Source organism: Bos mutus, chromosome 4 (genome assembly GCF_027580195.1).
Source record: "Bos mutus isolate GX-2022 chromosome 4, NWIPB_WYAK_1.1, whole genome shotgun sequence".
Classification (NCBI taxonomy): domain Eukaryota; kingdom Metazoa; phylum Chordata; class Mammalia; order Artiodactyla; family Bovidae; genus Bos; species Bos mutus.
The window spans coordinates 49,411,373-49,519,953 of record NC_091620.1 but is presented as its reverse complement, the minus strand read 5'-3'; the positions used below and the strand labels follow the sequence as shown (position 1 = coordinate 49,519,953).

Sequence of the window (108,581 nt, the reverse complement as noted above, 5' to 3'; positions counted from 1 at the left end):
GCACTGGAACAAAATTGAATGTATTTCAACATCATCTTTGTGAATCATAGACCATTAAAGCCGAAATCAGCCCCAGAATCAGCTCTCTCATTTGATAAGTGAAGAAAGAACTTAAAGAATTTTCTGGAAGTTTCCAGGCTAATTAGTGGTAGTGTGAGATCTCATTATCTTGTTTTCTGGTTGACTGGTCTTTACACCGCATAATACTATTAATGATTAACATTAGTTAGTTAGTGTTAGTCGCTCAGTCGTGCCGACTCTTTGCGACCCCATGGACTGCAGCCCATCAGGCTCCTTTGTCCATGAGATTTTCCAAGCAAGGATACTGGAGTGGGTTGCCATTTCCTTCTCCAGGGGATCTTCCCAACCCAGGGATCGAACCTGGGTCTCCTGCACTGCAGGCAGATTCTTTACCGACTGAGCTACAAGGGAAGCCCCCTTAACATTAAGGACAGAGCTAAGTTTAACCAGGTTATCAAGTCAGATTCTTTAATGTGGAGTTGGTGGTGCCCACTCAGTCATGTTCCTGCAGGGGGCAGGGTTTCCATTCTATCCTCAGGGGCAGAGAGCTTATCCTGTAACCTCCAGCCCATCATACCCAGAGAGCCCACCTAGCACTATGTATACCGTCAAGCCCCACTCACAGATACCTAAGATCTCCTCAGACCCCTGTTTTGTTACATGTCCTAGCAGCCCAGGAAAAACCAGGGTACGAGGAACGTGCTTGATAAGGTGCTTCTCTCTTCCATGCTTGTTTTTTAGTTAGTGAGGAGAAGGGGGAAAGGAAGAATGCAATTGATAGTGTATTTCTTGCCATCTCCTCGCCATCACACTGAATTTAGAGCCAAATTTTAAGATTAGAATCTGACAGCTCAATCATATAAGTAGGTTTTTTGTTCTCAAATGCTAGTTGAATTTTCCCCCTTAAATAATTATCTGGATTTAGAAATCCCAGGGTCTGTATTTTTTCAATATGAAATTATTCCATTTGCTTCATTTATTTAAATCCACAACTCATCTGTTCAATTCATACACTTAAAAACAGGAGGAAGGAAAATGTACTCTAACTCTCTAATATTTTTTTAACTAAAGCACAACTAAGAAAATGAAGCCTCTTCATTCCCCTCTTCCTCCACCTTCTCTTCCTCCTCTTCTTCCTCTTTGACCAACAACTGCTATAATCCACACTAATGAGGTAGACTGTGCTAAGAATTTTCTTCACTTAACATTTCTCATTATTAATAAATTTTACACTGACAACTATAAAGTGAACACTTAGGATTTATGCACCTAACCTAATTACATATGCTGCATGTATGCATTTCATTATTTACTTGACAGATTCATTCCTTGATATCATAAATAATTAAACAAGAATCAAATATTAACAATCAGATACATATTAATTCTCCTCAAATCTGTAGAAACAAACTATATTTTTATCTTCAGTTCAACAAGCACTGATTAAAATGTCTTCATTAGGCAAATTTCATAAGCAAAGTTCTTGGTCTACATTTCTAACCTTCTCTAAAAATTAAACCTGGGCCAAATTATTCCAGAATTACTTCATGGAAAAAATAAATACAGCAGTATTTCTAACAAGTCATTGTATTCATAATCTTTCTCAAGCACTGTTGCATCTTATATGTGGAACATTAATCTTTGTGTTTGTTGGGAATTTTCAAATATAGTTTTTATTATAAACTAGGAACCAGCACCATCTTGGTTCTTAGTAGCATATTACCAGAGCTGCTTGTCTTATGAGTTGATGGGTTTAACCAAACAATAATTATATAACTTGTTTAAAGAATAATTTCTAGGCATTGTGGATAATGGTAAGAACTACATTTATTGGGGCTGAAATTTTACCCTGAGATTAAAATGTGTGGCTGTTACTTTTTCTGCTTTTAATGAGCTAGGTTTAAAATTTTTTATTCGTGTATATCAACATCTTCATTGATCAATCTTTTCTCACATATTATCAAATTTGCTTTGGTAGAGCATACCATACAATTTCATCATTTAAAAAATGTTAAAGATTCATGGATAGCCACATTATTCATAATAGAAGATTAATGCCAGGCTGACAGGTTTTTGTAAAGATCTAACTCTTTTTTTCTAAGTGCATATACCATATCTATGTGAAACATACCTCTGATGTTGCATATTGATTACTCTCTTCTCTTCTCTTCTAAAGCTAAAGAGAGAATATTATGGAATGATTGTCAGGGTTAGTGTGTCTCTGACCTACACATGTACTATTAATAATTTATGAGCTGACTTGAAATACAGCATCAAGAAACCAACTGAGGACCACTGCCACTGCCTGGAATGACATATACTGGGGGCTGACAGCATGTGCACCCAGATTTTGAGGTCCTGTTGTTAAAATATGTAGAGAGACACAAACGTTCTAAGTGCCAGAGCTAACTGAATGGAAAGAAGCCACGCTTCTTTGTTACAAATCTCTAGTAGCTATATTTATGTCTTTTCATCCTATCCTTTCCATGCCATGAAATTTTCTTATTAAATTATTTAATCAGCTTGCCAAGTGAACTCATGGTGTCTATAAACATTAGAGAGTCTCCACTCAAGAAATATGGAGGTATAGTAAGCAGAAGCTCGGGTCTTCTTATTTCCCACATTCCTTCACACTCAGAGGTTGTCTGAGTGGATCCTTCCAGACTGTGTTCTGTGCTCACACAAAGATGGTGGGGGTGGGGAGAGAGAGTCCCCCCTACCCTCAAAAATGGTATCACACTCTACACACGGTGCTGCAATTTGTTTTTTTCACACAACATATCGAATACATTTCCCAGATCAGCACATATGTTTGTAGTTCTTTTTTTTTTTCCACTTTTTTTCTCATTTGTTTTTTAATTGGAGGAAAATTGCTTTACAATGTTGTATTGGTTTCTGCTGAACAATAATGCAAATCAGCTATAATTATACATATATCCCCTCCCTCTTGAGCCTCCCTGCCCTCCCCAGATCCCACTCCTCTTGGTCATCACAGAGCACCAGCCTGGGCTCCCTGTGTTATATAGCAACATCTCACCAGCTGTAGTTCATTTTTTAAACAACAACATAGTGTTCCATTTTATAGAATACCATGGCTCATTTATCCATCCCCTTATTAATAGATTGTTAAGCTTCAGATTTTTCACAATTGAAAAACAATGCCACATACACTGAACATATATACTATGTACTTGCTTAACTATTTCGCTAAGACAGAGTTCCAGAAGTGAAATTGTTAGGTCAGTAACTAATCTTTTAAATCTCCTTAACCCATCAATTAGGTAAGAATCAATAAGTATTACTATTTAGGATTTAAATATTATAACATTTCATTAATAGATTCGCTTATAATATGTAAGTGTATTTTTTTTAAAAACATACTTTTACAACTTTAAGAGTATGGAGTAATTTTGGGAAAAGATGATGTTTTAGCTACATTAATTTCATATGTGAGTAGCTTTCTGCAAAAGCAGAGTAAAGTCAATATTGTTTCCAATGTTTTAGCAATATGTCATCAAGTCACATGTCTGTATATATTATTTTTAACATCAATGTCCAAAGCAGCCAGTCTTCATTTAAGCAATGCTACCCATAACTAAGGATGTTTATGGAGATTGACAACTGTTAAACCACTGAATGCTTCTCAAAATGTATTCAAAAAATTATATGTGTGAAAACATTTCATCTACAAAATCTAATTAAAAGCAAGGTTATATTTATTTGAAACCATAAACTTATAAAATTTCCTGCTTTTCACCTAAACTGTTTGAAGCCTTCTACAAACAGTGTGATGGTTACCTAGTGTGTCAGGTTCTATTATGTGAACTAGAATATGTTTTCAGAGAAGAAGCTTGCATCCGATGACAGACACTTCCTATCTGCTAGGATTCATATATAAAAATTGGAACATTGATCATTTCATGTAGAGATTTTCCATAGCAAGAAGATAAAGGGAAATCTTGTTATGCTAACTGATTTACTAGTCAAAAGTAGCCAGGACATTGAAACCTAGAAACTAGTTAATGGTTTGTAACAAGTCAGAAATAAAGATGTTCAACCAAGAAAATGACATTAAGCAGCACTGGCTACAAGAGAAAAGAGCAGCCTGTCAGAATCACACGAGGACTGTGGTGACAGGTAGACAATAAAACGGGATGACACTGGGTCCTCTCCCCAGGGGTGTTTTCAACAGCTTTCTCTTGGGAGTTTCCATGCACTTCCTTTGTAGGAAACCTTCCCTTTAAAAATGGCAGCAGACCCCTTGGAGGTCTTATTAAAATTCTCCTTCCGTGTTATGAAGTGTGTTGTTTAAGGCAGATGGCAGTGCCCGAACAGTTCATTCTTCATTGTATAAAGGAAAGTGAGGACAACAGTCATACCAAGAAGGTAGCTTGTGGCTGACATATCCCAGTAATATTGCACGGTGGCCATCGTCAGAGAGGAGATGAATCAAAGGGGAAAATCAGTCCGCAATCCCACCTAAGATGGCAGAAAGCATGAATCTAAACAAAAGCAATATGGTACGTAATGAATATTTCATATTCAGATTGATACCCATTATATCTGCAAACAAATTTCATATACCAGTTAAACCTCCATAGCACCACTAGGATAAACAGTGTTTTTGTTTTAAGAGAAATTTCCTTTCACTCATTCTCCACTAGAAAACTGCAGCTAAAACAGTGTAACTCTTCCCACCTCATTACGGACTACAAAGGCTATGCCACGCAAGAACTGAAAGAAAGCCAAGAGCCTAACTATTGCCCCATGACTTCTTTAATACAAGTAATTTCAAGGAATCAATCTACTTTATCTGAAATAATGCTATCACTTTTTTACTTAACCCTGTTCTAATGTAAAGTTAAATAATTTCCTGTATGTCTAAAATAGTGTAATACCACTAAACTATTTCCAATAGAGTAATAGCTTTGAGAAAACTCTTCTAAACCATTTCTCTCTTTTTTTATTCTATCCCAACATATTTTAAGTTATATGACAAAATAAACATTTCATAACCTTTTTCAGCTGAATTTTTTTTCTACTAAGTCATTTCAACCAGTGGGAGATCTATATTTTCCATGCTGCAGTTCAACATCTAAAATTATTTCTGATATAGATTAGCTGTCCCTTCGTGAACCATGAAAGACAAAATCTAAGCCTCTTTAAGCCCGTCTTGTTTGACAGCATGCACGTATTTACACGAAATATAAAGCAAATATTTGTTCTTTTCACACAAGCTGTCAGCACAAACTTGCATTGTTTAGAAACCTGTTTAGACAAACAGAATTGGCATTTACCACATAACATATGGTAAAAGGTCAACAATAGGTAAAATCAAAGATTATCAAAAAAGAAATAAAGCGTTGACATGCATTTGTGGAACCAAAGTTGATCACATTATGCCATAACTCATACAGTACACTGACAATTAAAATTGCATTGTTTATTCATTGTTTGTTTAAGAAAATGTGAGGCTTAATTTTAGTTGCTTACTTATCAGAATATTAACTTTTGGTTCACTGCATGGATAGGTGTAAGAAAACTGTTACCTGAAAAGTTCCCAATTAAAATTGCTTTTCACCTTTTTCTCCACAGAACTTTCTAACTGGTAATACTCCGGACATTTCTTGATATTACTGCCACCTAATCGGGTCACTAAGCTACCAGCTCCAACTGCTCAGGACAGTCAGGCTCTTGCTTTAAGGAACTAGTGATTCCTGAGTGTGCAGGAGCAGTGATTTACCAAAAGATCAAATTTGCTTTCCTCCTGCCTTTAGGATTTGCACTATCATGGCTTTCCTGGCAAATGCCTCCATCCTGGGGGCACATTTCATCTACCCCTAGACCTGCTCTGTTCTGAAGCCACAAGGACAGAACTTCTTCTGCTTCCTGTGGACAGCGTCCCATCTGCTGAACACACATTTTAATAAGTGAACTCTATTTCAAGGGAAATACCTATTGGTATTAACAAGAAAATAGCATCTCTACAAGATTCTCTGAAAAGAAATGCTGTCAGTGCCACTCATTCTACCTTCAAAGACAAGTCCCTGTAATTACTTTCTCCCCTTCATTTCCTTGTCTGGATAAAGCAACGAGATCAAGAGAACCTATCCATTTTCCCCAGATACCTTCCAAACTGTGCGTCCGCTTTTGCAGGCTGGGATCAGAAATTTCATTATCTGTATTTGTATTAGTAATTCACTGCACAGAGAGAACAGGGGGCAGAGGAGGAGAGCAAGCATGAAAGCAAACAGCAGACAGACAATTGTATATATGCAAATGCTTGCAAATTTCTGCTAGCATCTCCCTATCTATAACCAAGCCTATTCATTCCTCAGTCTCTTCACTGCCAAACATGGTTGTGGATTTGAGGGGAATATTCAGGAAACACTGAACTTTCAGCCACTGAGACTAAATCTAACTCAAAAACTATTACATAAAAGGCTAATGCATAAATATAATCAATGATTTTCTAGAAAGACATGAGATATGCAACCTCCTGGCCACAGAGAGCAGAAAAACAAAGATGCCCTGGGAGGGGGTGGGAGAAGGGATCTGTTGCAAGTGACTGTCCAGCCCAATTGTCAGAAGACTGAAGGGTTGCCTCCAGGCTTAATGTTGTGTGTGTGCATAAGCTTCCTGGGCAAGAAGGGGTATGGGAAACCAAAAAGAGACACGATGAAGAAAATGCCCCCAAATTCATAAATACAAAGTGTTCACTGTCAAATGAATACACATGGTGTTTGAAAATGACAGCAAAAATCATCATGTATTTTGTTTCGCCTTGAAATCAATTATTCTCAAACTGTTGGTAATAGAAAATTTCATGACTTCATTCTTATATGTATACTCTCCTCACTGCAAATCCCTTTCACATATACTGATTCCATTCATCCTCAAAATTATGTTTCAAGGTAAGGTCAGCATTATACCCAATTTACAAGTAAAGAAACCTGGACATGGAGGTTGAACCAGCTCCACTGTGAACAGAGAGCTAAAGGGGTGGGCCTGAAGAAAATCAAGAGACTTGTGAGAAGAGAAGGGACAGTTTTGTAGGTGAAACAATAGATGTTTACTACGTCTAATAGCTGTCCTTCAGCTACAGCCCCTGATTCATTCTGTCTGGTATTATGGTTAGATGTTTTCATGTGTATCTGCTCTCGGATGGACAGCCTGAGAACTATGTATCTGTTATCATTGTATCTCCTGAAGGACTCAGGACAATCCTTAGAATATAGGATATGCTCAATAAATGTATTTTTGACATTACTGTTTCATTAAACTAGTTTAAAGAAAGTGAAAATAAAGTCGCTCAGCTGTATCCGACTCTTTGCGATCCCATGGACTGTGGCCTACCATACTCCTCCGTCCATTGGATTTTCCAAACTGGTCTTTTAAACTAAAAGACCATTTCAGGTTTTTTAAGTTCTGTGGTGTCTTGTTCCTTTTATTTCATGGATATACATAAAATCTCAAACACTGTTAAATACCTTCTAACACTGTCACAAGAGAAGACTCTACACATGGACATCACCAGATGGTCAACACCGAAATCAGACTGATTATATTCTTTGCAGCCAAAGATGGAGAAGCTCTATATAGTCAGCAAAAAACAAGACCAAGAGCTGACTGTGGCTCAGATCATGAACTCCTTATTGCCAAATTCAGACTTAAACTGAATAAAGTAAGGAAAACCACTAGACCATTCAGGTATGACCTAAATCAAATTCCTTATGATTATACAGTGGAAATGAGAAATAGATTTAAGGGACTAGATCTGATAGAGTGCCTGATGAACTATGGAATGAGGTTCATGACATTGTACAGTAGGCAGGGATCAAGACCATCCCCATGGAAAAGAAGTGCAAAAAAGCAAAATGGCTGTCTGGGGAGACCTTACAAATAGCTGTGAAATAAGAGAAACAAAAAGCAAAGGAGAAAAGGAAAGATATAAGCATCTGAATGCAGAGTTCCAAAGAATAGCAAAAAGAGATAAGAAAGCCTTCCTCAGTGATCAATGCAAAGAAATAGAGGAAAACAACAGAATGGGGAAGACTAGAGACCTCTTCAAGAAAATTAGAGATACCAAGGGAACATTTCATGCAAAGATGGGCTTGATAAAGGACAGAAATGGTATGAACCTAACAGAAGAAGAAGATATTAAGAAGAGATGGCAAGAATACACAGAAGAACTGTACAAAAAAGATCTTCACGACCCAGATAATCACGATGGTGTGATCACTCACCTAGAGCCAGACATCCTGGAATGTGAAGTCAAGTGGGCCTTAGAAAGCATCACTATGAACAAAGCTAGCAGAGGTGATGGAATTCCAGTTGAGCTATTTCAAATCCTGAAAGATGACGCTGTGAAAGTCCTGCACTCAATATGCCAGCAAATTTGGAAACCTCAGCAGTGGCCACGGGACTGGAAAAGGTCAGTTTTCATTCCAATCCCAAAGAAAGGCAATGCCAAAGAATGCTCAAACTACCGCACAATTGCACTCATCTCACACGCTAGTAAAGTTATGCTCAAAATTCTCCAAGCCAGGCTTCAGCAATATGTGAACCATGAACTTCCTGATGTTCAAGCTGGTTTTAGAAAAGGCAGAGGAACCAGAGATCAAATTGCCAACATCCACTGGATCATGGGAAGGGCAAGAGAGTTCCAGAAAAACATCTATTTCTGCTTTATTGACTATGCCAAAGCCTTTGACTGTGTGGATCACAATAAACTGTGGAAAATTCTGAAAGAGATGGGAATACCAGACCACCTGATCTGCCTCTTGAGAAATTTGTATGCAGGTCAGGAAGCAACAGTTAGAACTGGACATGGAACAACAGACTGGTTCCAAATCGGAAAAGGAGTACGTCAGGGCTGTATATTGTCACCCTGCTTATTTAACTTATATGCAGAGTACATCATGAGAAACGCTGGGGTGGAAGGAACACAAGCTGGAATCAAGATTTCTGGGAGAAATATCAATAACCTCAGATATGCAGAAGACACCACCCTTATGGCAGAAAGTGAAGAGGAACTCAAAGCCTCTTGATGAAAGTGAAAGAGGAGAGTGAAAAAGTTGGCTTAAAGCTCAACATTCAGAAAACGAAGATCATGGCATCCGGTCCCACCACTTCATGGGAAATAGATGGGGAAACAGTGGAAACAGTGTCAGACTTTATTTTGGGGGGGCTCCAAAATCACTGTAGATGGTGACTGCAGCCATGAAATTAAAAGACGTTTACTCCTTGGAAGGAAAGTTATGACCAACCTAGATAGCATATTCAAAAGCAGAGACATTACTTTGCTAACAAAGGTCCATCTAGTTAAGGCTATGGTTTTTCCAGTGGTCATGTATGGATGTGAGAGTTGGACTGTGAAGAAGGCTGAGAATCAAAGAATTGATGCTTTTGAACTGTGATGTTGGAGAAGACTCTTGAGAGTCCCTTGGACTGCAAGGAGATCCAACCAGTCCATTCTGAAGATCAGCCCTGGGATTTCTTTGGAAGGAATGATGTTTAAGCTGAAACTCCAGTACTTTGGCCACCTCATGCAAAGAGTTGACTCATTGGAAAAGACTCTGATGCTGGGAGGGATCGGGGGCAAGAGGAGAAGGGGATGACAGAGGATGAGATGGCTGGATGGCATCACCGACTCGCTGGACGTGAGTCTCAGTGAACTCTGGGAGTTGGTGATGGACAGGGAGGCCTGGCATGCTGCAATTCATGGGGTCGCAAAGAGTCGGACATGACTGAGCGAGTGATCTGATCTGATCTGATACATATCTACAGCAAAACTTAGGATGAAGTAGTAATGTTGAGAACATCTCAATCAGATAATAAAAGGTTAAGAAAAAATTTAATTTTCTTTACACAAAATATGTTTGTATTCTAAACCAGTATTCTTGCCTGGAAAATCCCATGGACAGAAGAGCCTGGCAGGCTACCGTCCATGGGGTCACAAAGAGTCAGACACACTGAACATGCGTGCACACACACATTCTAAACCACTGTGTAGCTGCATCTGACTTACCAGTGTTTGTCTCTCACCTCCCCAGTCCAGCACAATCCAACACGGTGCTTTCAGGACTTTTGAATTTCAGTGTGTGTACAAGGCAAATGCTCCTCAGTCCAGAAGTTTCTGTCCTTCCCTGTGGCCTCACACCAGCCTTTTCCACACAGACCCTGGCCATAGATTGGGCCTAACATGTATAGCATGATGTGCGTGGGTTAAAATAATTTTCTAAAAGGAGTTGTTAATTCTTGTGATGAACTGCCAAAGAAGGTCACAGACTCTTTCTCCAAAGCTCCTTAGAAATAAAGCAGATTTTCACAGAATGACTTTTAGAGGAGGTCCCATGAAGGTCAGAGGATGAACTTAGGTAAACCAACAAAGAGAGAAGCAAAAACAGGATGCAAGCTAATGTTTGTTATTCGTTGAAACTAAACAAAAGGAGGAGTTTGGACAAGTTCTCTTTTCAGGGTTAGACTGCAGGTTTCACTCTACTCACTTTTGCTCACAGGGAAAAGATAATCAGCTCTAAGTATAGCCGACTGTTTCCACCCTCGGCCCCCCGGGACTGTTCACACCCCACACTCCTCTCCCAGTCCTCCTGTCCACATCCTTCAGGAGAATTCTGTCTTTGCCAGACTAGTTCCTGAGCTACGGCTGCCCAGGTTGAACTAAGTGTGGGCAGGAATCGAGAGAATTAGGTTTACATTAAGAAGAGTAAATAAGGTTAGAGAACAAGGAAAAGACAAGAGCCAGTATGGGGTGGGATCTGGAAGTTTGGAAAGAGACTAAAGTTTCACAAGTTCAAAAAAAGGTGACAAGATTTGTGAGATGTAAATATCTATATCTATCTATGTATATCTATCTAGAGACAGACAGAGAAGAGGACTGAGGCTTTTAAGAAAGTTTTGGAGGTGAGTATCAGAATCCTTTGGTATTTTTAAAAGAGAATTCAGTAAGGATTTAAATTATTTTTCAATTGCTTTTTAAAAGTCAGCCTGGGCTTCAGCTTTAAATGGGATTATATGACATAGCAGACTACATTTGGAAAAAATACTAGTCTGTCCATCAAGTCAAATATTCCAACTTAATCATCCACTATTTATTGAATATCAATTACTCTATTATGTACAAACTGAGCTAGGCTCAGTGTCTCAGAAACAAATTAACCAAAAGAAATATTTCACCAAAATATTTAATTGAATGGTTTCTTTGATAACTGAAAAGAGGAATCTGAAGAAAAGCTTTGATTGACTGCCATGTAGACCTCATGAATGGACAACTACATTACCATGTCTCTTCTGCCACAGAGAAACGGGACATGAGGCACTGTAACAGCAGCTTCTTCTACACCCTCCGGACAACCAACGCTTTCCAGTTCCAGGAGGCAGATCTCTCTGAATCACCTACCACCATTCCTGAAGTTGATCTACTGCTACTTTTGCTAGTTCTACCACAGGAAAGGGGCTTTAAGAAGGGTCTGTATACCTTTTGCCTACATAGGAGTGTAACTCATCTCTGACTCTGGAACTCTCTCTGTATTAAACTGCGGCCGGTGCTGGGAGGCTACAGCGGGCCAGAGATAAAATGCATTCTTCATCCTCCAGGGGCTTCTGCCTGAAGGGAAGATGGGTGACCAACCGTGCAGCACAGGGGTGTGGGTGCTGCCAGGAAGGCAGTGCCAATGTGAAGTAGGTCCTGAGTGGAAACAGCAAAAGCGTTCCCGCCCTGCAGGGGATGTGGCCACAGTGGGCATCTGCACCAGGAGACATTTCATTAGAGTCCTGAACAACTAGGTGACATGAACCAGGCAAGAAGGCATGAGTGAGTTCAGTTCAGTTCAGTTCAGTCGCTCGGTCATGTCCAACTCTTTGTGACTCCATGAATCGCAGCATGCCAGGCCTCCCTGTCCATCACCAACTCCCGGAGTTCACTCAGACTCATGTCCATCAAGTCCATGATGCCATCCAGCCATCTCATCCTCTGTCGTCCCCTTCTCCTCCTGCCCCCAATCCCTCCCAGCATCAGAGTCTTTTCCAATGAGTCAACTCTTTGCATGAGGTGGCCAAAGTACTGGAGTTTCAGCTTAAACATCATTCCTTCCAAAGAAATCCCAGGGCTGATCTCCTTCAGAATGGACTGGTTGGATCTCCTTGCAGTCCAAGGGACTCTCAAGAGTCTTCTCCAACACCACAGTTCAAAAGCATCAATTCTTCGACGCTCAGCTTTCTTCACAGTCCAACTCTCACATCCACACATGACCATTGGAAAAACCATAGCCTTGACTAGACGGACCTTTGCTGGCAAAGTAATATCTCTGCTTTTGAATATGCTATCTAGCTTGGTCATAATTTTTCTTCCAAGGAGAAAGCGTCTTTTCATTTCATGGCTGCAGTCATCATCTGCAGTGATTTTGGAGCCCCCAAAAATAAAGTCTGACACTGTTTCCGCTGTTTCCCCATCTATTTCCCATGAAGTGATGGGACCAGATGCCATGATCTTCGTTTTCTGAATGTAGAGCTTTAAGCCAACTTTTTCACTCTCCACTTTCACTTTCATCAAGAGGCTTTTGAGTTCCTCTTCACTTTCTGCCATAAGGGTGGTGTCTTCTGCATATCTGAGGTTATTGATATTTCTCCCAGAAATCTTGATTCCAGCTTGTGCTTCCTCCTGTCCAGTGTTTCTCATGATGCATTCTGCATAGAAGTTAAATAAGCAGGGTGACAATGTACAGCCTTGACGTACTCCTTTTCCGATTTGGAACCAGTCTGTTGTTCCATGTCCAGTTCTAACTGTTGCTTCCTGACATGCATATAGGTTTCTCAAGAGGCAGGTCAGGTGGTCTGGTATTCCCATCTCTTTCAGAATTTTCCACAGTTTATTGTGATCCACACAGTCAAAGGCTTTGGCATAGTCAATAAAGCAGAAATAGATGTTTTTCTGGAACTCTCTTGTTTTTTCCATGATCCAGCGAATGTTGGCAATTTGATCTCTGGTTCCTCTGCCTTTTCTAAAACCAGCTTGAACATCAGGAAGTTCATGGTTCACATATTACTGAAGCCTGGCTTGGAGAATTTTGAGCATTACTTTACTAGCATGTGAGATGAGTGCAATTGTGCGGTAGTTTGAGCATTCTTTGGCATTGCCTTTCTTTGGGATTGGAATGAAAACTGACCTTTTCCAGTCCCGTGGCCACTGCTGAGTTTTCCAAATTTGCTGGCATATTGAGTGCAGCACTTTCACAGCATCATCTTTCAGGATTTGGAATAGCTCCACTGGAATTCCATCACCCCCACTAGCTTTGTTCGTAGTGATGCTTTCTAAGGCCCACTTGACTTCACATTCCAGGATGTCTGGCTCTAGGTGAGTGATCACACCATCGTGATTATCTGGGTCGTGAAGATCTTTTTTGTACAGTTCTTCTGTGTATTCTTGCCATCTCTTCTTAATATCTTCTGCTTCTGTTAGGTCCATACCATTTCTGTCCTTTATGGAGCCCATCTTTGCATGAAATGTTCCCTTGGTATCTCTAAAATTCTTGAAGAGAAAAACTCTCTCTCTTGAAGAGAAAAAAGAAAATCTCTAGTCTTTCCCATTCTGTTGTTTTCCTCTATTTCTTTGCATTGATCACTGAAGAAGGCTTTCTTATCTCTTTTTGCTATTTTTTGGAACTCTGCATTCAGATGCTTATATCTCTCCTTTTCTCCTTTGTTTTTCACTTCTCTTCTCTTCACAGCTATTTGTAAGGCCTCCCCAGACAGCCATTTTGCTTTTTTGCATTTCTTTTCCATGGGGATGGTCTTGATCCCTGTCTTCCTGTACAATGTCACGAACCTCATTCCATAGTTCATCAGGCACTCTGTCTATCAGATCTAGGCCCTTAAATCTATTTCTCACTTCCACTGTAGAATCATAAGGAATTTGATTTAGGTCATACCTGAATGGTCTAGTGGTTTTCCCTACTTTCTTCAATTTAAGTCTGAATTTGGCAATAAGGAGTTCATGATCTGAGCCACAGTCAGCTCCCGATCTTGTTTTTGCTGACTGTATAGAGCTTCTTCATCTTTGGCTGCAAAGAATATAATCAATCTGATTTTGGTGTTGACCATCTGCTGATGTCCATGTGTAAAGTCTTCTCTTGTGTTGTTGGAAGAGGGTGTTTGTTATGACCAGTGCATTTTCTTGGCAAAACTCTATTAGTCTTTGCCCTGCTTCATTCTGTATTCCAAGGCCAAATTTGCCTGTTACTCCAGGTGTTTCTTGACTTCCTACTTTTGCATTCCAGTCCCCAGGGATGGAGCCAAAGCAAAAACAATACCCAGCTGTGGATGTGACTGGTGATAGAAGCAAGGTCCGATGCTGTAAAGAGCAATATTGCATAGGAATCTGGAACATCAGGTCCATGAATCAAGGCAAATTCGAAATGGTCAAACAAGAGATGGCAAGAGTGAATGTTGACATTCTAGGAATCAGCGAACTGAAATGGACTGGAATGGGTGAATTTAACTCAGATGACCATTATATTTATTACTGTGGGCAGGAATCCCTCAGAAGAAATGGAGTGGCCATCATGGTCAACAAAAGAGTCTGAAATGCAGTACTTGGATGCAATCTCAAAAATGACAGAATGATCTCTATTCGTTTCCAAGGCAAACCATTCAATATCACAGTAATCCAAGTCTATGCCCTAACCAGTAACGCTGAAGAAGCTGAAGTTGAAAGGTTCTATGAAGACCTACAAGACCTTTTAGAACTAACACCCAAAAAAGATGTCCTTTTCATTATAGGGGACTGGAATGCAAAAGTAGGAAGTCAAGAAACACCTGGAGTAACAGGCAAATTTGGCCTTGGAATACAGAATGAAGCAGACCAAAGACTAATAGAGTTTTGCCAAGAAAATGCACTGGTCATAACAAACACCCTCTTCCAACAACACAAGAGAAGACTCTATACATGGACATCACCAGATGGTCAACACCGAAATCAGATTGATTATATTCTTTGCAGCCAAAGATGGAGAAGCTCTATACAGTCAGCAAAAACAAGACCAGGAGCTGACTGTGGCTCAGACCATGAACTCTTTATTGCCAAATTCAGACTTAAATTGAAGAAAGTAGGGAAAACCACTAGACCATTCAGGTATGACCTAAATCAAATTCTTTATGATTCTACAGTGGAAGTGAGAAATAGATTTAAGGGCCTAGATCTGATAGATAGAGTGCCTGATGAACTATGGAATGAGGTTCGTGACATTGTACAGGAAGACAGGGATCAAGACCATCCCCATGGAAAAGAAACGCAAAAAAGCAAAATGGCTGTCTGGGGAGGCCTTACAAATAGGTATGAAAAGAAGAGAAGCAAAAAGCAAAGGAGAAAAGGAAAGATATACCCATTTGAATGCAGAGTTCCAAAGAATAGCAAGAAGAGATAAGAAAGCCTTCTTCAGCAATCAATGCAAAGAAATAGAGGAAAACAACAGAATGGGAAAGACTAGAGACCTGTTCAAGAAAATCAGAGCTACCAAAGGAACATTTCATGCAAAAATGAGCTCGATAAAGGACAAAAATGGTATGGACCTAACAGAAGCAGAAGATATTAAGAAGAGATGGCAAGAATACACAGAAGAACTGTACAAAAAAGATCTTCAAGACCCAGATAATCACGATGGTGTGATCACTCACCTAGAGCCAGACATCCTGGAATGTGAAGTCAAGTGCGCCTTAGAAAGCATCACTACGAACAAAGCTAGTGGGGGTGATGGAATTCCAGTGGAGCTATTCCAAATCCTGAAAGATGATGCTGTGAAAGTGCTGCACTCAATATGCCAGCAAATTTGGAAACCTCAGCAGTGGCCACGGGACTGGAAAAGGTCAGTTTTCATTCCAATCCCTAAGAAAGGCAATGTCAAAGAATGCTCAAACTACCGCACAATTGCACTCATCTCACATGCTAGTAAAGTAATGCTCAAAATTCTCCAAGCCAGGCTTCAGTAATATGTGAACCATGAACTTCCTGATGTTCAAGCTGGTTTTAGAAAAGGCAGAGGAACCAGAGATCAAATTGCCAACATTCGCTGGATCATAGAAAAACAAGAGAGTTCCAGAAAAACATCTATTTCTGCTTTATTGACTATGCCAAAGCCTTTGACTGTGTGGATCACAATAAACTGTGGAAAATTCTGAAAGAGATGGGAATACCAGACCACCTGAACTGCCTCTTGAGAAACCTACATGCATGTCAGGAAGCAACAGTTAGAACTGGACATGGAACAACAGACTGGTTCCAAATAGGAAAAGGAGTTCGTCAAGGCTGTATATTGTCACCCTGTTTATTTAACTTATATGCAGAGTACATCATGAGAAACGCTGGACTGGAAGAAGTACAAGCTGGAATCAAGATTGCCGGGAGAAATATCAATAACCTCAGATATGCAGAAGACACCACCCTTATGGCAGAAAGTGAAGAGGAACTCAAAAGCCTCTTGATGAAAGTGAAAGTGGAGAGTGAAAAAGTTGGCTTAAAGCTCTACATTCAGAAAACGAAGATCATGGCATCTGGTCCCATCACTTCATGGGAAATAGGGAAACAGTGGAAACAGTGTCAGACTTTGTTTTTGGGGGCTCCAAAATCACTGCAAATGGTGACTGCAGCCATGAAATGAAAAGATGCTTACTCCTTGGAAGGAAAGTTATGGCCAACCTAGATAGCATATTCAAAAGCAGAGACATTACTTTGCCAACAAAGGTTCGTCTAGTCAAGGCTATGGTTTTTCCTGTGGTCATGTATGGATGTGAGAGTTGGACTGTGAAGAAGGCTGAGTGCCAAAGAATTGATGCTTTGAACTGTGGTGTTGGAGAAGACTCTTGAGAGTCCCTTGGACTGCAAGGAGATCCAACCAGTCCATGCTGAAGGAGATCAGCCCTGGGATTTCTTTGGAAGGAATGATACTAAAGCTGAAACTCCAGTACTTTGGCCACCTCTCGCGAAGAGTTGACTCATTGGAAAAGACTCTGATGCTGGGAAGGATTGGGGGCAGGAGAAGGGGACGACAGAGGATGAGATGGCTTGATGGCATCACTGACTCGATGGACGTGAGTCTGGGTGAACTCCGGGAGTTGGTGATGGACAGGGAGGCCTGGCGTGCTGTGATTCATGGGGTCACAAGAGTTGGACACGACTGAGTGACTGATCTGATCTGATCTGAAAATGAAAAGGACATCTTTTTTGGGTGTTAGTTCTAAAAGATCTTGTAGGTCTTCATAGAACCTTTCAACTTCAGCTTCTTCAGCATTACTGGTTAGGGCATAGACTTGGATTACTGTGATATTGAATGGTTTGCCTTAGAAACGAACAGAGATCATTCTGTCATTTTTGAGATTGCATCCAAGTACTGCATTTCGGACTCTTTTGTTGACCATGATGGTTACTCCATTTCTTTTAAGGGATTCCTGCCCTCAGTAGTAGATGTAATGGTTATCTGAGTTAAATTCATCCATTCCAGTCCATTTCAGTTCGTTGACTCCTAGAATGTCAACATTCACTCTTGCTATCTCTTGTTTGACCACTTCCAATTTGCCTTGATTCATGGACCTGACATTCCAGGTTCCTATGCAATATTGGCCTTTACAGCATTGAACCTTGCTTCTATCACCAGTCACATTCACAACTGGGTATTGTTTTTGCTTTGGCTCCATCCCTTCATTCTTTCTAAAGTTATTTCTCCACTGATCTCCAGTAGCATATTGGGCACCTACTGACCTGAGGAGTTCCTCTTTCAGTATCCTATCATTTTGCATACTGTTCGTGGGGTTCTCAAGGCAAGAATACTGAAGTGGTTTGCCATTCCCTTCTCCAGTGGACCACATTCTGTCAGACCTCTCCACCATGACCCGCCCATCTTGGGTGGCCCCACGGGATGGCTTAGTTTCATTGAGTTAGACAAGGCTGTGGTCCTAGTGTGATTAGATTGACTAGTTTTCTGTGAGTATGGTTTCAGTGTGTCTGCCTTCTGATGCCCTCTTGCAACACCTACTGTCTTACTTGGGTTTCTCTTACCTTGGACTTCGGGTATCTCCTCACAGCTGCTCCAGCAAAGCGCAGCTGTTGCTCCTTACCTTGGACGAGGGGTATCTCCTCACCGCCGCCCCTCCTGACCTTGAATGTGGAATAGCTCCTCTAGGCCGTCCTGCGCCCACGCGGCCACCGCCCCCAAATTCGTCTGCACTCCCCAAGGAAGCGGACGGGCACAAGGGGCTGCTGCTGGTACCAAAGTTCTGGTTCCTGGTGGAGTCCAATCGAAGAAAGGAAGTGCATTCTGGATCCCTTCGTGGTCGCTATAACTGTCGACTAAAAAAAGATGCACAACTTGAGAGCTGTGAGTTAAGTTTTATTTGGGGCAAAATGAGGACTGCGGCCAGAGAGGCAACATCTCAGATAACTCTGAGAGACTGCTCTGAAGGCATGAATAAGGAAAGTCAAAGAGCCTTCCAAGAAGAGGAAACTCGCTCTGATTTCATCAGCACCTCACAACTTGCCCTCAGAGTGTATTATTATCTTCATGTTGTATATAAAGAAACAAATTCCAAAAGGTTGAGGGACCTACCCCAAGCCACTCATCTTTAGGCAGTGAACCTAAGATTTAAACTTAGCACCATACTCCCTACCTCTTTACAGAACCTAGTCACTGAAAGGGAATCCTTCTCATTTACTGATATCCACATTGACTTCCCTGGTGGCTCAGTGGTAAAGGGGACGTGGATTCAAGCCCTGGGGTGGGAAGATATCTTGGAGAAGGAAATGGCAACCCATCCAAGTATTATTGCCTGGAAATCCCATGGGCTGAGGAGCCTAGGGAGCTACAGTCCATAGTGTCACAAAGAGTCAGACATGACTTAGTGACTGAGCATGCATGCACCCATCTCTCACACCATATCCTCAAGAACACTTAGGATGAACATGTGCGTGCTCAGTTGCTCAGTCATGCCTGACTCTTTGCAACCCTATGGACTGTAGCTGCCCAGGCTCCTCTATCCATGGGATTCTTCAGGCAAGAATATTGAAATGAGTTGCCATTTCCTCCTCCAGGGGATGTTCCCAACCCAAGGATGGAACCCTCATCTCCTGCATCTCTCTACATTGGCAGGCAGATTCTTACCACTGAGCTACCTGGGCAACCCAAGGATGAACACAAGTGTCCCTTAATCATTCTGGGGAAAATATCCAAAGTATTATAGACTCAAAAGATCATGAAATTTTTATTGTTTTTTTGGATACAGTTTTGTAAAACAGTATCCCCCTACACACACACACACAGTATATCAACATATGAAAGGCACTGGGAAGTCCTGCAAAAATAATAGGCCATGAAAACTTCCACCCTACCTCCTTTTTTCCCTTTCTTTCTTTCTTTTTTTAAAATAACATTTATTAACACCTTTAAAGACATTCTATATTTAGTCTTTTTATTGTACTGGTGAGAATACTGCAGTCTACAGAGGGTGGGAGCTGCCTTTGGGTATGTGTTAATGGCAGAGTCAGAACCCAATTCAACAGACTTCCCTCCTGTCAACACTCTCTTGGGTAAATCACACTTCAAAGTGTCCATTCCATACCTCCAATATATAAACAGTACACACAGCACAAGAGCTGATAACCTTGTAATTGTCAACTTACAAATTACTCTTCTAAAAAAAATACAAAGAAATCCCTAGGTGAGAGCTGAGATAGTGTATACAAATTTGAAGTGTGTTTATACACACTATTAATCGCCCTTGTCATGGTTTATACTAGTTATCCAAGTCTTGCTGATATCAATTGTTTATCTTCACAGACTTCCCACTGAAATAATAATACTAATAACAACTACTAGCTCTTTTTTTGCTCTCAATGTGAAGGATAACATTAATATATTGATGCAAATTTCCAGTGTTTATCTTCATGCATGCACTTAAATGGAACCAAAGCTGAAGAAATCACTTCTTAACAAGATAATCACAAAACAAATCTTTGTACCAAGTACTTCATTACTAGATCAAATTCCATTATCACTAACTAAAAAAAAAAAAAAAAATACTTTGGAATCTGGTTGGAATCAAGACAGCGAAAAAAAAAAAAGTGGGAGAGGAGATTGGAAATCTTTTTGTTTTCGCAAAGATTCACATTATAGCACTATTTCTTATATTAAAATTAAAGTTGTTTGACTGGAAATTCTTTAAAGTAACGTACAAATTTAAAAACATATTTCTAGAGCAGTCAGTACTCAACTTCGAAGAGTATTTATGAATAATAACATACTAGAAAAGGTCAATTGGGCTTTCTGTCTAAAAAGTTAAATATTCAGTGCCTGTATTCTGCATTTGTTACCAAAGTCCCCTTTATCAGCAGAAGGAGCCAAACGATACCCTGAAAATGTTTTAAACGTGCAACTTTGCTTATCTTCCTGTATTAATGATCCTTATGGCAGTTGTTACATTAACCTTATCACATTGCACAGCAATAGGGGAAACCGATTGTGAAAAGAAGAAAAAGAAAAAGCATTTAGTTTAATCTTGGAACCTTTTTTTTCCTAACCGAGCATTTTTCTGATTGTCAAGGAGGGTGAAAATGAAAGTTAGATTTTTACTGGGCTTTCTTAAAATCTCAAAGAAGAAACTAGACATTTCCAAATGGGTGACTCATTAACCATCATATACTGTGAAAAGGACACAAATTAGACTATCGACGAATGGCTCATTATATGAATTCTGGGTTTCCTGAGATCCACAAAGAGGCTCTGACTAGGAGAGAGTCAATGGCTCCTGAGAAAGCCAGTTTCTCTTTCAAGGCTCCGAATCTCTTATTTGTGGATACCTTATTCAAAACTTGCCATTTGCCTCTAAGACGTCTATGTCCTTCTTCATACATTTGTGTGCACGTAGAGGAAATTCAAAGGCTCCATCTTTTAATCCCTTTTACCTTTGACAATAGTAAACCTGACCCTGAGACCATTCTATCTTCTTATTCTCTCAAGGTGCTTGAGAAACCACCTAACTTTATGACTAAAATTAATGTTTTTATTCAACTGCAGATGCTTGAGCTCAACACCCATACCAGCAGGGTGAGAATCAGCCCCTTTCGTTCCTTCAGCCAGGTAATATGCTTTTTCCTTTTTTTTTTCTTTTTTTCATTTTCCTTTTAATGCAGAACAGGGCTACTGATTACAAAGAGGCAGTTTGACTCCAGCAATAGGTCTTCTTCACTAATCCTCACTGTCATGGAAATTCCAGCTGCTACAAGAATAAGAGGCTCAATCCATATTTGCCAGCTCTAATATGAAATCTGTCAGAGCCCAAATTAATGAGTTCCAAATTCCTTACATCACGATAACAGGTTAAGACTGGTCAATTAATTACATAAATCCTTCCCGATTCATTGTGCGTTTGCAGCCCAGATTGTGTCTTACATTACTCCATGACACAGGCCTTTTGGCTCCTGTTGTTCTGCAGAAAGGCCCCATTTAAGTGGAGGCTGCCTGCCATGGCAAAATGTTAAATGTCACCCGTTAAATTTGCACTTTTCTGTAATTGCTTTTGTTAAAAAAAAAAAAAATTAAATTACAGCACAGGGCTCCCAGTACACCACTACGCAGAGGGCTGGGGTTGTACTGAATGGATCTCAGGGCAAGCAAGTGATCGTTTACGGTTTACACAGGTGTGATAGTTTACAGTCTTTTTACCTGGTGCCCGGTAGGCAGCAGAGCCCAGAACATGCACGTTTATGAAAAATATACCAAATTTCCCTAAGATCGATGGCAACAGAAACATGTATTCAGAAGATTCTTTTATGAAAAGATTAAAATAGGATTCTTTAGCCAGTTTCCTTTTTGTTTACCAGTGCAAGTATTAGATATATAAAACACTTGATCTAATCACCTTTTCAGGACTATATATTGTATAGATGTGAGTTATACTTATTCAGGTCTTTGTGTTGAATGTGGCTGATGGTTTTGCTATTTGTAACTGGCACACACCTACAGAGGGCGAATAATTGAGGATTAAGATCTCAAAAGACTTAAAAAATTATCCAGACTTTAATCCTTATTAAAACATCAAAATGCACCTGGAATTACAACTGGTTAGATTTAGACCTAGAACTATAAGGGGTCCAAGTTCCAAATTCCGAGTGCCATCTCTCTTCACTGCACTACACTTCTGGTGGAGTGGACTCTTTATGCACCAAGTTACTCTGTATCCAATGGAACCAGTGCCGGTTGTATTTCCTGCGTCATCCTTTTGACAACTGGCTGTTCTGAGAATAAGTAAATGAACAGATGACGCTCCGAAGTACCGACGGAAACCTGGGTAGGGCGTGGGTTCTTTCCACTTGGAAGCCCCACCACCACACCACCACGCAGAGGCTAGCCAGACCCCAAGCGGCGCGTTCTCCCACGGATCGCCGGGCCATCACGCTGGCCTGGCAGCGCCCCCTTCTGTCCTCCTGCAGCCTTGCACCGGGTCTGCCAGCGGCCGCGCCCTTTTTTCTTGGGTAAAGGAAGCTCGGCCTCTGGGCTCCCGGCCCTAGTGGGGTGAGGAACTTGTCTTTCCCTATACATTCCTTCCACACTCCCTCCACACACAGGCACACATCAAACGTTGACCCAGGGCTGTTTCAGGACCCAGAAGCACGCGCTTCCTGGGCGACCCAGTCCCGCAACCAAGCGCACCTGTCCCTTCCCTACCCACAAGGGAGGGGGCACATTAACGCGAAGGCGCCTCCACCGCAGGGTTTATTTAGGGCTCTGGGGAGACTACAGGGGAGAGGGGACAACCAACGTGTGCGGTGCGGGCGCAGATAAAACATTTGGAACGCGTGGGCTTCGCCCCAGCTCCATCGCTACCCCGGAGCGCTCCCGGGCCCCTACAGGCCGCAACCACACCCTAGCCGGCAGCGCGTCTTCGCCCTCTCTTGGGCCCAGCGGCGGGGTCGAGGGCGCCGCGCCGCGCGAGCTTCTGCAGAACAAAGACGGGTCCAGCCCTAGAGTGAGAACTGCCGCCGCCGCCTCCCCAGCTCCGGCCCGGCCGCCCTGACCCAGCTAAGCCCGAAACCCACCCGAGCGACTAGCGGCAGCCGGCTCCACGCCCGCTCCCAAACCAGCAGGGCCCCGGAAACGACTGAAACTGCAGTCCCCGGGGGTCATCGATATTCAAACCTCCCTCCCGCACCAAACCCGTCACCTCAAGCCCTTCTGCATTATTTTTTTTTTTTTTTTTCCAAGCCGCCAAGCTGTCATTCTAAAGTTAGGAAGGGGGCCTCGCGGTGCCCACGTTCGAGGCAGGTGGGCAGGGGAGGGGGCACTGCAGGTCGGAGCTGTAAATCCTGTCTCTTTGCGGTTGTTGTTCCCACTCACCACCCGCCGCCCCCCTCCACCCGGGTTGGTTTTTTTTTTTTCTTTCTTTCCGCCTAGCAGTTGCTATGGGTTACCAGGACGGTTGCCATGGGTTACCGGACTGAGGCCGGCTGGCTCGCTACCTGCCACCCAGTCGCCGCGGCCGGCGGAGCGGCCCGGGTGGGAGGCAGCGGGAGCGCGCGTGTGCGGGCAGCGGCGCGGGGAGTGTGCGCGAGCCGGCCGGGCGCCGCAGCCAACAGGCGGCCTGGGTGCCGCAGCGGGAGCGCCGCCGCCGGTGGGGTGGGGGGCAGAGCTATAAAGAAGGCCCGGAGGTAAGAAACAAGCAAAAACACAACCACAACTTATGCCCGTGCTGTGCCTCTAGCAGCAAAGACAAGCGGTGTGGGGTTTTGGATGCATCTACACTTCTCGTCGGGGGAGAAAGGGTATTTTCCTGTTTAGCATAAACCATCTGCGTAGTGTCTTTAGAGTTTAAATTCCGCAGAAAAATTGTAGCTTAATTTTTTTTCCTCGTTTCCTATTATTTTGAAAGGAAATCTTTGGAATTTTGGAGAAAAGGGGTCAACTACCAGTTTGCACAGCTAAAATAAATTCGCGTCCAGTGCACTGTTCCTAACAATGATCTAGAAAAGTTTCCATCAAGAGAGAAGAGCAATTGTGTTTGACTTAAAGGAACAATGGTGACTCGTTTGTGAGCTGCATATGGCAAAGAAGAAAGCCAGAATCCTTTGTAAATATTTCAAATTTAAAGAAATTGTTGCTTATGTACATCCTAAAATTTTTGAATTCCATTCTACTAAAATGTATTAATTTCATATGACCTTTATGTGCAAAGGAAAATTGTACCTATGCTTTGAATGTCTAATTACAATAACTAATTTCAGACAGCTTTTTGTATTTGAAAATGTGTATATACATGTTATATATATAATAAAGGTCTATATTCCAAACAAAAGCAGAAAATAGTATTGAAATAAATTGTCCCTCTGTTGAAAAGATGCTGCATTGTATTCACAAAGTGACTTAAATTATTAAGAAGAAAACTTACTTAGAAATAGAATAAGCTTTTGCTATTTTTGTCTTAAAATTTTAGAAGCCTTTCATGGAAAAGGGTCTTCCTTTATGGCTGAAATATTGAAAACCTTATCTGTACCACAGCTGCTCAATAATGATGAATCCTCAAGGCACCAAAAAACGTTTTGAGTTCAAAACAGCATTCAATTTAATGTTGGGATATAATGGTAATTGTGGCTAAGAGAAATGAATTTGTGTAAATTCTTAAGAGCCATAAAAGAATTTTTTTTAATCTTACTATAGTAAGGTTATTGCATATCACTTGTTTGTATTTAATTATTTAGTAAAATGTGAACTAGAGTTAAAAAGCTCCTGCAAGATATTTAATATCTTAAGGTACATAACTCAAGAGTAGCATTTCTGTTTTTCCTTAGTAATTTTTAAAACTTGAAATTTTAACTCAATGTCTTTAATCACTTTCTTCCAAGTGAGACTTTAAAAGAAGCCCTAAGTAACAGGTTGTTGACTTTCATTGTTGAAACTTTCGAATTATACATAAAATCAGTTCTGAAACAGAACACATAAATTAGCTTAATAGGTGAATAGCATACCCTTTCAGAATTAGCCAGAGAAATATAGATTTGCTGTATATAAATCATAAAGCATCCAGGATAATAATTCTTTAAATTTGTTACATTTTAAATAGTTTTAAATAAACATCTATTTTGTTTAGTTATGTAAGTAATTGTTTTCTTTCTCTAAAGAAAGTTTTATAAAAATATGCCAGAGAAAAATAAGAGACTTGAACAAAGCAAGAAAGCCACTAGGGGCTGAAGTTCATTTAAATCTCTCAGCTGCTGGGAAATCAGTTTTAGGAAGCCAGTACTTAGATATCAAAACAACCAAACCAAGGCTATGCCTTATACAACTACAGTGAATATGAAATCAAATTTTAACAAAATTATCCATTAAAAATTACTGATGATTCAGAAATATACTGAATTTAGATCTAAGTCAGAAGAAATATATTGTATAAAATAAGCAACAAACAAGTTATTTTTTTCATGTTTAATGTGAAAATGATGATCTCATGAAGTTTACATACCACAGTATTACGCATTACTTAATATCAATTTTGACGGCTATAGTTTCATCATCTAAGAATTACAATTGGTGGCACGATATATGCTTTTCAAAACTACTGTAAAACAGAACATGAATACAAATACATATTGCCAAGGAGCTGGTGACCACACTGAAATGACTGAATGGCAAACTTCACATGTCAGCAAAATAAAAAGAAACTGCTAAATCTTTTTTCCTCCAGTATTAAAATAATGAGTCTTAGATGATAAAGTAGTAAGATCCAAGATACATTAAATCAAAATATTTACAAAAAGTTCAATAACATTTTAGACCAAACAGAAAACAAAAAGGCAAAATTAAGGAAATCATTCATATTCTAAATTTAATTTTTTCTGTTGAGTCTCAGTTACAAGCATTTCAAAGACTTTTAAAAATAATACAGTAACTTTTAATAAACTCCTAGTTAAAATGAGGGTGAGGTAACATTTAATTAAAGCAACAAGTTATCCCCCTTATATAAAGATATCTTCTTGTTAATTTCAGAGATATTTCATACCATTCAACAAGGAAGAAATATGAACAGTTATCTCAAGAAAATGCTGTCTTATCTGAAACTTGAAGTTCAATGTAGTTTATCTAAGATATTTTATCTTTGACCACTATAAAAAGAGACATTTTGTTAAATTATACCAATCCTTAGGCAGATGCCTTAAAAGAAAGGACTTTTTAAAAATGAATAATTAATTCTGAAATTAGCAAGTTCATATCCTTTTCTATATTATGGGAATATTTACTGGCAAATTTTATTAATTTTTATAAGATCCTACTTTTAACTTAAAGTAACAAGCAACCGTCACAGATACTGAAAGTTATCTAGTGCTAAGAAATTGCACATTAAGTCAGAAAATAAATCATGAACCTGTAATTCTAATTACACACAGATAATGAAAACAAATGGTTTGTTCCCAGAAACCATGTGTTAAAGCTGATTTTGAACAATGAAAATGTATTTCTGAATCTATATATTGCAGATTCTTACTGCTAAGCCACCAGGGAAGCCCTCTATATATTGCAAATATAAGCAAAATGACTAGCGCTATTTCTGGGCTTTTTATTTTTAAAGATGTAAACATTATTTTAACATGTCTCTATTCATAAGATACGTTTTCCATCTAAGTGTGAAATAGAATAATGGAAAGGTTAAACACTCTTAAAATATTTCAATCAACCATTCCAAAGCTCAGTGTTTTTCCAGTGCAGAGGAGGTACCCACAAAATTCCAGCTGCCTGTCTGAGAGAGGCATTCTGGTCTGTGCCGTAAGTCATACACATACCTGCTGTGTTTATGCTAACACTGCCCCAGTAATACAAGAAGAAATGCTCCATCTGGATTTGAAGTGCTACCTATTTACCTATCTTTTAAAATGCAATAAAGCCAACTAGATTTTGTTTAAACATATAAATCATTTCATCTGAGGGCAGGATCTCATTTTACCAATAGCGTGCGCTGATCAAGGAGAGTGCTGCATTCACAGGCTTTTAGCTTTTCACAGAAGCTTAGCCAAAATCAGACAACATAAAAATACCACTAATAAACAACACAACATCTTTACGAATTCAAATACTTAATATGACAGTGAGCTTTAGGTAAGAATATATTATTTGCAAGCTTTATTCTCTATGACTGGACACAATTTGCTATTCCTAAAATGGTAACATTAGAATTATTTTTCAGGATTCCTGCGGAGCTGTGCTCATTTTACATCCATGCGAACTGCTGTCATCACTACTATGTCCAAACCCAGAGGATGAACTAGAAAAGAAGAGAGGGGGGAAAATAATAAAAAGAGGAAATTGGTTTTCACAACACACTCAAAGCCTGAGTAACAGAGGAGAACTTTAATTATCTCCAGTCACAAAGAGAGACAGGAAATTTGGACTTTTAATTAGCCATTTGGAGTGCAGTTGGATATTTTTTTAGCTAGATAATTTAAACGCGAATAATTCAAGTCTGACTAAATGAAAGTCACATAATCAGAATGCAGATAATTGAATTTCTACTGCATTCATTAATTCAGTGTGGAGGTGTGTGTGAAGACTACTATGATGAGCTGTCACAGCTCAATAAAATCTCAGTCAATTAATTTTTTCATTATCTTAGTATTACATCAACAAAAAGTGGAGTGTATATATGTCTATACACACGCATATGTGTACGATGTGTTATATAAATACATATACGTTAAATCAAAATGCAAGGAAATACCTTTCTGAATCATAATCTATATCGTTTTCTTTTTTTCCTTCCTCTTCTTCAGGGAAACGTCTGTTCATCAAGGCAAACTTGTGAATTGCTTCTTCTACAGAGTACTTAGTCTGCCCAGATACACATGCCTCGATGTCTTCTGAATTTAGATGACTTTGCAGGAAGAGGTGAAGGCTGCTATCTGAAAGCAGAAGTGCATTCTGTAGAACCCTATGTAAAAGAAAAAAGAAGACATGATCAGTGCACAGGGAGGGACAATTATAGGACGGGAGAGAGAAAAACATCAGAAATGTGCCACTGAAGTGATTTCTCTACTATGGCAAACTTGGCATCAATTACAGACTCTCCCTATTAAAAGGATGAAAGCATATGTTAACTTTTATTCGATTATTTGGAAATTTAGGTGAGTAAAAACATGAAGCTAATAGTTAAGAACATCTGTTAAAAGAATAACTTCAAGGACATTTCTTCAATTTAACCATCTGTTATGACCATGTGGATTAATTATGGAAATATTTTGCTTAGATAGTCAGAGAAATTTATTCTGCCTTTAAAAAATTTACTGCCTACCAGCATGTCAGTTCTGTGATCTTTATTGGTTAGGCTGTCATGAAACATCAAAACTTTCAACAACTATTAAAAACTATATTAAAAAGTTAGTACATTTCTCAGCATGTCTTACATTTTCAAACTTTACAAAGATGCTTATATACAGGTTCACAAGGGCTCAATTGAGAGGGAGCATTTTTTGAATACTTAAGGTTGACCTGAAATTTCTCCAGAATCTTCAGCATATTTTAAAATGAGTCACTAAATAAAATTGCTCCCAGCCAGTTTTACCATATATGTAATTAAAGTATGATAAGTCAGTAACAAGTACATACTAGCCTTCCCACATTCCAAGATCAAAATTTACAAAGGGAATACAGATTTCAGCTAGTACATCATGGAGAATGAAAAAGTGCCCTGTAGCCAAAAGTACACATCCTCAAATTCGTTTTATCAGTTAATGTGTCTTTTCTGAAATGCATATCAAAGAACACCCTTATGTTTAAATAAAAATTGGTTTTCTCTTTTTAGCAACGATTTTGACATATGATAATTTAGTCTCTGTTAATAGTTCAATAATGGCAACCCACTCTAGTATTCTTGCCTGGAAAACCCCTTGGACTGAGGAGCCTGGTAGGCTACAGTCCATGGGGTCGCAAATAGTCGGACACGACTGAGCGACTTCACTCACTCACTCAATAGTTCAATAATGATGTAACACAAGACTCTAAGACCGGATGCTGGGGACAAAATTGAAACACTGAAACGCAAGTATAATTCTGTTCAACAGGATTTTCCATGTGGAGATCTATGAGAAATAGAGTATTTCAGACCAACAAAACTTACCTTATATTCTGCATTTTTAGATGCAGAAAACAAGTTAATTAGAAAAGTAAATCTCTTTTGATCATTCATATCAATTTACTTAAAAACCAAGGTCACTGGAATATTTCCTTCTCTTTCAAATAAGACAGTTATTTCTTAAGGAAGGCAAGCATCTAAAAATACACAATATCAAAACCAAAATCGGGCTGTCCTCTTTGCTTCAGATAGGTTTACAAATGGTTTTTGAGAAAACTTTCTTTACTGACCTACTAAAATGAAAAGTAAAACCTTTGTGCGTTTTTAAAAGGCAAAGCCTCAAGCCAAATAGCTAAATACTTCCACTCTTCCATGTCCTCTGCCCTGAATTCCCTCAGTAAATGACCGTATCACATGATAAAGATTAATTTACCAAGTACAAGGAGTAAAGTAGTAAATCCTTTTTACTACTCTTTGAGATTTATTTTCTACATTTATAAATGTTTACCACTCTTGTTTTAAATGCTTCAAATCAAGAGAAGATTTATATAGCAACGACCCATTAATATTAACTTGCCTTCGCTGTGAAGTTTGAACTGAGTGTTTCCTGTGTCCCTTTTTCAGTGGTTTCCTGCCCACGATGTTACAAGTAACTGTTCATGGGATTATACTTACTGCTTTGTTTCTGTTGGAAATGTGTTTTATTTTCTTTATAAAATAATGGGTAATCTTTAAAATTGATTTTGGATGCTTCGAGGCATTACACCACAAAAGTAATGAGCACTAATGCCAATGCTATTGGACACAAATTCATTTTAGCTTTATTTCATGTCTAAAGCAATTCTATTGAGCCTTGAACTGGTCACACACTGTTATTAACTTGCTAGTAACCTAACACATGGGTACAGCAAACAAAAGTGATCAGAGTCCAGGTTGATCAGGACCTCGAGGCTACTGTCTTTTTTCTTGAACTATAATTCAATTTCCAATTTTACTGTACATTAGACTCATTATTTCCCGGTCTTGTCTTTTCTGCTTCATACTGCCATCTGGAGGACACACAAGTGAACAGCCAGAGGGAGCTTGGCACACCTAGTTCAAAATTCTGAAAGGGGAGAAGGATGTGGCTGGGAACATCTGAAGACCCGTACAGGCTCTTGAGTGCAAAAACATCTGCCCAGTTTAGGTTTTGTGAATTTCCTCTGTCTGGTTAGCTAAATTTATGCCACTGTACTCCATTAATAAGTTTTAAATAAGCAAAAATAATTTTTTTATTGTATTTATGATTTTTATTTTCAGTCAAGTGTTTCATTCCAAAATTAAAAATACAAAATTTTCACAGTGTTTTCCCATCTGGTTCAGTAAACATAATTAGTTCATTTTAAGTAATATCTGATTTACTATATATCAGAGTATTGTGACTGCCATCATAATATTAAATCCTATTTTTACCCTAGTCATACTTGCACCACATTTTCCCCAAACAAATTTAATAGCAGAAAATCAACTTCAAACTTGACATCAACTTCAAACTTAAAATAAAGAGTACTTTGTAAAACAGTCAGTAAAATGTCACCTTTATAAGTCTCCATAAAAATAAATGTATATAATTTTCAAGCCCTCATAAAAGGAACAAAAAATAGCCTCTAGAATTTTAAAGGAATTTTAAGCACAAGGTATTTATAACATGAGTCAAAAGTTATTCCTTTCTCCATAATAACTTTAAACAAAGCAAAACCTGTTTTTCCTTGAATTAAACACATTTGAAAATCTGGTTTTCCTCAACATGAGTTTATTAGGTGTATTCTATATTGCTTCAGCTGAGAATATATATAGCTATGCAAACCATGTAACCCTAACTAAGGATGCCCTGAGTCTACAGAACCCAACATAATGATATATATGTATAGCGGCTGGAAGGTTAGCAGTTTGATGTAGAAAAAAAAAATTAATTCAGCCTGTTTACCTCTTACCATGAGAAAAAAATAAAACCTACAAATCTTCATTGAAGACATTCATGATCTGTGCTGTGGTGCCCTCTATTGAACATAAAGACTTATAAAAATTGTGTGTGTGTGTGTGTGTGTGTGTGTGTGTGTGTGTAACACTAGCTGTAGTGTTTCCATGATATCCTTTCATAAGAAATTTTTATATAAATTCATTAAATTTTTAAGACATACATTACTGTAATATGAAAGTCTACCTTGTAAGGTACATGTAGTTATATTAATGGGATGAATTCAGTGAAAGCTGGCACCCACTTGTGATAGCAAAGTGCAAAAAAATAGTAGGAATGCCAGTTTCATAGCTGGAGACTTACCAACAGAACTTATAATTTAGTCTATAACTTCTTTGTTCATAACTATTAGTAAAAGTGACTTACAATTTAAAATTAGCCAGGGAGGAAATCCCAAAGGGAGATTATACCCAAGACTGAGGAAAAATGAATATATTTGAAAAATTTCACAATCATACCAACTTTAGCTAGCATTTAAGAGTTCTAATTATAAAGCTGCCAGTTCCTGGGATTAATATAGTGCCTCCACCTTTCTTATAATTTCCTTATCTATAAAACTGAGATGAAACTTGACTCCTAATATTGTCATAGGTATTGAGATAAAACATGTAAAAAGCTAAATGTAGCCAATAAAATGGTATAAATTCCTCTTCTTTGGTACCTCAGCAAAGGAACAACTTTCTAATTTCTCTATGAAGACTGCCTGGCTATGTACTTTGCTATCAAATATGTATTAACTTCACAGATGACCTTAAAATGGAAAAAATACATATTTATATTATAGATACACACCTATGCACAGAAACAGCAGTATTTTGGTTTCAAAGAAGTTGAACATATACAACACTCTTTAACTTCAAAATTTATATAAAAACCAAGTTTTTTAAGAATTCAAAAAGTAGCATGTTTATTTGGGGCATTTATTGGGGAGCCCCCTAATTTCATTCCCCTTCATCATCACCAGTTTAAAAACCAAGTCTTAAAAATACACGCTAAAAAGAGAATTCCCTGGTGGTCCAGTGGTTGGGACTCTGTGCGTCCACTGCAGGGAGTGCAGGTTCAATCCCTGGTCAGGGAACTAGGATCCTGCATGCTGTGTGGTGCAGCCAACAATAATTAAAAATACATGCTAAAAATCTACAATACACAGGCATATTTCGTACTTTAATATTGTGGTGTTTTCTTCTTAAATTCCCAAAGTGCCCTACAAACAAGGAACAGGCTACCGATAGTAGCCTCACTTAACAGGTAACCAACAGAGCCTCAGGGGACCTCAAGGTGGGGTCAGGACACAGATGGCTGAGTTGCACGTTGCATCCAGTTTCCCAAAGTGGGCTTAGGCCGGGGGGACAGAGGGGTCCACGAGAGGCAGAGACATGCAAGGTTGCTATTTCTACACACACTGGACAAAGAACAGGACTATGTATCAGATTTGAGGGGCACAGAAAAGACGGTGGGGAGGACAGCAGGGGCCACAGCATTCAAGGCCTTTAAGTGAGGACTAAACCCAAAGTGTGGTATTAGACTCCTTGTTTCCTTCAGGAACAGACTACATAGAAGCACCAGCTTTCACTTTTTATGTGAAATTCATCTCTTGGAGACTAATGTTCACAGACCATAACGGGACAAATAACATCACAATGGTGTCTGCTCCATGATTTGACTTCTGGATGACATCAAGATTCAACTTTAATGAATCAAGACATCCCTGATAAGTATGCAGTTGCCTCCCCGCTAGAATGGAAGCTTCAAGAGGACAAGGATATGTGTCTGTCTTATGCAGTCCTATATCCTCAGTACCCAGCCTGGTCAAAAGCAGTCACTTCATATATTGGCTCACTGAGTCCTTTCCCAACCTTCCTCTGAATGACACAACTACCCGTGAGGCCGGTGGTGCGTGTATGACATTATCGCACTTTCCAGCAAACCAAGGCTCACAGGAATGAATGACTTTTCTGAGGTTTCAGAGCCAGAAAACAACCAGGAGCCAAGATTCACAGGAGACCTGGAACCCAATCCCTCCAGCTCCTGACCCAAGACACTTTCCATTATGACCTCTGCGTGAAATTCAACCAGCAAACTGCCAAACACAGCATGCAAGAGTAACCTAGAGTAGCTACGCACAGCCCCTCAACAGCCTGCTGACTCTCACACTGGCAGGAATTTGGTTGCCCAATTGTGCAAGGAAAGGTCACGTTCAAAACAATGAAGTAATTCCTGGTCAAAAAAACACAGTCCTTGAGCTTAACAAGCAACATAAGCAGAGAGACACATGGTGTCCTTTGATCTCAAATAAGGACACTTCTCTACAGAAAACACGCAGCTCCCCAAATGCTTACGGAGACTGCAGGATATGACTAGCCCTGTCCGGGACTCACTGGTGATGGCCGGTCTGCAGTTTCCCCCAGCAGCATCTGGAGTGACAGGCCACTCTGCAAACTTGTCTGTGGGGATCAGGTCTTTAGGGAGAGGCCATCAGCCACCTGGGTCTCATATAGACAATTAAAATTGGAGCTATCCCCAAAAGGAAAGGGCAGGAAAAACTTGAGCAGGTCTTTGTTCTGTCATGCCTAGGAAACGCCACAGAACACCACTGTGAGGATTTCTGAGGACTTGGCTTAGTTAGATTCTTCTGTTCTCTTGACATTTTTATTCCTCCATTTCCCGCCTCCACCTTTTTCTTTTCCAGCCCTCCCTCAATTTATAACCTTGGCTGTTTCTGTATGTCTCTATGACCCCTTCAAAGGAAAAGCATGATACCAATCTAATAGAAATAAATATTAATATTCATGTGGATACTTAATACCCAAGCCTTTGATGAGTGAGCCATAGAGAGAGAGAGAGCCAGAGGGCAGTATATTATTTCAGGCTAGCTCGAAGGTGCCGAGTAGAACATTCAAGATGGTTTCAGATCCTGAAGCTAGTAGAAAAAGAGTTCAGGAGACTGGGCCCTGCACTAACTAGTAGTCATAGGACTCAGCTTATTCCCTTATCTATAAATAGGAAGATAGAAAAATTAGCTCAAAGCTATTTCATGTCTAAGTGCATTAAAATAGTGGCTGATACTTGGCTATCACACATTATACTTCAGTCTGTTGTGAGTGCTTTACATTCATTAACTGATTTAATCCTCTTGACAGCCTTATGAAGTAGATACTATTATTACCCCATTTTACAGGTGGGCAAACACAAGCGCGGAGGAGGTAAAAGGCTTGCCTAAATTCCCAGCTAAAGTAGCAGAAGCAGGATTTGAACCCAGGCAGTCTGGCCTCAGAGTCTGTGTGCAGATTAGTGTGTTGTCCCATGGGATGAATATTCCAGTATTACAGAGTAGAAATTAAAAAAAGAGGAATCATAGCAGTGTGAATTCAAGTCACTTTCACTGCAGCACCAACCATAACCAAGTGTTCCAGAGTTAATAACCCTCTGTGTCCATGTGTGCTAAGACAATCAGTTGTGTCCAACTCTTTACAGCGCCATGGATTGTACCTGCCAGGCTTTTCTGTCCATGGGCTTCTCCAGGCAAGAATACTGGAGTGGGTAGCCATTCCCTTGTCCAGCAGATCTTCCTGACACAGGAATTAAACCCATGTCTCTTACATCTCCTGCATTGGAAGGCAGGTTCTTTATCACTAGCGCCACCTGGGAAGCCCTAATAACCCACTAAGACTATTCAAACACCAATAAATACTCCCTTATAAACATTCCCTCCAAAGAGTAGCAACAAGTTATTCACTTAGAGGAGCTCAGAACACTGTTAGCAGCCCACTGTAGAGCTAATGTTGGTATGTCGATCCTAAACGTTGTAAATACAGAGTTTCTAAGAAGTGCTTTTAATAAGGAACATTTGTTTCCTGGCAAATTTTACTCTTGTCAGCTAAACTCCCAAGCAATTTGGCTCTGCTTTATAGCTTAAGGGAGTATATATTTATTATCTGATTCAATTAGTTCATTGTTTTCTTTCTGGAAGGTTTGGTCCTGAATATGCACTGTGTGAGGTGAGCCACAAGATGGTGCTCTAATATAGGAAATGACTGAACACAGCGCAGCACAAATGGATTTATAGTTCTGAGGAGGATTAGTATTGGCTTCTATTGGCCGATACCTGAAAGTTACTGTAGAGGACTGAATTGTGTCTCCTTGAGAGAGATGTTCTTCTTAAATCCCAGTAACCTATGATCATGACCTTTGGAAATAACATTTTAGCAGGTGTAATTAAATTAAGGATCTCAAGACAGATGATCCTGGATTTAGGGTGGGCTCTAAATCCAATGATTGATGTTCTTTTGAGAGAAAGGAAAGTAAATCTGAGACACAGAGAAAAGAAAGACATGTAAGGATGGAGGCAGGGGTTAAACTAGCTTCCCTGGTGGTTCAGACTCTGCCTACAATCTGCCTACAATGCAGGAGACCCAGGTTCAATCCGTAGGTTGAGAAGATACCCTGGAGAAGAGAATGGCAATCCACTTCAGTATTCTTGCCTGGAGAATCCCTTGGACAGAGAAGACTGGTGGGCTAAAGTCCATGGGATCGCAAAGAGTCAGACACGACTGAATGGCTAACAATATAGGAAATGAATTACTGAGCATCCCTCCAAAGCAGATTATCAGCATTTTAGAAACAGGAACATTCTCTCCGGCTTGATCACAGGACCCTCAATTCTTACAGAGTGCTGTGCTCGCATCTCCCATCTGGCCACCAGAGGTTCTGCACACTTACTTTCTGAGGAAATCCTCCAAACCCTGACGGCGCTGATCTACATGCTGGCGATTGTTCATGTTGAAAAATAGGTTTTTAGATGGAAGTTCTGGCAGTTGTCTTATGAGAAAGAAAAAAAAATTTTTTTTAATCATCAAATCAAGGCAATTTAGTTACAGAAATCCCTCAAAATGAAAGCAAATCATGCATGATAATTATCACACAACTATTATATAATTATACACATATTTTATAGTTACATTATACAATAAGGGTATGAAAAAATCAGTTAACTTAAAGAAAAAATATTTTTAAACATTTTTGAGGACTTTCATGATCAATACTCATATAAATTAGTATAATTCAAGTGGTAAATTTTGAATTCAGAGGCAACAGTCAAAAAAATAAAGCTATATATTGCAATTGAGAAGAAAGCCTACAAAAGCCTTCATATATATCAATACATGTCAATTTTTTAATTGATGTATATTGTTTACAATATTAAATTAATTTCAGGTGTTTTCCATTGTTTTTCAGATTGTTACCCATAAGTTATTACAAGATATTGAATATAGTTTCCTGTGCTATTCATTGTTGCTTATTTTATATACAGTGGTAGGTCAAATTTTTAAATATTGACTATAATAATAAAGTCTTCTCAATATACTCTTTAAATCACTTACACCAGTAATGCATTACTTTGGAGTCTCTGCCTCAGCCACACAAATTCTCTGTACCTTCTTCTCACACAGGATGTTTTCATTGTAAAACACATGCTATTGGTCTGTTTAAAGAAAACAAAAAACATAAGCCTCACTTGAGGAAAATGTGCTTTTCTTGTATCCTTAACACTCTACATGCCCCAATATTCACTTAAAGTAGGATTTTAAAAATCAAAAATAGATTTGCATTTATGCCAGACTCAAATCTTGCATATAACCCACCAACATAGCATCTATGAAGACAGCTGGGGTGACATTAATGAGCAGTGACGTCCTGGGGCAAGGCATGAACCTGCCTTTCCCTGAGTCCTGACGTAGCTTCCCGCTCATCTATAGCACTCCTTTCAGAGACAAATCGTAAACATTAGACAAAATCCTGAAGCATAAATGATGAGTAAAAGCTCAGGGTCATCCACTGCATTTACCCCATCCATCCACCCACGGAGAAGTCTTTGGGGATTAGAGACACCTTCTCATGGTCCTCAACATGACATTGCAGAAGGCCAAGTCCTTGATACGGCCATCGCCACAGACCACACAAATCACCTGGGATCCTGAAATCACCTTTAAACAAGAGATCAGCATTCCCCTTCTCTACTAGGTGTGCAAGAGAGTGTGATTGAGTGAAAGAGGCGTGTGGTGCACAGGACAAGTATGTGTGTGGAGAACCCAAAGTCCAGTACTGGCTCTGCTACAAGGCAAGTGACTTGAACTCCAGTTCCTCGGATGGGAAAATGGGGATGAAATAGCACATCCCTGTTTCCCAGGGCCATTGTCAGGATTGACAATATGCAATGGCAAATGTTATCTCTTAATATTATCATTAGTTACTAGGTGTAACTGGTACTTTCTGTTACCTTAAGGCAGATTTAGGAAAAGCCACCCTCAGAGTCCCTACCTGAAGCAAAATCTCGATGCTTCTCCTATGGGTTTTATCCAAGGCCGTTTCTCCTTTGTGAAAAACAAGAGACTGGCTTATGTCTATTGGTTTTGTAAGAAGATCTCTATTCTGCCTATTAATTTCAACATTCTATTTCATAATCTTTATACTGCCAAATGAGAATTTTTTTTTGCCCCAGAGATTGGTATTATTTCAAAAACCGTCATCAACCTGCTTAATATGCACCCAAAGGCTGTTTTCTCTGGGAAGTGTCAGTCATAGCAGGCATTAGTTCCTAACTGTCCCCATGAGATGTATAGCACATATTCCTGAACTTTATAAAATTCAAAGAATCTCAGGATGCAGAGAGGTTAAGAAATTTGTCCAAAAAGTAGTTATTGGCCTAAATCTCATTGTGGACAATCTGGCAGCAAAATGCGCTAGATAAGAGTTTGTGGCACAATAATAACATTGTGTGTGTGGATTTCAAAGCACACCAGGGCCTCCCTCTAATGTGACTCTTGGGGGCTCAGTTGGCAGGCCGTTTACATCAGAGTTTGTGCCCCAGCAAGGCCTGGGTGGGCGCCCTGTCAGTGTTCTCTCACCAGAGAGGACCAGGTCACTGCAGAGCCTCCTGAGCCTCGCGCATAGACGGAGTCCAGGTCAGCTCCCTTCATTTCTCTGCTTAGAACCACTGTGGATAGAATAACTGGAGATCCATGTGGTGCCCACACCAGACAAGGGTCTATCAATAAGACCTTCATTTGCAGGACAAGCTCAGGAGAGAATACATGAAGGGCTACTCACCTCGACCATCTATTAGTTTAAAATTCCAGGTAAATGCTACGACTTCAGAGTTGTCTGGTATTATTTCCCTTGAGGCTAATTTAAATGGGTTAAACACCAGCTTCTCTACCCGCAAAGCTCTATGGGTCTGTGGGTGCAGTGTCTAAGCGAGGCCAACTAGAACTATCCAGGATCCCCACCCATTCCTAATCGTACAACAGGTGGAAGCCTCTTCAGGATCAGGCTACACTGAGATCACTGATTTATTAAGTTCCTCTAAATCTAGTTGCTGGTTTCTGCTATCTACCAAGCCAAGAACATGTATTTACTGTCAATTTATTAGCATCTCAGAGAAACGCCAACCACTACCACCACAGAAAAATGCTGAGCACCACCAAATAGTACTTGTGGAACCCATTACTTCTGGATGGAAATATTTTTTAACGGACATTTCTGAACTCACATCAAGCTATTTATGTAGAAAAGAAGGATCTATACTTTCATTAACTCCCTGAGGATAATTACATTTCATACCTACTATAAAGTGTGTCAATAAATATGTCAAAATTTGACCCACAAATTTTTTAGAGGAAGTCAGAAGGCAACTAAAGAATTTCATTTCATTTTCAAATGCTCAGTCTTATATATTCGTGTTATAATTTTCCACACAGAATGAATATCTAGTGTGACCTTATGAGTAAAACCAAAACGAAATCAAAACAGGCATACCCTGATAAACACCTTCAACACCATCATCAAAAAAAAAGTATTCTGAGTTTTTACTTTATTTTCTAAGTTGAGGAAGTTTGAAAGAAAAAGGGAAGAAAGGAGAAAAAAGAGAAGTTTAGTGGCATTGAGGTGCCCAATATAATAATTTAGCTATTAACAGTGGGAAGAGTAAAGAGTGGCTAAATTTTATCTCACTTGTATAATACTACACAGTCACAGATAAAATCTGAGCCCATTGCTATGCTCTCAAGAGAAGTCTGGACTAAATCAGACAAAAGAAGTGACTATCTTCATGGTCAAGGGCCAATAAACCATAGACACCTGTGGGCCAAATCCAGACGCCACTTGTCTTCACAAATAAATTTTTATTGGAACACAATTACACTCATTCATTTATGTATTGTTTATGGCTGCTTTCAGTGATTCTGAGAGTCTGTACGGCCCACAAAGCCAGAGATTTTTACTACCTGGCCCTTTACAGAAAAAGATAGCTGACCCTTATTCAAGATAATTATAGGAGGCCACACAACACACAATACTCCTCAAAAGATTATGCTACAGTATTGTTTCCAAATAAAATAAGTCATTTCTAGTTAATTACTTCTCTTAATTACTCAGAATTGAGACCAAGGCAAAAATAATTGCACATATTCATTTCCCACTTTTCTGTTCTACATATAAAACACTGTACATCTCTTTTCCAGAGAACTCTACATCCTCTCAGAACTTAAGATTTATCAGGTAATATAGTCTGCAGAAACATGCCATAACAGATCATAAAGAAATACCATTAATGAGCTATAAAAACTCTTTGTGAATTTTAGATGTTTCACATCTTCAACATGAAGGCAATAAACATTAAAATATTAATATTAACAAAGGTACAACGAGGAATTCAAATAAGTCCATTTTTCAACTTTAGGAACCATCATATTACTTCATTTAAGAGACAAGCGTTAGTTGCAATCATTCAAATTCAGTTCTTTGAATTAGAAACATTTTTATAAATTTCACTTATATCGTAGTACCCATCAAATGTATGCTACCTAAAAATTACTATGATTTCTATGTACTATTGATGGCATACTTACATGAATACATATCTCATAGTCGATATAAGAGTGCCAGAAGTCCTCCTTCTGAATCCTAGGATCTCGAACCCAGACACTTACAAATTCCTGTAAGGGCATCACAAAGAAATATGTTTCAGAATTGCAAGTAGGGCTCGGAAGGGCTGAGAGAAATGACTGTACTAGAACAAAACTGAAAGGAGCTTTAACCGATGTGGTTATAGTCCTTTAAAAAAACAAGAAGTTAATGAATCAAGCACCACAGGAAGTCCAAAAAACACTATTGCCACAAATGGAATTTCTACAATAACACAAAACAGAGCTGGGCGTGATTTGGTTTTACAGGTTATATGAAGACAATAAGAACAGAGTATTCTGAAACTGATTTTCAATTTTTAATCATGAAAAATAGGTTCACATTTTTATCAAGTTTTAAAAAATGTCATTTCATACTTCCTTCATTTCTCTGCATTAAAACTACAGGCCCTGCCTGATAAGTTACTTGCTAGAACACTAATAAGAAAGAGTGACAAAGGTCATGTGAAAAGCAAGCAAGGAGAGTTGGAAATGACTTCTGTGCACCCCGATGCCCTGAGAATAAGCAATACTGACTTAGTAATATGAATAGAAAGATGGGTGCTTTTGACATATGTTTCTATTTTTAAAATATACTTTCCCATGTGGTAAACTACTTCTTCATAACAACCTCATGTTACAGGTAAAAGAGAAGTTAAAAAATACAGAGTAGATAATTTTATTCCTTTTTAAAGATAATAAGAACAAGAAACACAGGGTAAAATTTAAAATACTTTTTTTAAAAGTGCTCTTCACTACATCAGCTTAATTTTAAAATATGAAAACATGTACAACAAAAAATTGTTATGTTTGGCATGATAATCTTTGAAATTATCATTTATTCATTTGGTGATTATAAATTTGCTAACTGAATTTCACTTTAAATATTTTAACCTTTTGTTTTGAAGAAAAAAAAAAAGACTTCAGGACTGAAATTGTAGGCATTTCTACTGCTTTGCTTTGGCACATCTGAGAAGCAGGCTGTCAATCCTCCAAAGCAGAAGGAGAAGAAATATTATGGAGTTTTCTGGACAAAGAACCTCCATTCTGTTATGCAGATAATAAAATCAGAGTTTGCAAGACAGAAAATTAACAGAAAAGGAGAAAGGCAGTCCACATTCCCTTAAATAGCTTTTGCTACCTATAAGTCTCACCTTCTAAAGTAATACTTTGTTCTTGCATTGGAGATTTCTACCCTACTGCTTGTCCTCAATATGCATACAGAGGTGATGAATTAATGCTCCAAAAAGACTTATTTTGAAATCTTTTCATTATGTATTTTTAAAGTCATTTAGAAGACAGACAATAAAAACAAGGCAACAATACAGCAATGTTCTAAACATTTTGGCCATTATTTCTTAAACACACATTCTTAATTATAAGAAGGATTATAAAAACATTTGTTGATAAGAGCCCCTCTTACATAAAGTGTGGCTGGTTCAGTGTAAAGCAGATCCTGCCCAGGGGCAGAAATGAAACAGAACCCAGGCACCGTGCCCTCAGGACACACTTCACCTCCATCTCCTAACCGAGTGTGTGTACATAACTCATTTTCCCGCAGTGCTTTTTACACACCCATAGTTCTTAGAAGGAATGAATCAATCATCAGTGAATCAATAAAGAGAGAGACAAATAGGTTAAGAATAGGAGAGAAGACCAGAGTCCAGGGTAGACCACATCTAACCCCCTAAAGTGTCCCCACACACTCAGGGCAAGACAGAATGTTGACAAGGGCTAACAAGGTTATCCTGCCCCCGTTCAGCCGGACTAAGGGAAGAGGCTCCTAGTCACCCAGTCACATGTAAGCCACACGCCCTCACAGGGTGCTGGCAGCTCCACTTTTCCACTGGAGAAGCAGAAGTTCTTGAAAATCCCACAGGGGAAATTTAATATTTCCAACAGTTCAGTGTTCCATATTAACAGCAGAAGACATGCACCCATTACTGAAATAGTGAGCCTTTACCCAGGTTAAACAAAAACGAAAAGACAAACAAATGCTTTTGTCAATTTTCTACAAACCTGTCATTCAAAAAAGGGTTTCTGAACTAAAATTATAGAATACACAGTTACTACAGCATCACAGACTCCTTGACCACTCAACATATTATTAATTGAAGATGGTAGTAACGACAAATATTTCTCAAAAAAATCAGGACTTTTCCCCTCTATCTGTTTGCTATTGCCCAACTACTAACATCTAAACTTTGAGTAATAGGTCCCTTTTCATGGAAAGAACACTGAAATTATGGTCACAATACCAGGGGTAAGTTCTTGTTCACTTACTTCCTAAATTATGTGCTTATTCACTGAGCCTCTGTTTCTACATCAGGAAAATAGGAATGATGCCTATCCAACCTATCTCAGCTGTTCATTAAGAGGATCAAATTATAAAATACCTGTGAAAGCATCAGGAAAATTTTTATTGTGCTACATGAAATCAAATATTATATAGAAAGGAAAGTGCTTATAAACCCAAAGCATGAAAGTCTTCCCATAGACCTTGCTGCTGCTGCTGCTGCTAAGTCGCTTCTGTCATGTCCGACTCCTAGAGACCCCATGGACTGCAGCCTACCAGGCTCCTCCATCCATGAGATTTGCCAGGCAAGGGTACTGGAGTGGGGTGCACTGCCTTCTCCGCCCATAGACCTTGGTAATAAGCAATTCAGAAAAGCTAACCCAATTATCTTTTTAAAGTACAAATTTATTAATTTAAGAACCTAGTAGCAAATACTTTAATACTGTAATTTTTCAGTAAAAGGCAGAGAGACCTAAAGATTTCACAGGACTCGCTCGGAGCAGGCCCCTCATAATATTTGTAGAAGGAATGAATATCATAATGACAAATTACAGTAAGGAACCTAGTTTCCTCATCTTAATGGGTTAGAATTCTCAGATTCTACCTTTATTAATACTCATTACATCTAATCTTTATGCAGGGAAGGATATGTTGAAAACAGATTCTAAAACTATGCTGGGAAAAAAAAAATCTCCTAAGAACACAGCAATGCACTTTAAATGTACACTCAAAATTAACTATGATGCTAAGTCTCCAAATACTTTCTCAGTCCTGAAAATCTTTAACTTGGTTGAAGTGCTAAATGGTAAGCTTCCTTCCTTCTCATTCCCTTCCACGTCTCTGTGGCCCTGAGAGCCATCCCAAGCTGCTGTTCTTCACATCCTGTTACCATTCCAGGGTGACCTCATCCAAACATATGGTTTCAAGCACTCAGCACGAACTGATGATTCTCTCTCCATCTCCATTCAGGCATCTCCCCATATATCCAGCCTCCTGCCTAGAAGGTTCACTTGAAAATCCCACTAGCGCACAGAGTCCACACCCTTCCCACATCCTCCTCCTCATCTCATCCCCAGCAACCCCAGCCAAAAATCCAGAGTCCCCAGACTTCTGTCTTTGACTCACTGACCAAGTCCTGCAGTTTCACCCTCCTTTGATACACCCACCACTCTATTCCCTCTGTGAGTGCTCTGACCCAAGGACGGATAGCATGCCCAATGTTAATGCAAGTGCTACTAATTGATCTCTGGGCCTGTATCCAATTCATCCCCCATACTAAAACAAGAACAGTTCCAAAGCACACATCTGATGATGTCATTTTCCTGCTGAAAATCCTACAAAACCTGTCCCATGACCTTCAAGATCAAGTTCAAACTCTGTAGCTAGCACAATACAGCCTTTCATGATTCTCACTCTACTTATCTCCAAAGGCAAAGCTTGGGTCACATAACAGGCCATTTCACGCCTGCGCGCCTCTGAACACGCTGTTCTCTTGCCTGGACTGCTGTCCTCATCCCGCTTTCTGCTTTTTCCTTTATTGTCATCATCTGGTTCTTTTATTTTTTGCTAACTCAAATCCATTTTCAAAACGTAACGCAGTCTCTAGAAATCCTTCTGGAATTCCTCTGGAAATCCTCAGATTTCTCCAGTCTGATTAATTTGAACTCTTCAAGCCCCTACTGCCTCCCGGCAGACCTTGGGAATCCTTTTTCTCGGTGCTTTGTTGCACTGTACTTACCTGCAGCCCTCCTTCACTAGATGCTAAGCTCCTTTAGGGTAGCTTAGGCTTTGCAGTATAACTTGAGTGCCTGGCACATCCAAAGCAGTCCATTAATATCACTTAATGAATAAATGAATGCCTGTAGGAATCAATGAATTGTCTTCAGGTGGGAAAATAAAGATGAGATCAAACTTCAACTGAAATAAAAACCTCATCCACTTGAGTTCTTGGACTCCATGAATTAATGATAAGTTATTTAGCAGCTGGTCTAAAGTTTATCTTAATTTAACAAACCCCTTCCTCTAAGGGCGTGCCAATTAACAGCACATGGCTACAAGAGCAATGTTTAAGATCTATGAGAATCAACTGTTTTTTGAGCACCCTAAACAACTCCAGAAGCACCTATTTACATAGAAATAATTGAAAATCATCCTGAGAGCTCCAATAACCGGAGTCCCCTAAGACTTCTACCAGATGACAATTTGTTTGCCTAGTTGGAGTTAAAATACGTACTTGAAAGTAATAAAAGTACATTTATTTTAAAATATTCCATAATTCAGATGGGCCTCCCCTCCCCCACTCCACAATTAGTAGGAATTAGTGAAGTTTCTCGATACTTCCAGCTATGAACAGCACACCCAGGAAGCCAAGGCTCACCTATAATCCCTTAATTAGATGCATCCCTCATGATCCTGCCCACCATCCTTCAAGGGAATGTTGACAGCCTGTCAGCCACAAAGGACAGCTCCAAGTTCCATACATAGAATCATATGGATTTCCTATGAAAATTGCTTCTGCAGCAGCAGTTAGTCAATTTAATAACCTTATTAAACACTTTAATGACTTCTTGGGCCTAATGATTATTTCTAGTATGAAGGAAGAAGTCAGGCAGAGTAGAATTAAAAATTTAAGCTTACTGATCCCTACTGTTCTCCATGTGAAAACAGGCTTCTGAAGAAAGACTGCTGCACTCTTTGAAAATCTAATTCCTATGTTGTCTTATAATAATCACACCTTGGTTTCAGTGTACCCCCTTCCCTCTCCCAGCCCCATTCCACGTTCAACCTTTATCCATGTATCCATCTACCTTGTTTTTTTTCCCTTAGTCCTTATATGAGATGAAATCAACAGTAAAAATCATTGTACTGAACAAAGCATGCATATGGGTCATGCACTGTGGTGTTTTACACACGTTTTCCTTTAATCTTTACAACAATCCTAAGAGGTCAGTAATATTATTATCCCATTTTACAGACAAAAAAAAAAAAAAAAATTGGCTTCTAAAGTTTGAACAACTGGCTCAAAGTCAAATGGCCAATAGGCTCAGCCAGGTTTCAAACTCTGGTCTGCCTTGCTCCAAAGCCTGTGCCTTAAACACATTCTCTCTGGTGGTTCTTAAGCAATAAATAATAAATCTCCAATTTCACTGTATTTTCAATTTCACATAAGTCCATTATTCTGGAGTAGAAAAAAATTATTTTCTTTGCTATTAGCTACAGCATCAGTCCAACCAGCATGCTCTCCTGAAATTCTGTCCCACTAGCCAGTACTCTTGCCTGGAAAATCCCATGGACGGAGGAGTCTGGTAGGCTGCAGTCCGTGGGGTCACTAAGAGTCAGACACGACTGAGCGACTTCACGTTCACTTTTCACTTTCATGCATTGGAGAAGGAAATGGCAGCCCACTCCAGTGTTCTTACCTGGAGAATCCCAGGGATGGCGGAGCCTGGTGGGCTGCCATCTATGGGGTCGCACAGAGTCAGATACGACTGAAGCGACTTAGCAGCAGCAGCAGCAGCAGCAGCAGCAGCCTCTCAAAGGCCTTATATTTTATTTTCATATTTCTAGCACCAAGCAAAGTACTGGCACCCATTAGTAAGTGCTCATGAAATGCTTGAAAATTAATTAACCAATTGATTTCCTAGAAGATTCAAAAACAAAGGATGTATAGGTTCTGTATGCTGAAAATTATAAGATGCTGTTGAAAAAAAATGAAGAAGTATATACTTCTTTGTATATATTTATGGATTGGCTGGCAACACTGACTCAATGGACATGAGTTTGAGCAAGCTCTGGGAGTTGGTGATGGACAGGGAAGCCTGCAGTCCATGGGGTCGAAAAGAATCAGACATGACTGAGCAACTGAACTGAACTGAACTGATGCTGAAGCTGAAACTCCAATACTTTGGCCACCTGATGCGAAGAGCTGACTCACTGGAAAAGACCCTGATGCTGGGAAAGATTGAGGGCAAGAGGAGAAGGGGGCAACAGAGAATGAGATGGTTGGATGGCATCACTGACTTAATGGACATGAGCTTGAGCAAACTCAGGGAGAGAGTGATGGACAGAGAAGCCTGGCATGCTGCAGTTGATGGGGTCACAAAGAGTGGGACATGAGTTAGTGACTGAATGAACAATAAAACTTTTAGAAAAGAAATATAGGAGAAAATTTTTGCAACCTAAAGTTAGACAAAAAGCTCTTAGATTTGACACCAAGAGTATAATTCATACAAGGTAAGAGAGCTAAGGACTTCCCTGGTGGCCCAGTGGTTAAGATTCAACACTCCCAATGAAGGAGGGCACAGGTTTGATCCCTGGTCAGGGAACTAAGATCTTGCATGTCACACACTTCAGACAAAAAAATAAAATACAATAAATAAATCCTTTAAAATGTTTAAAAAAAAAAAAAAGGAAAGAGAGCTAAATTCACCTCACCAAAATTAAAAGGCTTTGCTCTGTTACCTCCTGCAAAGAGGCTGCAAAGACAAATTACAGACTGGAAGAACATATCTGCAAATCACTAGTTCCTCAAAGGACTTGTAGTTAGAATATATAAAGAATTCTCAAAACCCAACATTAAAAAAAAAAAAAACAAAGAATTCAACTAGAAAATGGGCAAAACACATGAAGAGACATTTCACTAAGGAGGACACACAGCCAGTGAAGAAGCACATGAAGAGACATTTCACTAAGGAGGACACCCAGACAGTGAGGAAGCACATGAAAAGACGTGCAGCGTCATTAGCCATTGTGCATGTGTGTCAGTCGCTCGGTTGTGTCCAACCCTTTGCGACCCCATGGACTGTAGCCCACCAGGCTCCTCTGTCCATGGAATTCTCCAGGCAAGAATTTTGGAGTGGGCTGCCATGCCCTTCTCCAGGGGATCTTCCCGACCCAGGGATCAAACCCAGGTCTCCCGCATTGCAGGCAGAATCTTTATCATTTGAGCTACCCAGGAAGCCATTAGGGAAATGAAAATTAATACCACGATGATATGTCACTACATACCTATCACAGTTTCTAAAGGTATTATCGCTATTTTTTTATTTTAGCCATCTTGACAGGTATACTTTTTAAATCTTCACTGCAGTCTAGCTTTAATCTTTATAGTACAGTAAACATAACTGTGTTAACTGAAAAAACATTTATTCGGATTACAAAAAGATGAATACAGACAAAAGCTAAGACCCAAAGCAGAAGGTGTTAGGTGCTAGTGAGTTTCAGTTTTTTATAGCCTTGATGAGAATTTTCTATCACAAAAATGAAAACTTGTTTCATTTTGTACTCCCTTTCTCAGAACATTTTTTTCCTATTCCAAAGTATATACTATTTTATATGTTCATGTATTTGAACTGGAAGACTCATTCATTCAGTTAAAATCTGTTGAGCCCTGGCTCAGTGCCAGCAGAGAACAGAATTTAACCCAACACCTTATTCACCAGGGTTCTAGCTGGGACTCCCACATAATAATCTCAAAACTAAAATTTAGCCCGTTTCACACAAACTACATTCTTTTACAAATAACATGCTTGAAAGGCAGAAGAAATGTACCAAGTAACCTTCCTTTATTTCCTGATAACAATTATAATAAATAACCTAAAAGACATACTACAAGGGATGTTACTTGTCACTTTATAGCTTGAAGTAGGTTTAAATGCCACGCTCTGGCAGTTTTGAATGATGACTTTTAAGAAAGCTTTTATTACTTCAGAATAAATAACTGTGGGTGAGCTTTGCCTTTTGCATGAATTATAATAATTTGTGATGTTACAAGTTTCTCTACATGAGCAGCGTCCAGAATTAAGTACAGTTACCTTTCTGCATCTCATAATACATTAGGAAAAGTGAGTGGAAAAAGACTCACCTTTTACAACAAGAAATAATTGCCAACCTGTGTTAAACTACAGCACAAGAACACGAAAGATCAGCAAAATCCAGAATATGAAAATGTCTACAGGTCAAAAGATGCAGTTTCTTCAACAAATAAATTGTACAAGGGGGAAAAAGGGCAGAATAAGAGGTTTTAAGCAATAAATTAACCAAATGCCATGTGTATTCCTTATCTGCATCAGAATTAGGATAACCAAATATACAAAATTTTTTTCAACATCATCAGGGAGACTTGAACACTGAATATTTGATGGTATAAAGGAGTTAATGTTAGTTATTTAAGGTGTGATAATGTGGTGTGTTTCTAAGAAGGGTCAGTTGTTAGAAATGCATACTGAAATATTTACAGATGAAATTACACTATGCCTAAAATTCATTTCAGATCATTCACCGAGTGGTAGCAGAAGGAAATGGGTAGGGGTGGGGCTTGGTCTTGAATTAATAATGTGTTAATTGTTGAACCCTTAAGCATATAAGGGTTCATTATATTTTTCTACTTTGTATATGTTTAAATTTTATAATGAAAAGTTAAAACCAGTAAAAGAAGAGAAGCAAGAGAGGAAGAGAAAAAGGGATGGAACTCATCTCAAGAGGAGTGCTCTACGAAGAGACACATATGGCGCCTGAAAGTGAAAATAAGTCAGAAATGTGGATCTAGAAGAGCTACCCATGAGTTCAGCCGGTACTAACACCACTAACACAATGACATCCTAATACTTATCTACCTTTGGAAAATAAGTTTTTTTCATTATTATAAAAATAAAATATTATGTTACTAGAGAGAGAAGATACAATCGCAAATTCAGATAACACCATGAAAATGAAGTCCCCCTCCATTTGTACTCCTAGTTTCTTGTCTACCTATCTAGGACTTTTATCTATTTTTTTTATATATATATATATATATATATATAACTGGCATATATATGGATGGATATAGCATATATATATGTGCACATATATATAATATTATATACATAAATAGCATATATATGTCTATATATCGGAGAAGGCAATGGCACCCCACTCCAGTACTCTTGCCTGGAAAATCCCATGGATGAGGACCCTGGTAGGCTGAAGTCCATGGGGTCACTAAGAGTCGGACACGACTGAGCGATTTCACTTTCACTTTTCACTTTCATGCTTTGGAGAAGGAAATGGAAACCCACTCCAGTGTTCTTGCCTGGAGAATCCCAGGGACGGGGGAGCCTGGTGGGCTGCCGTCTATGGGGTCACACAGAGTCGGACACGACTAAAGCGACTTAGCAGCAGCAGCAGCAGCAGCAGTGTCTATATATGGATGTGCTCACTTGTGTCCAACTCTTTGCAACCCCATGGACTGTAGAGCTCCAGGCTGCTGTGTCTATAGAATTCTCCAGGCAAGAATACTGGAGTGGGTTGCCATTTCCTTCTCCAAGGGATCTTCCCAACCCAGAATTGAATCTGAGTCTCTTACATCTCCTGCACTGGCAGGCAGGTTTTTTACTACCAGAGCCACCCGGGAAGCCACCTGTATATATATATACATGAAATATATAATTTTTAATGCAAATGGAAGCACACTGTAAATACTGCTTCATACCTTGGTTTATTCATTGTACAATCTTTTAGAAATCTTCATGTGTGAGCACATAAAATTCAATGTTATTTGTTTTAAAATGAATTGTTTACTTTAGTACAGTTTTAAACATACAGGAAAACTGTTCAAAGATAACAGAGAATTCCCATATATCCTATATGGGATATGTGGAAACTATATACCCAGTTTCCCCGATTATTATACCATATCACATATGTAAGGAGGAAAGGAGGAAGGGAAAACAAATTGATTTCTGGCAATTGGGAAAGGGTCATGTCTTGTCTTGTCGCTTCCCTTCAAAAGTCCCCAGCATCACAGGACACCAGGTAGAGGTCTTGCTTATGGATATTCCTTAATATTATTCGTGGATTCCAGCTTAGTCAGTTTCCAATCAGAAATCAACATTAAAAAATGCTTTCCTAGAGCAAGCCCAAAATGTTACCATCAGTCTAAGTGTATCTTGGACATCCAAGTGTCAAGCTCAGAGCCAACGCATCCAAAATAGCAGCACCTCCCTCCTAACTCTCCCTGCAGGGGCCTGAGTGGCTGGGTCCTCACAGGGCCTGGGACTTTCCCAGACCCACTTTGGTTCTGCTCTGCTCTGCTCAGCGTACCTCCTGCCACAGAGCTAATGGATTTATTGTCACTCAAGTGTCAATGAATGGTGAAGTGAAGTGCAATGTGTTAGTCGCTCAGCTGTGTCCGACTCTTTGTGATGGCACGCACTGTAGCCCGAGGCTCCTCTGTCCATGGAATTCTCCAGGCAAGAATACTGGAGTGGTAGCCATTCCCTTCTCCAGGGGATCTTCTCAACTAGGGAACGAACCTGCACTGCAGGCAGATTCTTTACCATCTGAGCCACCAGTGAAGCCCTAATAAATGGTAACTGACCTTATATCCAATAATGTACATTTTGAAGGAATAAAAACTCTTATCCAAAAGGCATCAATCTCTAGAAGTTGAACTCAGCGATCATGATTCAGGAGAGCTGGGGAGACACACACATACACACACACACACACACACAAAACAGGTCTCAGCACACCCTTCCTGTCACGTCACACACACATGTCACACACACTGTCTCACTTAAACCAAGAAAGCCCTGAGCAGAGGAACAAACCCAGTTTCTTGGAGGGGCTAGAATGTCAGACTCCATGAAAGACTGTAAACTGCTTATATACATATCACATAAAATGAGCTCCATGTAGCTGGAGCCAAAGGGCCTTAGTAATGTAGAAAACTCAAACTGTTCATTCTGGACATTAAAATATACAGAGAACAAAAATGCCTGACTCCACAAAAAACACTGAAACGTGTTTCCTGTCACAGCCACCTGCCTTTTCATAAGGGTTCTGGGTTCTGTCTCATTAAACAGAAGAGTTGATTCAGTTGGGTCCATCTAATTATTCTTATTAAAATATGTAACCATAATATTTTAATTGTAAATTAAAGCTGCATGCATGAATGAATCTGAATTCATTTTAATTTTACAATGGCCCAGTGCCAAGGCCTTTTTATGGGGAAGATCCATCAGCACGGATACTGCTCTCGTGGGAATTCAAACCAATGTGCAAATGGAACATGTTTAACTAACAAGGGAGCCTCTCCCTCCCTGCTCTCCTCTCTCTAGATTTATTGCAGTAATAAAGCTATTTTAACGAGAGAGTGCAATTGACTCCCCACTACCCCCCCATCTTTAAAAGAAAAATTTACCAAACTTCTAGGCTGGCACTACCAGTTAGGTGGAACCAAGATGTCAGCCCGGGGCCATCTGCATCTTAAACTTTCTTTTTTTTGCCACACTGCATGGCTTGTGGGATCTTGGTTCCCCAACCAGGGATTGAACCCAGGCCCTAGCAGTGAAAGCATGGAATTCAAACCACTGGACTGCCAGGGAGTTTCCCAGTGTGCATCTTGAACAAGAATGGTAACTAGGTCTCAATTCATGTGCCAACCTCATGATTAATTAGCAACGTCTCCTGTGGGCACTGAGTGCCAAGTGCTTATACACACACTGCCCCCTGGGTCCAGATTCTAGAATAATTAGGGATACTGCATTCAGCCCTTACACACCCAGTTGTGGGGGAATTGAATTCTTTTCCACTAAACAGCCACCAGCCACTAGAATATTTAAAGTCTCCACCAAAACCTCCTCCACTGCTAACTGGCACTGACTCCAGGGTGCTGCTGGGTAGGTGCTGAGATAAAAATACCTTGATAATTGAGGCTTGAGGAAAGCCTCTTCTTGACTTATAAGCCTGAGGCCTGAAAAATAAGGAGGAGTCAGCCAGCCAAAGAGGTGTGAAATCAGTGGGAAAAACATCTGTGAAAGCGTAGGAGCCCAGGGCTGCTGCTGCTGCTAAGTCGCTTCAGTCGTGTCCAACTCTGTGTGACCCCATAGACGGCAGCCCACCAGGCTCTGCTGTCCCTGGGATTCTCCAGGCAAGAACAAAGTCCCTGAAATAAGGAGTGAGATGGGCGCTGGGTGGAGGAAGCGTGGGAGACGAGCCTGGGGAAAGAACCAGGGTAAGATCATCTGGGGCCTTAGAAACCACATTGAGGAATTTGTACTTTGTTCTAAGAGCAACGTGTTAGAAGCCAGGAAGTCACTCTGACCACATGCGGAAAATGAACTGATATGTGATGAACATGAATGTGCTATGGCACATTGAGAATCTCGCTTTGCTGTGCTGGTTTCTTGCTAACAGAGGCCAAAGTAAATTTCTAGGCATTATACCTCTTTCTCCTTATGGGTATTTTCCTTTTCAGTTGCAGGACTTTCCAGTTTAAAATTCTCTAACGTTATGCAGCTGCATTAACACTCTGTGTGTGCTATGTGCTCAGTCATGTCCAACCCTTTGTAACCCCATGGACTGTAGCTCACCAGGCTTCTCCGTCCATGGGATTCTCCAGGCAAGAATACTGAAGTGGGTTGCATTTCCTTCTCCAGGGAATCTTCCCGACCCAGGGATTGAACCCACATCTCCTGCATTACAAGTGGTCTCTTTACTGACTGAGCCACCAGAGAAACATTAATGTTATAATAACATTAAGGTTATAAATGTCATAATATTTCATAATTATTTATAATAAAGGACTTTCACAAGGTCAATAAAATGCTTTCTTTATGTAGTCGGTTAAAATTTGTGTCTAGTTTTTATGAACTGAAATGAACTAAAAATTAACATCAAACCAGCCAAGTCAAAAAGAAAAAGAAACGCTTCTTCTAACTGGAAAAAAAGTCTCTGTTGCTTTCATGGGTAGCTTTTCCCCCCAAGAAAACAATTTTTAAAATGTGCCTTTGGAATAATGCTGGCTGTCAGCACAGCCCTGCTCCCTTGGCATAGCCTGCCCAGAGCTCAGGCCAATACAGGTGTGTAATGAAGCATTCAGCTTACCTGAAGGGAGGTCTGGCCTCTGCCTCTGAATACTGGGAGGTGATCTCTAGGCCCCCAGAATGTCCTGACTGACAAGAGTATCTTTGTTTGCCTGGGCTTTGACCACAGGACAGTCTAACAATGTGAATATGTTGGAGGCTTAAGGTCACACTGTATGAGCTATGACCTCTGGAGGAACTGGAGACTAAAGACCTGATCCCAGGAGGAGTGGACACTAAAGATTGGCCATGCAGGCAGGATGTGTTGTTGTTGTTCAGTCGCTAAGTCGTGTCTGACTCTGGGACCCCATGGGCTGTAGCACGCCAGCCCTTCCTGTCCTCCACTATCTCCCAGAGTTTGTGCAAGTTCATGTCCATTAAGTCAGTGATACTATCCAACCATCTCAGCCTCTGCCGCCCTCTTCTTCTCCTGCCTTCAATCTTTCCCAGCATCAGGGTCTTTTCCAATGAGTTGGCTCTTCGAATCAGGTGGCCAAAGTATTGGAGCTTCAGCATCAGTCCTTCCAAGGAATATTCAGGGTTGCTCTCCTTTAGGATTGAGATCAATATCTGAATATCCTGGTTTGATCTCCTTGCAGTCCAAGGGACTCTCGAGAGTCTTCTCCAGCAGGCAGGATGAGCCTCAGAGAAATCTCTGGACACCAAAGGCTCCGGGGAGCTTCTCTTAGGCATTACCATACAGAGCAGAGCTACTGTCACACCCAGCAGCTCTGCATTTGGACCCTTCCCCAGGCTGACCCTCTGCACCTCTCCCTTCAGCTGATCCTAACTGGCATCCTTGCTCTGTAATAAACTATAACCACAAATGTAACTGCTCTCAGTGAATTCTGTGAGTTTTTCTTGTGGAATAATCAAAACTGAAGCTGGTCTGGGGAACCCCTGAACTTGAAATCACTACTGGAAGTGATGGCAGTGTGAGGACTTGCAGTTTGGCCAGCTTTACAGAGAAGGTGTTTCCTGAGGCAAGCAGCTTGGTCCCAGTACTGTTTAATACGAGGACAAGGAAAAAACATCCCTGGTCATGGTATTGTGTGGAGCTCACTCTGTGAGGATGTTAGGGAGACTGACTGGAAAGGGATACAAGGTACCTTCTGGGGTTCTGGAAGCATCCATACCTTGATCTGAGTGGTGGTTACACAGCTGTACACATAAGTGAAAGCCTACTGAGCTGCATACGTAAGATAAGGGCATTTTATGCATTTACTGCAATTTACACATGTTATACCAATTTTTAAAAGCTAAAAAACAAAAACACTTTGAAAATGGGGTAGGGGGCAGCCTGGACTACAAGTGTGGAAGTGGGCTGGACTACTGAAGAGACCCTAAACTCAAACACGGGGCTGAAAGAAAGAAGGAGAGATCTAGCAAAGAAGTTTTCTGGAAGGATTCTCTGAAATGGATTGTTTAGGGTTTTACATTTGGGCAAAGCAAACTATAAGGACCATGCAGCCATGTTTGACTGTGTCTGCGACCATGTGTGTATACACGGAACTGTTGTGTGTACACATGTGATTGAACCTGGAAAGGGCCAATGAAACTACTGAGTTTCATTCAGCTCACCTAGTAATGACATGTGTACTACAATCAGCAGGGCAGACAAACAGGTTCTTCCGAAGGAGACCACTCAACCCAGGGCTGGTGTGCTGGTCATCCTACCCATCTCTCAGCCAGAGAGCAACTCAGGAAGCTGGGGTCGGAAGCCTGGGAGGCCAGGCTGGGATGGGGAAGGGACAGCCTTCCCCAGATTATGTGAAACCAATCCCAGAGATCTAAGAGGCAACAAGCAGGACAAAACTGAAACTAGTGGCAGACAGTCACCCCGGGTTGTTACCAAAGGTGGGGGAATTCAGAATTAAGTAACAGAGCAGAAAACCCGAGACAGTAGGCCAAAGGGAGACTGTTCAAAGCAAAGCAGGGAGCAGAGCCTGGGAGAATTCTGAGTCATGGACAACGATACTTTCAGAAACAGTGGATGGGAGTGAGCAGAGAGAAAGTGCAGCCACTGGAACCAAAGAATAAGGGCCAAGATGGCTGCAGCGATGCTGGGGAGAGGGGGTGTGGATGCAGGAAGACAAATGCTTTGTTCTCATTAGCCCCCTTCTATGATGCCCTATGGTATCTTGACTTTCCTCTACAGATTTATGGTTAGAGAACGAAGATCCAACCTGCAGTGAGTCAAAGCACATGAAGTCTTTATTTTCTGATTTCTTAAGACATACCTCTTTCTGCTGTTCTGGAAACATCTTCAACACAGAACACGATCAATCTGAAAAATAAGATACAACACTTGGTGATTTGGAACCTCCATACAGAAGTAGATAGGCCCCTCAGGGCCTCCCGCCCAAACTCTCACTGAGCACCTGCCCTCTGGGTCGCTGAAAAGTGTACCTGTGCTCCTCCCAGACCCCAGCCCCTGCAGACTACACCAGAATGAAGATCGGTCCACCTTCATTCGGTCCACCCAAACGATTGGGCGTTTGGGACATGGCAAGACCAAGGCAGCTGGATGACGACAGGCCTTCGAACTGAAGATCAGGCAGAGTCAGGCCAGAGTCGAAATCTTGGGAAAATCAGAAGGCGCTGGAGATGTCAGGGAGCAGAGGGGCCATGAGGCACAGCAGGGCATGCTGGTTAGCACTGAGACGGAGAGGATGAAAAGATACCCAGAGATCCACCACTGAGAGCGGCCCTGATGGTTTCACTATCAACCCAGTATCACTATCACCAGCCCATTCCTTTGACATCTAAACTACTCCAGAATTCAGATAAGAGATGGTGTGGCCTCAAGAAGGACAAAGGTTGGAACCTTGACTCCGACCCACAGTCGATGCAGGCAGCCTATCGGCTGATTCCAGACCCTGCATGTCCCTAGGATTGTCTATTGTTCCTCAAACCCTCATTTATTACAACAGCTCATTGGAGTGAACACCTACTCCCTGCCCCTTCCCGCACCCCCAAAAAATATTAAATCCCCTGACTACAGACATGCACCTGACCATGGAAAGGTGGCTATGACTGCAAGGTCAGAATCTGCCTTTATTTGGACAAAGTACATCTGACCTCATTTTTCCAGGTGATTATCATCCACAAGTATTTCCTGAATCTCTAACAACGTCCCTGGAACCCTAGGGAATACGAGGAAGCAAGAACACCAGCTCTGGCCTCCAGTCCCAAGTGGTGTTGGGGAGGAGAGAACCCAAAGCAGGCAGAGGAAAGAGGTCCTGCAGGAGGTGAGCAAACCTAAATAGGGAGGTGCGCGAAAGTCACCTGGGAAAGTGTTACTGAGAAAGTACTTAAGCTGAGGCCTAAACAGTGGCATGATTTAGCCCAGAAGGCAACAGGAAAAAGGCATTTTAGGCAGAGGGACTGGGATGAGCAAAGGGGCAGAGGGTGGAAGGAGGAGCAGCTCAAAGAGTCCTGGTTATTGAAGGAATCTCTGCATCACTGGAGAAGTAGGCCATGGGTTGCATCCATCTGGGGATTTGGCTGAAACAATGATTGGGTGGGTTCTTGACCCCTTCCAGATCCTCCTGCCAAGTCCCACTCCTCTTCCACGATGCTGCCCAGAAATCACTTATCAGCTCTTGCCCCAGCTCTTGGCCCCCATTACTCAGTGAGTTACGCGATTCCCTGCTGGCATTAACCTCACTTGCATCACAACCTTTGTATATTCTCTGTATCCCCAACTGGCTGAATTTCTCCAGCAAAGCATTCTGTGTTTCCTTGTGTAAACTTCACAACCATCCTGTGAAAGAGATTTAAATGTCCTTACTTTACAGGGCTTCCCTGGTGGCTCAGACAGTAAAGAATCTGCCTGCAATGAAGGAGACCTGGGTTGGGAAGATTCCCCTGGAGAGGTAAATCGCAATCCACTTCAAAATTCTTGCCTGGAGAATTCCATGGACAGAGGAGTCTGGTGGGCTACAGTCCATGGGGTCACACAGAGTTGCACTTGGATGAGTGACTAAGCACACACTTCACAGGTTAAGAAAACAGAAGGAGGGATTAAGTTGCCCCAGGTCACAAAGGAAGGGAGAGACGGCAAGTCCACTTCCCAACCCTTGTCTTCTCATTGCCCAAGACTGCCTTCATAACTGTGTGATGTAGACAAATGGTTTGGGTCTTAATTTAATTCTCTCCAAAGGGCTTGAGTTTTCCAACCTCTCCCAGCCAAGGCAGAGGGACTCTGCAATTCCCATGGGGCACTGGCTACCCTGAGATGCTAAAGACCAAGTCAAACTGTAAAAATAGGAAGGCAATGGCAACCCACTCCAGTACTCTTGCCTGGAAAATCCCATGGACAGAGGACCCTTGTAGGCTGCAGTCCATGGGGTCGCTAAGAGTCGGACATGACTGAGCAACTTCATTTTCACTTTTCACTTTCATGCATTGGAGAAGGAAATGGCAACCCACTCCAGTGTTCTTGCCTGGAGAATCCCAGGGACGGTGGAGCCTGGTGGGCTGCCGTCTATGGGGTCACACAGAGTCGGACACAACTGAAGCGACTTTGTAGTAGTAGTAGTAGTAAGAAGTTTAAACCTGCTCCAAAACATCACAGAGAACACATGGTCAAGCTTTAATATTTTAAACCTGGATAGTGGGATAGGGGTGGGGTTAGGGGGCAAAGAGCTTTATTTTCCACTGATACACTTCCATATTGTTTGAATTTTTCCATAATTTTACACTTTATGAAGTAATAGTCATTTAAAAATAAACACCATAATTCTTTTTTTAATGCATGTATTTTTATTTGAAAGAATCCTAGATAAATCCTTTTTATGAATTAAACAAACTTGTAATACTAAATCAAAAGATTAATTTCTGGTTTTAGGTTAACATCTTTTGTTATTTTCTTGTACAAGAGTACATCTTTAATTGCTATTTTACTTATAGAATTTTGATTTAAATTTCTAAAAACTAACTTGCTGAGCAGTTGTAGAATGATTCTAAATTTGTAGCTAATGCAAACATTTAAAAATTCTATAATTTTATCAGAAGTGTTAAAAAAAAGAGATGACAGGCCCAACATGGAGTTACTTGTGCTCAAACCAAGACTTAATTCCTAACTAGTCTGCCATTACAAGGCTGCCCAGGTGGTGCTAGTGGTAAAAAACCTGCCTGCCAATGCAGGAGACACAGAAGACTCAGGTTTGATCCCTGGGTCGGGAAGATCCCCTGAAGGAGTAAATGGCAACTCACTCCAGTATTCTTGCCTGGAGAATCCCATGGACAAAGGAGCCTGGTGGGGTATAGTCCATGGCGTTGAAAAGAGTCTGACACGACTGAAGAGACTCAGCATGCACTGCCATTACAACCTTTCCCAAGACTGCAATCCTAATCAGTGTGGAATTTTCTAGTCAGCCCAATGAGGTCACTCTTTTGATCCCCCAAAGGAAGATGAGGTAATCCCCTTCTGTCCCCCCAGGGAGGTTACCTAAACTAGAAATAATCCTTTTGTTTGTTTATGGCTTCTTTGTCTTGCTTTGAAAACCTCTCCCTCTCTGCAGGCCTCTGGAGCTTCCCTCTGCTTACTAGATGGAATGCTGACAGATTCATGAATCGTTCAACATGCAAATTAGATCTGTAAAATCTATCAATACTTGGTTGCATTTTTGTTATTCTACAGAAGAAATGATGACTCAAACACAAACTATAGAAGTTTTTACTTCATGTTAAATAAATAGCAGATTCAAATGTAGGAAGAGATGCTACCTTCATAACACAATTCACATCAATAAAGTGGGGGGATAAAAGGACATTATATACTTTTAAAAAGAAAATAAAACAATGTATTCAATGACTTTTATTATTCCCCCTTTGGGGTGGGGCAGCTCAGTTAATTTCACTTTCTGTGTTTGTTTCATTTCCTCCTACAACGTTCAACAAGCTTTCTATTCAAATTTTTTTTAAAAAATCACTAACTTCTTATTTTCATCTATTTAAGGATATACCATCAGTGGGATTATTTAAAATTCAAGGTTTAATTTAGTGCCAGTTTTTCCCAGAGCAACTCTCGTTGAAACTATGTCCTTTGCAGGTCTGTGGTGGGGACTGCAGGGTGGAGGGCACAGTTCTCCCTTCCTCTGGGGGAAGTTCTTGGCCAAGGTCTTGCTGTAGGGGGCGGCTCTACAGGTACCCTGTTTTCTATCACCTGGGGGGCCCTCCTCAGACACAGAAAACAGCATCAGGGATGGGCATCGGACCCCGGAGAAGCCCATCCCTAGGTTAGCCAGGTGCCAGAGGCATGGCCTGGAGTGGAAAGCAGAGAGGGCTGGCATCAGCTTCCTCTCAGCATCTGGAGTAGGAAACACCAAGACTTGGCAGCTCTCTGGGTCCTGAAGCTAGGAAATGATGGTGAGAAAATGGAGAGATAACAGTGCTTTAACTGGAGTTCTGCAGACCAGAGCTTATACTTAAACAGAAGTCATGATGTAGATAAAAGATCTCTTGAGATATTAAAGAAACTGGTCACCAGAAAAGCTGGGTTGCAGAAGCCAACTTCAGCTGCTGATGTGCACATGGCTGCCTGCGCCGGCACCATAACTCAGAGGTCTTACTTCCCCAGGGGCTTAAGTGCCCAGGGTCTCCGGTTCCCACGCACAGCATCCTTACTATAAACAACCTCTTGCTCGAGCTTGAGGGAGATACCAATTCATGCAACCAAAAGAGCTCAACAAAAAAGAAAAAAGAGCTGCACCAAAACATGAGAATGGACAGAAGTGGGGCGTCCATGCACTTTTGAGGAGGGCCAGCAAGGTGTGCAGAACCATCCGTAAACCAGACGCACATTGCTCTTGCTCAGTCTGATCTTAGAGCTTTATAAAGGCAAAACTCAAATGGAAAAATAAGATGAAATATGAAATTCAGTTAAAGACAAAAATTATCATTTTTTTTGTCTGGAAAGACAAAATTACGATTAAATTTTCCCAGCATTTATCATGCAAATACTCACAAATATATTAAAGACGGTTGCTGTCGTTTAGTCGCTAAGTCATGTCCAACTCTTTGAAACCCCATGAACTGCACCACGCTAGGCTTCCCTGTCCTTAACCATCTCCCAGAGCTTACTCAAACTCATGCCCATTGAATTGGTGATGCCATCCAACCATCTCATCCTCTGTCACCCTCTTCTCCTTCTGCCCTCAATCTTTCCCAGCATCAGAGTCTTTTCTAATGAGTCTAAAGAGAATGAGCAGTCTAAAAAAATTACTGGTTCGTAATACATAAAATAATGAAATACTAAATTGCTAATCTCTAAGACATAATCTCTACAATGGGTTCCATTTATGGTCATAAGTATGACGCTAGGCCAAATTTATGGTCTGAAATCCAGAAACAAGAAAAAATATATATACATAAAACATTTTAGCCTCACAACTATTTTGCAGACCTTTAGGGTAAGTGCTACCTTCGACTTACGGATGTTCCAAACACAAGCATGTGCATGACCTCTCCTTCCCTTCATACACATGCTAAGGAGAGTCACTGGGGGATAGCAAAATACAATCAGGATAAACAGAGTTCAAGGGGGAAAGTCGTAAAAAGCAGATGAAGGAGAGAGGAGGTGACCACTAGAGCAGACAAGTAGGTAAGACTGGACTTCTAAACTTGTGCTGTGACATCCTCTCTCCTCAAAACAACCCTAACTTTCGAGATCAAATCTGAAAATATTTTTCACACTTCCCGAACAGTCTCCTTCCTCTTTAATGCTACTAAGTTTCTCCTAATTAGTGATTCATCTGGGCTATTCATTTTCCCCTTGTAGAAAAAGCTGATAAATCTCAGAAGTTGGGGGAGGGATATTAGTGATTTAAATATTTAATGTGAGTTAGTCCAATTGGATTGCATTTCTAGTAACCAAGAGCAATCAGTCTTCACCTACTCATTCCCATCCCCCACAGCACAAAACCACGCGCTCTTGGTTATATGGAGTTCTTTCCAGGCTGATGTATCCCTCAGCGCCCTGCCACAAGACCACGAAAGACCTAAGCACACAGCCTCCTGAAGAACCACAGAAAATGCCCTGCTCTTTTCTCCTGTCAACAATTGGAGAGGCATTTTTTCAACTCTCCACTCACTCTACCCCTTCACTTGATATGAGGACTTCCCATCAAAATACTACCTGATGGGGAGCATCAAAAGAAAAAATATCTGGTAGTCCAGTGGCTAAGACTCTGCACTCCCCAACGCAGAGGACCTGGGATCCTTTGTGCTGCAACTAAGACCTAGCACAGGCAAATAAATAAATAAATACGTTTTTTTAAAAAAGAATAAAATGCCTAGGATTAAATGCATCAAAAGTGCAAAACACAGTCTGAAAACTCAACACACTATTCAAAGAAATTAAAGATCTAAATAAATGGAAAAACATCCCATGTTCATGGACTGGAAAACTTTGTATTATTAATATGTCAACTCTCCCCCAAACTATTTGACAAATTCAGTACAATCTATATCAGAATCCCAGATGAATTCTTGGTTAAAAACTGACAAAGCAATTCTAAAATTCCTATCTAGTTGCAAGGAACCCAGAACAGCCAAAACAACCCTGAAAAAGAAGAAAAAAGTAGGAGGACTCTTATTTCCTGATTTCAAAACTTGTTACAAAGTAATAGTACTCAAGACAGTGTGGGACTGGCACAAGGATAAACAAATAGATCTAGGGAATAGAGCTGAGAGTCCAGAAATAAACCCATACCTCTATGATCAACTGATTACATCAAGGGTGCCAAAATCATTCAATGGGGAAAAAACAGCCTTTTTCATAAATACTCCTGGAACAAGAGGCTAGCCAAGAATCAAGTTGGACCCCTGCTGCTGCTGCTAAGTCGCTTCAGTCGTGTCCAACTCTGTGTGACCCCATAGACGGCAGCCCACCAGGTTCCCCCGTCCCTGGGATTCTCCAGGCAAGAACACTGGAGTGGGTTGCCATTTCCTTCTTCAATGCATGAAAGTGAAAAGTGAAAGTGAAGTCGCTCAGTTGTGTCCAACTCTTAGCGACCCCATGGACTGCAGCCCACCAGGGTCCTCCATCCATGAGATTTTCCAGGCAAGAGTACTGGAGTGGGGTGCCATTGCCTTCTCCGAGTTGGACCCCTACATTATACTATATATAAAAGCTAACTCAAAATGGACCAGAGACCTAAATGTCAAGAGCAAAAACTATGAACTCTTGGGACAAAAAACAGGTAAATATTCATGGCCTCAGATTTAGCAAAGGATTCTTAGATATAATACCAAAAGTATGAGCAACAAAAGAAAAAAACAGACTTCATGAAAATTAAAGTTTTGTGCTTCAAAGGATACCATCAAGAAAGTGAAAGTCAAAGCACAGAATGAAAAAATATCTGCACATCATTTATCTGATAAGGAACTTGTATTCAGAATATATAAAGAACTCTTACAACTCAGTAATAAAAAGACTTAAGGATCTAAAGTAAAACAGGCATTGTATAAATGAAATTTTCTAAGAGAATAGAATTTATATGTTCTCACCAAAAAATAAAAGGTAAATAAGTGAGATGATGGGTGTGTTAATTAACTCAATGGGGAAGTCCTTTCACAATGTATACATATATCACCATATTGTACATTTTAAAAATTTGTCAACCTCAACAAAACTATAAAAAAAACTAAAAAGACTTACTTCAAAAATGGGCAAAGGATCCTGAATAGATATTCCTCCAAGGAAGAGATACAAATGGACAACAAATACATGAAAAGATGCTATATGTCATTAATCACTGGGGAAAGGAAATCAAAACCACAGTGAGATACCACTTCATTTCCATTAGGCTGGCTAGAATAAAAAAGTCAGATAATAACAAATGTTGGCAAGAATGTGGAGAAATTGGAACTGTCATATATTGCTGGTGGAAATATAAAGTGGTACAGCTCCTTAGGAAAACACTCGTATTTTCTCACACAATTAAACAGAGTTACCATTTGACCCAGCAATTGCATTTTAGGTATATACTTAAGAAAATGACACAAATGTCCACAGAGAAACTGGTATATAAATATCAGCATTATTCATAATAGCGAAGAAGGGTAAACAACCCAAATGTCCAGTAATGGGCAAACGGGTAAACAAAGTGTGGTGTATCTATACAATGGAATACTATCTGACAATAAAAAAGAATGAAATACTGACACAAGCTACAACAGAGATAAACCTTGGAAACATCATGGTAAGTGAAAAGAAGCCAGGCACAAAAGTCCACATATTATGCAACTTCCTTTCACATGAAAATCCAGAATAGAGAACTTTATAAAGACAGAAAAGAGATTTGGGGTTGCTTAAGGCTTGGGGCGGGGGACAGTGGGTGAAAGAAGGGAGATTGGAGTTACAGAGGGTGATAGCTAAAGGACAATGAAATGAGGTAATGAAAATATTCTAAAATTGACTGTAGTGATGGCTGCACCTATCTATGAAGACACTAAAACCACTGAATTGTATATTTTAATTGGGAACTTGTACAGTATGCAGATATCACAGTAAAGCCATTAAAAAAAAGCAGAGTACTATCTAAAACCCTTCATTCATACCCCTAGTGTCAATCATCCTGCGAACCACATCTGCCAAGAGAAAGACCCTCCAGGCATCATCTCTCCCAGCCCTTGTGGTTTCCTCATCCCTACCTGGTTCTGACCCCCTCCCACCTTTGTCATCTCTTCCTCTAACCCTGTCTTCCACCATGCCCCAGGAACCCTCAGTCTCAAGCCAGCAAATGTCTCACACTTGCATTATCTCAGCAGCTTTAGCTTAGCTTAGTCCTGGATTCTCCACTCTCTTCCCTGTAACCCTCCCAGGTTGAGGCTGCTCATTTCCTCAGCACTCCCATTTCTCAAGATGAGGAGAAACGAAACTTCCCTGGTCATTGTCATCTCCAGACAATAACTGCCAAGAAGCACCCAGAACCTAGGCATGGGATCCAACTCCCTTCTCCTCACCTCCCAGCATCATTTCCTTCTCCCTAGACTCCTGCTTCTCATTTCTACATTTTTAGAGGCCTCCTCTGTGTGTTCCCTGCCACTGTTTCCTGATGCCTCCAAGGAGGACCTCATTCAAAGTATGACCTAACGGGCCCTGGTCTCACCTTATTAGCCTGTTCCTCTTCATTCCTGTAACCTAATCCTTTGTTTATCAATAATCTGTCAATCATGTGGCCACATCCCAACCAGGAACTGTTCTTTGAAATAGAACACCAAAAGTCTCTCTGATCACCACAGCCAACCCTTCCTTTTCTCACTTTCTCATTGTCATACAATTTGCTCTTCCACTTGAATGGAAAGCCACCAGAAGTTTTGATCCTACCCTCTTATTCCTGCTCTGGACTTCACTTTCTTACCATTCAAGTTTTCTCCCCTCCGGCATCCTTATTTTCCTGTTCCATTGACACACAGCCCCTTTTATCTGCCAGTCCCCCAAACACGGATCAGCATAGCCTCTGTCTCCTCCACTTCTCTCTTGTCCTGTTCACTATAGAAGAAAAATCCAGTCATTTCTGTGACAGGCTTCATCTCCAGGTTCTGAGTTCCAGCCTAGGTGGGATCCTCCAGGGTTCAGGAGTCCCTCCACTCATCCAGCAGCTTCAGATCATTATATCTCATCCAGCAGCCTCCTCCTCCTCCTGGTCTACTTCTCTGTCATCTGATAACTGTACCTCCCACTTCATCAAACAGTAAGACCATCAGGTTTATACTCTTCATCTTGGTCTTCTGCTACCTTGAAATCTACCCATAAATTCACCCACTTCCCTTAGTCTCAAAAAAAAAAAAACATAAAACTCTTCCCTGTCTTCATGATCTTATCTTCCCTACCTTGTTCAATACGTCAGTCCCTCAATTATCCCATGTCCTTAATAACTCCAGCTTCTTTCTTTTCACTAGTCCCTTCTCCTTCCCCAATAAGCAAGCTCAGGTTCCTCTCACCCCAGTGTAGAGGGGAAGGCCTGGCTAGTCCATCAATCTAGGAAAGACCCGGTACTGCAGTAGTCATCAGAGATGGGACAATGACCACGTCCTGGGTTCACTTACATCAGAGTGGGAGAAGAAGGAGAGTTATCCAATAAATGGACAGCTCATCCATAAAAAAGAATGAAAGTTTGCCATTTGCAAAACATGGATGGATTCAGAGGATATTATGTTAGTGAAATAAGCTAGACAGAGAAAGACAAATACTGTATGATATCACTTATACACAGAATCTAAAAAATACAAAACCAGTGAATATAACAGACTTCCCAGGTGGCGCTAGCGGCAAAGAACCTGCCTGCCAACGCAGAAGACATAAGACATGGGTTCAACCCGTGGGTCAGGAAGATCCCCTGGAGAAGGAAATGGCAACTCACTCCAGTATTCTTGCCTAGTGAATCCCACGGACAGAGGAGCCTGGCGGGCTACGGTCCACAGAGTCGCAGAGTCAGAGTCAACTGAAGTGACTTAGCACAGCATGGTGAAAATAACAAAAAAGAAACAGAATCAAAGATATAGAGAACAAATTAATGGTTACCACTAGAGAGAGGAAAGGGAGAAGGTCAGGACAGGAGTAGAGGATTCAGAGGTACAAACTATTAGGTACAAAATAAATAAGCCACAAGGACATATTGTACAACATAGGCAATATAATCAATGTTTTATAATAACTATAAATGGAGCATAACTTTTAAAAATTGTGAATCTACATTGTATACTTTTAACATATAATATTGTACATCAACTGTACTTCAATTTTTAAACACTCCAGGAGCAGCAATCGTCTTGTGCCGAAGTCCCAAGGCAGAACAAGCCTGGCTTACCTGGAGCCAAGGAAGCCATGGGGATGGAGTTGGTGGAAGACAGAAACGGGCTCAGAAAGGAAGGCAGGCGCCCTGTGGACCTTAGTGAAGAATCTGGATACCCTGCGGGCATTTCTAGCAGGTGAGAGACATAATCTGACTTACAGACTATCAGGGGCCAGAGCAGAAGCAGGGAGGTCTGTTGGGAGGCTACTGACGTGGTACAGCCCACAGGTGGAGGTGGCCCAGGCACAGAGCAGCAGCAGAAGGGGGTATGAGAGGAAGTGGTTGTTGGTGTGCTTCCTCCGTTGTGCATATCCAACTGGACAAGAGAGCAAGCATTGACCCACGGCTGCTAGGAGAAAAGGACCACAGCATCTATCTATTCAAGAAAGGTTCAAGACTTCTTGGTGGTCTGCGCTCCCAATGCAGGGTGCACATATTCAATCCCTAATCAAGGAATTAAGATCCCACATGCTGCAGAGTATAGCCAAAATAAATAAATGCATTTTAAAAAATAAATAAAGGTGTTTTTTTTTTTTTTTTTTAAAGAGAAGGGTTCTGTAAGACATGCTGCAGGGGCAGAAGATAGAAACTCATGGTAGCTCAGGCCCAGCAGGTGATGAGTGAGGTCCTGGTGGGGAAGAGGGTGTTCTTCTCCCCACCTCCACACTGACACCAGAGGCTGGTCTTAACTTGCAGATGGCGAATGGCCTGTGCTTGGTGAGGCATCTGAGCAATTTTCGTGGTGAGGCACTACGCTTGGTTTCCCAGCAGAAGCCACAGACTCACACTCACCTTCCGCTTTAATCAGCGCAATTCCCAAAGGGTTACCACGGCCTCATCTCTGCTGCCCCACACTCGTTCTCTGTCTCAGCCACCACCCCCATCTCACACCCAAAGGAGGCCACAGTCAGAGCCTCCTTGTGCACACCCCCATCCAGACATCTTTCAGGCACCTCAAACTGACCGCGTCCCATCCAGGCTGGCTGTCGCATGCCACCTCTTCCTGCCCGCCCCCAGAATACAGCCGGTTCTCCCTCCTCCTATGCCATCCAGCTTAGTTAATGGTGTCAGTATCCACACACTGACTCAAGCAAGAATCCCAGAGACCATCTTTGATTGCTTCCTTTCCCTTACTTTACAAATCCAGCTGGTCAACAAGCCCTGACCATCCTCTCTCTCTAAATGCCACCTAAGCCCATTCCCTGCTCGCAGCCTCCAATGTCTCCAGCCTGATTCAGGCTCTCGACACTTCTCTCCTGGACTCGAGCTGGAACAATGGTAGATTCCCGGGCCGGTCACCCTTAGCAAGTGCTTATAAATGATTTTTGAACAAATGAAAGAGAATGCATAAATAAAGAAAATGACTGAGTGAACAGATGAGTGAGGAAATCAAATAAAAGAATCAATTAATGCTGTGTAGAAACAAACAAAACTTAAAAAGATATAATCTAGTGGAAGAAATGCAACCAAGCAGGTACAAGGTATCAGGTGACATAGTGCTATAGCAGGGGAGGGATGGAAAATATAGATTGTCTTCCAGGTGTCAAGGATGAAACAGGGCACTTCGTACATGCTTCACACATGACTCACCCAGAAACCATGTGACATACTGTGCTCCAGATGGGGAAATCGACATTCAAAGAAGTTACTGAAAGATAATCACCCAAGGCCATCCAACACACAGGGGCAGGGCTCAGACTCAAACCTAGGTCTGCGTCCCTAAATCCCATGTTGGTTAATGGGCATAGGCTTAAAGGAAGGGCCAGACTTCAAAAGATAATGATAATAATCAACACCCAGAGAGTCCTTCTGCCAACAGTTACTGTACTAAGCACTTTACATGTATCCTCATAAAAAATTCTATGAGGTAGATGTGAATATTAGCGCCATTTTAGACTTAAGAAAACTAAGTACCAAGAAGGTAGCAAGTAATTTGTCAAAGGTCATACAGCTACTAAGCCAAAGAATTGAGATTTGAGCCCAGGGGGTCTTGCTGCCATGTCCATGTTGCCCTAATGATGGAGGTGAGATGCCAGAGGCGGGTTCCTGGTGAGAGGAATGGTCTGATTACCCAGGGAAGCAAGAAGTTACAAATCACTTTGAGGAACAGGAAGTGGCTCACTGTGGCTGGGATCAAGAGGTGGTAGAAAGTGGGACTCCAGGGAAAGGTGGGACCAGACAGGCGGCTTCCTATCACCTGGTCCAGGGCGTTGGCCTGTCTTGTCTGATCAAGTTCTTCCCTCCTCCACAAGATAGTGAACAGTTGGAGGAGCACATTCACCATTTTCTTAACCAAGGTATTTTGTTTTCTTGTATCTGAACGTGGAAAAGGCAAAGGAATAACTGATTCGTTCAAGGTTTTACCGTTAACTAGACAGTACAACCTCCCCCATATTCCATGGAGATACATATCAGTGCCATGATCCCTTGGCATTGATTCTTTTTAATTATTTAAAATAATTTTATTTATTTATTTCTGGCTGTGCTGAGTCTTCACTGCTGCATGGGCTTTTCTCTAGTTGCAGAGAGTAGGGGCTACTCTCTAGTTGAACTGTGTGGGCTTCTCACTGTGGTGGCTTTTCTTGTTGTGGAGTACGGGCTCCAGGGCATGCAGGCTTCAGTAGCTGCAGTTCCCAGGCTCTAGAGCACAGTCTCAAGAGCTGTGGGGCACAGGCTTAGCTGTTCCATGGCATGTGGAATCTTCCTGGATCAGGAATCAAACCCATGTTTCCTACATTAGCAGGCAGATTCTTTACCACTGAGCCACCAGGGAAGCTGTGGCACTGATTCTAATATATATTTAGTTTGAAAAGATTACCCTATTTAAAAAAATCCCTCTCTGATTTTTTTTCCTGGTACTGTAAGTGTCCAATACATTGTCATCCTTTACCACATTGTGCTGTGCTGTGCTTAGTCACTCAGTTGTGTCCAATTATTTGCGACCCCATGGACTGTAGCCCACCAGGCTCCTCTGTCCATGGGATTCTCCAGGCAAGAATACCAGAGTGAGTTGCCATACCCTCCTCCAGGGGATCTTCTTGACCTAGGAATTGAACCGGGGTCTCCTGCATTGCAGACACATTCTTTACCAGCTGAGCTACCAGGGAAGCCCTTACACCTCACTACTATGAGGTTATACACAAATCAGTCAAATACAAATTTCTATTAGGAACACTTTAGTAGAAAAAACTAAAAGGCAGATCCCCCAAACTAACTTCTAATTTGAAAACTGTTTGGGGAAATTAAAAAAAAAAAAAAAAGAAGACCAGGTCTGCCAAATAATCCAAACAAGTCCTTGGGTCATTTTTGAGCCTACTGGGGTCATAATCCATCAATCACAGGAAAAGGTCATCTTGGAATCTGCAAGTGCTATTATAGTTCCTTCTTTTCTGAAAATCTCAGGGGGAAAAATGATCACAGCATCAAAGCCTCCCAGCTTGAAAGAGACCAAGATGGTCCTTCCCCATGGTCAGGAGGACAGACTAAGTAAGAGAGACCAAAGAAATGCTCTCTGACCTCTGAAAGTAAATATTCTAAAGCAAAAGAACTATTTTTCATTTTTTAGTTCAAATTAAATTTAAAGTGGTATAATTCAGGAAATTTGAAAAACAGAGAAGTAAAATTACCATCCATACTTAGGATGACCATATGGCCTGGGTTAGTCAAATCAGTACTGGCTTATATGGGTCACTCTAATTATTAATAGCACACACACACATACACACACATTTTAAGAGTGCTCAAAAGCGTTGTGGTTTAAATGGTAAGTTATTTCTGGTCACCCTAGCATAATCCACTGTTCGAAAGAATCATCACAGTTTTGGTATATTTCTTTGCTGACTTTTTCTTACGGGCACTTTTTTAATCATCAAAATCAAGTGTTTTCACAAACCTACATCTTTTCTTCAATTTTCATTACAACAAAAATATCATTCTATGTTCCTAGATCGGAGAAGGCAATGGCACCCCACTCCAGTACTCTTGCATGGAAAATCCCATGGACGGAGGAGCCTGGTAGGCTGCAGTCCATGGGGTTGCTGAGGGTCGGACACGACTGAGCAACTTCACTTTCACTTTTCACTTTCATGCATTGGAGAAGGAAATGGCAACCCACTCCAATGTTCTTGCCTGGAGAATCCCAGGGATGGGGGAGCCTGGTGGGCTGCCGTCCATGGGGTCGCACAGAGTTGGACACGACTGAAGAGACTTAGCAGAAGCAGCAGCATGCTCCTAGATAGTAAGTCAAGCATTCCACTGAGTAAATGTTACCTTTCTTCTACTGTTGAACATTTAGGTGGCTGCAAGATAGCTTTAAAGGAAATGAATTTGTGGGGTACTTAGAAGACCAATGTATAAATCTCAAGAGAAATTTCAGCCTAAGTGAGGAAGAGTCAAAAAAAAATAGTAATTAGGAGGAATTTCACTAACTCCATTTTTATGAACAGGGGAGTCCCCTATTTCCCTCTAGACCAAGCAATTTCTTCATTCGCCCCTGATTAAGGGCTGCCAGATTCAATTCCAGCATGCCTGTGTGACTTTTCCATTTGTGCCCACACAACCCATGCTCCACACATGCAGAACGAACCTCTCAATACAAAATTTAGATCAAATGCCTCTTCTGCCTCAAGTCCATCCACACTGGCCACTGCAGTGAGAATAAACTCCAAATCTCTGACCATGACTTACAAGCCTCCCCTCTCCCCACCGACTTACAGACCCCGTGGTCTGATCCCAGCCTACATTCCTACTTTACCTGCTTCTACTCTCTCCTTTACTCTCTGCCCTTCTCTCCATCTCTTATATGTACCAACTTCATTCCATCCCAGGACTTCTATACCTACTAGTCCCTCTTTCTAGAACATTTTTCTCTAGATCTTTTCTGATTATGTCCTCAGCTCAAATGTCACCAGAGTCATCTTTGCTGCAACACCTTAACTAAAAGTTTCCTCCCAAAGTCATTCTCTTTTCACTACTTTATTTTCTTTACACTACTTTCTTACACTACTTTACACTACTTTCTTACGCTACTTTCTTACACTACTTTACACTACTTTCTTTACACTACTTTATTTTCCTTATGGCACTCAACACAACCTGAATCTATGTTATTTGTTTATAGGTGTATCTGTCCCTGTGATGTGGGCTCCAAGAGGGCAGAGACTCTGGCTAGTTCACTGCTACACCCCAGAGCCAGCCCATAATAGCAGATGAATAGCATATAACTAGAAAGAATGAATGACAGTAGACAGGGAGTCACCATGAGAACAGGTACCTATTCAATTTGCAAAGTACGAAAATTCTGAAAGAGATGGGAATACTAGACCACCTGACTGGCCTCTTGAGAAACCTATATGTAGGTCAGGAAGCAACAGTTAGAACTGGACATGGAACAACAGACTGGTTCCAAATAGGAAAAGGAGTACATCAAGGCTGTATATTGTCACCCTGCTTATTCAACTTCTATGCAGAGTACATCATGAGAAACGCTGGGCTGGAAGAAGCAAAAGCTGGAATCAAGATTGCCGGGAGAAATATCAATAACCTCAGATATGCAGATGACACCACCCTTATGACAGAAAGTGAAGAGGAACTAAAAAGCCTCTTGATGAAAGTGAAAGAGGAGAGTGAAAAAGTTGGCTTAAAGCTCAACATTCAGAAAACTAAGATCATGGCATCTGGTCCCATCACTTCATGGCAAATAGATGGAGAAACAGTGGAAACAGTGTCAGACTTTATTTTTTGGGCTCCAAAATCACTGCAGATGGTGATTGCAGCTATGAAATTAAAAGACGCTTATTCCTTGGAAGGAAAGTTATGACCAACCTAGATAGCATATTCAAAAGCAGAGATATTACTTTGCCAACAAAGGTCCTCAACTCAAGGCTATGGTTTTTCCAGTGGTCATGTATGGATGTGAGAGTTGGATTGTGAAGAAAGCTGAGCGCTGAAGAATTGATGCTTTTGAACTGTGGTGTTGGAGAAGACTCTTGAGAGTCCCTTGGACTGCAAGGAGATCCAACCAGTCCATCCTAAAGGAGACCAGTGCTGGGTGTTCATTGGAAGGACTGATGCTGAGGCTGAGACTCCAATACTTTGGCCACCTCATGTGAAGAGTTGACTCATTGGAAAAGACCCTAATACTGGGAGGGATTGGGGCAGGAGGAGAAGGGGACGACAGAGGATGAGATGGCTGGATGGCATCACCGACTCGATGGACATGAGTCTGAGTGAACTCTGGGAGTTGGTGATGGACAGAGAGGCCTGGAGTGCTGCGATTCATGGGGCGGCAAAGAGTCGGACACGACTGAGCAACTGAACTGAACTGATTAACCCCTTTGTGTTATTCTGCAAAATGATCAACCAGTACTATCATGCAAAAATAATGAAATTAATGAAATAAAATGTTCATCCTAGAACACATCAACACCAATATACAATATTACCTGGATTAAAGGAATTAAATTTTTGCTTTGTAGTACTTTCCACCAAAACATAAAAAAAGAAAATTTCAGACTCTAGCAGTCTGAAATAAATAACAGGGGTCTCTAAATGGCATTTAGGTCCATGACCAAGTTTTTAATGGTCCACAGTAAAATGGGAAAAAGAAAACAGTGCACTGAATTTCTAGAAAGCTAAAATCTACCTATGTAAAGTACTCTGCTTTATTTTTAGATTATGTCTTTTCTACTTCTGGGGTATCAAAATAAGCCTCTCTTTTGTAAGAAAACAGTAACTGTATCTTATATGTTTTGAGGAGGTTTTTGTGCCCTTTATGTAAAAAGCAAAAGGTTGGCAATCCTGTGCTAGGCCTTAACTTTCTTCTATCATTTTAGAAACCCAAGAACTCCACAGAACTGGGTATCATTCATCTCTGCATTCCCTGTACTCCTTCTCAACTGTGGCCCTTGGAGGTTTTACTAAGCCCACAGCTGTACTGGCTCTAATTCTGCAGCACCGGGGGCCCCTGGCTCTACGGTAAAAGGGCAGGATCAATCAATCAATCATTCAATCAGTGAGTGACATCTATCATGGTAGGGAGAAGGGTGGGCAGGAGATGGGAGATGGAGTTGAGGGAGACTGGCATGCGCAATGCAGCCAGAAAAATAACCCCTCCCTAATATTCAAACCAGGCTTCCCTGGTGGCCCAGTGGTAAAGAACCCACCTGCAATGCAGGAGATGGGGGTTCAATCCCTGGGTCAGGAAAATCCCCTGGAGAAAGAAATGGCAACCCATTCTAGTATTCTTACCTGGGAAATCCCATGGACAGAGGAGCCTGGCGGGCTACAGTAAAAAGAGTTGCAAAGCATCAGACACAACAAACTAACTAAACAACAAGCGACTAAACAACAAACAAACAATATAAAAACTACCTGGAAAATTTTTAGTGAAAAATTTAAGTGACTTGTCTAGCCCCTTAACAGAAATCGTTGTTGACCCAGAGAAGTGAGGACAATGAAGTCACAAGGATGCCCAGTGGTCAGCCAGCCTTCTTCGCTGCTTCCCGGTATGTGACCAAAATCGCGGGAAGCTGTCAGTGCGGCAGCCATGCATTTATAGGCTGTGGTGAATTCATGACCAAGGTAGTCTGGCCAGGAAAGAGCTTGAGACAAGGCGTCACAGAACTGACCAAATTAAACTAAGCCAGTGGGAATCAAAGAAGGCTAATCTTGTGATCTTGTCAGCAATTTTTAGAAGTCCAAAGGTTAACAAAACACTAAGAAGGAAAACAAATGCAGGCAGCTGGTGAGTGGGAAAGAAAACCATGACTGGCCTTGTTCTCGGGGCAGACTGGGCATCCTGGAGTAAGGCAGAAGTCAAGATTTGAAAACTGTTAGCAGCATAAAGTTTGGAAAGGGTGAAACAGCAGGGAGAAGCATCATGCTCATTAACTAGCTCTGTCCAAGCTCGGGGGCTCCGGGTGCCGCTGCTTTGCCCGCCTTGGTGGAAACCAAGACGGGATTCTATCTGAGTCAGGCCAGAGCTCACACTCCACCTGGACCAGAACACAGGATTACTGGCTCCAAAGCCTGGAGCTCACACACCCTTCGACCTGGCATCCCTACATCTGGGAAGGGATCCTCAAGAAGGACCAGCACCCAGGCGCAAAGCCACACATCTGAGTCTGCTCACTATGGCCATGTTTATTGGTAAAAAAGTTGAGACCACCCGAATGCCCATTCCTAAGGGAGCGATTAAACAAAGTGAACCCCATTCGTAAAAATTTTGTCGTTCAAAACACAGGGTAACCTGGAAGTACTGAGGGGAGGGGGCGTGTCCATGACACACTAAGGGGAAACGACAAAGGGGAAACTGCAGAACAGCAGGCAGGGTGATTCCACTGTTTAAGTATGGACATAAATGTGTATACACACACTGATATGCACGGGGATGCATAGAAAAGGATTCCAGAAGGATACACGCCACAGTGTATTCATGTATATATACACATGCATATGGGGCAGGGGAGAAGGACCCATTTTTCTTATTTTTTACTTTATACGCTCCTGGACTGTTAACAACTTTTTTTTTTTAATATATTGCCTTTGTGATTTGAAACTAGATCAAATAAATCCGTAAGGACATAAAGCATATATAAAATAAACAAGAGCCCCCCACCGCAGTCCTCGTTATTCCTCTTGCTCAGTCAGGAAAAACCAGTCACTAGGACGGAAAGCAAAGCTGGGGAAGGGACCGCTCGGGCTTGCTCCCCTTCTCCACCAGCTGCTGGATATTTCTCCCTCCCTTAGCTGACACATCAGGTTGTATTTTTATTTAGTTCTGATCAAGAACAACGCATACTTTTTGAAGCAGGATTTGCACTAGCAGAGAACAAAATAAGAAATGCAGACCAAATCGGTTCAGAAGTGAGCTCTGCCCAGTCTGCGGCAGTATCAGGCGCTGACAGCCAGCAGCTTTTTGGCCGAATGTCTCCTTGATACGCCTTTCTGACTCCACCCACAGAGTCTACACCCATCTCTGAATTTTTTTTTTTTGGGGGCCCACATCATGCAGTTTGTGGGATCTTAGTTCCTTGACCAGAAATTGAATCCAGGCCCTTGGTAGTGTAAACTCAGTGTCCTAATCACTGGACTGCTGGGGAATTCCCTATATTTTTTATTTATAATGCATCCTCCCTTTGCTTCCAAATGAATGTGAAGTAGTTCTCCAATAGATTTAAGGCAGCAAACAATAATTGATCTAATTATTGTAAAGATATTAACAAAGGAACTGAGGTAAGAATGAGGGGAAAACGAAAATGTTATTTGAAGTATAAAGTCCTACCACTCATAAGCATATTTAATTTTTGGTTGCTATACACTAATGCTCCTTAAAGCCTGTACTGCAAAAGCAAAGTTTACAACTATCATGAAAATAACCGAGAAAGACATTACTACAATATCCACTTCTGATTCACTGAATAAATCTAAATTCAGCAAGCTTCCTCAATGCTCTTCAGAGGCCATTAACATTTTTCATAAGTCTTCCTCAGAACTATATAATGTATAATAAATCGTCTGATACACACCTACCTTGCTGACACAGTAGTTAGATCATCTCCAAAAATTTAGCTTGAAAGGCAGCAACAAAGTGTTTAGAGTTCAGGTTTGGAGCCACTCATATCTGGGTTCAAATCCCAACTATGCCACTGATGCCTGTGTGACCTTGGACAAGTTACCCAACCTCTTTGAGCCTACATGTTCTTATAGAAGAGGGGGAAAGCATTCTTAATAGTGCCTATTTTATAAGGGTACTGGGAGAACTATTTAAGTAATTTAAGCACTGAGAAAATGTGCAATAAAAATTAAATTTGATCACTGGCTAAATCCTTGGTACCTTTTTTTTTTTTTCCAAAATATTTGTAAAAACAATGGAAAGTTCAAAAAATTGCATTACTTGAGTAAAAAGCTAGATTGGATACATGTACATACATGTGGGTCTCCAAAGATCAGAGAAAAAGTAAGACTTGCCTCTCTCGACAGACCCTTGCACATTTAGCTATAAGAAATACCCATAAATAACCTCAAACACCATGGCAAAAATTACCGGACAAATAGAATACAGTATCAGAACAGAAAACATACATTAGCCTAGCTATTCATGGTTGACTGTCACGAGAAATGAAAGAGATGTGATCTAATAATTCATGTACCTTAAAATCCTAGTATATTCAACGGTTTCCAAAGTAGCCCCATCCTGAATGTGACTTCACACCAATGACTCTATAAGAAGCCTTTCCCATATCTTCAAAGCTGAGGACACTTGGCCTATTTGAAAACCATCATTAAATCTCCCTTAGCTTCCATTTTTCCAAGTTAACTATTCTGGAGGTATTTAGTAGCTCCTGCTAACCAGAACAAGGAAAGATTTAAGTGTCTTTTCAAAGTTTCCAGGAAAATGAACAGAAAGCACAGAGAGAAATAAAACAGCTATCATTATGAGTGTCAACTGCATGCTGGCAGCATGCTGAGTATATTCTGTGCACTGTCTCATTTAATTCTCACAACCGTCCAATTCACAGATGAAGATGCTAAGCCTTAGAAAGAGGAAGTAACTTGCTCAAAGTAACCACCACAAGGTCACCCACTTGCTCAGGGACAATGCTGGAATTCAAACCCATCTGTCACTAGATGACTGCTACTCCCTTTTCAGATCTCTGTTCCCGTCTTACTAACTCTGGGGAGCTTCCCCTAACTCCCTCCAGCAGAGTCAAATCCCCCTCGTTATACTTCCCCTGCACCAAGCTCTTCCTCTATGGTTCTGATCTCAGCGAGATTCTTACCCTTATTTATTTAGGCATTGAGTTAATGTCTATCTCCCCACCAAACTGTAGGCTCAGGGACAACACAGCTCGCACTGTTTTTTATTTAGGATCTCTGGCCTAAAGGGAGATCTCTGCCTTAAGGGACCAGGCACTTAACGGGTTCTCTACATACATTTATACTGACTGAACAAATAAATGGGAGAAAACAGTGCTCAGAAATCACTCAGCTACTCGGGCACCGCACTAAGGAAGCACAGGCAGTCCAGTGTTCATTGACGTACGGGCATCGTAACACTTGAGACCAAGGTCTTCTTCAGAACTGAAGAGGATCTCAGGTACAAAGCCTCACAGAGGTGAGATGGACACGGCAGCATCCTCACAGCTGAAGGAGGGCAGTGTGAGGTACGGACTCTTCATCAACCCGGTTAATACATTATTAATAATAAACTGCTTTTCTGATTCTTCTGGTTGATTTTTTTACTACATACAGCTTCTGTTTTATTTTTCCTGCTAGTTTAATTAGCTTGCCAATCCCCTCCTTGAATATTTTTTTTCTTAAAATACTTTAAGCAGAATCACGTCATTCACAGGTTAGGTTCTTAACACTCAATTGTGAAACTGAAAACAACTGAAATAAAGGAAACTATATATACACACATACACACACAAAGTTACCAAATCTCTGTACTTCTCCACAAGTCACTGTCACAAGGAAAAGCCCAAGTGTTTCAGAATATCGTATCTTTAAGCAAGTCATACAGCACCATCCCAGATTACACTCACTCCCAATGTAAAAATACTAAACCAGTAGAAACATTAAGTTCTTTATGAGAAAGGAAAATATTCACAGGCAAGCTATTTTAGTCTAAAAAGATTTTAAAAAAAAAAAGAAAATTATATTTGTTACTTGTCAAATAGTGAGGTTCTCAGGGTTTCAGGATTTTGATTATCACTTAACGATAGGCTTGATTTCACAATGTTTTTATTTTTTTTGCCATGAGTGAACAACAAACTTTAAGAGGTGAGAAAAAGTGGAGAAAAGCAGGAGATGGAGTTTTGCTATGTGAATGTTCAGGAAAAAAAGGAAAACTACGAACTTAGCCACATTGGTTTGGCAGAGCCTAAATTCACATAAGGCCTAAACTATCTGCCCCTTTTCAGTAAGCATGTAATTCCTCTCCACATTTTTTTCAGAGATTTAGAGATGTAGCGGGTCCCACCAGACAGGCCAAGCAATCTTGAAAAGTCCAGTTAAGCAACCTCCCAACCAAGAAAAGTGCCTCAGGTGAGTGACACTATAGCCTTGGGGAGGAAAGAATTCATTTACAGGATCTAACAAGATCACGTACCTCTTAGATGAATGGGGCTTCCCTGGGAGCTCAGCTGGTAAAGAAACCACCCGCCAGTGCAGGAGACCCCAGGTTGAATCCTGGGTCGGGAAGGTCCCCTGGAGAAGGGATAGGCTACCCACCTCAGTATTCTTAGGCTTCCCTGGTAGCTCAGCTGGTAAAGAATCCGCCTGCAATGTGGGAGACCTGGGTTTGATCCCTGGGTTGGGAAGATTCCCTGGAGAAGGAAATGGCTATCCATTCCAGTATTCTGACCTGAAGAATTCCATGGACTGTATAGTCTATGGGGGTCTCAAAGAGTCGGACACAACTGAGCAGCTGAACAACAGCAACATCTCCACTTACTCCTCCTGGTGACTCTAATAAGAAGTCAACAGTGCCCAAAGTCTCTGCTATTTGCTGCAAAGCTGAGCCCCTCTGCCTGGGAAGCAGTCCCACATCCAGGGAGCACACCTGGGCATCAGGCTCACCATCAGCCCTGGCGGAGGAAGAGAACCCTCATAGACCGTCTCCTAGTTGTCAAGTACGAGGCAACCCATTCCAGGCACTTCACACATAGTACACACATGACTCAGGCAGAAACCATGTGCATCGTGTGCTCCCGATGGGGAAACAGCTGAGGGAAAGGAAAAGACAGGGCTCTCAGCTGCCCATTCACCACCACCCAGGACCAAGGAGACCACAGCCCAGGCTGCTGCTTCACAGGGAGCCCTCGGTCCTGGTCAACCAAAGACCGCCATTTCAAATCACAACTCAGCCCTGTCACCGACATTACCTGTGAGTGTACCTGTGAGTCAAAATCACATATGCTTTTATTTCCTGTTTGCTATCTGTCTCCACAAGATAGCCTGTGACTCTTCTGCTCAAGAAGCCATTCTACATACTGCGAGGCCACAGCCCCCAAATGGCCAAGGCCGGAAGGGAGTCGGCTTCTGAAAGACAACAGGGCAGGGCCATCAGCCCCTGGGGACCTGCCAAAGCCACACAGTTGGAGCTTCTGCTCCTCTCTCTGCAGGGACCCAGGAGAGCCACTCTAGGCACCAGAGTGTTCTCTCTCCAGACACTGAGTCCTGGGATTTAGTACCAGGTACCAGGGCTTCCCCAGTGGCTCAGTGGTAAAGAATCTGTATGTAGTGCACAAGATGTGAATTCAATCCCTGGTTCAGGAAGATGCCCTGGAGAAGGGAATGGCTACCCACTCCAGTATTCTTGCCTGGGAAATCCCACAGACAGGCTCCAGTCCATGGGGCTGCAAGAGTTGACCATGACTGAGTGCCTAACCACCACCACCAGCCCAGGTACTAGGTAATGCCCCCTGATCCAGATATACCTCCAGGGTTTCCCAGTGGTTAGAGTTGGGGATGAGGTGTGATCATCAAGGTTAGAAGTCAGGCTGCTCAGGGTAAGGAGACAGAGACGACGAGGGAGAGGGGGAAGAAGATTCTGAAGTCAGGGCTCAGAAACGAAGCCTGCCTCCCCTCTTAAAGAAACTTGACCAGCGCCCTAACTGCACCCACTGTCATCCTACCTACTGAAACCCTGAAGCACTAGGTGGCCGCCTCAGCCCAGCTTCCAAGGCCACTGTCTTCCGGCTTCACCTCCTCAACACCTCATTTTCTGCTCCCTCCTCACCAGTGCACCCACCACTGAGGTGAGAGCCCCCTCCTCGTCTCCCCAGCAAGAGGCCTGCTGTCCCCAGATGCTCCCCCACCTCTCTCTGCCTGGCCCCGCCTTACTCTCCCCTCATCAGGACAAAACATCACCTGCAAACAGTCCCACAGCCCTTGGAAAGGCCAGGAACTACTCCAAGCACTTTATACACATCCACTCCTTTCCTCAGCACGAGAGCCCCTTCAGGAGGCATTGTTAGTATCCCCACTTTACAGATTAGAAAACTGAGGCACACAGAGATGATGTGACTGTCTCAAGGCCCCATAGGCAGCAGCCAAGTCCCTGCTCCCAAGGAGGGAGCTGCAGTGCCTTTTACAACACAGCTACAACTGCCACCTCCTCCCCAGGTCTCCCCTGGTCTCTGCAGAGCCCCTGGCAAATCTCCAGACCACCTACATGGGCTGGAGTGAGGACTGGCTAGGTTCTTGTCTTCTCTCCCCTCTTAGACTAAAAAGCCCTGACTAAGGCCTTGGGGTATTTCTACATCATCTTTGTATTAGTTTCCTGTTGCTACTGAAACAAACTGCCATCGACTTAGTGGCTTAAAACCACACAAATTTATGACCTTAGTTTTGTAGGTCAGACGTCCAACACAGATATCTTCAGGTTAAAATCAAGGGCTCAGGCTGTGTTCCTCCTGGAAGCTCTAGGGGAGGATCTGTTTCCTGCCCTTCTCCCAGTTCCCAAGGCTTGGCTCACGGCACCTTCCTCCATCTTCAAAGCCCACAACATATCATCTCTCTGACCCTTCTTCTGCAGTCATTCTCCCTCTGAACACCGCAGGGAAAGGTTCTCTGCTTTTAAGGACCCACGTGACTGTATCAGGCTCACTTGGATGACCCAGGATAATCTCCTCATTGATCAAGGCCCTTAACTTAATTATACCTGCAAACTCCCTTTTGGCATGCAAGGAAAAATGTTCACTGGCTCCAAGGGTTAGAATGTAGACCAATGTGGAAGCTGTTATTCTACCTACCACACTCTTTGTACATAAACCTCGAACACAATGGCCCACACTGAACTTCAGGAGCTGCACCAATCCCCAAAGGCTGGATTATATGGCCCTTCCATGGCCTCCGATTGAGGTGGACATTAGTTCTGTACCTCCCAAATCCACCAAGAATTCTTTGAAGGAGGACCCCCAAACAGAGATAGTGATACTATATGGTGGACACATAAAGATGTCTGATAATCTGGGGAGCAAACACACTGCTAAGGACTTTACTGCATTCAGCTCATCAATCCCTACCTCAATCACTATTTTCTATTTTTTGCTCTGTATTTTACTTTTATCATTTTTTAAAGCTTAACACTTGTTTCAAAATGTAAATAATGCCAAAAGGTCAAGAATAAACATTCTCTTTCTCTCTTTTCTGCCTCTTAGTCATTTTTTGGTATCCTTCCAGGGACATTTTATGCATCTGCAAGCAGGATATATTCCTATTTATTTCCTACCCCCTACTCCCTTTTCTGTAAATGCTAACATCACTTACAGTCCTTCCCATGCCTCACTCTTCACAGCACAGACTACTCCACAGCTGTCCACAGAGCATCCTGGTTCTCTTTTTGGGTACTTATTCCACTGTGCAGCCAGAGCACAATTCAGTTCACCACCCCCCACACTGACGGATACTCTTTAGCTGTTAGAAACGGTGCTCAGCAAGTTTGTGTGACTTTGTCTGAAGGATAAATTTCTCTAAGTGGACTGAATCAAGCAAGGCGATGTGAATGATTAACTCTGACAGGTTCTGGCAGATGCCCTCTGCAGGGGACTAATACACATTCACAAAGTGTGTACGTATGAGTTCTGTTTTCCCACATCCTCCCTAACATGGATGGTTATCAGAATTTTTTACTTTTGCCAACCCCAGGTAGGTGAAGTGTAACATGTTTCAATGCACTTCAATTGGTATTTTTAAAATTATGTGTGAGCTCAAGCATTCTTCATGTGTTTAGGAGTCATTAAATTACTTTATATGGACTTTTTGTTCATATCCTTTGACATTTTCCTACACCGTTCTGTTCTTTTCCTTATTAATTTGTAATTATTTATGTATTAGGGAAATTAACCCGAAACGTATAACATGAAACACATATATTTTTCCATTTTGTAATCTGTCTTTAGTTTTGCTTACAGGGGTTTTGCTATGCTGTTTTTAAGTAATGAATTGTATCAATTTTTTCCTTATGGCTTCTAAGTTTTGCAGCACACTTAGAAAGCCCATTCCTACTGAAAAGTTATAAAAATATTCTCCTTTGGATTATTCTAGAGATCAGTCACCTATGAGCAGTGAAAAGTTCTTTTCTATGGTCATGGATTTACATCCTGGCTATAATGTGTTTCTGACCATACCATATGCAAACAAATTTTAACTTTATAAAGTAACTTTTATTTTCTGATACTCTGCTGTTTATAAAGCACTGTCCCATGACAGTCAGTGAGACAGGCAGTGCAAGACTTATCTGTCTTATTTTATAGAGGACAGCTTCCCAAGCCAACACCTAGAGAGGTTCATCTCCCATCCACGTCCACACAGTACGGTCCAGACTCACACTGAGGACTCCGGAAGCTCTTCTCTCCTCTCCCCTCCACTGCCTCTCTTCACAAAAGGACATTTATACTCATTAAAATCTTAAAGGACATCGCCAAAGGCATTTCTAAATAACTTCAAAAGAAAGTGAATAACTTTTCTATTGAAAAGACAGTACTGGACTTCCCCAGCAGCACAGTGGGTAAGAATCTGTCTGCCAACTCAAGGGATACAGGTTCGACATGCCAAGGAGCAACCAAGCTCATGAGCCACAACTATGGAGCCTGTGCTCTGGACCCCGTGAGCTACAACTACCGAGCCCAGGTGCTGCAAGTACTGAAGCCCACACACCTAAAGCCTGTGTACTGCGACAAAGAGGAGCCCCAGCTCGCCACAACTAGAGAAAGCCCACACAAAACAAAGAGGACCCCGCACAGCCAAAAAATAAAATATATTTCTTAAAAAGGCCTTGAATGCCATGCCAAGGATTAAAAAAAAAAAAAACCACACAGTATTATTTAAATAGGCCACACAGTGATCCAATTCAACAGTGACTCATCTTCAAATGCCTGTGCCAGTGTTCTCAACAACAGGCAGGATTCCGTGTTCCTACAGTGTGCCTATATAACCCTGCAACATTTAATGAAAATTAAGAGATGCAAATGTCCCCAGATCCCAAGGCTTCTGAGTGGATCATCAAGAGTAGCGCTTCTCATTTTGTGGTGAGTTATATTTAAGCTATGGAGGGCTCTTTTCAAATGACTTATATCCCAGCCTTCTCATCACCCACCCCCCAAGGGAGTCCCCCCAGGAGCATATCACTTGTCCCCTCAAGTGTACAGATGGTGGAAAACCACTGACCAGAGCCCAGAGTCTGTATCTGCACAATTCCTGTATACCGCACGGCCTTGGTTCTCCCACCTGCCTGGACTCTTCTGCCATAGTGTCCAGTTGCCCTAATCAGGTCAGTTCTGAAATTCCCCCCTCAGGTCCTTTGTGCCTTTTGCTTCCTCTGACATCCCCAGCACCCCCTTCCCTCCCCAACCCACCAAGAGGGCTCCTTCCCACACTGCAGGTATTGGTTTAAATGCCACCTCTTCAGGAGCCTTTCCTGACCACCCACTAAAGCAAATTCCCCCCAGTAACACTCCATCCTTTTATTTTCTCCTTCGAATGTCTCAGTCTGTATGATTTGTATCTATTAATTTACTTCCTTGTTTATTGTCTGTCCTCTCAAAAATCCCACGAGGGCAAGGACCTTGTTCATGTCATTCACACTTTATAACCCTAGAACGGAGCAACGTTCCTGGCATATAATAAGTGCCCATTAAAAAATGGGTCAGTTACACTTGATTGAATTAGTCCTAGCTAATTCTCTCCATTTTTGCATCACCATCAAGTTTTTAAGTAGCCCCAACCACATGGGCTGGGAGGATGGACATTGGACAACTTGCCCGGCCCCTCCTGTTGGCCATCTCTGCTCATGGTTACTCAATCATTTTGCGAAAAGAGAAAGCAATTTAGCCAGCAACAGTCCAGGGTGGCATGTCTTGAAGACCACGCGCCTTCCTCTATTGTTTTCTCTTTTTTCCTTCTGGTCTAATTCCACTGGACTGTGGAGGATGAGACTGGAGAATGATGTTAAAGTCATAACATTCATCATCAAAAACAGCAACTCAACTAAAAATTACAGAATGTTAATGATGGGGCCAGACACTGTGTGAAGAGTGCAACATGAATCATCTCATCTAACCCTCAAGAGAGCCCCTCAGGCAAGTCTCACTACCTCAGTTTTACAAATGAGGAAAAAGTATGCAAGGTCATAGAGCTACTAAGTGATGCAACCAGGACCCAAACCCAGCTAGCCAGACCCAGGCAAGCCCTCATCCTCCCCACACATCTAACACAGCATCCAAGTCACATGCTTAGAAATAAATGCTAAAAAGAGAGCAATGAGAGGAGAATACTAACCAATAAACAGAATTATTTAAGTCTCAAATGTTTCAGGGATGTGGAGATTGGAGGCAGAGTTCTGTCTGTACATGAACTGGGAAAGTTCACAGCCATACTTCCAGAAATGATTTTTTCATTCTCAGAAAGGAGGTAATATTGAGACAAATGTAGTGTCTTCCTCTGAAAGACCTCTTTCAGGGTCATTAGCTATAAAGGAGGACCCCTAAGAATAACTAGAGGGCAACAACAATCCAATTCAATGAGCAATTACTGAGAGCCCATTATGTGAGTTCTAAGTTTGGTCCTGACAAGGGCTATTTTTAATGGTTAAGGCACACGCCCTGAGTTCCAAGATGTAAAGATCTCCAGATACAGACATGAAACAGCCTACTTGTAATGCAAACTTCACTCTATGTGCCAGAAGAAATAGCACTGGTAACAGGGTTACAGGAAGGAGGAGAGTGCAAAGGGAGAAGCCTCATGAAGGAAAGTAGGACCTGACGAGGCCTTGATGCTTGCATCAGGCAGGGAAAACAGGACCAGCCTGGGCTGATTAAGAAGTAGCACCACTGGGGAATTCCCTGGTGGTCCAGTAGTTAGGACTCCATGCTTCCACTGCAGGGAGCACAGGTTCAATCCCTGGTCGGGGAACTACAATCCTGCCAACTGTGATGTGTGGCCAAAAAAAAATAGAAGGAACAGCATCACTTTCAGTAGACCTAAGTGTTCAGCCCCCCAGCAGTGGAGGGCCTGCGTTGACAGAATGTCATGAGGAGGTAAGCTGGGAAGAGCTCTAATGGGCATCCTAGGATGGGGAAGTCTTGAATGATGAGAGGAGGAATGCTGACTTCTCCCAGAAGGCAGGGATGTAGTACTCAGAAGCCTGCCATGATGGTGATGATTCATCTGGGGATGGGGTGGAGGATGGACTGATAGGCTGTGAGCTTCATCAGAGAGCTGCTGGAATGCATCAACCAACAGAAGAGATCATGGACTCAAGGTGGGCGGGAGATGGCCAAACACATTTGAAAATAACAAGAAGCAGAACCCTGAGGATTTGGTGGGGAGGGGTGAAATCATTTTTTGTGATACAATGGTGTCTTGGTGTTTTGTGTGATACATTTTGTGTCTACAATGGTGGACACATCATATATTTGTCAAAACCTGGAGTGTACAACACTAGGAATTAAGTGAACCTCAATGGAAAGTACAGACTTTGGGTGACAGTGTGTCAATACAGGTTCATTGACTATAATGACATACATACCACTCTGATGCCAAGGCTGATAACAGGAGAGGGGAGGCAGGTTATACATAGGATCTCTCTGTACTTTCCATCAGTTTTGCTGTGAACCTAAAACTGCTCTTAAAAATCAAATCTATTAGGACTTCCCTGGCAGTTCAGTAGTTAGGACTCCATGCTTCCACTTTAGGGGGTCCCAGTTCAATTCCCAGTCAGGGAAATAACACTCTACAAGCTGCACAGCCCCGCCCCCCCCAACCCCCGCAAAAAACATCAGGTTTATTAAAAAAGATGTATGGGGACTTCCCTGGTGGCCCAGTGGCTAAGACTCTGAGCTCCCAAAGCAGGGGGCCCAGATTCGATCCATAGTCAGGGAACTAGATTCCATATGCCGAACTAAAGATTCTGCATGCTGCAACAAAGACACAGCACAGTGAAATAATTTTTTTTTTTTTAAAAGACATATATAAAAAAAAAAAAAGATGTATATAACAAGAATAACTTGGAGACAGCATGATGGAAGAAGGGCGTCAAGAGTGACTCACCAGCAGCAGACTGGAAGAAGACTGGGGTCACAGGCAGAATGGGGAAGCTGGAAAGGAGGTCTGTTTTTAGAGGTGAGAGAGAACAAAGATGAGTTCAGCTGGGAACAAGCCAGGATGATGGTGGACATCCACACAGAACAGCCTTCAGGCACCTGAAGAACAGTTTGGGGCTCAGATAAGAAAAGGGCAGAGGTATGCAAACTGGAAACAAAAGTAAGCACTACATGTTCCTCTTTTAAAGTGATAAATTGTCTTTCAAAAAGGAAAATCATTGCAACACACCGGAAATAGCCTTCCCACTCTGTCGAAAGAACTCTTGCTGGGGAGGCAAGTTTATTTACAAAGGAAAACAGCAGCACCAGGGGTTGCGATATACTAGTCACTTTCAACTCTGCCCAAAGTGACATCAGTCCAGATAGGAAGAACTGGCAAGTTATCTGAGGGACAGCAAGAGGGAGATTTCACTTTTAAGCAAACAGTTTCCCCTAACAAGGTTTTCCAGGTGGCACCAGTGGTAAAGAACCCACCTGCCAATGCAGATAGACCTAAGAGACCTGGGTTTGATCCCTGGGTTGGGAAGACCCCTTGGAGAAGGAAATGGCAACCCACTCCAGTATTCTTGCCTGGGAAATCCCATGGACAGAGGAGCCTGGTGGGCTGCAGTCCATATCGTCACACAAAGTATTGGACATGACTGAAGCAACTTAGCACGCATGACTGCCTAACAAGAGTAGGAAGGACAACGTGAATGCCAAACAGCCTGACTCCCAATCCTTATTCTGCCCCTTGCCCAGGGAGATTGTTTCACATCTCTGTGCCTCAGTTTCATCATCTGCAAAATGGGGATAATGGCCTGTTTCATGGATCAGCTGTAAAGATCACATGAGTACATGTGGAGCTCAGCTACTGTCACTGATCATTACTTTCTAGAGTTTTCCAAGACTCCTAAGGGAGAAAATGCTGAGGTCTCTTCCTGATTATCACAAAGCAACTGTGCCTTTTTAAAAATATCCCCTTCAAGTATCTGATTTGTCAGATGGGACAGGAATATTTACAGAAGCAGAACATTTTAAGTCTATATGCTCTGAAACAGCCCACACAAGAAGTGCACACCTTGGCCTTTCCCTGTGGCACAAACTTACCCACAGTTTCTTGGCATTGGCCTTGACCCAAGAAGAACGAGATAACACATAAAGTTATTATGTGTTAATAACTGTTAATAGTGGGTAAAATGCCAAACACAATATTCCTTACACTAGCTGCCCAAAGCACTGACTGCAATCCAAAGAATCTGACTCATATCTGTCCACAGATCCAGTCTGGCAAAGGTCTCACCTCAAACAGAGGTCACATTTTTTTCAAGGTTTCCCAACCATCAGGGAAAAGTGCTAGTTACAAAAAGCCAGCATCAGGTCTGCACTCCCCCATAAAAGGTGAAGCTGATCTCCCAGCGTAGGAATTTTCAGGTGTACCTGGGCAGAAGCAGTCCCAATTCTCAGGGTCTGATCACCCAGAGAGAGCTGACAAAAAGGCTCCACATCCCCTGCTTTGAGACACTAGAATCTAGAATCTAGGGCTGTGGGAACACCTGCCTCCTCCTCAGTGGTCCCAAATGCCACTCTCCAATAAACAGGGCTGATGTGTCAGTGAGGCAGGGGAGGATAACGATCAGTAATAGAAACCTCCTCCCTGTGTCTTGTGTTCATAATTTCTAAGGAGTTGTGGTTCCCTACATATAATGCCCCTTGTTCTGTTCTGCACTTTGAACTGTTAGGGTCTGTAAGTCTGAGATGAACTGGAGAGCATCCATAGTCATAAAGATAAAGAGAAAAGACCCTGCAGCTCATGGGTAAGGGAGGAGGGTGAGGGGCAGGGCTGAGAGACCAAGAGAAGGACCCGGGAGATGATGGAAGATCAGGAGGCCCACAAGGTAACTGCTCAACTCATCTAGTAAACTCTTCTGAATCAGCAGAGCATGTGGTGGGGTAGATTTCTCAATCAGTGAAAGACTTCCCCATCGGTATGGAGAAATGGTCTTGGACTTCTCTGGTGGTCCAGTGGATAAGACTCTGAGCTCCCAAAGCAGGAGCCCTGGGTTCGATCCCTGGTCAGGGGACTAGAGCCCACATGCCACAACTAAGAGTTCCCAATGAACAACTAATGATTCCCATGTGTCACGATTAGAAGATCCAATGTGCTGCAATGAAAACCCAGTGCAAACAAATTTTTTTTTAAATCTCACATATGTGTATATATATTTTAATATCTATAATTTTGGTTTTGACATTCAATCTTTAGTCTAAGTGGCATTTACTTTTGTGAATGGTGTGAAGCTTGGATCTCATTTTTTTCCTAACTGGATCTCATTTTTTCCTAATTGGACCGATAACAGTCCCGATAAACTTTACTACTGTAAATTTAATCACATGATGAATTTCTATCTTGACAAGGGAACTAGGTCTGGACTTGCTATTTCTGGTCTGAAGTAACGTATTTTGACGTCCAGTTGAGCGATACATTTCAAAATATATTGCCTATTAGTATAATGCATTGATATTTTCCCAGGAAAACGTCTATCAATTTGTAAAAATTAAGTGACTTTAAAGTGCTGGCCTAAACTAACAGCAGGTTCATGACCTATTAGTCTTATTTAGTCACTGGAGCATCAGGCTTTGGCCTGACTTCCCAGTGATTCACACCCTACATGGAAATCTCAGACTTCGTGGAATTTCACTTGAATTTACAAATCCCTTAGCAATAACTTTCCAACACTACAATTCGACCAATAGGCCTGAACAGCATCCTTGTGCCTTAACCAATATATGTTCTGACTCCTTCCTTGCTTTCTCTCAAAACAAGTTTTATCCTCCTGGCTCTTATCACACAGTGTTGTAGATTCCCATCTTAAATCACTGCAGAGTGGTTCAGCTAACAAGATGACATGCCAAAAGATGATGTATTTTAATAGTGCTTCCAAGAAATTTTGTTGGCCTCTCCCACACTGGGGAAGAGGGTGGGAAAGCTGGGAGTCTTTGGCTTTTTGTAATTCATTCACCTGGCACCACTCATTCCAAAGGGAAATATTGGGGTGTGATGGAAAGAGTATGAGACTGGAAGTTAGGAAACCTGAGTTTTATAGTCCCGTTTCTATTTCTAAGTAGCTTCATAGCTCAGATTAAGCTATTTGTAAAATTAGATTATAGGAACAGAATAGTCATCACCAAATTTTCTTTCTACCATGAATGACCCTTTAAGAATCTAAAGGAAGGACCTCCCTGGTGGCCCGGTGGTTAAGACTCTGCACTTCCACTGTAGGGGGCACAGGTTAGATCCCCGGTCAGGGAACTAGGATCCCGAATCCCATGCAGACAAAAAGAGAATAAATAAATGAAAAAGTATTTTCAAAAAAGAGAATCTAAAGTAAGCTGTGGATTCTCACCTCTAGAATAATATACTCTTGTACAAGAGTATGAAATCATATGTTTTCAGGGAGTTCACAGACTCCCTAAAGCCTATCTCTGTATTCCCAGGGTCAAGATCACTGAGACCTACCACAAACTTCTAAAAAATAACACAGAAGACAACAGAAATGTATGTAGAATCACAAAACCTTAAGCAAAGTTGAATCATTTCCAGAACTAAAAGCATCTTCTTCTCCTCAGAGACTGAGAAAGGGAAGAGGTTTCTTAGGGTAAAATAAATGGAAATGCCAATTAAGGGCTGCCCTTGATTGAGGTCTGGCTAAGCCCTTTACCTACATTCACAGAGGAGTGCCTGAGGGACAGTACCCATTCCAGAGCCAGGCTGCCTCGTTCAAATCTCGGCTCCATCATTTATTAATTGACTTAGGTTTTGTGCCTGTTTCTTCTTCTGTTATTGAAAAGGGGAGAAGGGAAGGGAAAAAAAAAAAAACTAGGGCAGAATAAAAACAATACATATCTCAAGGACTGTTAATATACATATGGTACTTGAAATCAAGCCTTGCAGACACTAAGCCCTAAATAACAATTCCACGTTATAGAAATCCGGGACACATTTGCTGGGAGGTTAAGCTCTTGAGCTGAAGAGTTTAGGGAAGCCATAGATATCTTGATAACTCATTTTCCGTCAGATGTAAACAGAATCTGCTTCAGAGGTTTGTTTTAAGGATTAATGAGCCTGCCATGTTAAAAACTCTTTTCACAATCCCTAGCACATCATCAGTGCTCAGTAAATGTCAGCTATTGTTATGAACAATTCTGGGAGGCAAGGATTATCAGTACCTTTTTTAGTTCTGAAGAAAGGATAAATCAGAAAGTTAAGTGTTCTGCTAACAGTACCTCAGTTAGTAAATGATTATCCCCAGATTTCAACTCCAATGAATCTGAAACCAGAAGTTGTAACCACTATTACACACAACCCCTTAATTAGAACAGGGCTTAGAGAACAGAAAAGCTGATTCATACCTACTAATTTTAAGTGAGAGAGAGAGAGAGAGAAAAAAAAAGACTGTTGGTGATAAGAGTCTTTTATCCAAAATGCAGGGTATTTATTCTCCAGGGAGGTCAGTCATGACTGGCCAAAAGCCCTCATTTGCTACTCTTAGAAATGGAAGACTGAAAAGGCTGGACCATGGTCTCATCGATTTCAAACCCCTGGCAAGTGGTTGTTAAACCACAGCCGTCACATCAAAAGAGGAAAAAGAAGCCATTTCCTATAATAGCTGAACAAACAAACAGAGTTCTCTAAAAAGCAAGTAGAGACCCTAAGGCTGAGAAAAGTAATATTAAGAGTGCTCCAAAATCACATAGAAATGCCATAGTAGAACACAACATTAGTCTTTAAACATCAAAGTTTTATGCGGGAAGTAATGAAGGTGTTTATGTCTGTTTCCAATACCAAGCTCCAGGAGGCCTTCCCTGGAGGAAGTAAAATAAGAGGAAGTTCCTACCACAGCCCACTGTTGCAGGAGGAGAAGCAGACAGTCAGTCAGTCAAGAGACCCCTGGTGAAGGGCAGTGTCACCTGAGAGCCACACCCCACTCCTCCAACACCAGTTTCCTCCCTAGTGAAATAGTCACCTCAGAAATGAGAATGAAATAGACCAGCAGGAGAAACAGGGTGGTCCACTGAAATACAGGTCAGTGCTAATCACCTTTCTTCACATCTTCTATATATTTACTTCTGGGTATATGGTATTTTTTGTCTTTTTTCAAAACAGTCCCATTAGTCAATCTTAAATCTACCATGCCTTTAAAAAGGGGGGTACGGTGCTTAGCACTAGGCATCACTGACCATTGGAAGGGATGGTAGAAACAGCGGAAGCATCTCATTCAACTGCATCCTTGGAGTTTGGTCCATTAGACGGAGTAGCCAGTTCCCCGCTGTGGCTGCACTCATCCCTGCCACCCAGCCCACTCCCAGGGGCGAAGAGGGACTTTATGCATTCCCAGCTTACCCCCACCCCTACGCCCCTAGAGGTGTGGAGAAGGCTGCGGACTGAGGGAGTCAGAAGCCCATCACAATCTAGGCCTGTTTCTGCTCTCACTGGCTGGATGACTCTGCTCCCTGGGGCCTTAGTTTCCCAGCCTTAAAATGAGAGGTTTGAAGGAGATCACATGAAAGCCTCCTGCCTGCTCTAAATTTCTAAACCCATTATTCTGATACATAAACGTGTCCTGCAGAAATAGAAGCCCTTACTGGCAAGCAGGACTTGTGGTTCTACGTCCCCCTGACCATTCCCCTCAATCCCCCGCGGACCATCTTACCGAAGTATGATACATCAGAACTGAAAAACAGGCTGTTGCTTTCCCGTGGTACCAGACCTAGTAATCAGTCAAACGTGGATTTTCTCTCGGGCCTTTTCCCTCAATCCCACAATCCTAAGAAAACCCCCTGCCTACCCCTCCCAATTTCTAAACTCAAAGCTACCCTTTCGTGGATTAAAAATACCCACCCAAACCCGGCCTGGTGTAAGGTGTCTCAGCACATTTCCCGCGCCCCGCCCCCCCTCCGCCGGAGTCCGGGATTCCACCTCTGCCCCACCTTCTCCCTGGGGTGTCTTTTTAGCCGGATCGATCCGATCCGTGCCCTCCCCTGGCAAACCAGCCGACCGATTCCTCTTCCCCGGCAGGAATGGAGGCAACGCCCGGCTCCAACCCCAGGAGACCCAAGCATCTTCCCAGCCCGCAGGGAGAGGCACCTGGGCGCAGAGGAAAGGGCCCCAAGCCTCCGGCGAAGGAAAGGGCGGCCGGCTAGTCCCTGGTAGCGGTCCTCACCCGGCGGCGCGAGGGAGGCCTTCCCGGCAGATCGCCTGTCACTTACGGGCGGCACCTCCAGGCAGAGCCGGGCAGAGCAGGGCCAGCGGGCCAGCGGGTGGCGGAGTTTGCTGACTCAAAGGCGCGGCGGCGGTGGCGAGCGCCGAGGAGCGCACACGAGCGCAGCCCCGCGCTCCCCGTGCACGTAGCGGCCCCGCGCCCGCGCTCCGCGCTCCGCGCTCCGCGCCCGCTATCGTGGCCACCGCACCGCCCAACCCAGGTACGGCCCTGCGGGGGCCTGCCCCGCCCCTGCTGCGGACCTGGAAGCTGCCCTCGGCCCCCGGGGCTGGGGAGAGCTGTGCGGCCGCTGGGGGGCGCCACTTAAAAGCCACCAGGAGCTTGCTAACCCCGTCCCGCCCCCTTAGTTACTTACGGAGAGGATGGTTGAATGGGAAGAGTGATGGATAGATAATGGTACAGGGTCAATGGTAGAACCTAGGTGGTGGGCATATGGGTGTTTACTGAAAAATTCTTTCAACTTTTCTGTATGTTTGAATTTTTTCACAAGCCATCCTGGGGGGAAAGAAATGAGGTCTGTCAAGGTGGCTGAATCAGTAAACCGTTTTCCAAGTGGCATCTTGGGTTGCATCTGACCCACTTGTTCACGTGGAAAGCCGCAATAATCACTTAGACCGCTAATGGGTGACTCCATGACAGAATAATAAAGGCAGTGTTTTAAAAAATCCACTGAGTAAATGCTAAAGATTTTACTGGTTTTATTCAATGATTCATGATTAGTCAGCATCCAATTCAGCAGATAGGAAGAAGCGCTAAGGAGCTGTACAAAATAAAAGGCTCTTACAGACATAAGGCGGGGAGACAAGGAAATTATCCTAGCAAAAATCGGATTGGTCATGGCAAGATCTCTTTTTTCTAGGAGAAGACAGGGGTCTATCAGGGAGATAGTCACACTGCTGACAGGTTGATATTAAGTTCCCATTTTGTGATGTCTCAGCAGATGGCCATAATGGTAAAGAACCCACCTGCCAATCCAGAAGACATAAAAGAGCAGGTTAGATCCCTGGGTTGGAAAGGTCCCCTGGAGGAGGGCCTGGCAACCCACTCCAGTATTCTTGCCTGGAGAATCCCATGAGCAGAGGAGCCTGGCAGGCTACAGTCCATTGGGTCCCAAAGAGTCAGACGTGACTGAAGCAAATTAGTACACAGTGTAAGTGCTCACCGTAAGTGACTCCTTTCTGGGCCTATTCTCTCTCTTTAATAGGAGTCTAACATTTCATAATTTAAACACGAATTTTCCCACTAGACACAGCCAACTCCATTGATCATTCAGGCCATTCCAGGCTTACCTGAAAATATCCAAGTCTATATTCCACATTCAAATTGGCTTAACTTAAGAAAACTTCTAAATCTACAATGTTGTGTCTTAACATCTGGGATCCTAATAATTCATTGCTGAATCTTGGATCACTTGTATTTAATTTCCTAAAATTGCAACCCAGCTATAACACACAAGTAAATGTAAATATGATCTCTTCTGAGAATCAAGTTAAATTGTCTTTTTCAAATTCTTTTCCCTATGCTGCACAAAGCATTGACTAGAAAACAAAATGCAGTATGTGTCTAAGATCCTAAGAGATTCTGCAAAATTAAAATCTTTCTAAGTATATTATCAACAAGAGCACGATTTTACAATGTGGGCAGAGCATTAAAAAATAAAATAAAAAACCTTTGGAGAGTATATAGAAGTCATTTAGATATCTGACTTCCACAGAAAGGAAGAATATGAAGAAAATTCAGAATAGAATAAAGCAATAATGGATTTTAATCCACTCTATCAGGGTAGCTACTAGGTGGTGTTTCTAGTTTAAGAATTGTAATGTACAACCTAAATCCAGGGGACTGAGCTAAGTGACCACCACATTTTTAGACTGTGACTTTTTGTTATACTATCAGGTAAAAGACTGGACTCTCTGGTTCTTAAGAAATCCTAGGATGCTAATAAAATCACCAAAAAATTGCTATTAAGAAGAAATCCTCTTGCCAGTCCAAATACTACCTCAACTCTGGCTTCTAGGGTCAAGTTAACTGATTCAAACCCCAACTTTATCACCTCTCACTATGTGATACTGGGATAATGACACTCTCTGGGCCTCGTTTTACCATCTGAAAAAAAAGAGAGATGATAATAATAGCACCAGCCTCATAGGGTTGTTGTGGGGGTTAAGTGAAACATTTCAGGTAAAGCTCCTGAACTATGCTAGAACATTGTAAGTGCTCAATAAATTTTTATTATTATAACTGTTATTACAACATGATTCTTTTCTCTAATTTCTTTCATCTCCAAATACCCTTAGTTAGACATATTAAGGAAAGCCAACTGTATTCCCTACCTCTAACTCAAGAATCAATAAGAACATAGAGTCCATCTGTCTCCTGGGAAAATTGCAAAATGCACAGACAGTAAAAATAGAATTTGCCTGGACTTGATCTTCAGCAGTTATAATTAACTGATACAATACAGTTATTCTATACTATCCAAAATTTACATGAATTGTCCTGCCTTCTTGAGAAACACTGTCATGGTACATATTCATTCTGCAAAAAGATGGTCTTATCATTCATCAAACAACTAATAATGAGATGTGAGCAAAAAAATTTAAACAAATAATTTGGATTTTGATTTCTCATTTTACATCATCTTTTTGCAATAATATGAAGACATACGGATTGATGTGAATAAAAATAATTTCTCTTGACTATTTTGATGGGAAATTAATCAGTCAATCTAAGAAAGAAATGGAAAATTTTATTAGTGCCAAATTAAGGATTATAACCTGGGAACAGCCTCTCAGGAAACTCAGAGAACTGTTCCACCCATTAGAGGTCAATGCATAGTTACATAGGTTTTTGAGATAGAGGCTGCTGCTGCTAAGTTGCTTCAGTCGTGTCCGACTCTGTGTGACTCCATAGACAGCAGCCCACCAGGCTCCCCCGTCCCTGGGATTCTCCAGGCAAGAACACTGGAGTGGGTTGCCATTTCCTTCTCCATGAGATAGAGGGCTGTACCTTAAATGACCTATTAATAGTTTGCACAATCTGGATCTGCAAGTACCAAGTAGTAGGTCATCATGGTGCCTTACAAGATTAAGAAGGAATGTTATCTTTAAGGAGTTGTCTTCTTGGTGCTAGGAGAATGTTGTTGTTTATGACTGAGTAGGCATTTTTGCTGCTGGGGAGGTCTGGTCAATGTATAACACAAATACACAACGCACAGTAGAGTGGGAAAAGAAGGCCAAAGCCCAGAGGAATTTTTTTATGTTTAAATTTTCCTTAACTTGCCTTAGAATATGAGCTTTTATTTCATCATGATCAATCTAATGTGTTTTTTCAAAATACCTCTTTTATGCATCTGTCCCCCAAAAAAAAGCTAGAAAAAAGTTTTGAGACTGCTTACTTACTTGTAAGGTAAAGAGCTTTAGACTTCATCTACTCACTCCTCCATCTTCCTTATGTGTTTATTGACTACTGTTCTGTCAGTTAACACCCCAAACCTATTAACTTTGGCATTACCTTTGACCAACTCCCATCCCCTGATTCACTCAGGTCCAAGTGCTATATATTTCTTCTGAGTTAGATCTTGGTGTTACCCTCTACTTTCCATTCTCGTGTCTAAACTCTCAGCTCAAAATCATACAATAGCCTCTTTATGAAACTAAGCAGGACCCTGTGGGACTCTTTCCTGTAGCCCCTGTTTTTCTTGTTTGCAAGGAATAGACTCCAGCCTCCAACACCTTCCCTGAGTTCCAAAGGGTAGATTGGAACAGTTGCTAATCAGGGAAGAGAGGCTATGCAGAGACACAAAAAAAGATGACCTGAGGCCAGATTGAAGGAGGGCAGGCCCTGCAAACACCATGATCCTTCTTTGCAACTCCACCCTTGAACCTTTGCTATAAAACTCCTCACCAAATCCTCCCAGTTTGGGACACACGGGTTTTTGAGGCACAAACCATTTGTGTTCCCATTTGCCTGGCAAATCAATAAAGCTATTCTTTTCTACTTCACCCAAAGCTCTGTCTCTGAGATTCGATTTGGCACTGGTGCAGAGGCTGAGTTTTTGGCATCATTTACAATGGTCTGATTAAGTAGTTTTCAAATATTTTTAGCAACAGGATATTTTCTTCACAAGAACCTCATTTATAAACTAGTGAAACCAGTATTTCATTACTATACATTTATTAGAAGAATTCAATTTTATAACATTCAGTTCAGTTCAGTCACTCAGTCATGTCCGACTCTTTGCGACCCCATGAATCGCAGCACGCCAGGCCTCCCTGTCCATCACCAACTCCCGGAGTTCACTCAGACTCATGTCCATCGAGTCAGTGATGCCATCCAGCCATCTCATCCTCTGTCGTCCCCTTCTCCTCCTGCCCCCAATCCCTCCCAGCATCAGTCTTTTCCAATGAGTCAACTCTTCCCATGAGGTGGCCAAAGTACTGGAGTTTCAGCTTTAGCATCAGTCCTTCCAAAGAACACCCAGGACTGATTTCCTTTAGAATGGACTGGTTGGATCTCCTTGCAGTCAAGGGGCTCTCAAGAGTCTTCTCCAACACCACAGTTCAAAAGCATCAATTCTTTGGTGCTCAGCCTTCTTCACAGTCCAACTCTCACATCCATACATGACCACAGGAAAAACCATAGCCTTGACTAGATGGACCTTTGTTGGCAAAGTAATGTCTTTGCTTTTGAACATGCTATCTAGGTTGGTCATAACTTTCCTTCCAAGGAGTAAGCGTCTTTTAATTTCATGGCTGCAGTCACCATCTGCAGTGATTTTGGAGCCAAAAAAATAAAGTCTGACACTGTTTCCCCATCTATTTGCCATGAAGTGATGGGACCAGATGCCATGGTCTTAGTTTTCTGAATGTTGAGCTTTAAGCCAACTGTTTCACTCCCCTCATTCACTTTCATCAACAGGCTTTTTAGTTCCTCTTCACTTTCTGTCATAAGGGTGGTGTCATCTGCGTATCTGAGGTTATTGGTATTTCTCCCGGCAATCTTGACTCCAGCTTGTGCTTCTTCCAGCCCAGCGTTTCTCATGATGTACTCTGCATAGAAGTTAAATAAGCAGGGTGACAATATACAGCCTTGACGTACTCCTTTTCTTATTTGGAACCAGTTTGTTGTTCCATGTCCAGTTCTAACTGTTGCTTCCTGACCTGCATATAGGATTCTCAAGAGACAGGTCAGGTGGTCTGGTATTCCTATCTCTTTCAGAATTTTCCACAGTTTATTGTGATCCAAAATCAAAAGTTTGTGAATGATTCTTGGAGTCTCCTATCAGGGTCAACATCCAATTTATTTCTCTATTCGATTGCTCAATACTGAGAAAATTCTACTCTATGCTGAGAAGTATTTGTAAATAATAAGAGCTTGGAGAGGAGTCTTGAGAGTCCCTTGGACTGCCAGGAGATAAAACCAGTCAATCCTGAAGGAAATCAACCCTGAATATTCACTGGAAAGACTGATGCTGCAGCTGAGGCTCCAATACTTTGGCCACCTGATGCAAAGAGCTGACTCATTGGAAAAGACCCTGATGCTGGGAAAGATTGAGGGCAGGAGGAGAAGGGGACGACAGAGGAAAAGATAGTTGGGTGGCATCACCAACTCAATGGGCATGAGTCTGAGCAAGCTCCAGGAAATGGTGATTGACAAGGAAGCCTGGTATGCTGCAATCCATGGGGTCACAAAGAGTCAGACACCTGAGCGACTGAACAACAATGAGTGGTTGCCCTATGGTTATAGTTTATACCAGAATAACTGGTCCTGCTACTCATTCATCACTTGCAAGTGAGCTGTTTCACCACCAGACTTCCTCTTACGGGAATGCACAGTCTTGGGGCAACTGTCAATCAAGGGTGGTAGGGGAGGCAGGATCTGAGACCCAAGTGAGCCAATCAGACTCTTCTGGAAATTTGAATTATGAGGGAAATAGCATCAGATCAGGAAATTAATTCAAGTTCCCAGTGCTGTGAGCCTGGGTTCAATCCCCAGTTGGGGAACTAGATACCCCATGCCATAACTGAGAATTTGCATGCCACAATTAAAGATCCCACAGCTAAGACCCAACGCAGCCAAATAAATACATAAAAGCATTGGTTTTAATGCCAGATTTTACTTCACTATTACAGACTAAAAATAACAAATTTGTTGGTTAAAACTGACCAAAAACAAAGTGTAGCATTACTGAGCATATCCTGAACATAAATCCAGGCCCAAGTCATGTAACTTCTAGGCCTTTGATACAAATTGCAGTACAGTATAATTACCACCAACCTCAACCAAAGAGCCAGTGGAGAAGCCCATCATCTTGGATAAAGCAGTTAGAGGTTCCTGCTCTGCATTTATGGTAGCCTTTATTTTACGTCTATGGCACTACTTCTGGATCATGGGTGCGTAACAGCCAATAGCCATGTTGAGATAGTAGAGTGCAGTAGTTAGGGCTCCAGAGTCAAAGGTTCAGTTCTAATTCCAAAACTTTTACTTGGTAGCCAATTGACCTCAGGCAAATCATTTCATCTCTCCCAACCTCAATTTTCCTATCTGTGAAATAGGATCCACCCTACAAGGTTAGAATTAGGAGATAAAGTATATAAATAACTTAGCCCAGTTTTGCAACAGAATTTTTTTAAAACTTCATAAATATTACTTAGTGTGCAGTAAAATTCATATTTTATAGCAAGACAAAAAGACAGTTAAACGTAGAAAATTATCTCTGCCCTTTGGCTTCTTCTCTCTCCCCTTTTGTGCACTGTGTGTCTGCATTATGCATAGACCAATCTGCCCCATTTGGGGACATTCTCCTACATCAACAAGATAACTCCTTAAAAGATAACATTCCTTCCAGATCTTGTTAGGGGCTTAGATCAAGATGTGTAAACCATCCGTAATATGCATCATTTAATGTACAGCCCTTTGTCTCAAAATATGTGTGTAACTGTGCCCTGACATGTATATATATGCTGCTGTGGTACACGGGCTTCTCTAGCTGAGGAGCATGGTCTTCGTTGGCCCGCGGCATGTGACATATAGTTTCCAGACCAAGGATCGAATCCACACCCCTTGCACTGGAAAGCAGATTCTTTACCTCTGGACCACCAGGAAAGTCCCACGTGCCCTGACTTAGGGGAATAGTTCCCCGAGCTTTCTGAGATGTTCTTCCAGGGTGCTAGTCCTCAGATTTGGCTTGAATAAAAATTTCCCACTTCTTTCTTAGATTAACTGTTTAATTTTATATATAAATATAGGTATTGATATATGGTCTAGAAGGGCAGCCTCAAACTTTGAACAGATGCTACTCCTGAGAAGAATGACCCAACACTGCGGCTGGTCCATGTAACATCTTTGTGAGAATTTTTTTTTTTAAAGCTTCTTTTCTTCCAGACAATTTACTGCCATCTGCTGGAAAACTATCATTTTAAAATGTTAAAACTGACTACCCTGTGCCTAGAGATACCTAGCGTTATTCAGGACACAACCTGCACAACTGTGCTCCATGACCCTACAGGCCATGCCCTTTATGGGTAATGATTGAACTTCTTATAATGATACTGAGATCCAGCTACATTCTGAGGTTTATTCAAAGCAAGTTAAGTTGGCCACATGAATAAACATTAGTTTTCAATGTGTTAAAATTTAGCACATAACACATTTCAGTGTACAAAAGTGGCTGGGTGCCAAAGCAATGAGATTTGTGGGTTGTCATTGCCAGCATCACAGACTCAAAGCTTACAAGTGCTGGGAGGGCTTAAGTAGTAGCAAGCTTGGGTATCAGATAAGACACATTTATTACCTCTCAAATCCTTCCTTTTAGATGGCTGCTGCTGCTGCTGCTAAATCGCTTCAGTCAGGTCTGATTCTGTGAGACCCCAGAGATGGCAGCCCGCCAGGCTTCCCCATCCCTGGGATTCTCCAAGCAAGAACACTGGAGTGGGTTGCCATTTCCTTCTCCAATGCATGAACGTGAAAAGTGAAAGTGAAGTCACTCAGTCGTGTCCGACTCCTAGAGATCCCATGGACTGCAGCCTACCAGGCTCCTCCATCCATGGGATTTTCCAAGCAAGAGTACTGGAGTGGGTTGCCATTGCCTTCTCTGGTTTAGATGGCAGGAATGCAATAAATTCTTGCATAACAAAGTATCATTTCTCAGTAGTCCCAGGCATCCATTTTCTTGCTTTTCTTTATGTTTCAAATATCGTTTTGAAGCACCAGGAATTGGTAAGCTACTTGCAGCCATTTGCTCATAACAGCTTAAAATATTTTTGCAATATTGATTTAAATTAAGTATTAAATTAATTAAGTTACATTTCTATCTATGTGGATTTAGACTCACATGGTCGAAATGTGATGCTAATTAGCAGTGAATGTTAGAACTGTGAAGAATATTGTTTGTATGAAAGTATTAAATAATATTCCATTCAGTTCAGTTCAGTCACTCAGTTGTGTCCAACTCTTTGTGACCCCGTGGACTGCAGCATGTCGGGCCTCCTTGTCCATCGCCAACTCCCGGAGTTTACTCAAATTCATGTCCATTGAGTCAATGATGTCATCCAACCATCTCAACCTCTGTCATCCCCTTCTGCTCCCACCTTCAATCTTTCCCAGCATTAGGGTCCGTTAATTCACCCAAAAAAAAATCAAATTTAGAATTGCCAGTTTATTGAAATAAATTAACAAATTTTATGTTTATTAAACAGAGTTTTGGGTTTTTTAAACTTTAATAAGTGATATTGAATGTTTAAGAAGAATTAGCTTTTAAAAAACACTGGAAACATTCAATAAAAATATGTTCAAAATTTGTTCATTTTGACTAAGGCTACATATAACTTTTAATTCTTTGATCATTACTGTCAATAGAGGAAAAATTATGTAAAAAGATTCATTATGATAATAAAATTAGTGATTTAGTTAAAATAAAGTTTTAAAAAATCTTTATGAACAAAGTGAAGTGAAGGAAAAGTCACTCAGTCGTGTCCGACTCTTTGCGCCCTCATGGACTATACAGTCCATGGAATTCTTTAGGCCAGAATACTGGAGTCGGTAGCCTTTCCCTTCTCCAGGGGATCTTCTCAACCCAGGGGTCAAACCCAGGTCTCCCACATTGCAGCCAGATTCTTTACCAGTTGAGCCACAAGGCAGGGAGGGATCTTTATGAACAAAATACAATAATTTATAAATTATAAATGTATTACTTTATTGCTCATACAAACATCACCAACCCAACAGAACATCCAGATATGCTCAATAATTGAATTTAGTTATCTTTGGTATTTCACTAAACGTCAATCACATAAAAACATGACTATGAATATATTTTTCAATTTTGACATTAGGAAGTTTGATCTGTCAAAGTAGAAGAATAGATTATATTTCATTTAACAGTTTGTCAGGTTGATTTATAACTGGTAAATATTTAGACATATGATATGCTTGTCTTCATTTTACTCTTGGCCAAGGACCTATAAACACATTTATGGAGCTATAAATGAATAAAATAAAATTAATATCACACTACATAGACGTATCATTTCAAGATGCATCATAGACCTAAATGTAAAAGGTAAAATTATTAAGTTCTAGTGAATATTCAGAATGCTATTTGTTGAGTTTAAGGCATTAAAAGCATTAATCATCAAGAAAAACTTGATAAGTTGGACAACATTAAAATTAAGAAGTTCTGTTCATCAAAGGATACCATTAAAAGAGTAAAAAAAAATTAACCAGAGTTGGAGAAGATGCTTGCAATATATGAAATCTGACACAGGACTTATATTCAGAGTATACAAACAACTCCTAAAAATCAATTTTTGAATAGTCGGACAACTCAAAAGAAAAATAGGCAAAATCTTGAACTCCCTAAATGATGATATTCAAATGAATGATAAACATATAACAAAGTATTCAGCCTTATTAATTATCAGAGAAATACACATTAAAAATGTCAACTAGAATACAACTAACAATACTAAATTCTGCCAATGATGTGGCGCAACTAGAACTCTCATAATCCACTTGGGAAAATCCTTTGATGTCATCTATGTAAGCTGAACATACACATACGATGTGGCCTAGTAAGTACATTCCTGGATAGATGCCCAACATAAATGCACATACATGTTTCTGAATACATGTAAGGATATACAGGAAGGTTCTTAGCAACACTATTCATAATATCCCAGCTGTCAATGACCATGAGCATCAGGAGAGAAAAATAAATTGTCGTGTATTTGAAATGGAACAGGACCCTATGGTCCTTCCCACCATGCCCTCCACCTGCCTTTTGCTGTGGAAAAAGTTAGCCAAAAAATAAGTTTAATCAGAGAAGTGAGAAAACACAGAAACAAAGAAAAATAGTCCAACAAGACTAAATAATAACAGTTTAGTCACTAAGCATAGTAAAAAGTCTTTAGTTCCTCTTCAAGGGCCGTAGATAATAATCTGAGCCATATCCTGTGAGCTGTCTTGTGGATGCTGAAACCCCCCACCAGGTGGAAGAAGTTAACTACATAATGACCAGACTATAGCCGTGACATAAGCTGCCAGAATTCTGGGAACTAGCCTCAAGAAAATGGGAATAAACCAACCCTAGAACTGAAGATTAACTGTACTTAAAACAATCAAGATGACACGTCCTGTTTCAAGATGACTGTCAGAGCTGGCTGTGCTGTTTCCACACGTAGCCACCTTCTTCCGTTTATAAAAGCTCTTGCCCAGTGGTTGTCAGTGGTGGGGCAGGGATGGGGAGAGTAGGCCTTTGGACAGGAGTCCACCCTTCCTCACCCTACACCCTTGGTTCCCAGAATCCAAAATAAAGCAAACTTTCCTTTCCACCAACCTTGCCTTTTATCTGCTTTTGAGCAGCGAGCAGCCAGACCCCACTTTCAGTTCCATAGTCATACAACACTGAGAGTGAATGCACCCACTGCTATGCACGATGTGAAAGACTCTTATCCCATATTGTTCCGTGAAAGAAGCCAAACTCCGATACAAAACAGGCAAAGTCATCTGCAGCATTAGTAGTCATGGCAGCGGGAGGTTGTGACTGGAAGGGGAGTGAGGTAATATTCTATTTCTTGACCTGGCTGGTGTCTACACAGGTGCATATGGAGAATGGAAGCACAGAGAGAGATAAAGATCTGATCAGATTCCCCTCACACATCTCACAGCTCAGCCTTTGCCAGCCAAGAGACCACTGTATCTAATCTCCCTCCTGTAAACTCTTTATGTACTTGGTGCTCAGTCGTGTCCGACTCTGTGAGACCCCATGAACTATAGCCTGCTAGGCTCCTTTGTCCGTGGGATTCTCCAGGCAAGAATACTGGAGCCATGCCCTTCTCCATGGGATCGTCCCGATCCAGGGATCAAACCCGCATCTCTTACATCTCTTGCATTGGCAGGAAGAGTCTTTACAGTTTGAGCCATCAGAGAAGCCATTGTAAACTCTTTATACTCCCTCTAAAGGTTCTTAGAATTTCCTCTTGGGAATGGGAAACTGTTGACTCCTAGCTGAAGCGCTTGGTAATTCTCCAGGACGAGGTCCTCAGGGACGGTCAGCAGTGCTCCACTGTGTGAGGTATCTTCCCCTAACACTCTGGCACCCTTGAATAACCAGTGAAGTCAAGTCTGTGGTTTTGCTGGTCCTAACAGTGGTCCTGGCCTCCCCTTTATGAGATTATTTTTTCATTGCTTCAGTATTTGGCAGTTTTCACTGCCTTTGAGGATCCTGATAAGCATCATTGGAAAATTTAGATACAGCTTTAAGAATTTCCCTGCTCAGCATTTGGATATTAAAGAAATGAAGTGAATGGATACTTTTTTTAAAAAAGAAAAGAATTCCCCCGCTCAATATTTACATAAGCAAGAAGAGCAGCATTAAGAATTTGAGCAATATGACTTCCATGAAGGTCTTCATTCCTCTCAGGTAAAATCTTCCCTGGGCCAATGTCATCTGTTTTCAGCCCTGTGAAGCTTGCTTGAGCCAGTAATGAATGATTTTATTTGGTTGAACCTTTTTTTTTTTTTTTAGTATGGGCCCTTTTAAACGTTTTTTTTTAATTTGTTACAATATTGCTTCTGTTTTTCATGTTATAGTTTTCCGGCCTTGAGGCGGGTGGAATCTCAGTTCCCTGACCAAGAATCAAACCTGCATCCCTTGCAATAGAAGGTGAAGTGCTTTCATGCCTTTCTGATCTGTATGTGGTATCATCAGTTTCAACATCCCAACCAAACTTGGGATTGGGATCCATTCTATTTTTTTCTGAGTGGCCATAACATATTCCCTTAGCAAGTGTCCCTTGTATCATATTCTTAGGCAAAATTTGTACAGATGTGCTACAGATTCACTAGGGTTTAAAATAACCCCAGGTGAAGGCCCCCAAATGAACTCCATGTATAAGTACAAAAAATGGTACATTTACGTTAATGGCCAAATCATAACACTTTGAACTATCACCTGCTTGAGAGCACAATCTCAGCTTCCCTTTCCTCAGACCCCTCCTCCAGGTATCTTTGGAAGCCCCCAAAGCGGTCCTCATGTGTTGATAAATCTGTCAGCATCAGTCACCATCTGGAATCATCATATTCTTCGTCTATTGCTCCAACAATCCCACGTTACTGTTCACTGCCAGTAAAGCTACTTCAAGGAAGTTCGCCTTGGTTTGTTGTGATGGAGCCAAATTGGGAGAGAAAATTTGTCTTTTTCCTCTTGTATGAGCTTCCTTACTGACCCGGCCCAGACATTCTTCCACATTGCTCTCCAGTGAGTGAGACAAAGCCCCAAGCTTTTCCACTTGTTTCGTCACTGCACAGGAGAAGACAGTCAGCCCTTTCCTGAATGCTAACCAGCTTTGAGGAGCATTCAAGGGACTCAGATTGTCAGACAATCTGACACCTTTAGAATTGTTTCTTGCAAGCCATAGTTTCCTCTGCCACCCTGGCTGTCACTGGCTCTACTTGACAACCCCCCCAGCATCTCCTGGTTTCTGTCTCCTTGGCAACAGACAGGCCTGAAGGAGCACACTTTCCATCTTTTCTCCACAGGACAAAATTAGGGTGCCCACAAGTAGTTCACCAATGAAACAAAGACAATCGGATAAAAAGAAAATGGAGAAATAAAGGAGCAACTGATCTGAACAATGAAATAAAAGAATAAAATTAACATGTGGACCTAGAGATTATCATACTAGGTGAAGTAAGGCAGACAGAGAAAGACAAATACCATATGATATCACATATATGTGGAATTTAAAAAATGGTACAAATGAACTTATTTACAAAACAGTAACAGACTCATAGGAAACAAATTTATGGTTAACAAACGAGAAAGAAAGAGTGGGGAGGGATAAATTGGGAGTTTTAGATTGGCATATACAGACTTCTATACATAAAATAGATAAACAACAAGGATTTACTGTATAGCTATACAGTTTATTCAATATACTATATTCAATATCTTGCAACAAACTATAATAGAAAAGAATCTGAAAAAAAAAAATATATATATATGGGCTTCCCCGGTGGCTCAGTGGTAAAGGATCCGCCTGCCAATGCAAGAGATATGGGTTCAATCCCTGGGTCAGGAAGATCACCTGGAGAAGGAAATGACAACCCACTCCAATATTCTTGCCTGGAAAATCACATGGACAGAGGAGCCTGGTGGGCTACACTTCATAGGGTCACAAAGAGTCGGACATGACTGAAGCAACTGAGTATATGTATAGGCTTTCCTGGTGGCTCAGATGGTATAAAGAATCCACCAATTAACACAACATTGTAAATTAACTATATTTTAATTTTTAAAAGTTAACAAAAGCAAAAGAAAATATGTAAGGATGGAAAGAAGTAGTGAAAATGGCAGGTTATAAAAGGTATGTAAATTACCCTTTCTTTTTTGTTTTCTTAGAGAAGGCACATAGAGCAGGTGCAAAGTGACAACCATAATTTCATTTTCTCAAGATATAATCCATTTCCCTATTTTGTTTATGAAAATAAATCTGACTGTAAACCCTGCTCCACTGGATTAGTGGGAAAGTCAGTCTCAGGCATTACTAAATGCCTGTTAATGCCTTCCCCCACAGTCTGATTCCTGCCTCCATGCCAGGCTAAAAAAGGAACCAGAGATTTTACTCAGAGCTAAATACCTGAGGAAGCTTCAGATTTCTAGTCTCTGCTGGTTCTCACTGAGATGCCCATTGAGCAAACTCTCACAGTCCTTTCATGTTATTTCCGTGCCATGGCATTTGATGAAGCTGCACACACACAAAAAACTGCGTGTTCTAAGCATGTTAAAAAAGACAAATAAGTAATTCCATAAGAGAAAAGAAATCATAAATACAAAATAGGCAGAAGAAAAGCAAGAATAATTGGGTATTTAAAATTGCCAATAAAAATTCTGGGGAAAATTATAGTCAATGAAATTTAAATCTCATTACACGAGATAAACTCCAGGCTGGACATAGGTGAAGAGAGAATTATTAAACTGGAAAACATAATTGCAGCATTTGCCCAGGATGTATCAGAGACAGTTGAGAGATGTAGCTAATAGCATTGAGAGAGTCCAAAATACTCACAAGTGGTACTCCAAAAAGAGACACTGGATTGAAAGGTTGTAAAGTGATGTTTCAGTTCAGTTTAGTCGCTCAGTCATGTCCGACTCTTTGCGACCTCATGAACCGCAGCACGCCAGGCCTCCCTGTCCATCACCAACTCCTGGAGTCCACCCAAACCCATGTCCATTGAGTCGGTGATACCATCCAACCATCTCATCCTCTGTCGTCCCCTTCTCCTCCTGCCCTCAATCTTTCCCACCATCAGGGTCTTTTCGAATGAATCAGCTCTTCACAGCAGGTGGCCAAAGTATTGGAGTTTCAGCTTTAGCATCAGTCCTTCCAATGAATATTCAGAACTGATTTCCTTTAGGATGGACTGGTTGGATCTCCTTGCAGTCCAAGGGACTCTCAAGAGTCTTCTCCAACACCACAGTTCAAAAGCATCGATTCTTCGGCACTCAGCTTTCTTCACAGTCCAACTCTCACATCCATACATGACTACTGGAAAAACCATAGCCTTGACTAGACGGACCTTTGTTGGCAAAGTAATGTCTCTGCTTTTTAATATGCTGTCTAGGTTGGTCATAACTTTCCTTCCAAGGAGTAAGCGTCTTTTAATTTCATGGCTGCAATCACCATCTTCATTGATGTTTAACAACCCAGAATTGTTAAAAGTCATGATTCTTCACATAGAGAGTTCACTCTAAAATCCAGGAAGAAAAATAAAACTAAACCTACACTTAGAGTTGTAAATGATATTCTAGAACATCAGAGATATAAGAAAATCTATGAAGCTACCAGAGAGAAAAAGTAGATTACAGGAATTATTTACACTGACCATAACCTTTGGTAAAGAATCCGCCTGCAATGCAGGAGACCTGGGTTCAATCCCTGGGTTGGAGAGATCCCCTGGAGAAGGGAAAGGCTACCCACTCCAGTATTCTGGCCTGGAGAATTCCATGGACTGTATAGTCCATGGGGTCACAAAGAGTCAGACACGACTGAGCAACTTTCACTTTACTAACCTTCTCACCAGCAGCAACAGATACCAGAAATGCTTAGCAAAAACAAATGACAACCTGGAATTTTTTTTTTTTTTTATCCAGCTAATTGATCATTCAAGAGTGAAATAAAATTTAAGATACACTTAGATGAAGGGAATTTCCTATCCACAAACAAACAAAATCAGGCTCTTGAGGTAGCTACAGCTCTGGCCCACAGGGAGGTCAAGGGTTGCCAAGAAAATGTACTGGCTCTGAAAACAGTTGCCATGAATTCGTGTCCCTCATGCCAGGCACCATCTTATTTTATTCTTCAATGCCCCTACCATGGGAGTAGTCAAAGTACATAAATGTCAAACGGGGGATATGTAGGTATTCCCTGTTGCACGTTACTTTGCCTCTGCAATAACTCATTTGCTTGACATATTTAGAGGATAGAATGTTATATATTTTTCAGATGAGATGAAATAGAAAAGAGTAACACCCCCTCACTAGAAAATTCTGGCCAGCACAATTGCTTGCAACAAACTCCACAATTATTATGAAGAATGTACAACCCCATTATGAAAGCCCAACACCTCACAGATTAGAGCCCCTTAAAATCCAT

The 108,581-nt window shown here is 41.4% G+C and overlaps 1 protein-coding gene across 4 annotated transcripts; it reads right to left on the bottom strand.

Annotated features, from left to right (window-relative positions):
• Window positions 1-25,481: 25,481 nt before the first annotated feature.
• On the bottom strand, window positions 25,482-92,679 carry SNX10 (sorting nexin 10). 4 transcript variants are annotated; one of them, XM_070369452.1, is made up of 7 exons: window positions 92,292-92,679; window positions 55,491-55,537; window positions 40,054-40,140; window positions 36,529-36,629; window positions 35,867-35,965; window positions 27,781-27,990; window positions 25,482-27,327 (listed from the first exon to the last, which is right to left on the bottom strand). In XM_070369452.1, exons 2-7 carry the CDS (start codon window positions 55,512-55,514, stop codon window positions 27,246-27,248), a joined length of 603 nt encoding a protein of 200 aa, XP_070225553.1. In that variant the 5' UTR covers window positions 55,515-55,537; window positions 92,292-92,679; the 3' UTR covers window positions 25,482-27,245. The 4 variants fall into 4 exon arrangements, with proteins under 4 accessions (XP_070225553.1, XP_005903751.1, XP_070225552.1 ...); XM_005903689.2 differs by having other exon boundaries at window positions 92,368-92,678; XM_070369451.1 differs by having other exon boundaries at window positions 92,414-92,678.
• Window positions 92,680-108,581: the final 15,902 nt, after the last annotated feature.

Coding starts and splice junctions, on each gene's coding strand:
- SNX10 (XM_070369452.1), bottom strand. CDS start 55,514: ATGTTTCCAGAACAGCAGAAAGAG. Junction 36,630..40,053: donor ACTATGAGATATGTATTCAT/GTAAGTATGCCA, acceptor TTCTTTAAACAG/ACCAATAGCATGTGTTTTAC. Junction 35,966..36,528: donor CAAAGTAATGCATTACTGGT/GTAAGTGATTTA, acceptor CTTTCTCATAAG/ACAACTGCCAGAACTTCCAT.